Source organism: Kogia breviceps, chromosome 19 (assembly GCF_026419965.1).
Source record: "Kogia breviceps isolate mKogBre1 chromosome 19, mKogBre1 haplotype 1, whole genome shotgun sequence".
NCBI lineage: Eukaryota > Metazoa > Chordata > Mammalia > Artiodactyla > Physeteridae > Kogia > Kogia breviceps.
Window position 1 is genome coordinate 40,848,779 of NC_081328.1, and position 138,168 is coordinate 40,986,946.

Below are 138,168 nucleotides of genomic sequence, written 5' to 3' on the forward strand. Positions count from 1 at the left end.
TCCCACATCTGGCCTAGTGCATCGATCTCTGGAGAATTCAGGCCACTGCTGGGACCAGGAGAGGCAGCACAGGAGTGTGTGTGAACGACTGGGAGGAGAGTTCCCATGGACGCTGGGGATATGCGGAGGCCCTGGGGAGATGCTCTGACCCTGGGTCTCTCCCTGAAGCAGTGAAGGCTAGGGAGAGAAAAGAGAGACATCAGCTGCTGGACACATTTCCAGGGCTGAAAAGCCCCTTTAGGACAGACACACGGGCTAGGAGAGGAACAAAGGCGTGGGAAGGAGTGGGACTCCCCACAGTGCATCCGATCTTTCTCCATTTCTTAGCAAGAAGCTACTTTGGAGCCAGCCAGACCTAGGTTCAGATCGTGACACTGCCATTTACTAGCTGTGTACTCATGGATAATTCATTTAGCCTCTCAGAAGCTCAGTTCCTGGTCTATGAACAAGCTGCTTCTTACTGTGTAGAATAGTGGAATGGTGTGAAATATAGATACTTGAAATAGAATAGGTGTTAATGCCTGTCGTTGTCATCTCTGTATCCTGAGTGAGCATCACCCCACAGGCAGTATGAAGGGGTCTGGAGATGTGAGGGAAGTCCCAGTTGTTTCAAACTCCTGGACAAATCTCTTGGCCCAGAAAACATCCTTGGAGGGATCAAGACCAAGACCAGACAGCCCGTCTCTCATTAAGGCAGTACAACTTGTGGGAGAGCCCAGGATCTCTACCTATCCTTGCCTCTATATTCCCATCTCAGTTCTCCAACTCAAGTCCATCTCTGATCCAGCCACTTACGTCCGGTCCGGAGGAATGAAAAGACTGAATTGAGGTAAGGGCTGCCCTCCATCTTCAATTACTTTCCAGTGCTTGGAGCTCCCGCCTGGAACTCAGCAGATGGAGCGTTAAGACTGATGCCCTGTCCTATCTCCTCCCCTCTCCATTCCTGACCTCATAGTCTCCATAAAGCTGGACACTGCTTCCCTGACCCCATAGTGGCAGCTCCATCATCAGCCCTTGGCTGATTTCAAAACAGCAGACACTGAGCCCTGGCTGGGCTGCTTGCACTCCACTTTCTAGCAGTCCCCTAGGGTAAGCACCGGCGTGCTGAGGACCTGTGGGGCCAGCAGTCTTTGCTCCTGCAGAAGAGGAGAGGTAACTAGGAATAGAAGTCACCTCAAGCAGGGACTTTGTCTCGTGGTTAGACTTCGAAGGCACCCGGCAGGCAGAACCCCTGGTCTAAGGACCAGGACTCTGGGACTCCATCTAGTTTTTGATCAGAGCAGACATTTACAGGGTTAGCAAGTAGAGCCATAGGGGTTCCAGCGCAGGGATAAGGCAGGGGGTTGGTACCTGCAAAGAACCTGTCAAGAGATGGACTTAGAGACAGGGGAACAGCTCAGGGACCAGAATTTGTTCCATTAGCCTTCACATCCAAAATCTACACAAAATTATACAGAGATCCATGCCTAATCGTTTCAGTCTCTGGCTCTGGTGATTCGGTAACCAGTGCTGTAACACTGTCTGGGATGGCTCTGGCTGCCTAGGGCCAGATCTTCCTCCCCAGCTCCATCAGGGACAACTATCACAGACTCAAGGCCAGTGGGGGACCCAAGGTTAAAGGCCTGTTCCTCCCACCCTCATCTGTGGATTTTTCCAGCTGTTTTTCTTGGCCCAAGGATCACACCCGTAGGGACACAGATGGTAGAGGGGGAGGCAGAGAAAAGAGTGAAGCTGGAATGATCTGGGCAAGAGGCAGATGTTGGGAGGAAGAGATGAAGAAATGGCTCCAGCCATCTGAGACGGGACACCCAGGACATCTTTTTAAGTAGTGTCTATGTTGGGCATGGTAAGAGAGATCTCAGCAGTCCACTTCTTCCTTCCCACCCTTGACTGGGAATTGGAGTTCTTCCTGCCTCCTTCTAGGACTGGTTTGAAGCAAGCCTAGGAGCCCCAGCTGCTAACGTCTGGGGGCAGGATCATGTCTGCTAACAAAGGCTGGTGGGCACCACCTGAGGGTGAGGACAGCATGTCTGAGAAGTTCCTGAGGAAGACCAGGGAGTCTCTGCTGGTGCCTATAGGTGAGTGGGAGACGAAGGAATGGGAGGCGAGGAGGGGGCCTTCTCTCAGAGAACGTGTCTCCTAGTCCTTTCAAAGAATGAAGCACAGAACTCAAGTGGTCCTACCCATCGAATTATCAACAGCTAGAAGAGAAGTGAACCAACAGCAAAGGTGCCGAGGGACTAGGGGCCACATCCTGACAATGAAACGAAGGAGGCTGGATGGCTGGATGGCTGGAGGTGGCAGCCAACCAAGCGCATGGGATACCGACACCAGCGTCAGGATGGGCAGGAGTAGTTTGGGGTCCCCCAGGGCTCTCTTCCCCCTGGTCCTGGGAGGTTAGAAAAGCTGTGGGGGCCGGCAGCAGTTGGAGAAGAGCTAAGGGGGGGTGGGAGAGTCATGATGATGGGCTATCTGCACAGGGAGGAGGGGAGTCATTGGAGGGACGCACTTTGTAAATATCTTTGAGAAGAAACAACTCAACATTCGAATGATAGCCTCTCCTCAGCCCACTGCCAGCCCCAAAGCAGCAGCAGGAAGGCAGCTGATTATCCAGATGCCCAGCCTGCCTAGTGAGGTGTCTCTCACCAGGAGAGCGATGTACTTGGTGACTGAGGTCCAAGGGCTCGTGTTCTCTGCCTACGTAGGCTTAGGAGGCTGCGTGGTGATGGCAGCATACAGGATTTACGGGCTGAAGGCTCGTGGTTCCACCACCACGTCCACACACCTGACTCACACCTGAGTGGCAGCACAGGCCTGTGCTGTGGGTGTGATCATGCTGGTGAAGTCGCTGGTGGGGTCATGGGAGAACGAGGGCAAATCTGATTAGGCAAAATCTGGCTGTGAGTCCTGACAGTTAGGGGACCATGGGTTCAGTCCCTGTTCCCTATACCAGGCTCCACAGCAAGTCCTTGGTGAGGCCCTCATACCGAGTCAGTTTCAGGGTCCCCTGCTTAATTTCCTGTGTTCCAGGGGAAGACGCACAGTCTGTTTCGTGAGTTTGTCCTAGAAATGAGAAAAACCACGCAGCAGAACCTATGCTGAGTTTTTCCTCTCTGGACCAAAAGGCAGACAGCTACTTACGAGCTGTGCAACAGCGGACAAATCTCTTTCTCTCACAGTTTCCCCACGTGCGACACGATGATAACCACCCCAGCTTGCCCCCCTCGTGTACTGCCGTGAGGTTTCTCAGACAGATAATACACGAGAAAGTACTCTGTGAAGTGTTAAACGGGGTGTTTCCCCAGGCTGTGCGGCCAGGTGTTTGTAGCAGCTGTGGTGACCTAGGGCGGAAAGATAAGCAGCAAAGCTGGGCTCTCAAGGGGAAAGCTAGTGTTGGACCCCCAGGACTCTGGGACACCTGAGAGCGCCAGAGGATGGGTGGAGGGTTCGATATCATGGGGCCTTTTCCCTTCTCCCTCACACAGGTGCGGGGCACACGATGTACGGAGACCGCATCAAGAGAACCGCGTGGGACGCTGGGCAGAAGTGGGGCTCCTACAGGCCTGGGGCAGTCAGACCTCTTCGATCAACGCCCGGTACGCACCAGATAAAGGAGTCGGAGGCAAATCAACTGTCTCTTCTTCACACAGGCGAGAGCAGAGTAAGGGATTGGTGGTGGCTGGTAGGAGGACTTAGAGCAAAGGGCTGGAAATCAAAGAGTTCTGGCCCCCAGCTCCAGGGCAAGGAGAATCCTCAGGGGCAGAGGAGGAGGTGTAGCCCTCGGATCCCAGAGACCCAACGACTCCCAAGCCCCCTCAGGTGCCATCCACCAGGAACAGGAGCTGGGGACAGTAAAGAGGCCTCAGTGCTCATGGGAACACTGAGGGAAGAGGTAGGCGTTCCTCCCCCCACAGGCCGCCTCCCTGGGGACCGGGCAGGAAGGCTGCAGCTGGGAGCAGAGTCAGTGAGGCCTCATGGGGGACAACACAGATCCAGATCCCAAGCGCCAGGATGAGCCTGTGCCGCAGGGAAGGGGGCGGAGCGGTGGGGATGAAAAGGACGGAGCAAGGCAGAGGTCAGAATGTTCTGTTCATTTATGAACCATGTCTAAGGTCAAACTTTTATACAAAAAAAATAAAATAAAAATCCACGTAAATCCTGAGGACAGGGCCCCCTTGGGCTTCAATACTTCCATCCCCTTCTCCTTCCCTGAGCCCAAGCTCCTCTCTGTTCTCTGGGAATGGAGCCAGGCAGAGGCCGCAGGAGGAACCAGGAAGCCAAATGCTCCTCCCTCTGGGTTGGAGGCCTGGAGGCTCTGGGCTTGTTAAGGGCGGCCACAGCAGTCCCAGACACGCTCTGACAGCACGGAGTCCAAGTCCCACCAGGTCCTGGCTTCAAAGTCCAGGATGCAGCCCAGCACAGGGAGCAGGAGCTGCCAGGGGTCCAGGTGCTCACATGGGGTAATTGAGCACAACATCCTGCTTGGCGAGCTCCAGCAACATAGGATCGTCGAAGAACTTGCTGATGCTGACGTCTTCACTCAGGCCCTGCAGAGTGGGGCAGATGCAAGGATGAGCCCTGCGTGACCGAGCTGTGCTTGAGTGTGGGGAGCGGGTGGGGGCCAAGTGTTGGCTGAGCTGCTTCGGGAGCCCTGCCTTTAGGGTACCGTCCCAGGGCAGGGGAAGGCGCTCCCTTCCCAGGCACGCGGCCCCGGGTCTGGTTGCCTGAAGCCTATACAGACCGTGACTCTCCAAACTGTGCTGTGAAATGCTTTCAGTCTTTGGGAGAAGGGTCCAAAAGCAAGAAATGAAGAGAGATCCAACTCCTGGCAAGACCCTTGGGGGTAGAGGGATGGCCGTGGGTCTGAGGGACACGTACCTTCCTACGACGGGTTTTGATCATGAATTCTCGGGCCAGGTGGGGTGCTGGCTGCGGCTCCAAGGGACGGATGACAATGCTCTTGTCCAGAGGATCACCGGGTACAATCTGAAAGGCCAAGTGGTTTCATCAGATGGTCCAGGCCGACCTCGCAGAGCATCCGGCCTAGAAGCAGGGCCCTTCTCTAGGATGCTGGCGATCCCCCTTGGGGCCTGGAGAGGAACAGGTCACAGGGGATGGCCTTGCAGAGGTGCGGACCACAGCGGCCAGCCTGCACTGTTTTCTTACCTGCCAATGGTGGAAGACAGACAAGGAAAAGGCCTGCCCCTGCGTGTGAGTCCGCAGATCTGTCTCAAAGCCAAAAGAGTCGATGGCGGGGATGAAAGCTTTGATGGTGTAGAGAGGGGAGCCTGGGATGGGCGCATCCTGAGTCACATGCCCCCTGAGACATAAAAACAAAGGCTGAGTCCCTAGTTCTGAAGAGGCCAAAAGCAGAAGTCGTGTACCCCCAAATGCTGACCATCAGAGAAAGAATAACCACAAGTGCGCTACAGAGGGCAGAAACGGCTCTCGGCATAGTTCCCTGTGGAAGTCAAAGGGGCAGCAACCTCTGGGCAAGAGTGCAACATTGACGAGACAAGGACCTGTAGACATTCCCACCACTGACTCACCCCAGGAATACTTGCCCCAGGAGCTCTCTGAGGGGGGAGCCCAAGGAGAAATCTCAAATTATAATCTGTGGTAAGGCTGGGGATTGCCTCATTCCTTTCCTACTTCCTTCTAAAAACCTTGGTTTCAGGAGTGGAGAGTGTGGGGTCCAGTCCCTCCTCCTCCACAGCGAGGTTCCCTCTTGCTGAGCTTGTGCTCGCTGCCCCGTCCCTTTCGTGCCTGGCGGCTCACCTGCGCCTGGCCAGGACAGTATAAACAGCAGAAACACAATCTGCAGGGGCCTGGACCTCTACGAAGTAGTAGGGCTCCATCAGACGAGGGGTGGCCTGCGAGAGAGCCAAAAGGAAGGGTTCCTCAGCTTGGGGAAGGCTGAGGACCGAGAACCCGGGTAAAGGGGAGGCAGGGGGACAGTGGCCTTGAGGCCCCCTTCATGCGCTGCAGCAGGACAGCCCCACCCGCTCACCATGAGGAAGGCAGAGTAGACGACTCTTCTGGCCGTGGGGATGATCTGGCCCCCGCCCCGGTGCAGGGGCTCCTGGGCAACCACTGCATCCAGGATCTTAAACTTGACATTTCGAATCACTGGAAAGGAGAAGGGGGAGCTGACTGCTGAGGGGCTCTGGTGCTAGTCAAGGGCGCACGGGCAGAGCAGCAAGGAGCCTCTTGCAGCACTGCAGCTGTCTTGTAGCCATGAAAGATATGGTACAGAATCAGCCTGCAGATATGCGTTCTAATAGCACATGCGGAAGTGTGAAGGTAAGCATATGTTCTCAGTGTTGGTTTCAGGCCACGTTCAGACAGCATAAAGTGTCCCTAGAAGTTTATGTGTTTCTTTTCCAGATATTTAATTATTTTGGGATGTTAGAATAAGTTCTAGGAATTGCACATTTGTCCCTACTAAGTCCAATCCTGGTCTATAAACCACTCCAATCCCATCCCCGATACCCTTCCTGAAACACATTCCAGAAATGAGGAGCAAATGTCAATCTAGACGTGACTTCCATTTCTAAGATGTACCAAGCAGTAGCACCAGGACGGGGAAGGAGAAGAGAGGAAGCTGGCCCAGGACATGGGAAGGTGCTGTGGGCCCCAAGCTGCTTCTTTTGCCGGGTCCCAAAGATGAGCCCACCCCACTTCATACACCCAGATGCAAGGACCCTAGAGGCCTGGGGTGGCAAAGGCAGAGGCGCTGGTGGACTTACACTCATCACAGAGGGGCCCCTCCCTAGTTCCCCACTGGAAACCTTGAACGATGCTGTCCTTCACCGAGCCGAGAAGAGCCTTGTCCACCTGCACAAAACATGAGGGCCCCTTAGCAGTCACCCTGGCAACAGCCAAAGAGTTTACAGGGAGGAGGAGGTAGGTACACCAGTAAAAGGATACTCTTCTTCACCAGAAAATACAAAATACTTTCGGGAAAAATAAGAACACTTTGTAGTTTCTTCCACTCAAGAGCTAAGAGGAGGCCACATGGCTTCCATTAGTTCTTCCGTACCTCAGAGGGCAGGGTATCATCCACCAGGATGTTGGGGCCGGTGGCATCAGGGCCAAAAGCCCAGATGGAACGGGCAGCCAGCAGATCCCAATCGTACTTGGTCTGGAAGAACTCTCCCAGCTTCTTCCTGGGGGACGAGGAAAAAATGGTCATGTCAGACAGTTCTGTGATTGCCCGTTTCCGAGGCCACAGACCCTGCTTTTCTGGATGACAGTCGCCTCAGCCTACCTACACTGTGCTAGGACCATGACGAGAAGGCGGAGACAAAATCAGTTCCTAGAGGGAGGGATGCATCGTGCTAGAGACTCATCAGACAAGCTGTTCGGCCCTGGAATCAGAGCCATGTTCTCACCTGTTCCACGTGATCTGGACCACCTCGTTCTCTATGTCCTCCGCGAGGCCCTTCTCAAGCGGCTCAGCAATCATGGTGATCTTGTTCCTAGTCAGAAAGGAAATGCATAATGAGGAGGGTCAGCAGGTTGACCCTCTAGTCAGAAAGGAAGGGGGTTCTGAGCAGGGTCAGAAGGGTTGTTCCTAAGAAAGGGTGACAAAGGCAAGAGCTAAGGCAGCAACATCAGTGAAAGCCACAGGAGCAGAGTAGAGCAAAAAGGACTCATCTTCTTACATTTGAATCTATCACTCTTTAAAAAAGTAAAATTTGGGGCATTTTTTAAAAAAAGCTTTAAACACTATTAGTTATTAAACAGTGAAACAGTAGAGTTGCTGCTAGGGAAAAGTTTAAGATGGTCATATTATACAGAGAGAAAAAGTGGCAATTACGAAAACACCGGGAGTAACTAAGGCAAAGAATTCCACAGCACCGTGTTCAAAGGCATAATGAGAGGGCCGGGGTAAAACTCAAGTATCCTTAGCGCCCTCATCCCAAGACTTAGGGGCCTCTATCTGTGACTGGGGCAGAGTTGGGGGCAGGGGAAAGCGACCCCTGTGCGCCCCAGGGTCACTATGGCCCCCAGCTTACTTCTTATTGGGCGTTTCAGCAAAGCACTTGAGGGAGGATGTTTCCACAACTGTCTCACAAAACGTGACAACGGGGTCAGCCACCTGAGAAACAAAATAAACTGTTAGGCAAGGTCTAACTGTTGGGAGGACAACCTTCTGCCAAAGGGGATTCCAAGGTTCCCCTGACGCTACCTGTGCGAGAACCCGTCTTAATCAGCGTTCGCGACAAGTACCACAGCAGGCTGAGGCCAAAGTCTGCACCTAAACTAAGAAGCCTGGAAAACTTAGTGTAGTGCACAATTTATGTTCCTGAGCCAAGAGTAAGTGGAGATCAGTTTAGGGCCTAAATGATCGTCTCCCAAGGTATCTTTCAACATCCATACAGCCGTCCCACCAGCATTCACTGAACACCGTGGGTCTGTCAGAGCTCTGCCTCGACAGACTGACTGGCGAGCGCCTGTTCCATCCTCAACTCACGACCTCGGGGCAGCACAGCTCCTCCCGGAAGCCCCCACACGGCCTTCTCCCGGAGAAACACAGCGTCTTCTACAGCACCAGCCCTGGGCTAAGAGGGGCACTTGAGGGCACTCACTCCCACGACTGCCACCCCACCCACGGCCCTGGAGAAAATGTGTGTCCACTGAGACCAAGGCTGTGCGACGGGCAGTTTAACTGAGGGGCTACGTTAAGACCTCACCACGAGTCCAGAAGAGCCAGTCTCCACGCTCTCCTCGAAACCATCCACTCTGAGCCCTAATCACCACAGATGGCTTAGCTGTGCAACCATTTTCTTAACAAAAGATCAAGAATAACTTTGGCTTGGGAGCCTTGACTCTGAACGTTCGACACTGAGAATAACCCCCACCGAAGGAGGCAAACCGGATTTCCAATCCTTCCCACACAGGGAGCAACAGGTCATGCTTTTCCCACACAGATCTCCTCCCCTGGAGCACCCTTTTCCCCTTGGGCCTTGCTGGGGACTCAAGGGTTTGGCTGCTTGTAACATCAGCCTGGAGCTGTGAGCCGAGCTCCTGGCCAAGCCGGTGCCAGAGAAAGGAGAGGCTGCGTTACCTTGATGTCTATCTCCGAGTACATCTTCCGCAAGTCGTGCATCACACAGTCCAGGTAGAGCTCCCCAGTACCCAGGATCACGTGCTCACCAGATTCTTCTACCTGAAACACAACGACCCTGGTGGTCACAGCCTGGATTCTCTTGTGGCAGCAACAGCAGACAGAGATAGCATCAAGGCTAGAACCCAGGAGGAGGTGCCCAAGCCCACTATCAGAAAAGCCACTGGTCAGTGTTGGTTCCAGCCTCTTCAGGAAGGATCAGTGGGGAGCAGTGACCTATGAGTCAGTCCTCAAGACACCTGGACCACTGAGCACAGTGCTAGTGGGTGTAAGGTCACGGACTGAATCAACATCTTAGCCATTTAGGGAAAACCCTGCTCTGTCTGAGGATGTAAGCTGACCCTGTAGCCCTGGCCAACTCCTCAGAGAGCTATGCTGGCAGGCTCAGAGTGACTCACTTTTCCCTGTGTGTTTTCTGGAAAATCAATTCAAAGTGTACTTTCCAGGAATCACCTTTCCTATCTAAAGATGCTGTGTAAGATGCACACACACGCGCATACAGGCTCATACACACAAATAGGGGTCCTGTACTGCCTTCAAGTGACAATTAACAGACAAGGACCATTCCCTGATGTAGGCTGCCGGAAGCAGCAGATCAGAGCCACCCGACGGACACGAAGCAGCGTGCAGCACAAGCAAAGAGCCCTCAACCTGGGCACACAGAGCTCAGCAGCGACTGCGGCCTCGGGCCTACCTTGGTGGTGAGGGACGGATAGCTCTTGTTGACCTTGCGGAGGCCGTCCAGCATCTTGGGCAGCTCAGAGGGGTTGACTGGCTCCACAGCAATCTTGATAACAGATGTGGTATTGAACTTCAAGGGCCGGAAAATCTGAGCCTGAGACCCAAAATGCAGAGCGGTGAGGACACCTGGCCTGAGCAGGCACAGACAGTGCAGAGGGCAGGGAGAAGCTGATGACCTGCTGGGGAGCGGACTATCCCCCACAAATGGAGCCAGGGCGCTGCCTGGAGGCAACCTGAAGGGCCACTTATTCCCACATATGTTGGCAGAACAAAAAGAGAAGGGAAAGAATAAAAGGATCCCTTCTAATTCCTAGCATTCAGTACAAGGAGAATCCAGCAGGGTCAGATGTGGAAGGCTGAGCCCATGCTGCGGCCTGGCAGCAGGAAGCAGCAGTGACTCCGGGGCTCATCCCCTGCGTGTTCTGCTTCTTGTTGCTCACGTGTGCTGCGGCTCCTGGTGACCCTCTAGCTTAAGCCAATCTAGTTGCCTCTTCCAAAACTCTACCTCCTCATTCCCTCGGGGTTCAGTTATGGTCGCGGTCTTCACAATTGGTTGATCAACACCTTCGATCAGGACCCAGTTGCCAGCAGGAACACGGTTCACTTCAATGTGGTACCTGGAGCAGCATCCAATAAGCAGCAATGGAACTTGGGCAGAGTATTCCAGGGTACTTATTCATTCCATAAAAATGTACTGAGAATCTGCTCTGTGCCAGGCGCTGAGCCAGGAGCAGGGTGAGCAAAACAGATACGTTCTAGCAGGGGAGGGATGCGATAAACAATCAATCATACAGCCACACGTGTGTGGTTACAAACTGATGCATGCCATGAAAGAAAAATGCAAGGTATAACATGAGGACAAAACACGCAAATCTAATTCCAGTTAGATGTTGGTAGTAAGCAAACCACTGCCCAAGGGGTAGAATGTAAGGAGATGCCAAAAGCACCACAGAAGATACTGCAACTCTCCTAGCTCTTTAATTTTCTTCTGCCTTCTAGAGAATGGGGTGAATGTGGAGGGAAAAGGGGCTGATGGCAAGGACAGCCTCGGTTCGGCTTTCTAGCTAAAAAGCCAAACTGATGAACTGACTAGCAGCCCAGAGACGCAAGCGAAGTTTAATTCTGCAGACTGGGATGCTACAAGGGATCCAGCAAAGTCTTTATTACCTTAGTCAAAAAATAGTCAGTAGAGTTGGGAAATTAATTTCTTTGGGAGGAAACATAAAGGTTATGATTTAAAGGACACAGAAGAGGAAGACAAGATTAAGATGAGTGAACATGGAAATCCTGCTACAAGAGTTTATACAAACCATTCAAAAGGCAAAGGCAGGGCTCCTGGCATTATCCCAACAGTAGCTGCCTTGTGACCCTAGCAACCTTGGATAGTAAGAACCAGAAGTCAACAGATCTGCTGAAGGAGTGTCCATCTTCCCCCCATCATAGGGGGCCAGGCAGCTACTGTGTTTCCAAGGAGGACCACCCCTTTCAGCTCGCTGGGGCAGTTCCAGTGCAGAGGCCCAGGCATGCCCCTAGGGACCCTGGTTGGCAGTACCTGGCCACGGAGATCCAAAGGCGGCCCACGGTGCATATCTGGGAGTCTTCCTCATCCTCCAGTGTGTAGTTCTCCCCCAGTACCTTCACAGGCTGCCCAGCATGGATGGTGCCACTTAGCACTCGGCCAAAGGCATGAAACTGAACTCCATCATCTGTGCTGTACATCTTGGTAGTATGGCACATCAGGGGACCCTGGAGGTGGGGACAGAGTGTAGCCTCAACCACATAGACTCTCTGGGTAAGCACCACTGTTTCCACCTTCCTTGTTAGCAATGAAGTGAGCTCCACGAGAAGGCAGCCCAGACCGAGAAGAAGATGTGGCAATCTTCTGGGAAAATTCCAACCAAGGCCCACCCCCTGCTTAGTTAATAGATGTCACAGGCATAGCAAAAAAAATCTTCCTTTTTCTTGTGGGGGATGAGGGAACTGCGAAAGAGAAGCAGGTTTAGGATGGTAGAATGGCACTTTTTTTTTTTTTTTTGCAGGCCTCTCACTGTTGTGGCCTCTCCCATTGCGGAGCACAGGCTCCGGACGCGCAGGTTCAGTGGTCATGGCTCACGGGCCCGTTGCGGAGCACAGGCTCCAGACGCGCAGGCTCAGCGGCCATGGCTCACAGGCCCAGTTGCTCCGCAGCATGTGGGATCCTCCCGGACCGAGGCACGATCCCGTGTCCCCTGCATCGGCAGGCGGACTCTCAACCACTGCGCCACCAGGGAAGCCCCCAGAATGGCACTTTTAACTTGCAAGATTATAAGACTAAGTTGCCCCAAATTTCCTCCAAAGAAGTAACTCACAATTCTCACCCGGCTGTAACATTTATGCCAAGAAACTACATTGCCTAAGGAATGACTGGGAAAGATTTTTTTAAAAGCCAGGACTGGGACTTTCCTGGCGGTCCAGTGGTTAAGACTCCGCACTTCCACTTCACGGGGCACGGGTTCGATCCCTGGTCAGGGAACTAAGACCCCGCATGCTGTACGGCAATCAATCAATCAATCAAAAATTAAAAGGCAGGACTGACGAGATTAGTTACCATTTGTCGAATCTTTACTACCTGTCAGGCACCATGCTAAACACAACCGTCACACTTGCTTAATCTTACTTACTTCTCATAACTACCACATACAAATTATCATCATCACTTTATAGACCAAGACCCTTAGACTCAGAAAGCCTAAACAATGTTCTCAAGATCACACCAGCATTAGTGGTGACATTGGGCTTTGAATTCAGGTCGTTCTGACTACGCCCACTGGGAGGGCCATGTAAGGATGGAAAAGAAGGCATTACTCCGGGACTGGAAAACAGTATTCCCCAATACAGTAGGGGACGGAAATCAGAGAACCGGCGGGGCCACGCTCCCTTACATCAGGGTCACAGTCGCTCATGGCCTCGCCGAGGTCGGAATCCACACCTCCAGTGTAGGTGTGCTCGATCTTGGGCTTGGCGCCCACCTTTGGAGAGGGGATATGCTGCACACACATGTCCACAAAGCCTGTGGAGGGAGAAGACAAAGCCGTTACTATATACTCTCATAGGGGAAGGGAGTGGGGAGCTCTGATCCACTCATGATGGTCAGAAAACTAACAGTGAGGGGACCGCTTTTCAGCTCTCAAAGCTATGGTCCTATGATTCTAGGCAGAAGTGATACCCTGTTTCCTGGGCATATGCTGCTAAGAGATGTGGAATCACACTGATGCCAGGGAAGAGCAAGAAGCAGGTCTAAGTGCTTCCTTGGAACTTAGCGGACAAAAACTTTAATGTATCTATATCAGTCCATGACCTTTTACTGAATATAAGCACTTACTGAGCACTTACACAAAACTAAATAAGTACCCCATTTCTTCTTTCTAGATCTACTTAGAACAATCTCCGAATTGACTCTTCCCTTTGGGAAACACTGCATTACGTTTCTGTTCAATAAGTTATCCTGGGGCTTCCCTGGTGGCGCAGTGGTTGGGAGTCTGCCTGCCGATGCAGGGGACACGGGTTCGTGCCCTGGTCCGGGAAGATCCCACGTGCCGCGGAGCGGCTGGGCCCGTGAGCCATGGCCGCTGAGCCTGCGCGTCCGGAGCCTGTGCCCCGCAACGGGAGAGGCCACAACAGTGAGAGGCCCGCGTACCACAAAAAAAAAAAAAAAAAAAAAAAAAAAAAAAAGTTATCCTGTTTTTCTAACAACCAATAAGCCATACAAGAGAGAACCTCCACTGGCACCTTGGGGTGCCTAGTATGTCTGCTTTTAGTGGGGATCTCCTATGTCAGATTGATGACCAGCCCAGAATGAACCATTAAAGTTATGCACTTTAGGGATTCAGATACCTAATTCCTACCAGACTCGGAATCAAGAGATTGCTGAGAGGGCCCTTAGCCAGCACCTTTTTCACTCCCTTATTTACAGATGAGAAATTAGCGTGCCAGAAGGATTGAGTGGCTGGCCCGGGATCACCCCATGGGACAGGGCCAGAGGAGGATTAAGACTCAGGTCTTTTCCCAACCAGTCTGGGGCTTGTTTTACCACAGCACCTACCTTCTGCGTGACTAAAATACGAGAAAGAGAAGCTTGGGGGAAAGAGAGATTGGAGTCTATAACCCATCTCCCAAGTCCCAGCCTGGGGCTTTTCCCACTGTTGTACCACACCCACGTGTCCACCTTCCTGACTGCCCTCTGGCAAAAATACCTCAGAATCTGCTTCCCCATCCCCTTTACTTGCATGCTCCTCCTGGTAGGGAAATTTAATTGCTTTTGTTTTCCCAAGATAGAATTCTTGGTACCATCCTCTAAGCAAAGCAGCTAGGAAGAAACCCAGGTGCCCTGCATCCTGACCTGCAGTTTACTTAAAAGAGCCTCAGATCTCCAAACACCACTGTGGGGTAAGGAAAAGGTCCCCATGATACATGTGGAGGAAATGGTGATGACGACGAGCTCCTTACCTGTGAACTCGCCAAAGAATTTTTTGCAGACCAGCCTGAGCAGGGGGCGGATGTTCAGCTTCAGCTCCTCCTTGGTCAGGTGGATGCCAAGCTCATCCAGGGTCCTCGGGAGGCTGGTGTCCACATCACCCACGACCTGTGACAGTAACAGACACCATGTCAGCTCGAATGATAGCCCCAGTGTGGTGGTACAGAGGACAAGGGGGGGCCAAAGGGCAAGAGGAAGGGTCACTGCACTGGGTTCTCTTCTACAGGGAGAGCTCTTGGCAAGGATAGCAATTTGGTTTCAGGGAAATCTTTGGTACTTACACTTCAAACCAACAGTGGGTGTAGCAAGCTCAGTTAAATGCCCACACCAGCCAATAAACCTGGCCCTCTCAAACGGACTGCTGTCAGTGCTGCCCCCTGGTGTCCAAAAAGCAGCATCTCATCTCACTCAGGAAATCCCTTACCCTTCCTTCCCTAGTTAGAGACTTCTCAGATTTAGAGGATCACTGCACTGGAAGGAACCAAAAAAGGTCACCTAGCAGTCCATCGGCTGTCAGGATGGGGCCAAGCTAAATCATCCTCAGCAGACTCAAGGTCTCTAAGGAGACGGACTCTATAAATTTCTTCTTTAATTCATTCCGGTCTCACACAAGATACGAAGTATTTTCCAGCACTAATAAATTTTAATCGTGGTACTTTGTCTTGTTGCTATGTTTTACTATTTTGTCAGTTGGAATGGCCACACACATTTTGTGTTATTTGTGTGTGTTCACTGTGCACAGTGCTTATTAAACACTTGCATAAACACCTAACAGTCAAAGTATAACTGTCTTGGGAGAAAGGTATGTATGAAAATTCCTGTATAACATTATTACCCTTTTAGGTAGCACAAATTCATACAAATGCAATGTTATATTCTTTTCTTTGCAGCATCCCACATGTTTGTTTGTTTGTTTACTAATTTTCATTGGCGTTTAGTTGCTTGGAGCATCCCACATGTTTAAGTACATCATTACCACTGTCTGATGCATCCTTTTCAATCTGACAAACATCACATTCATACGTGCCCAGAATCGTCATGAAAATCAAGCTCATATAGCCATTCATTTAATGGCTGCAAAATACTTCATTTTATGGGGTGTACCGTAATTCATTTAATCAGACTCTCACCAAAGAACACATATTTCCAGTTTTTTCCCCTTTTCCTGCTGGTATAAATAACGCTGTAACATATATTTTTTTAAAAATAAATTTTTATATGTGTATAAAAGTAAAAACTAGAGGATGTTCATGTGAAACAATTATATCTAAGTTAAATCCCCATAACTGAAACTATTATTTCTCAAGTGTCACATTCTTTCAAATAGTTAAAATCTTTGTACATTTCTCCAGGCTGTGCCTTTTCTTTTCTATCTTCCCCCTCTACTCTGATCTCAGCAGCACTTGCAGGACCGTAGTGTTCTAGATCCAGAAGACTGGTGACCAACCTTCCTCATACTGAGTAATACAAAACTGATCAGGTTCAGGGGCAGCGGGAAGACCAAGTTCACCAGCTCTTCCTTCCACCTTGTGCTTAGAAGGGCAGACCTGAGCCAGGGGGCCTGACACACTCACCTGAGCGAGGATCTTATAGAGGGGCTCCAAGATAAATTCCACGAAGCTCCTCTGGGAGCTGCTGGTTGGGGCCTTTTTGGTGAACTTTCGCCTGAAGAGATCAAGAGTTATGGGAGACCCAGGAGGGAGAAGGCAGTGTCACCAATCCCAAGGGTGTATTTCCTAACTTCTGAATCTGGGCAAGGCCAAGCCGAGGGGAAGGAATGTGTGTGATCATGCAATCTCCAAACAGAGACTCCTGAGAGGGCATAGGTTATGGAGCTCATGAATGCCTGGGCTGAGCTGTGGAGACTTCAAGGGAAATGGCCTCTCACCATGTTAGAGCTCATGAAGCCGGCTCACTTAGAGGAGGAAAGATGGTAGTTCACGTCTAATAGATAGGTTTTTAAAAAAGTAGGTTTTAATCTTAGGAACTCTTTCTCTGTCTGTCCGCACTTACTGGGAAAATGGATCACGCCTCTAGAGAGTCACTTCCTGCACTCTACTTACGTCTTGGGGTTGAAGTAGATGTCACCCCAGAGTCTTTTAGCAAATTCCTGGTAGTTAATGTCACCTATAAGAGAAGTCATACGATTATAGTCTACCTAGCAAAGTACTGTTTAAAATTGTTTCATGTGCCACAAGTGGTTTCTAGCTGAGGAATTCTTGCACCTTCCTCTCCAAGGTCCAGACATTTGCTTCTACCCAGGCAGGCAGACAAGGATACTGAGGCACAAGGGACACGACTGGTCCAAAGTCAACAAGGAGATGCTGGGGCCAAAATGAGCACTCAGGTAGCCCCATCTCCAGCAAGCCTATGACTGAGCCATGGACAAGGGTACAGTTTATATCCTTTCCTTTGATGCAACAGGCTCAACTGCCTACATGCTATCCTCTGTGTGCACCTATTACTGCCCCTTCCTGCAGTGGATCTTAGTAGTTCCTTCATTCCTTCCTGACCCACAGAAGCTCTACTCTGCTGCCAGTGTGGGCCACCTCCCAGCTGCAGCACCACGCTGAGGCTCCGACTAGCCCTCCACCTCTAGGAGGCACACACCCAGCCCTCTGGAGAGAAAACACCAAGGCTAACTGTTGTGTCATCTTTTACCAATTGATATTTTTAGTTTGACTGCAACTGCTGATCCTCATCAGACTGAAGCAAGCAATTGTGGCTTTTAAGATTCAAAATCTTCCGAGTCCAGAGCTCCTCTAATATTCAGTTAGATCCCTGATATCACCAGCTATCTCGTGGATGTTTCTAACCCAGACGTCAGACTGCAATCTCTTTCTCGAGAAGGCATAGAGGAAATTCATCACCTTTTCCCTAAAGCCACATTCCCTCCGACTTTTCGCTCCCTTTCAGTGACGCCATCATCGGCACTACAACCAAGCTCAAAATCTCTTTGTTGCCCACTTGGTTAATTACCACATTTCCCCTTCTTTCCCACGTTATTAGTTACTTTAACCCTCTCTCCTCTGTGAACCGCTGTTTCCTTTACACACCTCTATTACTGCACTTAACATACACTGCATCATCATCACTGGACTGAGCTGCCCGAGCACTCCCAAGAACCGGGCCTAGTGTGTAACAGACGTTTAATATATGCTTACTCAAAGAATGAGTGAACACCTCTCCAGCCCGCCTGCCCCTTTTCAATCTTAAAGATAACATCCAGCCAATAATCACAATCCTGTATGTGCATATTGGTGAAAATGTCTAAATAAGTGTCTCTTCCCTCATCCTTTCCTCTCTCTGGCCTATCTTCCATCAGCTTTGCACATATCACCCCACCCCAATCTTTACTAGCTCCTAACTGCCTACAGGATAAAGTCTAAATTCCTTAACCTCGCACTCCAACCGTCGCCAGTGTGGTCCCAACCCAGCCTCCCAGTAGTTTTACTTGAACTCTTATCCTTGATGGAACAGTCCACTATTCCTGAACAGCCGCCCGTGGGCCAACACCACCTGCCTCCGTGCCTCCTCTCCCAGCCCAGCGAGTCTGGACATCCTGGCTCCCTACTCTCCACCGTCAAAGCCCCATCTCCTTCATGCAGCCTCCCCTGGGCCTTTGGAGCTCTACCTGCCTACGGCAGCCACCAGGCACTAAGCCTACACCACCTTATACTGTCATTCATCACTGTGGGATTCTGTCTACCCACTGGATGAAGTTCCCAGCAGTCAGAGATTACTCATCATGCCTTGTATTCCTAGTAAGAAGACATGGTATCAATTTTGGCAAGATGATGTGATTAAAAAAAGCACCAAAGTTGGGCTTCCCTGGTGGGGCGGTGGTTGAGAGTCTGCCTGCCAATGCAGGGGACACGGGTTTGTGCCCTGGTCCGGGAAGATCCCACATGCTGCGGAGCGGCTGGGCCCGTGAGCCATGGCCGCTGAGCCTGCGTGTCCGGAGCCTGTGCTCCGCAACAGGAGAGGCCACAACAGTGAGAGGCCCGCGTACCGAAAAAAAAAAAAAAAAAAAAAAAAAAAAAAAAAAAAAAAAAAAAAAGCACCAAAGTGGATTCTAGTCCCAACCCCATCAGTACGTTCTGTGTCCCTGGGCACAGTTTTCCCACATGTAAAACGATGGGGAAGGACTCAGTGATCTCTGATTCCTTCCAGCGCTGACTTTCCAGAAGTCCATACGTGGCTTTTCATAATGATGCCGGGGCTCACAGCTGGCTTCTTTGGAAACTTAACAGTGGGTTCGAAGGGTGAGTAATAATCTCTCCTGAGGCTCAGAGCCATTTTCAGTCAGAAACTGAACCGTCAATACATTATAATTACAGAAACAATCTTGGATTTTGCTTCATATGTTGATACAAAGAACATTCAGAAACAGAACCTGGAACCTTGTTCAGGTGAATTTCATTTACTGTCTGTCCATCTATATAAACATTTTTTTAAAAAGAGCCATTTGGAAACAACCAAAATATATGTCTAATGATGAGAAAGCGAATAAGTTATAGTACATCTATACAGCGGACTAATAGGCAGTTACATAAAATCATTTTTATCATAAATTTAAATAGGCAAATTATTATGATCTAATGCTATGTGAATATTTATCTTATGCTATTATACTATATGTCTATATATAAAATATGATCTCTTTTATGTAAAACACGGAACTGATAAAGAAGGAACTACATCAGAATGTTTGCAGTGGTTATGGTAATGAGGTTATGGGTGAATTTTGTTTCCTTCACATTTTACTATATTTCCCACTTTTCTAAATAAGGATGCAATAAATAGGTACATATTTTTAAAAAGACCAAGTTTTAATTGGTCCATTATTTTCACCAGAGCAAATGTCTCCACATTTGAGAGCGAGGCAGGACCAGCAACTGCAGAGAACACTGGTGCCCTAGCACCAGCGCCGACCAGCTGTGAGGCCTCTCACTGAGCCTGTCTCCTCAGCTCCAGAAATGCGGGTGACAAAGACCTCTGTGAGGAGGTACAGTAACTGACACCCAGGACACAGTTCCTACTAGATCTGAGGGAACTGGAGAGGCACAGAGGTGGAGCGCACGGAAACCTCTTGAGAGTTGGGGAGCTGGTCCCAGGGTTCTGGTGTTGTGGCTCCAGGGGCCTATAAAATCACTCCACTGGACGTCCCAGTGGGCTGCGAATCCAACTAGAGTTCTCAAGTGGGCCTACAAAGCTTCTGTGTGCCTGGATACAGTTGGAAAGACAGCTAGAAGCACGACCGGTGAGAGAGATTCCATCTCTGAGAAAGAGGTCTGAATGGCTTTGGGGCCATGGATAATTCCTTCTTGACAAAATCTGTTTCACTCTAGGAGAGATTCTTATTCCTAACTTGAGCTCCCTCTTCACCCATTTCTTCCCAGGCACCTTTATCTTCCTATTTATTGTTTGAAAAGCAGTTAGCCTGAGGAAAGAGCCCCAGATGTGAAGACAACACTTGATAAAATGCCTCCCTCCGACAGGGGACTCTGGCATGAAGCCCATTTCTAAACCATTCAGCAGGAAAGGCACACATGACTCTGGGGGAGCTGGAGAGACAGACTGCCAGCCAGAGCTTACCGAAGGTGTCAGCGTAGATCTTGGCAAAGGAGCCCAGTGTGAAGCAGATGCTGTACTGGGAGCTGGAGAAGCAGACGTTGCCCAGGAGCGGGGAAAGGATTAGGTTCTCGTCAGTGGAATACATGCTGAAACAGAGACAGCCGTGAGTGCAGAGCCAGGCTGGGCAGCAATGCCGGCGCGATGCCAAGGGTGCAGGGCGCAGGGACTCAATATCACAGCTTCTTTCCAGCCCTCACCCTCAGAAGGGGCCTGCGTAATACACTCAGCTTTGCCAATAGCCTGGTCCAAGAAAGTGACATGATGGAGCTATACCCTAACCCCCAGTAACAAAGTGATTTCCCAGAGCTGGAAACACTCTGCGTGACCTTGAAGAAGTTAACTGCGCCGGACAAGGGGAAACTTGGAGGACAGAGACAAAGACCTTGGAACACAGGAAACTAATCTAATGTGACAAGATTAGAGAAATCCAACATTTTAGAGAAACCTCAATTTCACAAACACAAACACCAGTGTAAGTAAATGAATGAATGAATGAATGAATGAAGAAAAAGCAACTTTGCCCCCTGCTCTCTCTGCCCTACTGTTTATTGCCTTATTTGGCTTTGCTTTACAAATTCAGGTTAAAACGTTCAGTCTTAAAAGCCATGCAGAAGCCACAGCACCCCAAGTTCACTAGCATTTATAAGAAAACCAGCTGTACACAGGGATCAAATCCACAACCCTAGCCTTTCTGACACCCTGATTTACAGAATTTCTTTTCTTTTTAAAAAATATTTATTTATTTGGCTGCGCCAGGTCTTAGTTGCAGAGTGCAGAAACTTTTTAGCTGTGGCATGTGAACTCTTAGTTGTGGCATGTGGGATCTAGTTCCCTGACCAGGGGTCGAACCCGGGCCCCCTGTGTTGGGAGCGCAGTCTCAGCCACTGGACCACCAGGGAAGTCCCTGGAATTTCTTAATTTAGAAATAAAAGTATTGGCTTATAGGGTACTCCCCTACCATACTCCCAAGTTACGGTCCCCAGAGGCAATTGCTTTCAACTCTTTTAAAGGTGCTTCTGAGCATTCACCTCTGTATTTCTAAATATGTTCACGTTACTATTTCTTTTTATTTCTTTTCTTTTCTTTGTTTTTTTTTGGCTGCATTGGGTCTTCGTTGCTGTGCGCGGGCTTTCTCTAGTTGTAGCGAGCGAGGGCTGCTCTTCGTTGTGGAGCACAGGCTCTATCTAGGTGGCAGGCTTCAGTAATTGTGGCACATGGGCTTCTAGTTTGTGGCTTGCAGGCTCTAGAGCACAGGCTCAGTAGTTGTGGCGCACGGGCTTAGTTGCTCCGTGGCATGTGGGATCTTCCCAGACCAGGGCTCGAACCCGCGTCCCCTGCACTGGCAGGTGGATTCTTAACCACTGTACCACCAGGGAAGCCCCATGTTGCTATTTCCTGTTTGGTGGTTGAGATGTGACTTCTTGACTTCCTATTCTGGTAGATCAGGATTTAGCCCTGTCGAAGCCATCCCCCCTTTAGAGAAGTTTATCATTTCATCTTTTGAACTCTGGCCATTATATGGGCTCCAGTCGTTCTCAGCCCTTCCAGTGACAGGGAGAAGATACCCCTGTTAAGAACCAGTGTTACAAACTGGGGGGTGGTGGGGGTGGGGTGTCTGAAGGTAAACCTGTCCCCAGCCACGAGAGTACTGTCCCTGATCCTCAGCTGGAGAGGAGTTCTCTCAGGACAGCCTCCTCCCAGGTCCTTCAACGGGCCTCAAAAAGTCATCCAGTACATCCTTCAGCCTACAGATAAAACTGTCTTTAAGAATGTATTTAGGGGGCTTCCCTGGTGGCGCAGTGGTTGAGAGTCCGCCTGCCGATGCAGGGGACGCGGGTTCGTGCCCCGGTCCGGGAAGATCCCACATGCCGCGGAGCGGCTGGGCCCATGAGCCATGGCCGCTGCGCCTGCGCGTCCGGAGCCTGTGCTCCGCAACGGGAGAGGCCACAGCAGTGAGAGGCCCGCGTACCACCAAAAAAAAAAAAGAATGTATTTAGGGAGTTCCCTGGCGGCTTAGTGGTTAGGACTCCACACTTCCACTGCTGGGGGCCTGGATTGGATCCCTGGTCGGGGAACTAAGATCCCACGAGCTGTGAGGTGTGGCCAAAAAAAACTATATTTAAGCTATTCTTCAAAGCCACCTTGGTACTGTATTCTAAGGTCTCCCAACCATCATTCAAAATCCCCAAATCCATCTTGTTGAAAAGCAGCTTCAAGAAATAAAAGCCAACAGTTCCTTCTCTTACCGAGTCTGTGCTAGTAAGATAATAGCAGCTAACATTACTCACCAATCAGCTACTGTCTGCTGAGCACTGTGCTAAGTGTGTCACATTGGCTGTCTTTAATTTCTTGTAACGTCTCATTGGGCAAATATTACTATTCCCTTCTTACAGAAGCAGAAACTGAGGCTCTATGAGCTTAAGGACTCTGCCCAACTTTACATGGTTGGTTCGGTGAAGACGAGACTGATTCTAGAGCTCAAGGTACTGACTGCAGTACTAAATTGAGGATGTGTGGCGAGCTGCGTATCTGGTTAAGGAGCAGAGTTAACAAGGCCAAGGCGGCGGAGTCAATCCCTGCAGAGCCACAGAACACGCCTCTAGCTGCGTCCAACAAGCTCGTCAAGGCATGCCAAGGAACCAGAGTTGCCCCCAGAGGTGTTCAAGGTTAAGATTTATAAACACCAGAGTGCCGAGGACAGGAGGTCCACTCCCAGGGTTCCTGTACCTTATTAATCCGTTGACCTCATCTACAATGTGACGCAGCTTGTAATAAGCATCAGTGGGGGGCAGCTTCAGCTCCAGGATCAGTCGGTCAATCTTGTTGATGCAAACGGTGACTGCCAGCCTCTCCTGCACGGCGTGCTTGATCAGCCGCTCTGTGTTCAGCATCACCTGGGAGACACAAGGCTCAGGTGGTGATGAGAGCAAAGAGAGCAGAACAGTCCAGAGCAGAGCCAAAAAAGGTACTACATAAAAATATGAAGAATGTGGAAAAGAGGAAATAGACTGTTGGGGGGAAGCAGAGGGTATCTTGCCCAACGGCAGATTCAGGAATTTTAAGAGGTGACCTTGCAGGATTGAGAAATGAATAAATACAATGATGATGTTGGGGGCCAGGTTTCTCAGTGCCAGAGAAGGAACCAAGGAAGGCTTGGGAAGAAGCTGTGGTGCTGAAATAGAATTGTGGGTATTAGGATAAATGATTTTTTTCTTCTCTCCTACTGTTAATAGTTTTTAATATGTATGTGTAGAAAGTTACAGATACGTACGGGTGTATATTATCTGTGTTCAGTGAAAAGTCCTAGAAGCAATGTGTCCCAGTAGCAATGAACATACTCTGATCTTTGTTTCTAAGTATCTGTCCTCACTATAAGGAGCCGAAGCTCTATGGAGAAATGGCTGACTCCAGGATTGGGGCAGGGAAAGTACAAGACAAGTCTAGGACATCTTTTTGTGCGTAAAAAAGATGGGGCATGTCAAAAGGATAAAGGAGCCAGCCTGAAGGAGTTCTCACTAGCCAAATCTGGGATAATTCGAGTATCAAAAGATATAAAGATACTAATGGATTATAACCCACTGAGTAAAATAAAAATCTGTGTATTGATACGGTAATAAATAAGCAAATGGAGAAGGGAAATCTCTTCCTTACAACAGAATTCCAACCAATAAATACAGAAGAAATAGTAAGAGTTAAAAAATCACCATTTGCAACTATTATATCAATAAGCTAGGAATGACCAACGGATAAAACTGGTAAAGTATGATAAGGAATAACATGTATACATAGACTCAAGATATCTCCCCACAAATCAGTTATTACAAAGGGGGAAAATGGTAACTTTACATTGGAGAAGGCTGGCACACCCACCTTAACCAAGTGATCAAAGTTAACATCACCAATAATGGGATAAGGTTACATCATGGGCCTTCTGATGTGATGGACTAATAAGAACACAACTGTGCTGATATAGTATTCCTGCCCCAAATAACCTGAACCTAATCATGAGGAAACATTAGACAAACCCTGACTGAGAGACATTCTACAAAATGGCCTATACACTTCAAAAATGCCAATGTCATAAAAGACCAAGAAAAGTAAAAGAAGAATTCCAATCAAAAGAGACATTAAAACTAAATGTTACGCATCATCCTGGATTAGGAAAAAAAATTCTATAAAGGACATTATTGGGACAATTAGTGAGACTGACTAAGGTCTACAGAAAAAGATCTGTACAACAATATTGTATCAACGTTGAATTCCCAGATTCTGGTAAGTGTATTATGATTATGTAAGTGAATGTCCTTGTTCTTAGGAAATACATTCTGAAATATTTTATTTTCAAATGCTTCAAGGGGAAAACACATATGTGTGAGTGCATATGTACATGTACAGACACAATTACAAATGAGGGTGTTCTCTGTACTACTGCAACTTTTCAGTAAGTTCGAAATTACTCCAAGATGAAGTCAATTTTTAAAAAGGTAACCCTGGGGCTTCCCTGGTGGCGCGGTGGTTGAGAGTCCGCCTGCCGATGCAGGGGTCACGGGTTCGTGCCCCGGTCTGGGAAGATCCCACATGCCGGGGAGCAGCTGGGCCCGTGAACCGTGGCCCTGGAGCACCGCAACGGGAGAGGCCACAACAGTGAGAGGCCCGCGTACCGCAAAAAAAAAGGGTAACCCTGGCTCCCTCTGCTGGCTATCTGACCGATGACAACATGAATGAGTTTAGCCAAATTACCTAATCTTTGGGCCTTTTAACTCCAATCTCTCCTTACCTCAGACAAATTCATTGACATTTAAAATTCTCCTCCCTCCCTTTTATTTACCTTTGCCATTTTTGTGTTTCCGAATGACAATGGGTCCTATCATTTGAGCTTCACTGGGCAGGGACTGAGGGACTCACTGAGAACTAATTTTGACTTTCATTTGCTGCCCTAATTTTAGAGCAAAGGTGAGCCTTAATCCCACACACTCTCACGTTCTCTAATTCCCAGCTCACTCAGAGCTCTGGGCATTGTGTGCGGCAAACATGACCGGGAGGAGGGGTCCTGAGAGAACTGACGCAGACTTACGCCCTCGGCAGCATCGATGAAAAGGACCACTCCATCTGAGATACGCAAGCCAGCTGTGACCTCATCAGAAAAATTCACGTGTCCTGAAAAGCAAATACCAAGTAAGTCGCCGCTTGTGTGGTGGCAGGATGAGGCACGATTAACTTGTACGTGGGCTGTGGGGCCTGCAAAGCCTGTGAACCCACAAATACCCCCTTCCCTTCTCCCCACAGCTCCATGCCGTGTGCAAAGTTCCACATTAGAGTCACATCCTTGGATTATGCTTTTATACAGGAGGCCCCCAAAGATAAAGAAAGCATTTTATCAAGGAGGGCACAACACACTCAACTCACAGTCTAAACCAGTCTAATCAGCACTGAACTGAGTTCTGCGGGACAGAAGACAATTTGGAAGCAGGAAAGAGGGCAAAGGAAGGCCTGGAGCACGGGAGCCGGTTCCTGGCAAGGTAGTGCTGGTGGGTGCGGGTAGGGGTCAGGGGCTGAGAGGTACGAGGACATCGGGCATCTGATGGGGCAAAGAAGGCTGATCTGTCAAAACCCAAATTTTCCTATTTGAAAAAAGGGAACCCTGAGCTGGTCCTCCCCAAAGAAAAAGTCAGCCACAGGGTGAGGTCTGCTGCTTCTACGGTAACCTGCATGTCCCCCAGCCATCGGTGTGTGCCCCCATAGTCTCCTTCAAAAGACTGAGACTGCCTGAGGCCAGGACCATGTCTAACTCAGCTTTGTTGTCCCAGTGTCTAGCATGGGCTGACACAGGCTGAAATGAATACGTGAATAAGATTCCCCCAAATTTAAATCTTCTAGAGCAGAGTCAAGAGAGGAACAAGACAGAAGGCCTGGAGCACTCTGCTGGCTAATTAACTAGTTAGAAGCAAAGGAGACAGTTAAAAAAGAAAATTATCTCAATGAAGGCAAGGGAATGTAAAAACAAAGACATAATGCTCTGCTCTGTTCTGGAAGCAAAAGAAACAAACAGGACAGGGTTCTGATGGTAAAAAGTCAAGGAATGTCCTACCTGGAGTGTCCATGATATTGAAGAGGTAGGATTTTCCTTTGGTATCTGGCAAGACTACTGTCACAGGAGTACTCTTGATGCCAACACCCCTCTGAAAGTGGCAGAGAGAAAGAGGGCGAGAGTGATCAAGACTTCTTCCTATGCAGGAGGGATTCATTCTGCTCTTGGATCTTTCCAGTTGCTAGTAAATTACACTGATGTCTCTCCTTGTAGTGGGTGTGATTTTTATTTAGGTCTCTAACCAGAATGACCTTAAAGATGAACAATCTTGATGTTAAAAAACACTGGGGCGGGGGTGGGGGTGGGAGTTGGTTCAAATACAAAAAAAGTAAAAATTAAAAAAATGAACAAGCTAGCAAAGCAGTATTAAACCTTAATAGAGAATCCAGAGTCCTAAAATCTTATCCTCCTCATACACTGTAAACAAAAATAATTAAGCACAGTACAAGTAAAAAGAAACAATCTGCAGCATTTTAGGTTTTCTTAAAAATATATTATAAAAGCTGTATCAGAAAATAAGCATTAAAACAACTCCAGTCAAACAAATATATAAACATATACATAATAAAAACAATAGCTAGTGTCTGTTGAGTGCTTAACATATGCCAGCACCGTTCAAAGTTCCTTTGGTTTATCACAGTACTTACACTCTTGTGCTCTCCATGTGGTCATTTAAGAGAGACAGAAATAAAGAAGGGGGGGAAACAAGGGATTAGAGGGGAGGGACAAAGATCCAGATGAAAAGAAAGACCAACCAGTAGGAATGGGAAAGACAGGGATGTATGCTCACTCCTTTATACAGAAAGAGAAGCAAAAGACAGATGAACCCATTCTCCAGGAAAAGCTACTCCCAGAAAGATCAACATATGGATGGAGTCATCTTACAGATTTTAAGGATGATGTCATTTTAAAAATCATGGTTAGCTTCTGCAGAACTTACAGCATAAATGTTCACATCACCTCTTAGCATTCGCCCTACTAGGCTAAATTAAATCCAGCCAAGGATAGGAGGGTCCCCCCTTTTACCCTACAGTTTACCTACCCAGCTCTCTTTCAAGTTTTAGATCATAGGATGACTGAGAGAAGCCGGGAGATAAAGAGATGAGGGGTGGGAGTGAGGGTAGGGAGGTGTGTGGTACGGACCAAACTGTTACTGTAAAGCTCTTCTACATTCCCTACAAAACTACTACTGCTGGGCCTGCTGTGGACAACAATCAGACTTCCAAAGGCACACTTACCTCTTGCTCTGTGAAGAGGATGTCAGTGTAGCACAGCTTAAAAAAAAAAAAGAACTGTAATTACCTCCTGAATTCAGACTCCTCTCCCACACAAACCATCAATCACTTTCCCTCACCACCTCCCAGCTCAAGGGCCTCTGCCTCAGGAGGAGAATAGATGGAGGAAAACAGGGTACCCCTACAGAAATTTCAGACAATGAGACCAGCACCCTCCCGGATGGAAAATGTTCCGGGGTGTGTGGTTTTTTGGGGAGTGGGGGAAGTCACTAAAGACCAGGTATGACGGAAAAGCTAAATTATATCAAATGCACTGAATTTTTCACAGTGGTACAGGGAGACATATCCGGCCTTCATGGGACCCTGAACGTGAAAACAGTCAATCTGGCCAAGATTGAACATTTATTGCACTGAGACTTGCAGCCCCACTTGGCCTCATTCACAGGAGCTTAAATTTATCATAAAAACAACAAGGTCCAACTGTATTATATTTATAGAGAGGCTATTAATACTATGACAGCGGGCTTCCCTGGTGGCGCAGTGGTTGGGAATCCGCCTGCCGATGCAGGAGACACGGGTTCGTGCCCTGGTCCGGGAAGATCCCACATGCCGCGGAGCAGCTGGGCCCGTGAGCCATGGCCGCTGGGCCTGCACGTCCGGAGCCTGTGCTCCGCAGCGGGAGAGGCCACAACAGTGAGAGGCCCGCATACCGCAAAAAAAAAAAAAAAAAAAAAAAAAAAAAAAAAAAAATACTATGACAGGAAAGAATAGGCTATCGAAGTCAGGATGTATCAGAACAGAGGAGGGATCCCAAGTGCAGAACAGATCATCCAAAAATACTGCACACTAATATTTCTATGTTTCTGAGAAAGTTGAAATTATTTTCTTAAGGCCTATTAATAGAAATTACAATTATAAAGCAGCACATTATATGCATCATTATTTACAGTGAGAGTGGGAAGGTGGAAGAAAGGGGAAGGAGAGAGACACCCACCCCTGTATATTCTGAATGGTTCATCCTAAACCTTCAACAGAATTTCTACTCACATCTTGGTCGTAGCGCTTTCTGATTTCCGGGTGAGTCTGCTCTATTAAACAATCTACAAAACATGTCTGAAAGGGAAGAGAAAGTTAAGTTCTGCCAACCACAGAGAAAAATCTACTCTACCCTTCTCCCAGTTCCCATTACACCACATAATTTAGGGCTTTATCCCTAAATAAAGGGATAAGGAAGAAGAGAGCAGGGAGGATTATGGGACAGCAGAGAATTAACAATGAAGCCACAGGATTATTTTCAAATGAAAGATGAAATCTTTCTCAGACAAGCATCCCCCAGGAAATGAAAACTTATAAAATCAGAGTAAGGCTCAATTTCCCCTCTTCTGTCCAGATGTAGACACAAGGCTCAGGCATGCAAGTGGCTTAGCTTTCCATCTGCTGCTCGGGAAAAGCTAGAATTTCACAGCTCTGTTTCACAATAGGCATGGAGGCCCCCCAGAGTGAGGAGGTCCAGCCTTATAGCCTCAGACCCCAACGTGTGACTGAGGGTTGAAAAAATAAGCAGAAATGAAGAGCAACCCTGTTCCAAGTAGCCGAAAGCTCACTCACCTTGCCATGGTGGAGATGACCACAAAGGGTCACATTTCTGATGAGCTCCGAGTTATCCATCAGATCTGCCAAGAAACTGAAAGGAGAAAGGAAAAGAGCAAAAGGGACTTTGCCAAAAGTTTTCAAATGGGGGCGTGGTACAAAGGTGTTTTAGGTATTTTCGGCCAGGAACAACTTTCAGACCAACTGGAGAATGCTCAGAGGCAGAAGTGAGTTTCTACCTCTACACAGTTCTGGCTTTGGGAATGGAACGGACTTATTCATGAGGAGACACGACCTGTGAAACGTCACGGAGATTTCAACAGTAAAATAATGAAATTTGAAAAGCAAGCAAGAAGAAAAAACCAAATACCAGCACAAACATACATGAGTACTGTTCAGTTCAAAACATTCAGGCCAGATGTTATACATTTATACCACTGATGCCAAGGGGACTTCAAATCACTTTGGGAGCTTTGCTTCTGAAACTGCCATCACAGTTGGTTAACAAGGCTTTCAAGAAAACCTCATCTCATTAATGATGAGCAGAGGAGTTCCAACCTGATCAAAACCAACCATGCCTTTCTTGCTTATCATCTGCATTACTTATGGTAAATAGCCTTCAGATGACTTTTGGCTCTTTGAAAAATCAAGCCTGCTTTCAAAGACTGGAGATTTTCAAAAAAATCACCACTGAGAACACAAAAGAATATGACACAAGTTCTGAAGAAAACTGACAGGTTGTTTCAAAAATGTGTGAATGGGGGACTTCCTGGTGGCACAGTGGTTAAGACTCCGCACTCCCAATGCAAGGGGCCCGGGTTCGATCCCTGCTCAGGAAACTAGATCCCACATGAGATTCACATGCCACAACTAAGGAGCCCGCCTGCTGCAACTAAGGAGCCTGTGAGCTGCAACTAAGACCCAGTGCAACCAAATAAATAAATATAAAAAAATTTTAAAAAGTGTGAATGATGACAGGTGAGCTGACCATTTCAGAAGGGACCTTACTCCTTTGGACATACAAGATGTCAACATGTTTTTTTAAAAAAAGTTTCATTATCTAATAATGGGCCACAAGCACCTCAATATATGAGAGCCTTATAAATGCATTTCATCAATGAAAATATTTTCAAAAACAGTTTGCAGTTTGAAGAGTCTAAATTATTCTACACATATCTACCTACCTGTGCCTCCTTTTCAAATAAAGAGTTATGTTCCCAAAACACTAGCAACCATACCAAGTCAAAACAAGCTCTGGTGGCCCCGACACTGACAATTATAATACCTAGTTCTGTCTCAAAGGCTGGCTTCTAATACCAAACTAAAGGTTTGGAAGAAGAGAAAATGGCTGAGATCCGGATGAGAGCCAAGAAGAAAGTTAAGATTGAGCCTAAATATCTCAGCAACGATATAAGTTGAAGGAAAATTTTGGCAAATTGTAGGAAGAGATTTTTGCTTTCACAATAATTCACTGGTGCAGCACCATGGATGGACCTAGAGATTATTATCCTAAGTGAAGTAAGCCAGACAGAGAAAGACAAATATCATATGATATCACTTATATGTGGAATCTGAAAGAAAAAACAAATGAATTTATTTACAAAACAGAAATAGGCCCACAGACATGGAAAACAAACTGACAGTTACCAAAGTGGAAAGGGGAGGGGAGGGATAAGTTAGGAGTTGGGGATTAATATATACACACTATTATATATAAAACAGATAACCAACAAGGACCTACTGTATAGCACAGGGAACTATACTCAGTATTTTGTAATAACCTATAAGGGAAAAGAATCTGAATCACTGTGCTGTACAGCGGAAACTAACACAACATTGCAAATCAACTATACCTCAATTTTAAAAAATTAAATAAATAAATAAATAAATAACAACGCGCTCAGGGATATGCCCTTTTAACTACCAAAATAAATAAATACATAAATAAAGTTAAAATCTGTCGGACTAGATCTGGCAGCAGGCAGCGACAGAGCTGAACCTGGTCATAGAGAGAAGTCGGCAAAATGACTCAGGCACAAATGGATGCCACTGCTCTCACCTCCACCACCCCAAAAATTCACTGGTTACTTCAACCACAAACCACCTCCTACCTCCATGAAAAGACCGAACCTACAATATTCGTGCAGAGAGGCTGCAAGACCTTATAACTTACTCCATTTCATATACAGTGACAGGTAATGTCTGCTCCATCAGAGTGAACTTCTTGGTTTTCACCGGTTTAATAATGGGCTCTAGGAGGAAAAAAAAAGTAGTGATGTGCAGGTAGGCATAAAGCATAAAAATACAGAGCCCGATTCCATTAGACTGAACTTTCAGAATGGATGGCGTATGACATCAATTTATGTTGTTTTCGAGGACCACTCAGTTTGAAAAAGTTCTGGGAACGCTGTTCGGCATGAGACACTGAAGGACCTTGAACTGTGGACTGAGGTGTCTGGACCTCATTTTGTGGGAGGAAGGGAGAGGGACTGGATATAGGATGAGGTCAATGTCAGTTCAAAATCTCTCCTTGCATTTATAAAATGCAACTACTTCCCAGAAGATCAATGAAAATTATTATGGAAGTGGAAAATAGGCATTGTGAGGACTAGTTAAAGAAACTGGTTTTATTTGGATGGAAAAACATATCAGACCAGAGGAAGAACTTAAAAACAGTCTTCAAGGGCTTCCCTGGTGGCGCAGTGGTTGAGAGTCCGCCTGCCGATGCAGGGGACATGAGTTCGTGCCCCGGTCCGGGAAGATCCCACATGCCGCAGAGCAGCTGGGCCTGTGAGCCATGGCCGCTGAGCCTGTGCGTCCGGAGCCTGCGCTCCGCAATGGGAGAGGCCACAACAGTGAGAGGCCCGCGTACCACAAAAAAAAAAAAAAAAAACAAAAAAACAGTCTTCAAGAACCCGAACAAATATTAGATAAAGAAAGAAGTAACACTTATTTGCTTGGTAACAAGCTGTTTTGTTGAATATCAAAACAGGGTTAATTGAATCTCAATCCAGAAATACCACCTGAAAGAAAAACTAGTCAGTTCATTCACTGAACTTTCAAGACTGCTGATGGCTATGAAATGAAGTTTTCTAGTTTCGATTTCACCTCTCACAGCCCAGTGCCTCCAGACTCACCGGTGAGAGGCTGGGTGTCCTCCTCCTGCACTATGGTCTCCACTTCAGGGCCATACACCTCCTCAGCTGTGGGGTAGTACTTCTTGTCCTCGTGCAGCACCACCTCCATCCCAGGGTGGTCTTCATCATGATCTCCCAGCTCGTCGTCGTCGTCATCGTCATCGACCTAAAAGCAAGAGATGGAAGGAGGTTGGAAGAGGCATGCACTTTTCCTGCTCAATGACTCACTACACTACACGAGTTAAAAGCAATGACTTCACATGCCTGACAGCTTCTTATTTTGAGTTCTGTGCTACAGTCAGTGGGGCAGGTTCCACTCTTGCGTGATCCTCCACAAAGAGAAGACTGTAAGCCATGGGTATGGATGGCTCTCCTGATTCAAACGGACCCTTTCTTAAATGCAGGCCATTGGTCACAAATGGATCAAGCTTGGAGGCACTTTTCTGGATATTGCCCTATGCCTCACACATTAGGAATCCCATAGGATGGGAGTTCTTTGAGCACTATTCATCTCTGTGTCCTCGGTACACAGCACGGTGCCTGGCACATAGCAGACCATGTTAAATGAATGAACTCTCTCTACGTATTCCTGTCCCTGTTGAATACTTCCAATAACAACAGTACTCACTCACAAGACAGCCCAGTTCCCTGTTGGAAAGTAAGTCTTCGTAAATGACATCGAACTCACCTCCTTATAAATTAAAACCCACAATCACAAGCAACACTGAACAAAGCTATGCCCTCTTCTCCTAAAAAGTCTTTCAGATGATTAAAAGTGGCTACTACATAACCCTTTATGTTCCAAAACACACCCTGGCTAATTCATTCGCTCAACAAATATCTACTGAGCACTTACTATGTGCCAGGCACTGTTCCAGGTATTGGTAATATAGCAATGCAAAAAAGAGAGGTGATGACATTTGAGCAAAAATCTGAGGGAAGAGAGAGTAAGTTCTACAAGTAAATGGGAAAGAGCATTCTAGTTGGCTGGAACGGCAAATGCAAAGGCTCTGAGTCAAGGGTATGCTGGCAACTTTGAGGATTAGCAAGGAACCCAGTTCAGTAAATAATGGGGAGAACAGTATAAGCTGAGATCACATAGGAGGTGATCATGTAGGATCTTCTGGATCATTCTAAGTAATCTAACTTTACTCTATGGCAGTGCTTCTCAGCCAAAGACAATTCTGTCTCCCAGGGAACATTTGGCAATGTCTGAAGACATTTCTGGTTGTCACAGCTGGGTATGTGTGTGGGGGACCTAGTGGGTGGAAGCCAGGGATGCTGCTAAACATCCTATAAAGCGCAGGACAGCCCCTGCAACAAAGAATGGCCTGGCCCCAAACGTCAATGGTACCGAGGCTAACAAGTCCTGTTCTAGCAGTTCTGAGCAGAGGAGTAATATGATCAGGCTTTTGTTTTAAAAGACTCACTCTGGTTCCCATACTGAGATATACTAAAAGGAAAGAGATTAGTTGGAGGGCTGCTGCAGTGATACAAGAGAGAGATGGCAGTGATTGTGGCTTAAGCCCAGAGGAGTAGCTGTGAAGGTGGAAGGAGGTGGGATTCTGCATATATTTTAAAAATAGAGTAATAATGTATTCTAGTGAATTCAGAGTAGGAGTGAAAAAAAAGAGGCAAGGTTTTTGACCTGAGCAACTGGGGAATGGCCCTGTCTCTACTAGATGAGGAAGACTGTAAGAGGAGGCTGGAGGCAGAAGCAGGGGACAGGGGATGAGGAAGCTCTGTGTTTAGGCCTTAGATATGCTAAGTTTGAGATGCCATATTAGACATCAAGTAGAGATGCCACATTAGGCATGAAGTAGAGATGCCAAGTAGAAAGCTAGACATACAAACCTGAGGTTCAAGAGAAAGGTCCAGGCTGGAGATATAAATTTGAGAGTCCTCAGGGAATAGAAGGGATTTGATATACTGGATAAGATGACCAGGGAAGTGAGTGTAGATAGAGAACAGGTATTAGGAATGGAGCCTTGGGGCCCACTGACAGTTAAGAGGTCAGGGAGATGAGGAGGAACCAGCGGCAAAGACTGAGAAGGACCGGCCAGAGAAGAGAAGGAAAACCAGGGGATTCCCTGGAAGCCAAGGGAAGAGAGTATTTTAAGGAGGGAGGGATCAGCTGGGCCAGATGTCGCAGACAGGTCCAGTAGGATGAGCACTGGGTCTGGGGCAGAGGTCACCGATGACCCTGACCAGAGCAGTCTGTGTGGAACGGGAGAGGCAAAACAACAAAACTTGGTTTCAGAGAAAATGAGAGGAGAGGATTTGGAGACAGCAAGTAACAACTCTTTTGTGATGTGCCGCACTGGGAAACAGGGAAACGGGAGGTAACGGAAGGGGGCTATAGGGTCATGAAAGGATTTTATGATGAAACAACAGCATATCTGTATGCTGATGGGGATGTTCTAGTAGAGAAGGGAAACTAATGACATGGGAGAGAGGGGAGAATTGCTGGGGTGAACACCTTGACTAAATGAGAAGGGATGATGGAAAAATCAAAAACACTAGTTCAAAGAGACACATGAACCCCCAGGTTCATAGCAGCACTATTTACAACAGCCAAGACATGGAAACAACCCAAGTGCCCATCAACAGATGACTGATTTAAGAAGACATGGTACATGTACACAGTGGAATATTACTCAGACATAAAAAGAATGAAATATTGCCATTTGCAGCAACGTTGATGGACCTAGAAAATATCATACTAAGTGAAGCCAGACAAAGAAAGACAAATATTATATATCACTTATATGTGGAATTTAAAACACAACACTAATGAATCTATATACAAAACAGAAACAGATTCACAGACACAGAAAACAAATTTATGGTTACTACTTTTATTGCTTTCTTAAAAAACAGAGATGAAAAAAGTATATATTTGTTTTACCTCATCAAGATCTTTGGTCTCTCTGCCCAATTCATCATCATCTTCATCAGAATCAAGCTCTGGTCCAATATAATTCCCAAACTCATCATACAAGTCAGTATCCATGATACTAAAATTCAAGGAGAAGAGTTAGATGCTGGCAAGGTAATCAAGGCCTCTGCCCTAGCCTGTGGTTGACCACATCCCTCACACAGTCTCCTCTCCAGTTCCATCAACCCACTGACTGCTCCTCCAAAGTCCTGTACCTTCCCCTCCTGTCTGTTCCACTCTTGTTTCTGTTTACATATACTTCACCCACTTCTTTTTTCTAATACTAAACAAACTTTAATTTTAAAATAATTAAATACCAGAAAGTTGCAAAAATAGCGCACATAACTTTCTCCTAAATTATTTGCAAATAAGTTGCTGACACAATGTCTCATCACCTCCTCATACTTTAGTGCAGCAGTTGGTAAACTATAGCCTGTGGCCATATCTGGCCTGCCAACTGTTTTCATACAGCCCTGAAGGTAAGATGTTTTTTATTATTTTTAAATAGTTGAAAAAAAATCAAAAGAATAATATTTCATGACACATGAAAATTAATTATATGAAATTCAAATTTCAGTGTCTATAAAAACAGCTTTATTGGAACACAGCCATGCTCATTCTTTTATATTGTCTGTGGCTGCCTTCACACTAACAGCGGAGCAGAGTTGCTGCCACTGAGACCGTATGGCCCACAAAGCCTAAAATATTTACTATCTAGCCCTTGACAGACAGTTTGCCAACCCCTGCTTTTACTGCCTGTGATTCCTACAAACGAGGACATTCTCCTACATAACAATACAACCATCAAAATCAGAAAACATTGACATATTACTACCACCTAACCCACAGGCCCCCATTCAAGTTTCACAGACAGTTCCAATAATCTCCTGCACAGCAAAGGAGCCAATCCAGGATTCCATGTTTGCATTTGGCTGTCATGTCTTTAGTCTCTTTCAATCTGGAACCGTTCCTTGGTCTTTCCTTTGACTTCTATGACTTGACACTTTTGAAGATTATAGGCTAGTGAGTTAGTAGAATGTCCCTTAATTTAAGTTTGCCAATGTTTCCTCATGATTAGATTCAGGTTATGCATTTTTGGCAAGAATATCACAGAAGTGATGCTGTGCTCTTTTCAGTGCATCTTCTAACAAGTGGCATATGATTTTAATTTGTCCCATCAGTGGTGATGCCTACCAGGCCCTTCCATTGTAAAGTTATTTGCTTTCTCTTTTTAATTAATAAGTATTTTGTGGGTTGTCTCCACTTCAATTATTGAAATTCTATTCAAAGTAACAGGTCAAATACCACCTCCTTCAAGCTTTCCTATAGCCTCAATTTCTCACTCTCCTATACTGCTGTAGCCTTTCGTGTCTTTATCAGCATTTAATTCTGTCATGAGTGGTAGTTAACTGTACTAATTACCCTCACCAACACCTCTATAGCTTACAGTAATAGGCAACAGACCAGAGTATGGGTTAATGGTCGGGGCTCTGGAGTTGGAAGACCTAGATTTGAATCCAAACTTTGTCACTTAATAACCGTGTCATTTCAGGCTATTTCACCTCTCCGAGCTTGTTTCTTTAATTGGAAAATAAAGGGATTAATCCCCATTGCATAAAGGGTTATGAGAATTAAGCAAAATAGGCTGTGTAAAGAATTTATGACAGTTCCAGGCTCAAAATGTTAGCCAGCATTATTTTTTGGCCATTCTTGAATACAGGAACCCTGCGTTCCTTGTGCCCACCTGCCAATGACCAAGACAGCGCTTCACCTAAGTAGGAACTGGATAAATGTTAACTGAACAGAATGTTTAATTTTGAAATACTGATACTTCTTTCATGAGGCTAATCCCTCCACTTCCCTCAATGTCCCTGTTGAGTGCTGCCTGTGGATAAAATAATTAAGAGCTCCAAGCACTAATAATTAAATGTAAATTATTATGAAAACTTTCATATGCATATTCTTTTTACTTCCAAAGAGCTACCACATCTGTGCACATTTCATTCTCCCAAGACACCCATGAAATGACTGCAGAAATTTTTACAGAAGGCTGTTCATGGAACAATCCACCTCATTTCTGCTTCAGGGCCACTGCACTTACTATTGTCTTCCAAAATGCTCTCCCCTTTGGCATGTATACCTTGTTCCTTCATCTCACCCAGGTCTCTACTATATAAAATGTCACCTTCTCTGAGAAGCCTTCCCTTGTCACTCTAAGAAAAGCTCCACCCCCACACACATTCTCCAACACCCACTTTCATTGTTTTATTATTTTTATTAACATTTATCATTAGCTGACACGTATCTATTCGTGTATTTACTGTCATCTCTCCAACTACAGTTTAAGCAAGGACTGTTTTTTTCCCACTTAGAACGGTGCCTGGCACAAAACAGAACCTCAGTCAGAATTTGCTGAATGACTAAATGAGTGACTCCAGCAAGGCACACAGAAGATAGCTGACTTGCCCACAGCTGCACAACTTAGTGAATTTAGGTACCAAACTTCACTGCAGCTTCCCGCTACAACGCAGGCTCTCCAAGGAATACAGAGTAAGGACGGAGGGAGCTTGGTAGAGAAAGGGTGAAGGCCGCACAGTGGGAAGAGGGAGTAAGACAGGTGCACGGACAGTACAAGAACGACCCCTGCTCCGGGAAAGGGCTTTAAAGATGGACGACAGGAGGGAACCCCGGAATCGGTGTGAGGGTGGGGCGGGGTGGGAGGGCTTTCATTCCCTTTCCCGCCTCAATTAACCTATCTGTAAAGTGAAAGGAAAAGATAGCATATAACGTCTCCTCCACATCTGCCATTATTTAATTTCCCATCCCACAGGGGCAACCTTCCCATGCCGTGGACCCACATGAGCTCACCTCCCGCTGCTCAGCGAAATACTCGGAGTAGGCCGCTGGAGCCCGCGCTTCCGTCCAACGCCGCCGCACCGCCTGCGCCCGCTGTTCGGAAGGACCCCACAGACGCCGCGGTCTCGTTTCTGCCCCGGAGGACAGCCCTTTGCCTGTGGACCAGCTCGGAAGAATGCCGGCCGCGGACACAGGAAACTGCGAGGCGGAGTTGTGGGTCCCCAAACCAAGGCGTGGGCTGCTCCAAAGAAAGCAAGGCCCGAAAAGGCGAGAATCTGATCAGGCGCCTCGGGGCTACCCTGACCGGTGGGGGCCTTCGGGGCGGTCACGTGGGCAGGCTGTTGGAGCAGTTGCTGGGCAACCACAGCTGCTGGGCGTGGTCTACGCTGAGCCGAGTTCGTCAGGCGGTAACTGGGGATCCCCAAAGAAAGGAAACCAGGGCCCTGGCTGCCGGGGTGAAGGTCAGGGGGCAGGAGGATTAGGTGTTCTGTTTATGCAGTGACTGGCAAGGGCTCAGAACTAGACAGGAGCCAGGACACCAGTGTTCAGTTCCTGGCCAACCCAGCCTCCTTCTTGGTCTTCAAGCTTACCCATGTTGGGGTGGAGGGGGAGGGCACGCGGTTGGTTGTAGACCTCAAGCTTCCCTGCCCTAGGGCTGTTGATGACTTCACCACGTAATCTAGCTTAGTGCACTAGGAGTCTGATATTCAAAGGGGTCTCACAGTAAGGAAATGCTAGAGCCAAGACTAGAACCCATACAGGTGATCTCCGTGTAGAACGGGTCAGTCAGCCTCAGATATACGGCGGCTACAGAAGTGCAGTGGTAGAGCTAAAGAGGTTGCCCAAGAACCTAGGAATCTGTGCTCCAGCCCTAGCTGGACAGAGGGATTTGGAAACGGGGATCACTGAGTCCCTTCTTCTGCCACCTCTGCTTGATTTCCTGCTCAGTGACTGCATCTGGTTTGGGTGGAAAGTATCATTCCTCGTTAAAGACATTTAACAATGAGTGGAATCTTATCCCAGGGCTCAAGAGTAGGTTACAATAGTTCTGCTTTTGTGTGAGGGCCTCTATCACAACTCGCTATAGAGTGAGTCCATGTGGAAATGTGAAGGGACTGAATTCTGAAATCCAAATGCTTCCTCAGCCAAAGCACCAATACTAAAATATTTTTAGAGGCAGAATAAAAAAGAATGAAAAATTGCTGTTTAAAACAACATGGATGGACCTAGAGGGTGTTAAGCTAAGGTATTATACAGCATTATAGGATATTATAAGTCAGACAGAGAAAGACAAATACTGTACGATTTCACTTATATGTGTAAAACACAAAGGAACAAACAAAACAGGACAAACTGATGGTTGCCAGAGGGGAAGGGGGTGGTGGGATGGATGAACTAGGTTACGAAGTATAAACTTCCAGGTATAAAATATATGTTATGAGAATGTAATATACAGAATAGGGAATATAGTCAATAGTATTGTAATAACCTTAAATGATGACAAATGGTAACGAGACTTATTGTGGTGATCATCTTGTAATGTATATAAATGTCGAATCACTATGTTGTACACCTGAAACTAATATAACATTGTATGTCAATTATACTTCAACTTAAAAAATATTTTCAGAGGCAGAGAGCAAAATTAAGACAAGGCACTAAATTGAAAGTCAAGACTATTGTCAGTGGCAACAAATCTTAAGCAAGACCTCACTGTGCAACTCAGCTTCCCTCTGTAAAATAGAGAACTAGATTTTTATAACACCCCCCTCAAGATAAGTGACTAGATATCCAGAGTGCTCTGGGGTCATTTTGTGGGCTGGCAAAGAATCCAGATGCAACCCCCCACTCTTGATATTCACCCTCTGCTGACATTCATTCCCTTTGCCTTCCCAGGCACAGGCCATGAAAAGGAATGACATCATTGACTTCAAGGCTTTGGAGAAAGAGCTGCAGGCTGCACTCACAGCTGATGAGAAGTACAAACGGGAAAATGCTGCCAAGTTACGGGCAGTGGAACAGAGGGTGGCTTCCTATGAGGAGTTCAGGTCGGCTTACTGCCATTTTTCTCAGGCTCCCCTGTTATGGTTTACTATAGTGGATAAGAGCGTGCACTTGGAGTCAGACAATTCTGGGCTCAATCTTGGCCGTACCTTCTGCTACCTGTGTGATCTTGTGCAAGTTATTTAACCTATCTGAGCCTCTGTTCCTCATCTGTAAGAGAGAGTAACCATTGTCATGGTTAAACGTTATTGCACATAAGATTCTGAGCACAATATCTGGCACGTGGAAAGTGCTCACAAGTTGTCAGCTATTGTTGCTGCTGTTGTTATTATCATTGTCATATTGGCCTGCCGACAGGTTCAGCCGGTATCACGCAAAGTCCAGCCACCTCACACCTACAGACGGCATTAGGTCCATCCCCTAATCTCTGTCCTTTGCCTGTAGGGGTATTGTCCTCGCATCACATCTGAAGCCGCTGGAGCAGAAGGGCAAGATAGGAGGAAAGAGGACAGTGCCCTGGAACTGTCACAGTATTCAGGGAAGGCCCTCCCAGGATGAAACCACTGAAATCTCCCTGGTAGGTGAGACCCAGCAGGATTCTCTGCCTTAAACCTCCAACCCTGTTTTCTTATAACACATATGTGTTCCTTATTTCTCAGGTAAAGCCAACAGAGGCAGGTTTCTGCCTCCAATCCCAGAAAGAAAAGCAATCAATGGGTGGTGAGGCCAAACCCAACCAGAACAAGTCAGAAAGCTGGGCTCGGCAGGCCCCTGTCAGTCAGTCCTTGGTTCCCATTCCCACATCAGATTTGGGTTGCTCTGCCTCAAGTTATATGGTATAGAGCCTATGATCCTCTGGCAGTGTTGGGAAGGAGATCCAGCCTGTCAGATCCTTAATACTCATCTTGAGTTCCTTTCTCTCCTCCCGAGGTTTCCAATTACCCCCTCTCCTGCCCTGCCCAGAGTAAACTCTGACTTAGTCTTGTAGAGCAGGGCTATATCCACGTTCATCAGTAGGAAAATCCTGGTACAACTGAGAGTCTCAAATCACAGCCTGGGTTCCTTGGGACCCTCCCTCCCCATCCCATCCCTTGTTCCCTCATCTGAAAATGAGGCCCACAGGGACCGCAGCCTTGCCAGTGTTCAGAGAATGATACTAGAGCTCAGATGAAAATCCACAGGCTCCCCTCACTCTCCTTGTCACAGAGCAGCTGGAGGAGCTCTGTACTCTCTTTCCTTCCTTTGCGATCCAGGAGAAAACGCTCCTCCAGCCCGAGACCTCGGCTGAGTTCTACCGTGATTGGCGGCGATACTTGCGGAGTGGGCCAGAGCGCTACGAGGCCCTGCTGCAGCTCGGGGGCCCAAAGCTGGGCCGCCTCTTCCAGGTGGATGTGGGGTTTGGGCTTCTAGGGGAGATGCTGATGGCACTGGCTGATCACGTGAGGCCAGCTGACCGGCGGGTGGTGCTGGGGATCCTGCGCAGCCTGGCCAGCACCGGCCGCTTCACCCTGAACCTGAGCCTGATGAGCCATGCGGAGAGAGAGAGCTGCAGATCTTTGTTTCAGAAGCTGCAGGCCATGGGCACCCCCAGCCTGGAGGGGCGGGGTCTGGGGGAGCAGCGTGGTGGGTTTCAGGAGGAGGAGAGTCTTCTGCAAGAGCTGCTAAGGCTGTACCATGTGGACTGATGGGACCAGTTACCTTCAGAAGCCCGCAGTGGTCACTGGAGGCATTTTTTCGTTGTCTCGAGGGCTCTGCAGGGCCGTAGTGAGAAGCCCACACCTAACTCCCTCCTGGTCTTGGAATTTTCACAACAAAAGCAGTAACTGAATTTTCCCTTTTCCTCCAGCCTCTTGGGGGCTCCATATTCTGAACTGTGTAGATCCACAGGATGGTCAAGGGCCCAAGAAGTTGAAAGACTTTTGCTTCCCCCCCTTAGAGCCTGCCAGTCTGCTAGCCCATGGCCCTGAGAGATGGGTGAGCACCCAAGCAAACACTGGTACCACCAGGTATAGCCTCCACTCAAAAAAGGGAAAAAGCAAAATTGTTAATCTTCCATGATAAATTAGTACTGATCTCCATAGCTCTTAACAAGGGTATTTGTAACTGGAAACCAACAGAATGGACATTTAGTCAATAAATGATCAAATGCTACCTCATTTGAGGTGCAGTATTTTTCTCCAGGGGCTGAGTTCCCATGCAGGTTGGGCCTGGGAAAGCCCCAAGCCATCAGCTCAGGCCTGGCCAGCCTCCCAGGCATCTTCAGATGGCCAGATGTGCAGGTAGGAGGGTTGCCTTCAACTTCTGGATTAACCAAAGGGAGGACCTTTCCACCAGGCAGGCAGGGCAGGGCCTGGAAGAGAGAGGCGGAGATTTCCCTGTCCCGGTACCTGGGCCCTTGCTTCTCATTCTGGCTTCCACTGACCCATTCTTGAGTGAGTGCCAGTGTTCTAGAAAGGGGAGAAAGGGCCAGGTTCTAGAATGGTTTCCCCTCAAGATCACGTCCGGGACGTTAGAAGGGCATCTTGTACATCCACTGGGAATAAATTGCCTTGTCTGTGGCAGCTTCCTCTGCAGATTGTTGCTTCTTTTCCTGGCTTCTGAATCCTTTCCGCATATAGATGCCTCCTCCCAGCAGTGATTTCTAGAAGCCCCATAGGCCTTTAGTGCCTAGGTTTTGCCCCGCCCCGTCTGACTCTTCTCATGCGCAGGCATGAACCTGGCCCAGGCCACTGTGTTCCTGTGGGTGTTGGGCAGCCTCCAGGCCTTTGAAATCGTGGAGAAGGAGAACATTTTTCAGAGGACCCCCTGCCCAGCTTTCCTGATGTTTGACAATGCAGCCTACCTGGCTGACATGAGCTTCGAGCTCCCCTGCCACTGCAAGCCCGAGGAGGTGCCTGCTGTCGTCTGGTACTATCAGAAGCACCTCGGCAGCGGCCACACCAAAGTGCTGACGGACTTTGATGGGCGGGTCCTGACGGAGGCAGCCCAGGTGCGCGTGGGCAGCGACATGCTGGTCCGCTTCAGCATCCGCATGTTCAGCCTGTTGGTCTTCCGGGCACAGCCCGAGGACTCGGGCTTGTATTTCTGCGGCACCCGCAAGGGGGACTACTTTTACGCCTACGATGTGGACATCCAGAGCAGTGAGGGGATGGTGGCCACCTTCAAGGACCAGGGCCAGGAGCCCCTCGCAGATGAGTACCATGGGAGCCTCCACGTCTTCACCACCTTCTGGGAGTGGACCCCCTGCGACCGCTGCGGGGTGCGTGGGGAGCAGTGGCGCATTGGCCTGTGTTACCTGCAGAGCCCAGACCTCTCCCCCCGCTACCGCAAGACATTGCCCGACGTGGTGTCCTGTGGTTCGCGGGCTGTGCCCAGGCAGCTCCGGGCCAAGGCCGGTGACCGCGCCCCCGAGCTGCTGCTTCAGAGCTGCCTGGTGCCCTGCGAGAAGAAGAAGAAGAAGATGCAGGAGGGTGTGATGGCCCTCTTCAGCTACGTGTCCAAAGTGGGCAGCCGGCCCTGGTTGCCCCAGGTGCCCATTCAGTTCCACCAGCAGAGGCTGGGCCACGGACTGATCATCTCCTGTCCCGGGGCCCGGCCGGAGCATGCCGTGGCCTGGGACAAGGACCACCAGTACCTCTACCGCACGCAGTACCTAAAGGGCGTCAACTGGTCCATGAGGGTGTTCATCGACCATGGCAACCATCTCCACATCCGCTCCACGCAGCTGGAAGACCGGGGCATCTACTATTGCTGGCGGCAGGGCGTGCGCGTCGCTGGGTTCCGACTGGCTGTGACATCTCGAGGCCGCTACCCAGTCTCGTTCTCCAACCCCGAGATTCGGGCCACCCTGGTGCTCACCCTGATAGGCTACCTGCTCATCACGGCCGTCTTCATCACTATTCACCTCTGTCGTTGCTGCTGTTACTTATTCCGCTGTTGTCCCCACTTCTCCCCCTAGGCTCTCTCTTCCCCAGCTCTGAAGACCAGTTGTGCTCAAATATGTTTGTTAAATGGTACCAGATGCCTCTGGATAGGCATCCTGAGCTGGCATGTGTGGCAGGGCACGTGGACAAAGTTGTTAACTATAACCTGCTCCCCGCTATCGTGAGCGAGTCTGGGACCCAATCCGGGAAGTGGGGAGGCCCGAGGCTGGTGGGAGATGGGGGACTGAAGCGAGATGGAAGTAGCCGGGGTCCCTGCGTCTTCTGACTTCACGCTCAGAGAAGGAAGAAGTGAACCTAACGTTTATCACCTGTCTGGTGTTGAACAGTGTTTGACGTGCTTTCTTTTCTTGCCTTCGAGGATTGCTAAGTGGGCGCTGTTTGAATTGGGGGTGGTAGAGGGAGGAAGAAAAGAGTCGGGGTACCTAGTGTATATCCTCTTTGCCTTCTTTCCCAGCCTCGTCCCGGGACTAGCAGGTAGAAATGGTGAGTTTGGGAATACAGGTAGAGACTAGAACAGGGGAAACGGGTGAGGGAATTGGAGACTGAATTCAGGACTTTCCCGAGAGATTGCCCCCAGGCTGGGGGCTGGGGGTGAGAAGAGGGGCGGGAAGCAAAGGCTGTGGGGGGCGGGCACCAGGGCTGCAGGGCAGAGCAGGGCTGGAGATGGGATGTGTCATGTGGCCACTGCTGGGAGTGGCTGGGGGTCCCAAGATGATCAGTGATAAGAAGCAAGTTGTGTCTTGTCCAAGGCTACTTCCTGCCCCCTTCCCCCAGCCCCAGCCTCTGCTGAACAGATCAGAGTCCACTCTGGGGAAAGCCACAGCAGTTGTCTTTATTTATGTCAGTGACTAAAGGTAGCAGTGGTGCCCCGAAGGTTAGCAGCAGTGGGTGGCAGGAGGGAGTAGGGGAAGGGCAACAGTCTTGGGAAGAGGGAGGGACTCCTACTTCTCCCTCCCTCTGCCTTAGAGGGAGATGGGGACCCTGGAGTGGGCCTCTGAGCCCCACTCGTGGGCACTGATCATCTCGTGCCCACCAGTCTTCCTGTGGACCGCAGAACAGGTGCTCGGGGTGAAAGTGTCTGCCCCAAGCTGTCCTGCCTCTAGGCTGCAGGAACACAAACTAGTGTCTTCACTCTGCGTGGGCCTCGGGTTCCCAAATTACAAAATAGGGTGCTACCTAAAACACGGGGGTACGTTTTGCATTTGACTACGAGGGGACAACAGGGGCCTTGGCTTAGGTCACTTGGGGAGGAGAGGGTCGGGCGTGCAGCAGAGGCTTTGCCTAGCAGTATTTGCTGGGGTCAGGCGGCAGCCGCAGCGGCTCCCAGGCCTGGGTGGACAGGGATTACGCAGCCAGGAAAGGGCCTTTAGAGCTGGGACAAAGTGGGCCCTGCCCCCAGGAACAGCAGCCTCTTTCTTTCCTGTTTCACCATCTTCAAGAGGACGAGTCACTTTCTTGATTCCCACGACCCAGAGGCCAAGTGTAACTGCTCACTCACACCCCCCACTCTGACGTCTGGCCTCAGCCCAACCGCTTCCTCTACCATCTCTACCTGCCCCGCCTCCAGCCTATGGCGGAGGGGGGGAGTCCTCCTGGGCTTGACCTCTCTGTGCCCACAGCTTGGGGCCAGGCCCCCTTCTACTCCCTCCCAGCACGCACCCCTTCCCTCACCACTTACACTGTAGTTCCCCCAAGTGCTGAGAATCAAGCTCCCATGGGCCCACAGCATGCCCACGTGGCAGCTCAGTGGGGCTGAGACACTTGAACCATCACTCAGGAGGCCCGTCTGCAATCTGGGCAGACCAGGAATTCTGTCCCGGCGACTACTCCAAGTGGCAGTATAGCCCCACCCATCCTCAGACTGGTCAGAGTCAGTCTAGAAGAATAAGCCTCTGGCCAAGGCCTCCTTGCCTGTGGGGATTCCCCTGCCTGTCTCAGCGTCTCGGTTTTCCTCCACCAGCCAGAGGAAATTCAAAGGCCCCGTTCCCAGATACCCCCAGACACCTCCGGCTCTGGCAACAGTTGCCATGACAACAGGGATTCGGATACGGAGGGTGATTTATTAGGGCTCCCTGCCCTCCCCAACTTCTCTCCTCCCTCCCAATTCTAACCCAAGCTGCTGGCCATGCCCCTCCAGGCTGCCCCTTTGGGGTGAGTGCCCTGTTAGAGTTGCTGGGTGGGTGCTGTCTGACAGGCTTAATGCTGATGGAGCCTAGGGCAGCAAGCTGACATAGAGACTGAGGGGGAAGAGGAGCAGCTGGGGTGGGTGGGAACTCAAGTCTGGGGAAATTAACTAGCAGGGGAGGGGCAACTACCCCGATTCCTGCTGCAGGCCCCTCATATACTGTGGGGCAGGGACCACCAGGTGGGTCCTGCCTCACATCACATCCTTGTGCTCCTGCTTGGACTCCTTAATGACCTGCAGGGGACAGAGAAGGTGCCACAGTTAGGTTAGGAGCTCACACAGACTCCAGGTCCACGACAGCTAGGCTGTGGACCTAGACAAGTCCCCCGCCTTCCTGGGTCATCTCTTCTATGATAGTAGCTGGAACACCCCCATGCAGCAGTCAGAGGGGGAGATGAGGTAACGCGGGCAGACAGCTAGCACCGTGCCTGGCACATGGTGAGCGGATCCTGTAAGATTAGCTAGTACTGTTGCTGGTGTGATGGGGAGGGGGTTATGACCAATCCCCCCATCCCACTCTTCTTCCAGGTTCCTTTCACCAAGCTGCAAGTTGAAAGTTGGGAGTGAAAGCTACTAACTTTAATTTTCTTTCTCTCTCCCCCAGGCCTGGCATGGGGGCACCTGAGTCTGAGGGTGAGATAGGGAGAAAGCTGGAGTCAGGACCCCATCCAGTGGTCTAGGCACCCAGGCTCCCCTTAGAACTGCCAGTGGAGAGGCTGGGGAAATGAATTACATCCGGGTTCCTTCCCCTCTTGCAGAGCCTCCCAGAGGAGCTCTTGTGAATTATCAACAACCTTCTATGTGCCAGTCAAGCTTTCTTCCAGAGTCTGCCGGGGCCAGAATCTGGGATCCGCCCTCCTCACCTCTCCATCCCGCATCTCCACGGCCTTCACCACGATGTTCCTCTTGAGGTGGCCTTCTGACACGGAATTGGTGTCCAGGCTGGTTTCTGCAGGCGTGAGGAGAGGAGGCCTCCATGGGCTCTCAGGGCACTAGACATCCTCTCCCACCCTCGGTTTCACCACGAAACCCCCAATCATGAGTACAAAAGCCTATCCAATCAGGCAGAGAGGGCATAGGCTCTTCCAAAGGGGCTGGCAACCTCCTAGGTCCCCATGGTGCTGGGCAAGTCCTTGCTGTCCTGCTCGCTCTCCTGGCCTGACTGCATTTCAACCCCTCTGCAAGCCCTCACCTGGCCCCTGGCTTCCTGACAACCCAGCGCTGTGCCAAGGAAGGAGCACGTGGATTTTGAAGTCAGGCAGGCCAGAACTTGAGTCTCAGCTCAGCCACACGACTGTGGGCAAGTTAATTTACCTCTTCCAGCCTCAGTGTCCTCATCTGCAAAATGGGGATGCTGTTGTCTACTTTTCTAGGTGGGAGTGAGGAGTCAGTTAACTGAAATAATGTTTGTTAAACGACGGGCACATATTAGTGCTCAATACACGTGGGTCCCTTTCCTGTCCCCCTTCCTGTTTCCTACTTTTCTCTGCCTCTTCTTTGGGCCCTAGTGACCCTTTTCTGTCGGGCATCTGGCAGTATTGCCTCTACCTGGTCTGCCTGGTTAACCCTTCTGATGCTGAACTAAGCCCTGGGACACGCATAGCTAGTGTTCCTAAATTTCTAGCCCAAAAGAAAGAAGATTTTTTTTTTCCTTAGCTAAGAATCATTTGAGGGCCGCATACAAGTAAGAAGTAATTTACTTTTCTGCCCCCCTCAGAGAGAAAAATATAACATGTCACACTCACTAATATTTAAAATTAAGAGCAGGGGACATAAAACTTTATTCACTACAAGAGCAGCAGTCCAGGGGGAAATAATCCTCTGGGTTGAATCATCACTGAGCTGAACAATGGAGCCTCCGGGACAGACGAATCAGGCAGAGAGCCTGGCCGCTGGGCACAGTGAGACTAGGGGCCCTCCCAGTGATGGGAAAGAGGTGAGGCAGAGGCTGACGTTTGCTCAGAGGACTCAGAGCATCTCATCTGTGCACCCGAGGACTTATCACCTTGAACACCGGCCGACTCTGCTACTTCAACCCCCATTTACCCTGTGCCAGGTCCTGGACTGGGTGCTGAGGTTGCTGGGAAAATGACACAGGCTTGGCCCTTTAAGGAAACCTGGGAGGAGGGAGCCCAAGAGGATGGGGAAAGCGGGCTTGGTGAGGCTCGCTCCCTATCAAGCTGAGAAGAGCACCGTGTCTATAAGGCAGGCAGCTAACCGAGAGCCGGCGGGGCTCCATTTACAATCTGGTGAGCCTGTATTGGTATAACTTGTATTGTAAGGCTTTTGAGATGTCTTGTGACCTTGTGACCTTCCCCTTCTTTGGTGCTTTTGCCCCCTGTAGTGACAAGCAGTTAAAAAAAAAAACACAAACATCAAACACTTGGATGGGCAGAGCTTAATCAGGGATCTGCAGACAGGACAGAGGTTGAGACGGCACCCAGTTCTGCAATGGAATAGGGTGTGGGGATGGGGGGATGGGGTGGGACAAAGGGCAGAGCAGGACAGGAGCGGCTGCAAGCCCCACCTCGAATGCTCTGGGATGGTGTGTTCTGGCTAGAAGATCTGCGGTGAATCATGAAGGTCCCCATGGAGAGCCCCAGGCCCGTTTGCACTGGTCCTCGGCCCCAGGCCAGAACAGCAACCCACAGGCCTGGGGGAGGGGGCGGGAGTCCAACACTCTGCCCACAAGACCCTGTTCTACTGACCTCGGATCTGCAGGTTGGAGAAGGTCTGCACAGGAATAGTGATGCTGAAAGACAGCAGAGAGAGAGAGGGGTGACGAGGCTGCCCGACGATATCCCCAGGCCAGGTCCTGGTCTGGGGATTTCATGACAGCTTTGAGGCTTTTTTCCTTGCCGGGAAAGGCCGACCCCATCTTTTAGCTTCCCCCGCAGCAAACACACTCCTTGGAGCTGCCAAAGCCGGCAAGGGGCCTGGATGTTGTGAGGGGAACATCTCTATTCAAAAGAGAGTGGATGCTCGGAGGATGGCAGAGGGGAGAGAAGAGTGGCGAAGAGAATTCCCAGGAGGCAGAAGACACTGGTCAGGGGAAAAGAAGTCCGATATTTGTTGGGAGGGTGGGGAGTGAGCCTCAGTTTGGGAGGTGACCCGAGTCCTTACCCTGGGACCTAATGAACACGGGCTGAATTGAATCCGTTCATTCATTCATCAGACATTTATCGAATACCGACTGTGTGTTAGGCAAGCACTGTGCTGGGCACTGGGATAGGAGGGGGCTGGACGCAAGACTGAATAAGACAGTTCCTGAAGGGAGCAAAGCAACTCTAGGGAGGGGCAGGCAGGGAGGGCTGCTGGGCAGGGCTCACCGGTTCTCCTCGCCCTCCAGCAGCTTCCTGTAGGTGGCGATCTCGATATCCAGGGCCAGTTTAACGCTGAGCAGGTCCTGGTACTCCTGCAGGTGGCGGGCCATCTCGTCCTTGAGGCTCTGCCCCTCCTCTTCCAGCCGGGCCAGTGCCTCCAGGTAACTCGCCGCCTCCCGCGCGTGGCGCTCCTCCTGCTCCCGCATCTGCCTCTCCAGGGACTCGTTCTGTGGGTGGAGTCGGCTGGTTTCTCGAGGCCCCGCCCCCGCCCCGCCCCGAGTAATTTTTCAGAGCTCCGCCCCCAGCCCGGGTCCCAGCCCCTGGCCCTTTTCCAGCACCTCCTAGGGCGGCAGGTCCCCTCCTCCGGTTCGCCAGCCTCCGCTCGCGGACCCCGTCCCCCCGCCTCTGGCCCTGCCCGCGCTCACCGTGCCGCGCAAGGACTCCAGGTCGCAGTTTAAGGCCTGCAGCTGGCGCCGGTAGTCGTTGGCCTCGTGCTTGGCCTGGCGGAGCAGCTCCGCGTTGCGGGCAGCGGCGTCCGTCAAGTCCGCAAACTAAATGGGGAGAGGGCTTTATGCTGAGGGGAGGGCTGGGGACGCTTATGGCGCGAGCTGTGCGGGCCCGTGGGGAGGAACGATGTCTGGAGGATCAGGGAGATGGGCGGGACCCCAGGGTTGTTGTCCAGCTCACCCCAGCCCTGGGTGGGATTATTCGCAGCGACTGAGGCCCGTGGGCCGGGGACACAGAAGACACTGCTACGTCTCTAGCACCTAGCACAATCCTGGTCAGGGAATGCAGGAATGAACAGTGTTTGCCACGGAATCCAGAATCTCCAGTACTGGCAGCTCCATCCACGTGACTGAACCCTGTCCTCCTCCACCTTACACGGGGGATTCTGGTGAGCAGAGCTCTGGATTCTAATAGCCCTGTTGCAGTGAAGCCCTCAGGGTTCCATCACGTCTTGCCCTGCTCAGAACCATCACTGGCTTTTGCCACTTACACTCCTCAGCTCCACGCCCTGGCCCAGGATCTCTGGGGCCCTTACCTCTGTGCTTTTCCGCCTCTACTCAGGCTCTGTCCTGCACTCTGAATGCCCCTTTCCTCTTTTCTTTATGTTCACAGGCTTCCAGTCCTGCCTGGCCCCAGTGCCCTCCCTTCTATTATATCCTTCCTGTCCCCACATTGTATATAAACTGTGTCCTGCTGTGTTCTCCGTAGACATCATTATTGGGTGACATAACATCTCCCTGGTCAGACATGTCTCTGTATCCTGGGCAGAGCTGGAGATGCAGTAGATGCTCAATAACCCAGGATACAGACGCATCAGGAATGCAGGCTCCCAAGTGAGATAGCTAGGGTTAGAAATCCAGCTCTACTGCTTAGGAGCTGTGTGACGTTGGGCAAATTGGTTAACCTCTCTGGACTTTAGTTCTCTCATCTATCAAAGAACAGTACCTACTTCATGGTAAAACAATCCATGCAAAGCACAGGGCCTAATACACAACAGTGTTGGCTAATAGTAATAGCAATAAGTACTAATAAGTACTCATTGGAAATAATAGTGCCTGTGTAGCCCCGGGCAAGTCACCTCACTTCTCTGGTGAAGGTCAGTCACTCAGAGAGGATCTTCCCCCAGCTTCCTCCACCCTCCTTCCCCAGTTCTTTTGTATGGAGCCAGGAGGTCTGCCTGGAGGAGGCAGGCTGGCCCAAAGTCAGGGCTACCTTGGAGCGGTACCACTCCTCCGCCTCATGCATGTTGCTGGACGCCACTGCCTCGTACTGTGTACGGATCTCTCTCAGGGCTGCTGTGAGGTCAGGCTTGGCCACATCCATCTCCACGTGGACCTGCTGCTGAGCCAGCTGCTCCTGGAGCTCCCGCACCTCCTGGCCAGGGTGAGAGAAGGGATGCCAGGGCTCAGGGATCAGGCTGCAACTGGGGTTTCCCCACAGCATCATGCCCTCTTCTGTCTGCCCCTCGGACACAGAAGTTGGCTAAGGGAGATGGGTATTCCTAGTTGGAGGAAATGGCATGGCCCAGGCTAAGGGACGCAGGGGGTAGTTTGGGGGTCTCATGGTGTCCTCCTCCCAGGCCTGGAAGGCAGGAGCACTGAAAGTGTGCCAGTGTTCTCGTGGGAGAGTGACTGAGTCCCTGTTGTGTGGGTGTGCCTGTGGGTTCCCACGTGGATTCTGCATCCATTATCTGAAGTCAGAGCTCAGCAGGGGTAGGGGGGTTTGTTGGTTTGTGTGTGTGTGTGTTTTTATGTATGGCTCTCATTTAAATGGAGATAGATGGCAGAGGGAATGGAGTCAGAGAGACTAACTGTGTGACCTTAGCAAGTTCTTTTACTTCTCTGGGCTTCAGTGTCCTCCTCTGTGAAAAGGAGATAACACTGGAACGGTCCCTATCTCGCAGGGCTGTAGTGAAGAAAAACAGGAGGCAACGAGGTCCGTTGTAATTCTCAGTAAGTGGAGTGTGTGTCTGTGTGCATTTTACTGGGGGCTGGGGATGCTCTCTTATCTATCATTTTGTACCCCGGCCACACCGCGAGGCATGTGAGTTCCCCAGCCAGGGATGGACCCCGTGCTCCCTGCAGTGGAAGCGCAGAGTCCTAACCACTGGACCACCAGGGAAGGCCCTGTCTTTATCTCTGTCTCCCTTAGTCTCTCTCTGTATCTCTCTCTGTCTTTTCTCTCTCTCTCATTTTCTTTCTCTCTCTGTCAGTCTGTCTCCTTCTCTCTCTGTCTGAATATCTCTGTCTCAGTCTCCGTCTGTCTGTCTCTTTTCCTCAGTTCTAATCTCTGTGTTGGCCTTTCCTCCCTCTGCCCTGGCCTTACCTCCTCATGGACCTTCCTCCAGAACCGGATTTCCTCCTCCAGAGACTCAGTCTTCCTCTCCAGATCCAGACGGCCCAGGGTGGCTTCATCTGCCTCCTGGAGTAGGGAGGAAGCAAAGGGCCCCTCTGACCCCAGACTCCTCCTCCCCACTCCCTAGTCTTATCTGATCCCTCCTTTTGTGGCTGGGGGGAGCAGCACATCGCTCTGGAGGGCTGGGCTCGGGGGCTATGTTTGGGTGGGCTGCCATCAGCACTTTCCCCTCCCCGGCCCCTCCCCTCTACCACCCTGACCTGTCGATAGGCAGCCAGGTTGTTCTCAGCCTCCAGCCTCAGGTGGGTTTCATCCTGGAGCCTGGGGTAGGGGGACACATTCCTGGGTCCGGGCTCTTCTGAGGACTATTGGACCCGTGCCCTAATCTCCCTGGAGGTGGCTGCCAGAGGACGTCCCCCCCCCCCGCGGACCAGTGTGAGTGGCAAGAGGAGTGAGGGGTAGAGGACTTGGCCAGGAGCGCGAGCAGACAAGGGCCTTCGCTGTAACCCACTGCCAGGTGCCTTCTCAGGGTCACTGCACCTGCTCCTCCTCGCACAGGCGCTTCCACCAATGCACGCTCACTGCTGCACACACACCACACAGACCACACACACACACACACACACCACACACACAGCACACCACCCCCACACACACACACCACACAGACCACACACACAGAGACCACACACACAGAGACCACACACATACACCCCCCACACACACCACACATACCACACACACACACACACCCCACACCACACATACACACCACAGACACACTCACACACACACACCACACACACACATGCACACTCACACTCACACACGCACACGCGCACACACACACATCCTCCCGCACTTGAAGTCACACACGCATGCCCTGTCAGCTCAGCGACGACCGTGCCCCCGGGGTTTCCTCTGACCTTTGGAAATGGGTTTTATTAAGATCTCCGCTTTACAGCTGTGCAAGCTGAAGTGTCTTGACTAGGGTCATAAGCTGGTGACAGGCAGAGTCTCCTGTATTCTGAAGCCAGTATTCTGCCTGCTCTTTCCCTCTCTTCCTGTAGCCCCAGCCCAGTCCTGCTGGTTCAGACCAACCTTCCCTTCCAATTCCCCCTCTAGACAGACCCAGGCTCAGGATGGGCGCACTCCCTGACCGCAGTAACAAGGCCCTGCAGTGAGTGAAACGCAGAGACCCTCCCCGCGGGGCGTCCCTGACTGTCCCACGCAGCTTTCCCCAGCGGGGAGGCGCTGAGGGTACCCGAAGGTCTTTGGGAATCAGATCCCTGAGATCCTGGGCCTCCTCCCGGGCCCACCCTCATCTTGGGGAGCAAGGGCCACCCTCTCCTCCCAGAGGTGGGAAACCGGGGAGCAGGGAGGCAGAGCCCCTGCCCGAGACCGGCAGGCCTGCAGGTGCTCCCTCTCCGGGGGGCGGGGGTGGCGGCTCGGTGCTCCCCGTGCATGAGGCCCCTCTGCGGCCCACTCCTCACTTCTGCCTCAGGGTGCCCAGGTCCTGCGCCAGATTGTCCCTCTCCACCTCGAGCCGGGCGCTGTTGGCGGTGAGTTGATCAAGCCGCAGCCGCAGCTCGCGCAGCTCTGCCTGGTAGACGTCGGCAAGCTTGGTGGGCTCCTTGGCCCGCAGCTGGTTCAGCTCGGCAGCCAGCGCCTTGTTCTGCTGTTCCAGGAAGCGCACCTTCTCGATGTAGCTGGCGAAGCGGTCGTTGAGCTCCATCATCTCTGCCCGCTCACTGGCCCGGGTCTCCTTGAAGCTGGAGTTGAGCGCCCCGGCCAAGGAGAAGTCTACCCGGGCCGGGAGTGGAGGCGGCATTCGAGCCAGGGACAGGCGGGTGCCAGGACCCAGGCGGCGGCCCCCCACCCCCATCTCTGAGGAGGAGACATAGGAGCGGCGAGCCACTGAAGTGACCCGTCTCCTCTCCATCCTGGCCTGGCTCTGCCCTGCTCCTGGGATGTGCTGGCTTTATGGAGGAGGGCCTGGCCTGGCCCGGCCCATGCTGCCCCTGGCAACACCCCCTGGCATAGCCTGAGTGGGTGGGGCTGGGCCACAGCCCAGTCATGGGGAGAGTGCCTCTCATGCCCACCGAGGTCACTGTGCCCAGAGACAGGACCTCCTGGGCATGCCAGCCCCAGCCTGGCTCCAGACAGAGGAGCTAGTGGGCAGTTCCCGGGGCCAATGCTGCGTGTGGGGTCCTGACCACTGGACAAGGAGACCCTTTCACTGGGACGGTGGGTCAAGGAAGGGCTGGACCAGATGACCTTTGACCTGTCTTCTAACTTTTAGAGCCTACGACCCAGGCCTTTCCTCACTCGGCATTCTCAGGCACACTCAGTGCCTGTTAGATGCTGGGAATCTGGTGGAAAACAAACCTGTTCCATATCTTCAAGGAACAGCCTATGTTACAGTTTCCTGCCAGCCTCATTCCCAACAGATTCCTGGAGTCCTCCTCTCTGAATACAGGCGTTCTGCATTCCCGCTTTCTCCCCAACTGCAGGTGCGGGGCTGTGGGCTGGAATTAGAACCGGCCCTTTGTCTGGAGGGTCAATTGAGGCCTCTGTCTAGCAGTGGGGGAATGATGGAAGGAACGTGGATCCCCTGATAGGGTAAGTGGGGGCAGGCGCTGTACTCTCTGGCTCTCCCCCTGGGTCACCCTTAAGCCCCAGCCTCAGTCTCATTGGGCTCACCCCTTCCTTGCCCCGCCTCCCCGCACCCCCTCCCAGAGCGCAGGCCTTGACAGCTCCACAAAGCACTTATGAATGAGCTGGCTGTCCCAACTCCCATCTTTGTTCCTGTGACACCCCGTTTCCCTGGCCACCCCTCACCTCACTCTCACACTGGAGATTTATCTCCTTCAAGTTCCCACACATCAAGCTGAGAAGCTGGGAAAGGCTTCTGGGGAATCGGTGGGTTTGGGAACCTAGGAGCCAGTGGGTTTGAACTGGGAGCCTGGGGCCTGGGCCCTGTTGCCCCGTGAGATTTCAGATCCAATCACACCTTCTATCTGGTCCCCCGGGGTCAGTACCCTGCCCAGGCCCTTCACCCATCTGTGTCCCTGGACTTCTGGGAAGTGAGCAGCCTTCCTCTCCTGCCCCCACCCCCGACGCCCCACAGCCCACTGCCCGTGCCTGGGCCTCTGATTCCTTTTCCCGAGCACTTGCTGAATGGAGCCTTGTTCTCCACTGCCGGTGAGGGTGTCGCGGGGCAAGGGCAGCCCTTGCAGGGGGCTGTGCTGTTTTTATCCCAAGATGCCAGCCTGTTGGGTGGGGTGCAGCCCAAGCCCCTTGCTCAAAGAGCTTCTCGGAAAGCATCTGATGGGGGCTGGGGTGCAGCGGGGAGCAGGCTCTGTGCCCACCCCTGACCATTGTGTTTGTGCCAAGGTGAGTCATTCAGTGGGCACCTCACAGTGGTGAGTCATTCAGTGGGCACCAAGGGGAGGCCCTGGGGGTAGCCCAGCACTGCCAGGTCTCCGGCTCTGCAGACAGGGCCTGGCTACTCGCCTCCTCCCCAGCTGTCAGAGCCAGCTCAGCCCCTGAGCTCCTGTCTGGGCAATGCCCCCTCGTCCACGCCAGGGGAGATGCTTTTCATTTGGGCAGGTTACAGGCTGCTTGCCGAGATTTCCCCGTGAGTCCCAAGCAGAGAGAGGAGGTGAGAATCTCTAATTCTTTAGCAGAGTCTGACCTTTGGCCTGAGCAGTATCACGGGGAGGGGAATCTTGAATCTTGAGGAGGGGGCACCCAGTCACTTGATCCTGCTGTGGGTTGAGGGGCTGGAGAAGGATGGGGGCGGGGAGTGACATTAAAAGAAGAACAAGACTGGGGACAAACCCTTGGCTGGGCAAGTCACAGCGGGTGGCCTTCTCTCTTTGTACAATTGAAATCTAGTTGAAATGAGCGCAAAGCAGTCCTGGAGGAAAAAGATGTAATAGAACAGGAAGGGCTTGTCAGGGACTCTCAGTAATTGTGTCTGGGAGACAGAGGCTCAGCTGGTTTTAGCAGTGGCAGATGAGGCCCCCTCTTCAACCCCTTCAGCCGCTCGCCGGGCCCCTGTCACCCGCCCAGGCCCTCTCCCTCCATCTTCAACTCCCATCCGACCTTCAGACCCAGATCCACACTCAGCCCTTAACTATCTGAAGTTGTCCACACAGAGAAGCAAAGAGATAGACAGACTCGGTCATGGTTGTTTGCCAAACCTTCATTATTTTTTATTATACATTCATTGTAGAAAAATCAGCGAATACAGATAAGCAAAACAAAATTTAATGAGCTATAATTTTGCCACCTGGAGATACAGACATTACCGTATTTTTTTTCTACACATATAAATTTATTTTTTAAAAGTAGGCTCATGCTGTACAAATTATTTTGTAACTTGCTTTTTTTTTTTTACTAGACAATATGTTGTGAACATCTTTCCATATCAGTAAATATTTATCTACATCATCATTTTAACAGTTGCATGCTTTTCCACTATGTGCATAAATGTCACCAAGCCCTGTGGTTGGACAGTTACGTCCCCTCTCTCTCTGTTCTAGATCACACCGTGACGCACATCTGCCTCAGGCAGACACAGCTCCCGGCCTCCACCTCTGCGCCCCTCCTCCCAGCCTGCCTCAGGCCCCATTCTCTGTGGCGCCTCCTCTCCTGCTTCCCCAATCTGAGGGCCTCATCGTCCAAAGCCTTAGGCCGGTTCCTAGACGGACTTCTGAACTAGACGGCAGAGCGCTGCGGGCCCCAAGAAGAGGATGCCTGGACACCCTTCCACACGGCCTTCAGCCAGGCTGTGCCCCACTTCAAGCCGAGTTGGGCACGAGATGACCTCCCGCTCCCCGTCCCATCTTCTACGTCAGAATTTGCCAGGATGCTCTCCTGCCTGCGAGGCCCAAGTTGATCCCAGGATAGATCAGCGCTTCACCCGGCCTCAACCTGCACACAAGGTGCCCAGTGTTTTCCAAACCTGCCGGCCTCTAATTCAAGGGGCCCCTTTGTCCCTTGACTGCTGCCCCCTGACTCCGCTTGTGCTCCTGCCACTCTCCCAGTGCCTGTCGCAGCATGGTGGCCAGCAAGCGGGAGCGGCATGGAGAGAACATGGGTCTTTGACCAGTGGGTCCACTTGGTGACCCATCTCTGAGGAAGGAAACTGGCCACTAGATGGCAGTGCTGAGCTGACCAGGTCCGAGTGGCCCTTTGGAGGCAGGAAGAAATTTGGTCTCGCAGCTCTAGGCAGGCTTTCTAAAACCCAAACGTGCATCACTTAGAGGGCTCACTAGAATTGCCTCTTACTGCTATGGCAGTGCCATCTAGGGGAGAGAGCAAGGCCATGGCCACTCAATAGCTGTGTATGATCTTGGATGACTCAGGAACCTTCTCCGAGTCTCCATTTCCCCATCTGTAAAATGAGGTCTAGACATACTTACTTCCAAGGTAGTTGTGAGATACAAATCAGTGAAAGCCGGACACAGCAGGTGCTCGACAAATCCTAGCTTCCATTTAATAACACCTACCAGGTGCTTTACCTGTTTCCATGTTAGCGCATCTATGATGGGGTGGACCCAGGGGGCTGGGAGCTGGGTCTTCCAGGGCAGCGGCCATGTCCTGTTGACTCCATTGGGGTTGGGGCAGGGACAGCATGTGGACAGGCCCCCCCTCCCTGCAAAGGGCAGTTACCTGGCAGTGTGGACAGGATGTGGGGAGAGGGCAGCACCCTTTGCCCCCAGATCACTAGTTGTTTGTGGCTTTGTGTCTCCCAGGGGACATGTGAGAGTTATGTCCCACTGTTCTGGAGGAGACTCAGAGTACAGGCCATTTCCCACCCTGCTTTCTCTCCTCCCTGACTCCCCCAGTGGGCTCTGTCCCTCCATCCTTGCCCTTCCCCAACCCTGTGGGCTTGAGACCCACAGCTCCATTGGCTTGAGAACCTCTTGGTGTGTCAACATCTCCCATGGGTGCGAGTCTCTTCTGCACTTCAGCCTGAGGCTTCCCAAGGACAAGGCCCCCTGAAGATGGGGCCCTCCCGATGCTAGACCTATGTTTTCCCATCAGACTGGGATGCACCTAAGGGTAGGGTCTGTCTCCCCCTTCAGACTCAGGCACCCACAGGACAGGAGCCGCCCTTTCCCCTTGGATGGGAGCCACCTAATGGGAGAACCCACGGTTCACTGTCAGCTCGGAGCTCCCTGAGGGCAGGGGTCTCCCGTTTCTGTTGGAGGATAGTTAGAGGATGGCTGCCTCAAGCCAGGGATGGTTTCTTCTCCGATCCTGAGCCTTTGCCCAATCCAGCTCTGTCGGTTAGAAGCTCCTGACTCCTGTGGCTGCAGAAGTGTTCCTGGCTGAACTGAACCCCTGGACTCCTCCTCCTTCTCTTCCCCCACCCCTCAGCCATTGGAGGCATCAGCTCGTTCACCTTCACAGACCCAGGGCCCAGGCTGCTGTGTTGGGGTTAATAAGCTCGGGCCCTTGCTCTACTCCTGCCTCCCCACCCAGCCAGGGGCTGCTCAAGCCTGCCTCCAGCCTCTAACCCTGAGACCAGCTCTTTAATTGCTTTCCTTAGTCTGCTCTGCTCCCTGCTCCCTTCCGTCTCCCTGCCTGACTGTGTCCCTTTGGGAGGGTGAGAGGCAGGGACCAGATGTGTCCCTGGAGGGAGAGAGGGCTGACCGGCGGCCTATTATTTCTAATCCAGTGGTCCTTCAAATGGGCAGGATGAACCGGGGGTAGGGCTGCGGGTGAGCCCAGGGGAGCTCTGGGGTAAGCTAGAAAACACAGCCATGGTCTCCAGGCTCTTGGGTATGACTCTGGTCCCTTCCTCCACCCACAAACTCCATCCCAAGACTTTCTAGGTCCCTATTCACAAAAGAACTGTGGAGGAGGGGAAGACAGCCAGGAACTAGATTCTGTCTGGGAAGCAGGATCCCCCAAACCTAGCCAAGAGCCAAAGAGACATTCTGGGGGAAACTGGAGGCAGATGAGCAAGGGTCTGGGAGGCAGGATGCCTGAGTTAGCAGCTGCCGAGCAGGAAGGATGCCCATGGGGTGATGATGTCCCCTGTGGGCGCCAAGCCGATGGCTGGCTGTGGGAGGACCCAGTGGAAAAAGCCCAGTCCCTCCCTCTTGACACATCCTAACACTGATGGAGGTTTGGGTTTATGCTCGGGTGACAATGACTCCATCCTGACTCTTTGTGTGAAGGGACCATGTCTTGTTCTGTGTCTGCAGCTCCTGGCACTGAGCCTGATTCTCTGAACTGGGCAGGAGTTTGTGCCCCTGGGGTGGGGCCCAGACCTGAGCTGCGGGGCCTGGAGTGGGTGCAAAGAGCCTGGGAAGAGAGAGCGTCTAAACTCCCTGAAGTGGAGGGAGGGGCTCTGCGTAGGCCCTCAAGGCAGAAGAGGCAGGCTGAAGGCGGGAGGGGGAACCTCGGGCAGGCTGACCGGCAGTGGACGGCGCAGCCATCTATTGCTGCCTCTGGCGGATGACTCTAGGTGAGAACAATCCAATCTCAGAGCCTCATCGCTGCCCACGGAGGTCAGCTGGCAGCTGGCCGTCAGCTCGCTGCCCCCCTCAGCCCCTGCCAGCTTCCTGGACCAGCCAGGCTGCCTCCTCGTGAGCGGCCCATCTCGGCCCAACCTCCCGTGATTGAGGGAAGGAGCCACATGTGCTTAACTCCATTGGCAGAGTGTTTGTACATTTAATGGGTCACCCGAGAGCACATTTTGCACCACGGAGCCACAAATGTTTGCTGAGCGAATGGTCAGCTGCAGAACATCCTTGTCAAGAGTGACCTCTTCCCCTTGCAAGCTGCCTCCAGCCCTCGTGCAATGGAGCCCGTTGGGCGAAGCTTGCCCTCCTGGCCCTGGTTACCAGCCAGCTTGCCCTGTGCCTGCTGCCTCTGCGCTTGCAGGGGCGATGGTGACGATCAAATGAGATAAATAGATGTGAGGGCCCCAGGAAATGAGGAAGTTATTCAATTTGGATCCAACCAGCATGCAGCGAGGTCTCCTGAGGTCAAGGCACCACACCAGGCCGCTGGGGGTTACAGATGTGAGGCAGTGACTGCTTCTGAGGGGATCATGGTACACAGGGGGAAAAAAACTCATGAAGACTAATCGGAGAGGAGGAAATTCCCGGCACGCGGAAAGAAATGATGTCTGTTCACTTCTAAACGGAAGCAGCTTGGTGTCATGTGTACAACCAGACCCTGGTCTGAATCCTGGCGCTGCCACTTGCCGTCTAACTCCGGGCACATTTTGTTAATCTTTTTGTCTATTTCCTCATTATACCTCATAAGGTCGTGAAGTCGTGTGAGATGCCTGCAGCCGGTAGGAATGCAGCACTCCCCTCTGCGCTCTCCACTCCTCCAAAAAGGCATGGAAGCTGAGCGGGGAGGGGTGCCCCGGTAGAGGGGGAGGCTGCTCGCCCAGAGCAGGGAGACCTCATTTGAAATTAGCAGCATTGCTCACACACTACTCACAAAGTGCTAAATGCCTTTTACCGTGTTTGTTTTCAGAGGCAGTTTAAACACAGACTCCTGGAATTTTGGTTAAGCCATTCGTTCATGCAGCCAGCCATGTCTTCCTGGGGAAACAGAGGTAGGCTTGGGTTGAACTGCCACAATCCAAATGAGTGGAGGGGAAAGCATCGAACGGGGGTGGAGGGGAGCTTTTGGAGCTGTGGGAGGAAGATTGCAATGGGTTCCAGCAGGTGGAGGCTCAGCCTGGAGCCTTGTAAGACCTGGGGACCACTAAGACGCTCTCTCTGACGACAGGACTCCTGGCAACCCACCGCACCCAGGCTGTAGGAGGATGGACCAGGCCTCCAGGGGTGATAGCTTCTTCACCTGCTAAGGAGCAGGGGCCCTTAGCAGAAGGTGGGGCTGTGGAGTAAGGGACAGGGCCCACCTGTAAGGCTAGAGGGGGAGGCAGAGGGGGGATGTTTTTTATACTCAGAAGTTTCTTGAAGAGGAGGAAGGGGCTGCTATCCTACCTAGGTGTACAGAGAGAAACACACACCAAGGATGGAGATGGTTTATTAATCATAATAAAAAACTATATCTATCTATCTATCTATCTATATCTATATATATATGCAGAACTGAAGGATCAGCGGATATAAACCCAAGTATTAACAGCTCTTATGTCTAGGTGGTAGCATTAAGGTTTACACTTCTTCTTACACTGAGTGTGTATCCTGTTTACAATAGGGTAAAAACGATAAACTCTCTTCACTTGGAAATCAAGACACCACCATCACCAGCATCAATGCCAGGACTGTGGCATGGGGTTGGGGCTTTTGCTCCAGGCCGGGGGGGGGGGGATGGGGCTGAAGATGCCTTCCTCTCAAAGCCAGGAAGAGCGCCGCTGGGACTCCCTCGTGCCCCCATCCCATGCTCACCCCTCCTCAACTGCACAGCGGCATCACTGTGCAGAGAGCCCTGTGTTAGATGGGGGGTGGGCCACAAAGCTCCCCAAAGCCACCTTCCTGCATGGAGGGTGTTATAAACTAGGGGGGAATGATGGCAGCACCCTTTAAAATAGCAACACATTAAAACTCACAAATGAATAAATACACGCTGAGAAGCTGAGTGTAACAAGAGATTAATAAAGGGGGCGGGTAGCAGACTGAACGTCTGGGGGAGGACTGTTAATAAAAGAAGAGGGTGTTGGCCTTAATTGCTCCGAGCTGAGGAAGGCAGGTCAGGTCTCCTGGTGCAGGCGGCTCCAGGGACCAAGAGGGGCCGGGCGGTCAGGACACCTTGGCGGAGCAGCTCCCAGCTGACAGCGCTCTCCCAACCCCCAACAGTTCCTTCTGGCTCCTCTGGTTGTCAGGGGAGTGGGGACTGGAGGGGGGCTCTGCAGGCCAGTTAGATGAGGGGAGGCAGGGAGGAAGGAGAAAAGGGAGGCTGTATCCCACCGTTCCCTTCCCCCGCCCCATCCCCCATCTCTCTCACCAGGGTCCCTGAGATGCTCCGAAGTACCCCCCATGCCCTCCTCTCGCCTGTCCCCGCCTACATTTTTTTTTTTTTTTGGCGGCTTGCAGGATCTTGGACTGAACCTGGGCCACCGCAGTGAACGCGCCAGAGTCTTAACCACTGGACCGCCAGGGAATTCCCTCCCCTCCTACTTCTTGTCCCCATCTGCCACTGTGACCCAGAGCACCCCTGCCCCCAAATGCCAGTCACCTGGGATTGCCACGGGCCCAGCTGGCCTCTTCAAGTTGCTGCTGGGGAGGCGGGCGATGCGGCTGTGGCCGCGGGAGATTGAGGAACTGCTGGAGGGAAGGAAGGAAGAAGGGGGGAGGGTCACGGCCAAGCCTCCGGACTACGGGGTGGGGGGCGGCGGGGGGGTGAGGGTAAGAGCTAGACAGGCGGGGGAGGCTGAGCACCAGGAGGAAGTCCCAAGGCCAGACCTGAGGGTAGGAAAGGCAGCAGAGGAAGGGGAGCTGAGTGGGGTTTGGGAGGGAAGTAGAGGTGAGGGGGTGGGTAGTGGACTGCCCAGTGAACACTGTCCCCCGCATGGAGGGAGGGTCTGTGGCCTTTACCAAAGGAGGGAGACCTCTCTAATATAATCCTGTAATAGCAAGAGCCCAGGGGACCTCAGACAACCAGGCGCTGGTCCTGCTCACAAGACCCCCTGCTGCTGGCTCCAAGGGCTCTAGAGACACACACAGCGCCTGTAGTTGGCCCGGGCGCCCGCTGCCCTGGTGACAGATCCGGCTTTTCCTCCCCCCATCCCTCCCCAACCTCACCTCACAACGCGCCTCTTCTTGCGAGCTGAGGTCCCAGGGAAGGAAGTTGCCGGCTTGGGGCCCTTCACGGTGAACAGGGGCCTGGGTCCGCTGGGCAGGGAAGAGGATGAAGGTGGCACATCAGGAGGGAACCAGAAAAGGGTGGCAGCACCTCCCACTCCGGCCCCCCGCTTGCGGAACAGGGAGGTTAGACGAGATGACCTCTGAAGTTTCTTCCTCCTAAGAGGGGGACTCCTCTCCCTGCCTCACTCGGCCTGGGCTGACAGCTGAGTGGCAGGCCTGCTCTGGGAGAACATCCAGGTGTCAGTTTCTGGCGCGTCTGGGGAACTGGAGTTCAGACAGTTTCACCCTTCCACCTGCCTAGCTCTGAGCTTGTTACTGAGAGGGGGTTCGGGCTGTGGGAGAGGTGGGGGGAGCAGTGGGCAGCCTGCCACCCTCGGCCTCCCGAGTCCAGGTCAGTCTGCTGCTTGTTCGTGGCCTTGGACTGTCCTGAGCTGGTTGCTACTCGCCCGCCCTGCCACGCGGGCAGAAGCCGAGGGTGAGAGCATCTTCCCACTGAAAAATGCTGGATAAAGTTTTCCCAGGATCCCCTTCCCAGTTCCAGATGCTGGGCTGGAGGGCAAAGTCTGGGGTGGACGTGGTAGGAACAGGTATTTCTCAGTGGGATACAGAACTCAGACCAGGCCCAGGTGATGCCAAGGAACAGAGTGGGCTGGGCACCCCATCTTAGTTCCTCCTCCCTGCTGACCCTCCCCATAGGGGGCGCCTGTGAGCTACTCATGGGCATGTCCCAAACCGGCACAGAGCTGGCGGCTTTGAAGTACAGATGGACAAGGCAGGGCCTGGAGAGAAGCAACGCCTCCAAGGAAACGGCGCGTTCTGCTCTCCTGGGCCCGGATGCTGGTCAGACCAAAGGGAAAGAGATGCAGTGTCCCAACTCCAAGAGCGTGCTGCCTTCCATCCCCCTGGGCAGCACCTCTGTCCCTTGCTGACCCCTGACCCCCTGCTGGGAGGCCAGAAGGGAGACCCACCTGGGGATGAAGGGCTGATCCAGCCTGTTCAACTCCCGGGGGACATTGTCCCAGCCAATGCGTTCGTGGAAGCCCAGCTTTGAGGGGGTCTCCTCGGAGAGATCAAAGGTGGTGTTGAGGTCCCGTGCGGGCAGGGCCAGAGGGGTGGAGCAGTTCTGCAGAGCGGAAGGGCCCAGGGGCACCCGGCTTTTGATGACTGTGGCTGGGCAGAGGTGAGGGGAAGGGCAGGGGGAGGAGGCCCGCCCCCCCGTGGGCGTGACGGGCCCGGACGGAAGCCGAGCCTCAGGCGGGGTCCCCCTCCTCAGGCAGGGCAGGAGGGACTGGCGCTGGCGCTTGGTCCCGGGCTTCGGGGCTGGGGGGCTGTCTGGTTCCAAGGGGCTCGGTCTCCTCCTTTTCTTCTCTGTGGGCCGTCGGGATGCCTGAGCTGAGGTGCGGTCAGGCCTGGGTGGGACCCCGAGAGCGTGTATGAGGCCACTCAGTTGTCTTGCCATGGTCCGGGTCACAGGGCCGGAGTATCCTGGAGACTCTGGGCAGAGAGGAGGGTGCTGAGGGATCAGGGATTGGCCAGAAGGAAGGAGAATTTGGGGGCAGAGAGACACAGGACAGGCAGGAGCCCCTGACTCCTCAGGTCTGCGTGACCCCTGGGGCCTCTCTGTGCAGAAGTCCATGATCCTAGGGGTCCAGTCTCTGACTGAGCCATAACCCAGCACCTGGGGCCCCAGCCACGCCTTGGCACCAGAAGACAGAGGCCGAGCAGGGCTGAGACTCACTTGACTCTGAACGTAGCTCCTGAGCCAGAGGTGACCCCCTGGCCGGGTCAGGCTCCCCGGTGGCCTCTGCTCCAGGCTCAGTGTTTTCCTCTTGTACCAGCTGCTGCAGCATCTCGAATTCTGCGATCATGTCAGGGGTCAGGAGGTTGGCCGCTTGGAGCAGGGAATACTGGCGCTGGGCCAGGCACAGCACCCTCAGAGCCAACCTGGAAGAGAGGGAAGGGGATCCCCACCCCGCCTCAGACCTGCCCGGAGGACCGGGCCCCAGGGCTGCAGGTGTGGGGAGCAGCACACGTGCACTGGCCCTCCCGGACTGTCTGGCCGGCCTCATCACCCTTCCAGCCGCGCTGAAGACCAAGGCTGGCGGAGGTGACCCCGGTAATGGGGGGAGGCTTCACCCACTAAACATGTCCCCTGACAAAGACAGTACCTGGCAAGTAGGGAAAGGGCACTAAGTGGCCTTGGACTCGGAAGGTCTGAGTTTCCTCTGAGCTCTGCCACCTACAAGTGCTGTGATCTTAAGTCCATTTCCCAGAGGGGCAAATGGGGGGTAGCAGAGAAGAGCCAGGCTCAAGTCCGACTAACAGCTCAAAACCCGGCTCCAACACGTCCCAGCTGCGTGACCTCGGATCACCTCTCACCCTCAGTGGCCACATCCCTAAAATGAGGTCAACACATGCAGCCACCTCACAGGGTTGCTGGGGAGATGAAATCGGTTATATTATTAAAAAAAATTTTGGCAACGCCCGGCAGATGGCGGGATCCTAGTTCCCTGACCAGGGATTGAACCCAGGCCCTCAGTAATGAAAGCACAGAGTCCCAAGCACTGGATTGCCAGGGAATTCCCCAAATGGGTTATCTTAGATATAAAGTTTTTTTTTTTTTTTTTTTTTTCGGTATGCGGGCCTCTCACTGTTGTGGCCTCTCCCGTTGCGGAGCACAGGCTCCGGACGCGCAGGCCTGGCGGCCATGGCTCACGGGCTTAGTCGCTCCGCGGCATGTGGGATCTTCCCGGACCAGGGCACGAACCCGTGTCTCCTGCATCGGCAGGCGGATTCTCAACCACTGCGCCACCAGGGAAGCCCTATATAAAGTGTTTAAAGAGTACTTGGCACATACCCAGCACTATAAGATTAGTTAACTGTTGTTTTCTATAATAGTAATAATAATAATGCCATCTACCTTGTTAGGATAGTAAGAGATTAAATGAGATAGGCCATGTTGATCTTGGTTCCGAGGAGACCCTCAAAAATGCATTCAGTCTGCTCTTTCTATTTAGTGATTGGGTTGCTGAAAGAGTGTGTGTATTAACACATGCTTCACATGCACTGAGGGGCTATTTAAAGGAAATTACAAAGGACTCCCCTGGTGGTGCAGTGGTTAAGAATCTGCCTGCCATTGCAGGGGACACGGGTTTGATCCCTCATCTGGGAAGATCCCACATGCCGCAGAGCAACTAAGCTCGCGAGCCACAGCTATTGAGCCCGCGTGCCACAACTACTGAAGCCCACGCGCCTAGAGCCCGTGCTCCGCAACAAGAGAAGCCACCGCAATGAGAAGCCCGCGCACCACAACGAAGAGTAGCCCCCGCTCGCCGCAACTAGAGAAAGCCTGCACGCAGCAACGAAGACCCAATGCAGCCAAAAATAAACAAACAAATAAATTTATTTTAAAAATATATATGTAAAAAATAAAATAAAGGAAAGTAAGAGGGTAATGTGATTATTGATGTTGTAAATTTAGATTCTAAGAAAGCAAATTTTCCTCCTGTGAGGCACACCCATGATAAAAGGATAAACAGTTATCTCGGTGGGGATTATTCATGGCCAGTCATTTATCCCTGGGTAGCATTTACCTGCCTGGACATCTCTGAGCCCCCTCCTCTGTCCTCAGTGTGTGCTCAGGGAACCCAAACTCATTTTATAAAGCAGCCTCAAGGCCTTTTTGAAAGAAGGCAGGATATAAATTAAAAAGGACACAGCAGAAACTCATTCTATATCTGCCTGAGCCACACATTATATGAAAATTAGACTACTGAGAAAAGTGGAAGTCTGGGGAGAAAGCCACTGGCCTGGATGTCAGATGACCCAGGTCTGGCCCCGTCCCTCTTGCCGTGTAGCCCCCATAGACGGGGAGTCAGTCTGTATCATGGGTTTTCAATTCAGGTTTCAAGAAACCCATCAGAGGATGTTTTTAATGGAACAGCTCTGCTTTATCTGTCCTACATATTAGACCTCAGCATAAGATTTCATCTGAAGACGGGGCTTTGCCGCTAAAAAAAAATTCTGAAAAACCACTGAACTGGAAAATCTAAGATCTACTCAGTGCCCTGGTGGTCTAAGATTCTAAATTCTAAGGCCAAAGCAAAATTTTTTTCGATTATCTGCTTGTTAGGTTGTTTTCAAGCATGGAGAAGACGTAGAATGTTCTGCAGCCCCTGACAGTTGGGGTCTTCCATCACAGTTTATTAGTATCTATTATTAACTCTAAGAAGTAAGGAAAACAAGGACCATGATGCCCAAATCGCAGCCAAGGTTGAAGCAACTTGTCAGAAACCACAAAATCAGAGGCAAAGCAGAAATGAGAACCCTGGTGTCCTAGCAACGCGGGACTCCAGGCAGAGAGACCCTGAGTCATCAGTGGGAGTCCATGGTTGTTCCCTGGGGGCCAAGGGGACATCCCGCCAGTGCATCCCTGCCACTCCAGGGCCCTGGGGAGTCGGCAGCAGGAGACAGATAATGAGCCGCTGATTATTCAGGCTGCAGCATTTTTTGCTGAGTCGGGAACAGGCACTCCCCAGCAAGAAATAAAATTAAACAGGCCCTCCGTCCGGAAGCTTTAAATACACTGCTGGGCGTGAAGCATGCTGGGGAGGGAGGTGTAGGGTTGGCAGCAGCAAAGCTAAGTGGCATGGGATTTATGTTCTGGGGGCCAAGGAAGAAAATACTAGCTGCACCTCTCTATTAAGCACGAAAAGAATGGTCCAAAAGCCATTTCTCTTTGGGTTTGTATTTACTTCCGAGAAGAGCAGCAGTCAATCTGTTGATGAAGACACATGATGAACACCTGACTCAGAAAAGCTGTCCCTTGCTCAGCTGCTGCCCAGCTTCTCCTGGCAGCTGTCTCCTTGCTGAGCACAGGCAGTCTGGCCTTCAGACTGGAAAGCAAAGCACTAGCCCAGGCAGCCCTGCCCTAGCTCGGTGTTTGCCAGCTGTCTGGATGGAATCTGGTGTTCTGCTTCCCTCCTGTTGGCTGCCAGCTACACGGAGTAATAAATAGAGAGGATGCTACATAAACAGAGTAGGTGATAATATCAAATTGTTGACAGCAGGTAAGGGACAATATTGATGAGAAAAGACTTGCCTCTTTAACTAGAGCAGAAACAGAGCTTTTGTGATGTACTTAGCACCAACTCCCACCCCAGGAGGCCTGGAACCCATCACCTCCTGCCTTGGAGCAAGAAGATACCTACTGCTTAGAACGGTCCCTGCCCAGGTTCTGTGGTGGGAGGTGGTCCATGACTGGCTTGGGCTGCAGGGTCACATCAGGGGAGCCGGGCAATGGGTGTCTGAGGTTCTGTGCTGGCACCTGGATTGGAACCTAGAGAGGAAGGGAGTCACAGGTCGAGGGCCCAGGATGGCCTCCCTCACTTTACGTGAGCAGCTCCTACAACCCGTCCCTCCTCCAAGAGTGGGAATGACAGCTCCTGGAAGGACCGGGTCCCGGTAGGGGCTTTTTCTCTCCCAGTCCCTGTGCTCCCTGCTCCCCGTCTGTTACACAGCCTCCCCACTTCCAGACACACAGGATCTGACAGACTAGTTCTTCCTGCGCTGGATCTGAAAGCCTCCTCATGACTGAGGTGTGAGACATCCAGGTAGAGAAGCTGGGACTGAAGGGGCCCTGTGAGTTGGGGGTGGGGCATTTCTTTCAATATTCCACTGGCTCCAGGTCTTACCTCCTCAGCCGGACCTTCGTCCTTGTCCTCTGGGGGCTGCTCCCTGTCTGAAGAGTTTCCTTGCACGACCTTCTCCACCTGGGCCTCTGTCCCCAGGCTCTCCTCTGGAAGGACTGCCGACCCTGGGTGTAGCTCTGGGGTGCAGGGCTGGCTGGGGAGGTGGGGTGGCGACGGGCAGCTGGGACGGCTAAGGGGGAAAGGAGAGGTTTGAAAGGCGGGAAGCAGGGGCAGGTGGGAAAATCAGGGAGGCAGCAGGATCTCTGTGGCTCCAGGTCCATAAGGGGTGGATGCTTGGGTAACAAGAGGGCAGTAGCTGAGGGTGGGAGAAGGAGTCAGGGATTTTCTGGTTTAGGAAACAATGACACCCGCCCCTTAAATGCACCTTCTTTTGAAGAGTAGATGCTGCTTATATAGGCTGAGGCGTGATTTACTCCTTTGACAGAGACCACTCTAGGTGACAGTCAGTGTGCAGGGCAGCGAGTAGGACCCTCTAACCCCAGATGCCAGAACAGAAGCGAGGAGTCCTAGCCCTGCAGAAGCTGGAGAAAGGATGGGGGCAGAACTCACGATTGATGTGGAGGGCCCGCTTTGGGGGGCTGCAAGGAGTCCTGCTGCGGGGCCTGGGCTCCTGCCTCGTACACTCGGAGCTTCTCCCTCAGGGTGGCCACCTGGAACGAGGCAGCCCAGCCCCTCAGAGCGCCAGGCGAGCACAGGAGGCAAGGGGCAGGCAGAGCGCCCTGGCCGCGCACCAGTGGTCCCGTCCTGCCCCCGAGCCGGGCGCCCTGCCTCCTGGCCAAGCTCCCCGGGCGGCTCCTCACCTCAGCCTGGAGCTGCTGGCAGATGCTGGCGTACTGGCTGATGTGACAGTCCAGGCTGATCACGTTGCTCTTCAGCTGAGATGGGGGCACAGGGGAGGGATCTGTTTGTTCATTCGAAGCAGCTTTCGGCAACCACTTCCAGCGGCCAGACGCCGTGCTAGGCACACCTCACTCACATTCCCGAGACTCACCCTCACGACTGAGGGAACAGGGAGGCCAGTGGCTCTCCTAGCACAGCAAGAGGAGAGCTGGCCTTTGAACCGAGACCCCGGCTCCCCGACCGATATGCTCTCCCCTGGCCAGGGGCTTTGCCGCAGTGGCTCCTGGAGCACTGGGACTCCCTGGAGGAGGCGGGGGAAACCGGGCAAATCTGCTTTTATCTGTGTTATATGTTGTTTTGCCAAAAATATGGGCCTGCTGCTAAAAACAAGTCTGACAAAGATCACTGGCTGATACTTGGCCACTCCCTTCCGTTGCCTCCCTCTTGAGAAGATTCTGCCTCAATCATCCCAGTGCTGTGCTATTTTAAGGACGAGGACGATGTCACTTCTTCCCTCGGCCATGCAGGAACGCTTGCTCCAGGTACCAGAGGAAGCCAATGGGTCCTGTCCCCTCCTCCTCCCAGCCTGGGGGCTCCCCCGACACCCCTACACCCCCACTCCAGGGTGGCCGTCCCAGCTGGCACGCACCGAGAGTTTGATCTCCTTGGCCCGGTTGGCATACTTGAGGGTGTTGTAAGTGTCCTCGTAGGCCAGGCTGGAGGGGCTGACGGCAGCGATCATCACCGTGCGGCAGTTGCCCCCGATGGAGTCCTTGAGCAGGCGGGTCAGCTTGCTGTCCCGGTAGGGCACGTGGGACTTGCGGCCCTGGGGACAGTGGGTGAGCGTGGAGTGAGTGTCTGGGCTACACAGACCCAGGCTAGACTCGGTAGCCTTTGCTTTTCTTTCTTTGTTTGTTTGTTTTCTAAAAGCATTTTTTTAAACCCCACATTTGTTTATTTATCTATTTTTGGCTGTGTTGGGTCGTCGTTTCCGTGCGAGGGCTTTCTCTAGTTGTGGCGAGTGGGGGCCACTCTTCATCGCGGTGCGCGGGCCTCTCACTGTCGCGGCCTCTCTTGTTGCGGAGCACAGGCTCCAGACTCGCAGGCTCAGTAGTTGTGGCTCACGGGCCTAGTTGCTCCGCGGCATGTGGGATCTTCCCAGACCAGGGCTCGAACCCGTGTCCCCTGCATTAGCAGGCAGATTCTCAACCATTGCGCCACCAGGGAAGCCCTGTTTGTTTGTTTTGTTTTTGTTTTTATGACCCCACTGCTGGGCTTACAGGACCTTAGTTCTCTGACTAGGGATTGAACCCGGGCCACTGGGGTGAAAGCACCGAGTCCTAACCACTGGACCACCAGGAAATTTAGACTTGATAGCTTTTGGCCCAGGGCTGGAGGGAGGGACACTTGGCTCGGGCACTGGGTTCCTGTCCCGGGGAGGAGCCTGGCTCCGTGCAGCTTTACCTTTGCGTCGGCCAGGGCGTTGATGACGTTGATGAGGGCCAGCAGCGAGCGGTTGATGCTGGCTCCCTCCCGCAGCCGCTCCCCCTTGGCGTGGGTGCTGGACGCCCGCTCCGAGCCAGCCAGGTCAATCAGGCTCATCTTGGCCACCCGAAGGGCCTGGGTCAGACCTGGGATCCGGTCCTGCTGCTTCACGAAGATCTGGGGGCAGATGGCAGGGGTGAGGGGGCACTGGGCACCAGGAGTTCCAGCTTCAGGCCCTGGCCTGTGACCCCTCCTCACCTGGAAGATGGCATGGGAGCGGGAGGACGTAGCGTTGACGTCAGTGGGGTGCTGCGTGCGGTTACGGTTCCCCCTGGTCAGCATCCCCAGCAGCTGCTCAGCTGAGGTCGGCTACAGAGGAGATGTGCAGGAAGGGGGCTGTGGTCTCCCCAGTTGGGGACTTTTCCCCCAACAGAAGGGCTGCTCTTCAGGACCAATGTTACCCCCTTGCTATCACCACCACGGCCCCAACAGGATCCAGGACATCCCCAAACTGCCCGGTGAGGGGATCCCAGAGGACCAGTGGGGCTGCTCGTCGCACCGGAGCCCAGCCCCTTACCTGGTGGAAGGAAAGTCCTTGCACCACCACCCCCTTGTCGGGGTCCTCACGGATGGCAAGGGGCCCCTTGGGCTCCAGGAGGTCGTGGATCTGCTCATTGTATACCTGAGGAGAAAGGAAGCCAGGGAGAGACCCGAGGGGGAGGCTGGGCAGGAAGCCTCTCCCCTAGGCGCCGGGGAGAGCTGAGCTGCTGGCTCAGGGAAGCATGAGACACGCCGCGGTGAGTGGCCCTTTGCTGGATGATGTCACAGGATGAGTAGGACAGGCGGGGTCCGTTCACACGCAGTCTCTCTGTTGCTGTGTCCACCCTCTGGGTGCCTGTCTGCCCACTCCCTACCACCCTCTCCCGCTCCTGCTTACTCCACCCCACTCCCTCTTGAGGTGGTTGTGAGAATGAGGGATGGAGCCGCCCAGTCCTGGGGTGCAAACAGCCCTACCTCCTGGTAGCTGATGAGCACCTCGAGTCTCTTCTCCTCCCGGCAGGCCTCGAGCCTTCTGTACAGTTCCATGGTGGTCAGGTACATGATGCCGGGGTCCCCCTCTCTTCCCAGCATGGTGTGTGTCTTCCCAGCCCCGGTGGCCCCATAGGCAAACACTACAGGAGACAGAGTAGGGAGTAGGGTGGCGGCAGGGCCGGATCCACCTTCTCCAGGGGCTCCCGCAGTGCATTTCCATCCGGTCAGCCCTTCCCTTCCCCACCGAGCCCCTTTCCTTCCTTCCACTTGCGTGATTCCACTGCTCCCTCCCACCCGCCCACATCCCCTACGTTCAGCTGTCGAGTTCTCCGTGTCCATTCCTGGTGCCCCTATAGGCTTGTGGATTTGAGGGCAAAGGGGTCTCCACTATGGGTGGGAGCTTATCCCTTCCTCAGGGAAGCCTTCTCCAGCCTGGGTAGCTTCCTCTGTGGAAGGCCCACAATTCTTTCCCTCATATCACTTATCTTGTTTTTTTTTTTTTTTTTTTTTTTTTTTTTTGCGATATGCGGGCCTCTCACTGTCGTGGCCTCTCCCGTTGCGGAGCACAGGCTCCGGACACGCAGCCTCAGCGGCCGTGGCTCACGGGCCCAGCCGCTCCGCGGCACGTGGGATCTTCCCGGACCGGGGCACGAACCCGCGTCCCCTGCATCGGCAGGCGGACTCTCAACCACTGCGCCACCGGGCAAGCCCACTTATGTTGGTTTTTAACCATACACTCGTGGGTGTGATTTTGTGATGTGCTTTCTCCCAGTTCTAGACTGTAAGCCTCACGAATACAGGAACGCTGTCTGCCCGATCTGCTATCGTATCCCGTGGGCCAGTGGAGTGGTCCCCACACAGGAGAATGAATGAATGGGGAGGCCCACAGAGAACGCACAGCCGGAGCCCTCCTCAACCAGTGCCCAGCAGAGGGGGGAGACGGGCTCACCTGAGCAGTTGTAGCCCTGGAGGAAGCTGTCCAGGATGCTGTGGGTGGTGTGATGGAACACGTCCTGTTGGGTGGCCGCCTCACCAAAGACCCGGTCAAAGGCAAACGTCAGGTCTTTGCCCTTCTTCTTGGGGCCATCATGGACGCTGCCCCATTTCAGGCCAAGGAAGCCCCCATCGGGCTCCTCAGGGTCAAACACCAGCACCTGCTCATCCACTACCTGAACCACAGGCCGCCGCTGACTCTCCAACTCCCTCGGGGTGGGGGGCCGCACCCGCACCACGACCCGCACCACGCTGTTTTCCACCGCCATCACCATGGCAACACCTGGGCAGAGACAGGAGGGTGATGAGGACCAATCTGACCCAGGCCTCTCCAGGTGCCCTCAGCCTAGCACTCAGGGGCCTTCTCCCACCTCCTCCTCGACAGCTCAGCTCCATTTTATACCTCAAGAGAATATTGATGCCTGCACCAATTACTGGCAAATATCTTTCTCATCTGAAAGACCATCTTTGTCATATCCAATCACTGTATTTTTTTCAGAGGCCTATTCTGGGCTTTCTATTATGTTCCACTAATCTGTCTATTCCTGTGCCAGCACCACACTGTCTCCACTCCATTCCTTTACAGTTGCTTCTTATCTAGCAAGGCAAGACACCCCTCCCAGCCCCAGCTTTCTTTTTCATGATTCTCTTGGCTATTTTCAGTCATTTATTCTATTCGACTTTAAGAACATTGTATCAATTCCATCCCCATCCCAGAACCCACCCCCCAAAGAAAACCCTATTGGGATTACAATCGGGATTATATTAAATTTACATATTTGTTTTGTATTAAATGTTTTCATACAAGAATATGGCTATTGCCTTTCTATTTGTTCATGTAGTTTTTATATCTTCAGATAATTTCTATAATTTTCCTTCTAATACAATTCTTAAGTACTTTATTGCTCTTATGAATGGAACACCTTCCCTATTTCCAGGTGCTAATGTGGAGAAACATGATTGATTTAAAAAAAATGTATTTATTTGGTTGCGTTGGGTCTTAGTTGTGGCAGGCAGGCTCCTTACTTGGCTCTCTTAGTTGCGGCACTCATGTGGGATCTAGTTCCCGGACCAGGGATCGAATCCAGGGCCCCTGCATTGGGAGCGTGGAGTCTTAACCACTGTGCCAACAGGGAAGTCCTAAAACATGATTGATTTTTATATATTTGCCTTATACCCACCACCCTCAAACTCTCTTATTATTATTATTTGGCCATGCCATGAGGCTTGTGGGATCTTAGTTTCCTGACCAGGGACTGAACATGGGCCCTCAGCAGTGAAAGTGTGTAGTCCTAACCACTGGACCACTAAGGAATTCCCTCAAACTCTCTTATTGACTCTAAGTGCTTTTTATTAGAGCTTATTGAGTTTTCTGAGTATACAATTATGTATCAGAAAATAATTTTTTTTACTTTTTCTTCTCCATACTTATACCAAATATTTCATATGTTGTCTACTGTATTCCCTAGAACTTCCAAAACAATGTTGAATGATAACAGGCATCCCTGTATTGTTTTTTTTTAAATAAATTTACTTATTTATTTATTTTGCACTGTGTTGGGTCTTTCTTGCTGTGCGCGGGCTTTCTCTAGTTGTAGAGAGCAAGGGGCTACTCTTTGTTGTGGTGCGTGGGCTTCTCACTGTCGTGGCTTCTCTTGTTGTGGATCATGGGCTCTAGGCACGTGGGCTTCAGTAGTTGTGGCTCGAGGGCTCTGGAGTGCAGGCTCAGTAGTTGTGGCGCACGGGCTTAGTCGCTCCGTGGCATGTGGGATCTTCCTGGACCAGGGCTTGAACCCGTGTCCCCTGCATTGGCAGGCGGATTCTTAACCACTGGGCCACCAGGGAAGCCCCCCCCAACTAATTTAAATGCCACATTTAACATAACTAAATTCTCATATAAACATGAATTTGTTTTGTGACCCTCCATTCTGATCTACTGAAATGTCCATTCCTTTTCCCGTAACTCGTAATTATTGTGGTTCTATAATATATCACCTTATTGTTCTTTTTCTTGGCTATTCTTGGGCATCTTGTCTTGTGCATGATTTTAGAATCAGCTTATGGAGCTGATTCTATGAAAAATCCTGCTAAGATTTTAAATGGGATTATTTTGAGTTTATAGATTAATATGAGAATTGGCATCTTTACAGTATGAAGTCTTCCCATCTAGGAATATCGTATCTCTTTTCATTATTCACAACTTTATAATCTTCAGTAAAATTTTATTGTTTTCCTCACATGAGTTTTGTACATTTCTTCATAGGTTTATTACTAGTTACTGTATAGTCTTTGTTATATTGTAAATAAGCTCTTTTTATTTTATTTTATTTATTTATTTTTTTTCCCCCTCCTCCCACCCCACCCTCTCCTTCCCCCAATAAGCTCTTTTTAAAATTACATTTTCTAATTCATTTTGACAGAACATAGGAAAGCTACTGATTTCTATATGCAGATCTTGTATATGGCCACATTGCTGAACCCCCTTATTAGTTCTAATAGATTGTCATTGATTCTCTTAGATTTTTCAATTAAATGATGATATAGTTTGCAAATAATAAGTTACTTTCTATTTTTAGCTCTTCTATATTTAGTTTCCCACCCTCCACTACCCATTAGGAATGGGTGCTAACTTTTATAAATGCTTTTTTGGCACTCGCTGAGATGATCACGCAGTGTTTCTCCTTTAGTCTGTTAATGTAGAGGATGACATGGATAGATTTCCTAATATTGCCCTGATAGTAATCCCCAAAGCTTATTTACCTATTCTCTCTTGAATTCCCCTCAGACCTCTCTCCCCTTTCATTTCACCTTCAAGCCAGCCTACCAAAGGTAGAGATGGAATTTCTGGAATGCAGGAGTCACAGATATCCTGGAAAAGTTCAGCCCAAGTCTAGGGATATGTTAACAGGGGTAAGAAACAGGGGGCTGTTCTCGGGGGGTAGGAATAGATGAATGCTTTCTTAGGAAAGATGAGGTCCCACTGATGGGCCACAATTACCAGGGTCATTCAGCAAAGAAACATGGGATTTCTACCTAAAACTCCAGCAAACAACTCATTTTTTCCTTGGGGAATGAGGCAGAATTGAGATGATTTCAAACTCCTGTCCTTCACCCGCAAACTTCTTAATTTCTTCCCCACACGAAACAAAGGAGAGATGTCAACCAATAATCATCTTTTTACTTGCGTGTAATTAATTCTATTCCTGTCCCAGCCATCAGCTCATCATAATACTAAACATAACAGGTGAGTGCCCACTCCGTCAGGGACTGTTCTAGGCGCCTTACACGTTGCACCTCCTTTCAACCCCATCATGACCCCACCGTGATAGATACTATTATTGTACTCATTTTGCAATGAGAAAATTGAGACAGAGAGGGTTAAGCAACTTGCCCAAGATCCCAGTGGTAGTAAGTGATGAATCCGGGTTGTTCCAACCCGGGCAGTCTGACCATAGAGCCTGCTATACTGCCTTGTGATGACGTTATGTATTACACCCTCATGAGCACATAGCTGTAATAGTCCCTTATGTTTGTATAATAATTATAATCCCTTTTTTTTTTTTTTTTTTTTTTTTTTGCGGTACGAGGGCCTCTCACTGTTGTGGCCTCTCCCGTTGCGGAGCACAGGCTCCGGAAGCGCAAGCTCATCGGCCATGGCTCACGGGCCCAGCCGCTCCGCGGCATGTGGGATCCTCCCAGACCAGGGCACGAACCCGTGTCCCCTGCATCGGCAGGCAGACTCTCAACCACTGCGCCACCAGGGAAGCCCTATAATCCCTTTTATGTAACTAGCATTATGTATGCTGCAAACGCTTTCAGATAAACGGACTAGACCTAATTTTCAACACTCAGAATTCCTGTCTCCCATCCTCGCATTCCCACCCCCAGGGAACCCCACTCTATTTTTTTTTTTTTTGGGCTGTGCCTCACAGCTTGCAGGATCCTAGCTCCCTGACCAGGGACCGAACCCCTCGGCCCTCGGCAGTGAAAGCGCGGAGTCCTAACCACTGGACCGCCAGGGAATTCCCAGGAACCCCACTCTTGTGACCAGGAAAGTGAAGGCAGAGGGTGCCTGGTCCCACCGTCTGAGTCTACACTGTATTAGCTGAGTTGGAGCTACAGAGCAGCCTACCATTCAAAGCAGGAAATTTAAAAGGGCACTGGCAGCGGAGTGCGCCTAACCTTTACAGTTCTCTCCTCTCCGCCTCCTGAGGGCCAGTGAGGCCGACTGTTTGCCTAACGAGATGTTTCCCTTCTTCCTGAGACATTGCTGAGGGTGGGAGGTGGGGAGCGGGTAGGGTGACATTGGCATGGCCACAGTTAGGACACCTGGGTCCTGGTCTCTGCTTTGCCTCTGACTGGTGGGGAGGTCTTTCCACCAGCCACACCACGTTGATGTCACATCATCTCCCTTCGAGAGCCAGAGAGAACAGCTACCAATCTGCTCCTGCCCCAGGGGGACGGGAGATGAATGAGAGAACGTTTGTCAAGTTTGCTTTGATCCTCGGTTGGAAAGAACTTTTCAGCCCAAAGTACAAGGGAGATGATTCTTTAATAAGATCTTCAGGGTTCTGAGCCAGCCACAGTCACATCCTATTTCTAACCTGGGGCAGCTCATTAAAACCCGGAGGCTAGTTCGCTGGGGAGCTGAGGCTGGGAAGCCAAGATTCAGTTGTTTTCAGGGTAGCCTCCTCTGCCCATCCTCATAGGGACAGAGAGAAAAGCCCAAGATGCTCAGAAGCCCCTGGAGAAGAATTTTTGAGGACTTGAGGGGGGTCTGCCTGCAGACATCGGGAGCTCGGAAGGCAATGAAAGTGCCCAGCCCTTGGGTGCTGTACTTTTATATAGCGGTTGCTGTGGTCCCCTTCATTGCTCCTTCACAACAATCATACACCGTGTTTCTTGTCCTTAAGCTCCATGAGAGCAGGACCCTCTTCTGATATAGTCTGTGCACCCCAGATGCCTAGGAGCCAGATCCAGCATGCAGTAGATGCTGTATAATACTTGTCCTATGAATGAACAGAGGCCAGAGAAAAGCAGTCTGAAGCCAAAAGCCTAAAAATAACTACAATTATAGCTAACATTTATTGAGCACTTACTATGTGTCAGGCACTATGCTAAGTGCTTTACAAGCATTTCGTTTACCTTTCACAGCAATCTCATTCTGCAGTTATTGATACATTTGTTACATCCCTACTCTGCAAAGGAAACTGAGGCTCAGGAAGGAAATTGTCTCACGGATGGTAAGTAGCAAGTCCAGAACTTGACTTTGTTCTGTCATCAGAGGCGCTACTCTTCATCCTAGCCTGCTCTGCCTTCTACTTGGGCTTTTGCAGCTCTTAATTCCCCTCACCTTAGTACCCACAGAAAAATGTCCAAAGATGGCTGTTTCTTTCTATGGGTGGTAGCAAAGAGGAAGGAGCTGTGTTCTTTTGTTTTATAAATAAACAATCATAAGGCTGTAACTAATGATAGTTTTGTTCATTCCCTTCTAATCAATTTTATTTATTTTTATTGTCTTACAGCTCTGGCTAGGACCTCAGGTACCATATTGAAAGCAGCAATAGTGAGCAATCTTGTCTCTTTCCTACTTTCATTTTGCTCTTTGTTGGTTTAAGGAAATTTCCAGTTTACCATTGAAAAAAATCATAAATGGTTACTGAATGCTATTTCTGTACCTAATGGGATATGTTTTCTCCTTTAATCTGTAAATGTGTAAATTGTATTAATAGATCTTCTATTGTTAAGCTATTCTCACATTCCTGGGATAAACCCAATTTAGTCGTAATGCATTTTTAAAAAATATATCGCTAGCTTCTGATTGCTAGTATTTTATCTAAGATTTTTACAACTACATTTATAAAAGAGATTGGCTTGGGGCTTCCCTGGTGGCGCAGTGGTTGAGAATCCGCCTGCCGATGCAGGGGACACGGGTTCGTGCCCCGGTCCGGGAAGATCCCACATGCCACGGAGCGGCTGGGCCCATGAGCCATGGCCGCTGAGCCTGCGCGTCCGGAGCCTGTGCTTCGCAACGGGAGAGGCCACAACAGTGAGAGGCCCGCATTAAAAAAAAAAGAGATTGGCTTGAAATTTTCTTTGCCTCATTTTTGGTATCACAAAATAGACTGGGGACTTCCCTGGCGGTCCAATGGTTAAGACTCTGAGCTTCTACTGCAGGAGACACAGGTTCGATCCGTGGTCAGGGAACTAAGATCCTGCATGCCGCGCGGCACCCCGCCTCCCCGAAAAAAAGTAGACTGGAAATGTTTTCTTCCTTTCTTTCTTTTTTTTGAAAGAGTTTCTCTGTATAAGATTAGAATCATTTCAATTGCCTGTATATTTTTTGTGGGTTTTTTTGATGTGTGTGAAGGTAGATTTTAAACTAATTAAATTTCTTCAGTAGTCCTACGTTTGTTCAAAATTTCCATAGCTTTTTAAAAAAATTTATTTATTTTATTTTATATATTTTTGGCTGTGTTGGGTCTTCATTGCTGCTTGTGGGCTTTCTCTAGTTGCGGTGAGTGGGGGCTACTCTGTTGCGGTGTGTGGGCTTCTCATTGCGGTGGCTTCTCTTGTTGCGGAGCACGGGCTCTAGGCACGCGGGCTTCAGTAGTTGTGGCACACGGGCTTAGCTACTCCGTGGCATGTGGGACCTTCCCGGGCCAGGGATCAAACCCGTGTCCCCTGCATTGGCAGGCAGATTCTTAACCACTGCACCACCAGGGAAGTCCCTTCCATGGCTTCTTGAATCAGTTTAGGTAAGTTGTTTTTCCTAGAAAATTGCCCAAAAGCATCATCAAAGAGTTCCCATTGAAGTCTTTCTCTCTCCTTTAATCCTTCAGTAACCAAAGTTATGTCCCTATTTTCATTCCTAAGGTCATTTTTCCATGTTTCTTTTCTTTTCTTCTTAATCAATATAACCAGAGGTCTGGATTTTTATTAGTCTTTTCAAAGATACAGCTTTTGGCTAAGTTAATCATCTCTATTATATAGGAAAATTCTATTTCATTAATTTTTGCTCTTAACTTCTTTTATTTTCTACACTTTAATTCTGTTGTTCTGTTCTGTCTTATTAAAATTGAATATTTGCCTCACTTTCAGCTTGAAAAAATATATGTTCTAATGTAAGTCTTTTTTTTTTTTTTTTTTTTTTTCATTACGCGGGCCTCTCACTGTTGTGGCCTCTCCCGTTGCGGAGCACAGGCTCCGGTCGCGCAGGCTCAGAGGCCATGGCTCACGGGCCCAGCCGCTCTGCGGCATGTGGGATCTTCCCGGACCGGGGCACAAACCTGCGTCCCCTGCATCGGCAGGTGGACCATCAACCACTGCGCCACCAGGGAAGCCCCTAATGTAAGCCTTTAAGACTATAAATTTCCCTCTAAGTATTCTCTGACTGCGTTCCCCACATTTTATAAATAGCATTATCACTGTTTCATGCTAATTACATTTTAATTAGAATAATGATATCCTATTTGACTGAGTTATTTAAATGTTTTTTTTAATCCAAATGTGGGTTTGTTTCTTTTTCTTTTGTATTTTAAACTTAATTGCTTGTGGAAATAGAATATGATTTGTACAATACTCTGATAACTGTTTAGATTTGCTCTGTGGCCAGATAGAGACAATTTTTATTAAGACCTTTCAAAAATATGCTACTGGCATACTTTTTTTAAAAGAAAGGTATAAAATGGAGCTGGGTTGGTTAATATAAAAGCAACAAATTGAGACACTTTAAAATCTCTCTCTGATGGTGGGGGAATTCAGTCATGAAATAGGCAGAGAAGGACTGGATACTTTGGTAGTTGTTTGAAGCATGGACTGTGTGACCGGAGAGGAAAGAGAATAGTGATAAGACTGGAGAAAGCAGTGTAACATCCACAAGAAGCTCATACAGAAAAATTTTGTGGATGCTCCCCTCTTAGCTAGGCTTAACTTCTCTGTTTCTTAACCTGTAAAATGTAAATATTAGTATCTATTCCATTGGGTTGTTGTGAGGATTAAATGAGTTCACTCAAACCTGGTAAGTGCTCAGTAAATGTTAGCCATCATTATTAGAATTGATATGACATACTAGCATTTCACCCCCTACCAGAAGAACCAACATCTGCAGTAAAATCCCCTATCTTCCTTGACACAGACCAGGCTTATCTTTCCCGTGTCACTTCAGTACCTTAAAGGATCAAAGCTAAGAGGAAAGACATCCTAGGAACAGGAGCAGGCCTGGTTTTCCGTCATGCAGTTCTTCTTTCATTCTTTCCTTTATTCAATCAAATATTTACTGGGTGCCCCAGTAACTAAGTTATGGCCCCTGGCACAGCTCTGCAATCAGTTTTGCACAGATGTGCAGTGAGGGTCTTAGCTACTCCTTACAGATGTGCAGAGTCCCACGTCCCCAGTTCTAGTGCACGGGAGGACCCAATTCTTCCTTACGTATGAGCAGGGGTACCTTTCTCAGAGCGGATGTACAGAGGGCTGGGCCCGGGTGCAGACTTGAGGCCCAGTCTAGATCCTGTACAAATAAGCAGAGGGTCCCGATCTCCCGTGCAGGTGTGGAAGGAAGGGCCTTCTCCCCGCACCTCCCCCCACCCTGTTCGGAAGGGACCGCCCGGGACCTGATCGGTCTTCACGCTGCACCTCCGTGTCCCGCACAAAAGAGGCCGGGCTCCGGCTTGCGCCGCCGTCACCAGCTGGGGCCTCCCGTCCAGACCGGAGCGCAGGAGCCCGCGGGGCCGCCTCCGTCGTGGGCCAGCGCTTACCCTTCGTCGGTTCCCCTCCGCTGGTGTCGCCCCTCGCTGCCGGGTCCCGCCGCAGCAGACAGGAAACCCTGACCACCGGAGAGCGCCGCCCCTCAAGCACCGGACCAGCGCCAACCTCCGGCCCGCGCGGTGTTCAAATTAGCCGGGTCGGCTCATCGGAGCTTGCCATTGGTCACCGTCCGGATGGCTGATTGGCTGTTTCCTCAGTAACAGTGTACTGCTCCGAGGTGGCGGGAGCTGTCAACAGTGCGCTTGCGCACTTCCCCTTCCTGCTTGCTGGAGGTTTGAGGCAGTGTCTCTGAGGCTGGAGCCGCCAGACTGACCGGCAGAAACCGGTATGGGGTTGGGGTACGGAGGGGGAAAGGGGTGGGTTACGGCCTGTCTCAGTTGTCCCTGGGACTGAGTTCATCACCAAATGCAGCAACCAGACATCAAACACGTTTTCAAACCTGCTTTTTCTATGGGCTAAGTCGGCATCCACTTACCCAAAAAGGGAGTTTCAGCCGCTCTCCAGGGTTTCTTCTCTTCCGCGACCATCCGAAGAATGAACTTCAAGCTTTGATGTGGAGAAACCGGTGGAGGCAGAGAATGGCACCTGCTTGGCTTTGACAGTGCCAGGAGTATCATGGACGGATTGTTGAATATGAGGGGCGGCCCCTTAGGGCACCGCTGGGCAGCAGTGTCTCTATCCTCCACAGCGGTCTGCTGCTTGGATTCTGGTGGGCCACCGTCATTCTGATCCCCAACACCGGGGGTTGTGGAGATGGAAGAGAGAGCCTTGCCCTGGAATCGGAAAGTCTGATTCCAATCACTAGTGACTGTATCATTAATTAGTGCTGAGACTGTGGAAGTCACTTCTCCTCTCTGGGTGTCCGTTTCCTCATCTATAAAGTGGGGCAAATATCCTGCCCTTCCTAAGAGCATGGTTGGAAAACCCTCTTAACTTCCAGGATATGTAAGCTTTCTATGAGTCTGATTAGGATGAAACAGCAATGGCTGCCAGGAGTCAGTTGCTCACCACTTTCTAATCATCTGTCCCCACACTGGGACCATGAACAGGTCTGAGGCATGCAAGAAAGCAGGAGGCGGGCTTCCCTGGTGGCGCAGTGGTTGAGAATCTGCCTGCTAATGCAGGGGACATGGGTTCGAGCCCTGGTCCGGGAAGATCCCACATGCCGCGGAGCAACTAGGCCCATGAGCCACAACTACTGAGCCTGCGCGTCTGGAGCCTGTGCTCTGCAACGAGAGAGGCCGCGACAGTGAGAGGCCCGCGCACCGCGATGAAGAGTGGCCCCCACTTGCCACAACTAGAGAAAGCCCTCGCACAGAAACAGAGACCCAACACAGCAAAAATAAATAAATTAATTAATAAACTCCTATCCCCAACATCTTCTTTAAAAAACAAAAAAAAAAGAAAGCAGGAGGCAAAGTTCCCTGGCTGGCCTGCCATCAAGATAGGAGTGTCACTATTTAATCCCTGGTTGATTTGGCCCAAACCTCATTCACCTACCTGGACCTCTATTCAGTGAGCTAGCACTGCTGGTTTGGCAAGAATAAAATGAGACAACCATGCAAAAATGCTGTTATTGTAAAGCTACCAGAAAATCAGGGTATTCTTGCCATCTCCACTACCCAGGAGAAATAAGCTGTTGAAGAATGGCTTCCAGGGCTTCCCTGGTGGCGCAGTGGTTGAGAATCCGCCTACCGATGCAGGAGACACGGGTTCGTGCCCTGGTCCGGGAAGATCCCACATGCCGCGGAGCAACTAAGCCTGTGAGCCATGGCCGCTAGGCCTGCGCGTCCGGAGCCTGTGCTCCGCAACGGGAGAGGCCACAACAGTGAGAGGCCCGCGTACCGCAAAAAAAAAAAAAAAAAGAGAGGATAAAATAATACTTGGCTTATTACAAAGATTAGAAATAATGTAGGTAAAGCAACTTGCAGACATTCAATGAAGCGGTAATGGGTGTTCTGGTATTCATTCATTCAACAAGTATTTACTGATTAGAGACAAGTAGGCTCAGAGGATAGGGTGGTGAGTGATAAACACTCACCTCCTACCTTCATAGAGCTTTCAGGCTATGGGAGAAATTGGCCTATTAAACAATGACTAACAATGACATGAGAGATGGGCTATAATGAGAACATCTGAGGGTGTCCGGAGGAAGTGACATGCAAGCTGAGGTCTGAAGGAGGAGTGGAGCTCGTTTGGCGAGTGGAGCCATTCCTTGGATCTTAGAGGCCAAGGGAAAAGAATTCTGCAGGTGAGGAGTCAACCAAGCCCAGCGATGCTGAGAGAGCTTGGTAGGGCCTGGTGAGACCCACCTTAGTGGACACAAATGGAAAACCCTTGGGCCCTACACCACAGATGCTGATAAGGGGAGAGCAGCCTGGTACTGGCCTAACAAGAACTTCAAAGCATAGAACCCAGACATGAGGGCTGGGTGCAGGATTTTTGCCTTGTCTGGCAGCAGATGTTTCTGGGCTGACATGGCTGGGGGTGTGAAAGGCCACAGGCTCTGTGCTCTTGTGAGGTGTGTGGATGTCTCACTATCTGCAAGTGGTAAGACTACCGACCCTGGGTGCTCAAAGGAGGCAGAGAGGAGGCATGTCCATTCACCTGTACCCTTGTCACTGCACATCTTTGCACCTGGATGTAGCATTCACTGCTTTGGGTGTAGACCAATTTTAAAAAAGGTCTTTGGAGACTTCCCTGGTGGTGCAGGGGTTAAGAATCCACCTGCCAATGCCGGGGACACGGGTTCAGTCCCTGGTCCGGGAAGATCCCACATGCCACAGGAGCAACTAAGCCCATGCGCCACAACTACTGAACCCACGTGCCTCAACTACTGAAGCCCGTGTGCTCTTGGGCGGCGTGCGGCAACTACTGAGACCGAGGGCTAGAGCCCGTGCTCCGCAACAAGAGAAGCCACCGCAATGAGAAGCCCTCGCACTGCAACGAAGAGTAGCCCCCACTTGCCTCAACTAGAGGAAGCCGTGTTAGGTACTGAGAGAGCCACTTGGAAGATGCTCTCAGTATGGCCTTGGAGATGGCAGATGACTGCTGGGGAAGTCCAGGAAGGCTTCATGGAAGAGCAGGTGTTCTGCAGGCAGCTGAAGTAGCCCAGGGTCTAGCAGACCCATCCCTGGTTCTGGGCAGGCAGGGAGAGGTCTGTAACTCTAGGCAGTTGTCCTAATGCTGGCTGGGGTTCTACACTCAAGGAGCAAAGGGGCTTGTGCCCTGGGGGCCTGGGAAGAACTCCTTGAATTTGCACATTACCATCTGGGAAGAGGCAGGAACCCCACCCATGCACAAGCTGCCCAGGTGGCAGGTGTTATAGGAAGTGTCTAGTGATTTAGGGGATGAAAGACTTCTCTGGCTGGGAGGGAGTGAGATTCAACCCTTCCCCTACTCCAGGGAATGGACAGTCAAGAGAACTGTTGCCAGAAAGATTAAGCCTGGTGATCTTGGGCAAGGTTTACCTCTCTGTGCCTCATTTTTCTCATCCAAAAAAATGGGTGTGATAATAGTTACCTTATGGGATCATCGTGAGATTAAAATGAACGGATACGTGCAAAATTCTTAAAACAGCACATGGTGCATAAGCTACTGTTATAAACTGAGTTGTTGATACAGAGATGAGAGTATATTTGTTCTTCCAGCTCCAATATTCCCCAAACCTCTGGACAAAAGAGGAGAAACCCCTCAGCTGCCTGGGTTCTGCCCCCTTCCCTATTCCAAAAAGGACAGCTTCAGCAACAGCTGGGGTGGGGTTGGGGTCTCAGATTTTGGAGGGAGACTTGTTGTAAAACCTTTTTGAACATTATATAAGTTAAAAAAAAAAAAGTAACCCTCCTCTTAGTCCGGTTCCCTCAGAGGTAACTGCTGTTAACAGTTTGGGGAGCCTTTCCTGCCTCTCTGATAGCACCGTGTCCTGGATGTATTTATATGATCTCTGTAGGTATCTTGAAGCCCTGGGTGGTTTCTTATCACTTTCTGGCTCCTCCACACTGAGCTAGGGTCTGGCCCAGATGAGGTATTCAGTAATGTTAAAAATGAGCAGAGCAAGTAGAGACAAAACTGCTGGGGTGGCCAGGTCCTCGGGGGTGTCCCTGTGCTCTAACCCCAGATTGGAGGCCACAGAGCAGAATGGTCGGAGAATCCACATTGGAGACTCCATTCTTCTTCTTTTTTTTTTTTTTTTTTTGCGGTACGCGGGCCTCTCACTGCCATGGCCTCTCCCGTTGCGGAGCACAGGCTCCGGATGCGCAGGCTCAGCGGCCACGGCTCACGGGCCCAGCCGCTCTGCGGCACGTGGGATCTTCCCGGACCGGGGCACGAACCCAAGTCCCCTGCATCGGCAGGCGGACTCGCAACCACTGCACCACCAGGGAAGCCCCAAGGAGACTCCATTCTTAATACTCAGCTCTACATCCTGGGTACCTCAGATCAATCTCTCCCCTAGTGCCCCACACTCACTTTGGGTGGGTGAAAACCCGGATGTTTTCATTTTCTTCAGTGATGATCATCACCGTCCCACGCATTGAAGTGCAGCCAAAGGAATTTTATTTATTTATTTATTTGGCCGCGTCGGATCTTTGTTGTGGCCTGTGGGATCTTTTGTTGCGGTGCACGGGCTTCTCTCTAGTTGTGGCACAGGCTCCGGGGCCCGCGGGCTCAGTAGTTGCAGGGTGCAGGCTCTCTAGTTGTGACACCCAGGCTCTAGAGCGCATGGGCTTAGTTGCCCTGTGGCATGTGGGATCTTAGTTCCCCCACCAGAGATCAAACCCGTGTCCCCTGCATTGGAAGGCAGATTCTTAACCACTAGACCACCAGGGAAGTCCTCAAAAGAATTTAAAATCACAGGGCTTGGGAGACTTGCATCTGCATTTTGCTTTACAACTTACAAAATATTAATAATTTCTTACCCACTGCCTCATAATGGCCCTTCAAGTAGATATTTTTTTTTTTTTTTTAAGTAGATATTTTTATTAGGCCCATTTTATAGATGGAGAAACTGAGGCTCAGAGAGGTGAAATTTCGTTTCCTGAAACACTGAACTGGGCCAGAACTTGAGCTCAGTTCTTCTGACTCCAATTGCTGCATGTGTGCTGGGTCCTGCTGTCTCAGGTTCTAGCTCTGCCCTGAACCAGCCCGAGCAACCTTGGGTTCCTCTCTGGGTCTCAGTTTTTCCAGCTGTGTAATGAGAGTTGCCCATTCTGTGGCTTTGATTCTCAATTTTGGCAGATGGGGCAAATGGGTAGCATGTGGAAAGCATGGTGGCGGGGAGCCCTCCGGTCCCTTTTCTCTCCAGGCCACAGCTGTCCTCTCTCAGTAACCCTTCCACCCCCACTCAATCCCAAATATGTATAGACTTTTCACTTCCACTCTATTATCACTTCATTTGTAGGATTTTAAGGTTTATTACCTGGAAGGAAGCGAGGAGCTCACACCTCCAGTTCCGCTTTTCAAATATACCTCCATCGCTTGTGAAAATAACCTTATTAACAGCATCTTACCTGCTACAGCTTACAGGGGTACCCAGGTAAGTACATGCAGAATGAACCAGGGCAGGGGAAGCAGCACAGCTAGCTGAAGTAGTGCAGCCTCTGGACCCCTGGGATTTTCTCCCAGCTCTTGGGGGTCCTGGAGCAGTTGTCAGGGTCAGCAGAATGCGGGTGAGCCCCAGAGTAGCCTTGAGCAATAGGTGCTTGCCTCCTGCCTCCTCCTCTGATGCTCAGAGATCCTCCGGGACACAGCTCCCGTGCCTCCGCGCCTCCCCTGTCCCCTGGATGCTTGTCCAGGATTAATTCTCCAGACAGCTCCCCCTCTGAGCAGTAAATGAAATATCGGTTACCAGGAGTGAGGCGGGAGGCAATTAACCCCTAGACCTCACCGTGGCAGATGTGTTTGCAGCAAGCCGAAGCGGAGAGCCGAGCGCACCTGCCGGGCCGTCCTGCAAAGTCATCCAATTAGGGTAGCCCCCGGCGGTGGGTTCCTGCTGCCCCCTCTGTTCCCCGTGACCCCAGAAACCAGGGCAGCACCAGCTCTGAGGGCTGGCAGCTGCCTGGGCACAGGATGGCCTGCCATTCCTCGTGTGGGTGAGCTCCAGGAGCACTGCCATCCTCACACCCCTTTGGCAGGGACATTATTCGTTAATTAATCACACATCTTTCGAAAGGGGAGGCAACCTGGGGCGGCTTCTTCCTTCCTTCCTCCAGAGTGGGACCACCATTCTGCTTCTCCAGCCTCCTTTCCACCACCTCGCCAGCCCTGCCCCATGGAATGTTTCTGTGGCAGAAACGCCCCTGACAGAGGAACAGGCGAGACACGTGCCCTGCTTTCAAGGAGCCTCCAGTTGGATGGGGAGACAGAGTTTGTCCTTCAGGGAACCCCCAGTCCCAGGGTCTGGTCTCAGAAAGCCGTAGTTTAATAGAAAAAGCACAGTGTCTACCCTCGGAGCCACTGAGAGGACGGCCACAATCTTTGCAACTAGGAAATGGCCCCTCCTCATCCCCAGTCTCTGGAGATACACACCTTGCCCTCAACTCAGTCAAAACACTGTCTCTGAGGACGCCCAGTCTGATGGAAGAGACACAGTCTCGCCTTCAGGAAGTTTCCCATTCTGAGGGTGGAGACATAGTCCTTGCCCTCAGATGTCCCAAGTCTGAGGGGGAATAAATAGACTCGCCCTTGGGGAGCCCCTGTCTAATGGGGGAGACACTTCCCCAACATGTTCCCCGGCAGCTGGGATGCTGCTTGAGTGACAGCCAGCTGGCCACTGGCACTGCCGGACACCCCCGGTGCCCTGCAAAGGAAGAAAAAGGCCTTGGCTTCAGTCCTGTCCCAGTTGTGTCACAGACTTGCTGCATGACCATGGACAAGTCACAGATTTTCTTCAGGCTATGATTTCCTCGTCTGAGACAGGGAGATTTTAGGCCCATCTCTCAAAATGACATGAGGATCAGCCAGTCACCAGAAAGAAAAGAAAGCAGGCCAGCCAGCCTGGCTCTCCTACAAAAATGACTGACATGCTTTTTGCTGTAGCAGAGGTCCTAGACCAGCCCCTGTGGTCACTGGGGAGGGCTGGGGAGCACGCCCAGGTGTGGTGGCTGGGTAATTTGGGGCCAGTGTGGCCATTAAAGAATCACAGGGGGCTGTGGGTGGCACTGGGCGGGGGGGGGGTGGGAGGGGGGGGGGCTGCTGGCTAATCTAATCACTCTTCCCAAGGAAACTCTCGTTCCAGCTAGACCTGCCAGGGGTTTTATTGGGTTTGTGGAAACCCGCAGATTTCAATCTCCAGACCCCACAGGGAAGGAACAAGTATTAAGCTAATTTTATTAAATGGCCACAGCTGGCAGTAGGGGATGTAGGGGAGAGAAGACAGGATAAAGAAAGTCATTCAAGTCGGCCAGCCTTGACAAGGGTCCATACATGCGGCCTGACTGGGAGGGAGGCCACCCCTCCTTCCTGTCTCTCCAGCTGAGCCAGCAGGGGGAGGGGAGGCCAGATGGGACCCTTCCCTCAAGCAGAGCCTTGGGATTCTCCAAGAGGCTCACCCCGTGGCTGCTGCCCAGGGTAGATGCTTGTAAATCTCATCAAACCTCTGCAGGGCAGCGCTGGAGTGGAAGCGCTGGGCTGCCCCCAAGCCTTCCTTCCTCCGTTCTGCTTTGGAGATCCCAGGTCTTTATGAAATATGGCATGCTGGGTAAGAGCATGGTCTTTGGTTCAAATACTGGCATTTGCCTCTTCCTAGCTCTGTGACCATGGCAAATTATTTATCCTCTCTGAGCCTCAGTTTCCTCATCTGAAATGGATAAAACAACAGCATCCATGTTAAAGGTCATGGGAGCATTTCGTGCCAGTCCACTCCCACCCCACACACATTTCCATGAGATAATATTTATAAAGTTCCTATATGGGGCTTCCCTGGTGGCGCAGTGGTTAAGAATATACCTACCAATGCAGGGGACATGGGTCCGAGACCTGGTCCGGGAAGACCCCACATGCCGCGGAGCAATTAAGCCCGTGCACCACAACTACTGAGCCCACGTGCCACAACTACTGAAGCCTGCGCGCCTAGAGCCCGTGCTCTGCAACAAGAGAAGCCACCGCAATGAGAAGCCCACGCACCACAACGAAGAGTAGCCCTGCTCGCTACAACTAGAGAAAGCCTGCGCACAGCAACAAAGACCCAACGCAGCCAAAAATAAATTAAAAAAAAAAAAGTTCCTATATGGTGTCAGACACAGAGTTGGTCCTCTCTAAATATTAGCTATTATGATTTAGGAATGCCCTAACTGTGCAATCGTCATGGTCCCAGTAATAGGAGGTGAGGGAGGCAGTGACAAGGCAAGGAGATTTAGTGTGTCTCCAGGGTAGCAAGGGCTTCTTGGATTCAAGTACAATCACAGAATTTGGTGACTGTGTCCTATTTTTTTAAAAATAAATTTATTTAATTTTATTTACTTTTGGCTGTGTTGGGTCTTCGTTGCTGTGTGTGGGCTTTCTCTAGTTGAAGCGAGCAGGGGCTACTCTTCATTGAGGTGCGTGGGCTTCTCATTGTGGTGGCCTCTCCTATTGCGGAGCATGGGCTCTAGCTGCGTGGGCTCAGTAGTTGTGGTTCGCGGGCTCCAGAGCACAGGCTCTGTAGTTGTGGCAAGCAGGCTTAGTTGCTCCGCGGCATGTGGGATCTTCCTGGACCAGGGCTCGAACCTGTGTCCCCTGCATTGGCAGGCAGATCCTTAAGCACTGCACCACCAGGGAAGTCCCTGTGGCCTATTTAAAAAGCTATTTAACCTCTTTGGAGAAAGAATAAAATCCACTCATCCAACCTCCCAGGGCTCTTGGAAGACTCAAGTGAGATGACATACGTGAAAGCCTTTGACAAACTTTAAAGTGATGCGTAAATAATAAAAGCTGTGTTTATTGAGCATATACACGATACCTCTTTAATCCTCAGTCAAGTGAGGTAGGTTAGGTCTCCTCACTTACATATTATAATGAGAAAACTGAGGCCCAGGGGTGAAGTGCTTGGGTCAGGGTCAACCAGCATTCAATGCAAAGCTTGTTCCTTTCACTGCTGTCACTAACCCAGAACTGAGTCAGAAAAGAGTGACATGGCCAGGATTCTACACCGTGGCACTGGGACTGGAACCTGGGTTTCCCAATTTAAAACTTGCTGTGCCTTTGGAATGTTGATGCCACTTTCAAGGTCGAAAAGATGGAGCTTTTCCACCCCGGAAAATGATGATGTAACTGGGCTGCCTCCTATTCTAGCTGCCCAGGCCCACTTGGGCTGTGGTGGGGCATTGGGCTCCTCGGCCCACCTCTTCCTGGAGCAGCTCTGGCTCTGGCCTCTGGCTCCCCACGGATCCACGAGAAGCTTTCAGCAGATTCATTCCCAGCCTGGAGGAGGGCAGGGTTCATGGTCCCCTCCTGCAACTCCCCTCCAGGGCACCTTCGGAAAGCCAGCGGGGTGGAAGTGTTTTATTATAGCTTTGGTCAGACGGGAGCAGCAGGCCAGGGCTGTAGCTGGGAAGCCATCCAGCCCCCAATACACCGCTCCCCCAGGCAGCGCCACCCCAGAGCGGGTGGGCAGCTCATCTCAGCACAGGGTGCGACCCCGCCGAGACCTCTCCCCCAGCTGGGGCGGGCTGGTGGGTCAGGTGGGCAAAAACAATCCTATTGTACAAATATACAGTGCGGGCCGGGGCGGGGGCGGTCGACACGGCCTCCCGGGGAACCGGGAACCGGGAACCGGGAACCGGGACGGGGCGCGCTGGACCCGGCTCTGCGGCGAGACGGCGGGAGGGCTAGCTGCGGCCCGGACGGTGGTGAGGGCAGGCCGGGGGCGTCATAGCCGGGAGAAGCCGGCGGCCGTGGCGGGCAGCGAGGGGGTGTGGGTAGGGGTTACGGGTCATCCTCTGCGCCGCCGCCGGGAGGGGACCTCCGGGGGGATAGGGGATGGAGCGGTCGCGAGGAGCTCAATCGGAGTAGATGATGAAGCCGGAGAATGTGCTGTATTTGTTGCTGTTGCCGCCGTGCGCTTTGCCTCCGTCGAGCTTGATGAAGACCTCGTCGCCCGCGTCCAGGTGCAGGATCACGCTGTTACTGGCGTAGTCGTAGTTCTGGTCTGCGTCCTGGGCAATGGCGCTGGCCCGCACCTGCGGGGTTGGCGGCGGTAGGAGAAGAGGGGTGTGTGTGAGAGGGCAGGGGAGGAGGAGGGAGAGAAGTGGGGTCGGGGAGGGAGGGGGACCGTCAGAGGTAAGGCAGCTACCTCTGGAAGCCCCCAAAGCCCCACCTCCAGCCCCATCAGGGCTCTCAGCCTGCTTTTCTCCCATCATCCCACCACTGCCCTGTCCAGTCATAACTGTGTGTTTTGGGAAGGGGTTAGAGAGGAGCCTTGGATTTCTAGGGCAGGTGTAATCTGGGTCTGAATTGGCAGTCAAGGTGTAATCGGCCTCCTTAACTCCCCTAGAGCTCACTGTCTGACTTCAACAATGTTTCTAGGATGCCCCAGCCTGGAACTCCCTCCTTGCAGAGAGGAATTCTCTAGACCCCTAAGGGATGGAGGGGCCATCCCCTCTCTCACCATTGGTTCCTCTCTGCCTTATTGTGATAATGATGCCGTACATCTCAGCCACATCCACCTGTTCTTATGTCAGTGGATGGACAGGCCTTATAGGTTCAGGCCTGGATCAATGCCAGGCTACTCGTAAGCAACCACACTAGTACCAGGAACTGCTCCGTGGACAACTTGTCTCAAGTCCATTCTGGAGTCTTTCACACCAGAGCAGTGAGATGGAAGGCCTGGTAATTACTTCCTCTCCCAAGGCTCAGGTTGGGCCTGCATCCCGCCTCCAAGGAGCTGTAGCTCTACCTGTGACTATTCCCCCACCCAAAGAGGACTTCTGGCTCCTCCTGAATCACCCCACGGTGGTAGAAAGGAAGTGGATGGGAAGAAGGGGGCCAAGCCTTATATCCCTCTGTGGTCCTCAGTCTGATCTGATATCTTTGCTGGCCCTTGTTTTGATGGAGGAGGGGCGGGACAGGCAGGACGATGGGGCAGGGGAGTGCCAGCCTTTGGACTTGAAGCCTGACACATCATCTGGGGGGCTCAGACTATAATCATAAGATATTGAGGATGTGGGGTGGTGGACAAATTCCCTCCAGGCATTCCTTCCCAACCGCTGAGGCCAGCGCAAGGCCTGAGCCATCTGATCTGGGGCCTCTCCAGGATATTCTGGGTGGAGAATGGGAAGAAAGAAGCCATCTCCAAGTTCTGGCTTGTGTTGGGGGGAGGCTGCATTGAATGGGGTTCTCTCAGCCAGGCTCCTCAACAGCCCCTCTCCATCCTGCCCCTTCCCCGAAGGCAACTCCCCCAAGGGTTGACAGTCAGGGCTGGACCAAGCCAAATTAGGGGAGGGGCCCATCCTCCCTCCTGGACGGAAGGCAGAACTGTAGATCAGCTGTGTCAAAGCTGCTGACTCAGCAGAAATGCGGCACCAGGAGGACCCGACATATTTGCATGCAGTCTGCCATTGAAAGCCCAGATCCTTTCAGCCCCTTCTCTCCCTTCAAGCTCTTCTTCCCCAACCTGGGAGGGAACTGCTTGGGGCACTCAGTTGGGAAAACTCTTGGTCCAGCTAAAGGTGGTGGAAAATCAAATGAGGGAGAGATGCTGTCTGCCAAGGAGCTCAGTTTCTCCGTTTAGAAAATGGATGAGAAGATCCTGCCTCACCACTGCCACCAGTGTAGAAGCTTTTTGACAGTGAAGGAAAAAATTTGTAATCTTGATGGGGCTTTGAGCTACTAGGAAAGAGCTGAAAGCAAGCAGCCAACTCCTGTATTGTTCCCTGGGCCCTAATCCTGGTAGTATTTATGATTACACATGCATTTCATTATCTTTGCTAATAAATTACTATTAATAACAATTATTTTTATTACCCAGATTAATTTAGCCTTAACTCATTAAAACAGTGTGCTTCTTAATAGCCAAACCCATTAGAAGACCATCATCTGTCATCAGGAATCTCCTGGTGATGTGACACGCATCAGAACTGTTATGCTTATGTTTATTATTTATTCATCACCATGATTGTTGCTATGATTATCCTAAGTATCCACGGAGGCAGGGAGAATTAATGCTCTTCCATCCTTAGACAGTGGGGGATCCAGGAATGGTGCCCAGGGGTCCTGATTCTCTGCACCAGACTGGAAACAGCTGAGGCATTCAGCTCCTCCTGGGGGCCGAGGGGAAGTTTGGGGATTTGAGGTTGTCCTGGAAGCAGGAAAGCAAGTCTGGGGCTTGTCAGGAGGGGGCGCTATAGAAGCACCTCTTCAAGGGCTGCCAATAAAGGAAACTGAGGCAGTGGTCCGATTAGGGGCCTGGAGTGGGGGTGGGGTGGGGGTAGAGAACCCAGGAAATGTGCCCCTACCCCCAGAGCAATGCTGGGGTTTTGGATGTGCAGATGTGGCTCCCACAGGCAGCCAGCCTGGTCCACAGGGGGCTTGTGCTTTCACACCATTGCTGGGTCCCTACTGTACCAGGCACTGGTTCTGTGCTGTGAAAGGCATTAGAGGCCAGAGAGGACAGCAGGGGGCCCCTCTCCCTTATCAGAGAGGCTGATCCGCAGTTAACACACCCCACCACTTCTCACCTCACTCAAACTCTGGTGTCCAAGCCCCTGCCCATTTGTAATACTTGCCTTCCCATAGGCCTTGGCCTGTCCCCACACAGCCCCCTCTTCTCTAGCCCCGTTTATCAATTTCACGTCCTCGCCTGGCATGTGGGATCTCAGTTCCCTGACCAGGGACTAGGGATCGAACCCATGCCCTCTGCACTGGAAGCACGGAGTCTTAACCACTGGACCGCCAGGGAAGTCCCTGAGCTGTGGGTCTGAGAGGGAGCTGCAGGGGGCTCACCTCACCCAGGGCACTGGCCCCAACCTAGAGTTCCTTCCTCAGGCTCCTCAGACGCCCATGTCCTAATGACTCGGGCTTAGTGCCATCAGGCTGTGCAGTGGTGACTCAAAGCAACCCCTAGGTAGAGGGGCTGGTGGGCCTCACACAAGGACAGAGAGGGGGTCTCAGCACCAGGCAGGAAGGTGGAGACGCCCCGTCTCCCCATGTTGCCCAGGGAAGGGCCAGGGCCCAGATGCAGCTCTGCCTTCTGGAGGAAATTCTGGAAGCCTCTCTGGAGGCAGGAAGCCAGGAAGGAAAAGCACAGAGCCCAGGGTCACCCCTGGACTTGAAGGCGTGGGAGGAGCAAGCTCCTCTTTTCTGTTCCCACCCACTGCCCAGCCCCATCATTTTTTTCTCCGCTCACTTGAATGTCCACCTCTGAGCCAGCTTTTCCCTACACCTGACCTTTTCATTTTCTCCCTAGTCTCCTCACCTTGGGGACCCAGGTTCACCTTCCTCTCCCCCGACCAGGTTGGTCTGAGCTGGGGCAAGCCCCATTGAATCACTCCCTCCAGCCGACACATCTGGGGACAGGAGTGTCAGTGGTCTCCCGACCCTCCTCCCACTCAATAATCGCTGGGGTGTGTTATTGTGTGTTTACTACTCTCTCCCCTGCACAGACCACGAGGTTCTGGAGGCCAAGCAGACTGAATCTCTGGAACCCCAAACCTGGCTCCTAGTAGGAGCTCAAAACTAATATAAAGAATGACCAGTGGGCTTCCCTGGTGGCGCAGTGGTTGAGAATCCGCCTGCCGATGCAGGGGACACGGGTTCGTGCCCCGGTCCGGGAAGATCCCACATGCCGCAGAGCGGCGGGGCCCGTGAGCCATGGCCGCTGAACCGGCACGTCCGGAGCCTGTGCTCCAAAACGGGAGAGGCCACAGCAGTGAGAGGCCCGCGTAGCAAAAAAAAAAAAGAATGACCAGTGAGATTAAAGGACTCTCTTGGATAATCTGGAAGAGGTCACAAAGGATGTAGGGGAGGACCAGGGCCTATCACCCCACTGCTTGTCTTGGATTTTTTTGTGTGTGGAGGAAATGGTCTGAGTAACTGTTAAAATGCTGGGTCTCTGAAACCCCTGGTTAAAGCCACCTCATTTCTTCTACCAGCCTGTGGTGCCACCTCCTTGTCAGGCTCTGTCAATGTCCTGCTGTGGGGGTAAAAATAGGTTTTTGGGTCAGTTTCATCTCCCTGAGACTGAAGCAAGTGTCCTTGCCCCAAGCACACACCATCTTTGGGGCCTCCTCTTGCCTCATCTCCGGGGCCCTGCAGCACCCTCCTGAAGTAGCACAGGGTCTAGGGCCCACCGGTGGCCTGGTGACCACCTCCCTATTCAAGCAAGCTGGGCCCCCAGCCCCCTGAAACCTCAACTTCATGCCAGCCCAAACTTTCTTTAGGAAAGGAAGAAATTCCTCAATGAAGGTGACATTGTTGCATCCCTTACCGGCGATTAATAAGGGGAATTGCGGGGCTGTCTGCAGAGATGGCCCTAACTGGATACTAGGGCCTCCCATTTGGTCAAGAACCAAGGACAAAGAGGAGAGACACAGGAAGCCTGATAGACAGAAGTGGGAGAGAGACACCAAAGAAATAAAGGGGGGGGATTAAACCCAGGGGCGAGGGACCAGAAACCCAGGGAGAGACAGATAGGACTGGTAGACACAGGAGAGAGGCCAGCACAAGAGATGGAGAGAGGAGAAAGAGTCAGGGGAGAGGCAGAAACCAGAAACAGCAGGCATGGGAGAGAGGGCAGAGAGGGCAGGGGGCAGGGGGCAGACTTACAAGCACCTGGTAGGCTTTTTGCTGACTCTCAGGCCTGTCCTTCCCCCCCCCCGCCCCCAGCCAGGGTCTGCCTCAGGGTAGTGCTGCAGTGGGAGGGGTTCCAGCAGGATCTTGGGTCTCAGTCGCAGGAGATTCCTTCCCAACTCCCATCAGCCTAGCTTTAGTTCTGATTGGCACAGACACCTTCTTCCACAAGGATGCTCTGCTTGACTACCCCAGGGGCCCCAGGCCACCGTGGTCTGGGAGCACTGAGAAGGGAGGGGTAATCAAAGCGAAGGGAGCTGGGTAAAACTGTCACCCTGGGGCAGGGTTAGGTCGAGATTTGTCCCGGGGCAGCGGTTCCAAGGAGAGCAGGAGGCATTGCCGGTTCCAGTTACCAAAGACCTCGTGAGCTTGGTGCCTGCCACTCTGGTCTCTCCGATGGGGATAGGGAAGGAAGAGGATCCCCCGACACCCCAGGAATCAGGAGTTGCAGCTGGGAGGCAAAGAGGAGGGGAGTTTCCACCTCTTTGCCCTGCCTCAGGAGGAAAAACTCCCCCCCCCCCCCCGCCGGCCGTCTTCTTGTGCGGTTAGCTCTGACACAGTGGGAAGGGGCCGCGCAGTCCCGGGTTTTGCAACGGGTGTCAGATCGGCCCAGTGGTCCCTTCCTTAGGGCGGGGGATGTAGTGCAGCTAAGGCTTTATGCGCTCGGCTCCCTTTGCCTTTGTGCGCAAAACATCTCCTACAGCTCGCCTTCTCCGCTTGCGCGCCTAGCGGTGCGCCCAGGCGCCCGTGGGCGCCGAAGCTGCCTTTCCCCAGAGCCCATGCTGATCCGTCCCCTCATCGCCAGCTGGTATCAACCAGAATCCCAGCTCTCAGATGCTGTTTCCCAAGGGCCAAGCCCCCAAGGGCCAGTCCGCGCGCCCGGGAGCCCTGCGCTCTGATTATTAGTTGGATTTATCTCCCGTATTTCCATGCCGCAGGTGCCCAGCGGCACTTGCCTTGGAGCTGGCGCCCAGGAACCGAGGAGTTAGGGGTGCCAGCCAGCCTGGACCATCCCCGCCTGTAATGCCTAAGCCGCTCCAGGGGCTCCATCTGCGCCCTTCCGTACCCTTCGGCCCCGGGCTCCCTGGATGCCCTGCCCCCAGGCCAGCCCCATGCCCCCGCCGGGCCCACCTGGCCGTTCTTGCAGAGGTCCGCCCACATACTGGTGCCGTCGCCGCCGCGCATGAGGACGTGGTAGGTGAAAAAGTAGGTGCCGGGAACGTTGCATGTAAACTTGCCGCTGGTCGCGTCGTAGTTGTTGCCTAGGTTGGTGACCACGTCGTCGAACTTGAGCACCTCGTAACCCTCGTGAGGGTTCTTGAGGCCGGCGTAGAAGGCCACGCGCGGCACCGTGGTATAGGTGGCCGTGCTGATGGCGCCGCTGCCCCCCGCGCCCGGCAGCCCGGGAGGGCCGGTCTTGCCCGGCTCACCCTTCTCCCCGGGTGGCCCCATAGGACCCGGAGGACCCGGGTCCCCCGGGGGCCCGGGAGGGCCCGGCTTGCCTGTGCGTCCCGGCTTCCCCTGGGGGCCCTGCACCAGCGTGGAGGGCGGGGGCGCGCCGCTCTGCTCACTCAGGGCGTCGCCGCCGTCGGGCCGCGCGCCGGCGCCGGGGCCCCGCGCGGGGTAGGGGTCGCACACCATGCGGCAGGTGCCCAGCATCTCGTAGTGGCCATCCGGGCCGCCCGAGCTCACCAGCACGGGGATCAGCACCACCAGCACCAGCAGCATCACCACGCCCGCGGCGGCTGCCAGCAGCGTCTTCCGGCCGGCGCGGAGCCTGGGGAGCGCCGGGCCGCCAGGCCGCGCCGTCGGGGAAATGGTGCCGGCGGGCGGGGGGCGCGGGCAGGGCGCCCGTGCTCAAGGGCGGTCCGGCGGGGCTGAGGGCATGGGGCCGGGCCCGGGGCGCCGCGCTGCGCTGGATGCGCTGCCGAGCCCAGCCGCCTGCTCCTGCCTCGCGTTTCCCTCCCGCGGCGCGGCAGAACTGAGCGCGGCGGCCGCCGCCTCCTGCCTGATTCCTCCCGCCTCCCCGCGCTCGAGCCACCGCCCCCTCCGCCCTGTCCAGCCCCACCCGCTCAGCGCAGCTTTCCGCCCGTGAGGGGTGGGGCTGAGGGCTGGGCCGGCTCCTAATTGGGCCGCGGACGGTAGGGCTCCGCCCACCAAGCGGGGCGGGGCCTTGGGGCGGGACCGCGGAGTAAAGGGCTGGAACCGGGAGAGGAAAGGGGAGACTGAGGGAGACAGAGCCTCGGAAATGGAGAGGGGGCTAGAGTCTGAGACATAGGAGAGCCTCTGATAGACAAGGGAAGACTAGGGACGAAAAAGCGAGTGGAAGAGGGTCATAGAGAGAGCTAGAGAGCGCCGAGGGGGATTGGGAGGGAGAGGACTCGAGGGTCGCTTACGAGGAAAGCCGAGAGAGACAGAGGGAGGCACGAGGGGCCACGGCCCGCAGGGGGCGGAGGCTGGGGTAGGGCACCCCGGTCTTCGGGAGACAAAGAGCGATTGAGAGGAGGAAGGAGCGGGGAGCAAGAAGGAAGGACAAGGAAGAGGGTTATGAGGGGGGAGAATAGGGGAAGGCAGGAGGATGGGGAGGGGGCCAATCCGCCCTCAGGCCTCGCGGACCACCTGTCCGGGAGATGGGGGTGGTGTTGGGATGCCTGCCAGGCTGGCGGTTTGAATCCCGGCTCACAGAATCCCGAGTACTAACAGCTGCCGCTCCCTCCTCTCTTTTTGGCTCCTGGATGTTCCCGGGACCGCCTTTCCCCGGGAGGAGCAGGATCTTATACCCACACCTCCTTACCTCTGCTCCTTCCTGCCTGCGCTCCAGGCCAGGTCAGGCTGCTTTTTCCTGGGGATGGGGCCGGGGGCTCCTCCATCTTACTCTGGTCACTTCCCTTCTCCCTGCTTTTAGGCAAGGCAGAAATCGGGGCCCTAAGAAAGTGGGCACCCCAGGTAACTTCTCCGTTCTGCCAATACAAACACATCCCTGGGTGGTGACCCCCTCTCTCAGCCTCCAAGAGGAGGGGCTGATCTCTCCCAGTCCCTCATCTCGCCCCTCCTACCCAACCTCGAGCCTCCTGAGCTCCTAACTCTTTTCCCCATCAGGTTGTATAAGGCATTCCTCTTCCTCAAGTGCAGTAAAGTGTTTAGGCTGCATAAACGAAAAGGCGTCTGCTTCCATCAAAATACTTGTCACGTTATTTTTTTTGCGGTACGTGGCCTCTCACTGCTGTGGCCTCTCCCGTTGCGGAGCACAGGCTCCGGACGCGCAGGCTCAGCGTCCATGGCTCACGGGCCCAGCCGCTCCGCGGCATGTGGGATCTTCCCGGACCGGGGCACGAACCCGTGTCCCCTGCATCGGCAGGGGGACTCTCAACCACTGCGCCACCAGGGAAGTCCTTTGTCACGTTATTTGAGGCCCACTTTGTGCTGCTCCACTGCTCCTCCTCCCCCTCCTTTATCCAGCCTACCCGGGAAGGCTCTGCCATTCAGAGGCCACTGGCTGCTGCTAAAGGACGACCCTCCAGCCTTTCTCCTTTCTCCTGAGAGGACCCCTCCCAAAGCTGAGACTGATTAACCCCACCTGAGCTGGGAGGAGGAAAAGAACAGGAGGTTATCGGGGGCGGGGGGTGAGGGCTGTGAGAGAGGACCTTTCAAGCACCGCCGAGCCCGTGTTAGAGTGGTCCCCTCGCCAAGGAAGGAGCTAAACATTCAATCAATAGCATTTATTCAGGGTTTTCTGTGTGCCAGGCCCTGTGTTTACTGCTTTACAGACGCCATCACACCAGATCTCCACAGCAATCCAAAGAGGTAAAGCCCATTATTACTTTCATTTTAGAGGGAGAACTGAGGCTCTGGGAAGTTAAGAGATTTGCCCAAAGTCACACAACTAATAAGCGATAGAGCCGGGATTCAAACCGCCAGCCTGGCTCCAAGCTCTTCTAACCGCCACCCAGTTGGGTCTCTAGATACTGTTTACTTCCTAGAGGGAGGAAGGCGTTCAGTGCAGGGGGAGGAGGACAGCTAGACCTCCCCAGGCTCGGGAAGAGTAGTCCCGACTCTCGGCTGTCAGTCCGGCCTCCCGTCCCCCACGGCGGTCTCCCCAGTATGACTCCCCCAAGAGCGACAGGGCTGGTGACCCAAGGGACAAGTGCGCGGTCGTCGGCGTATGATTTGTACAATCCCGCGCCCCCTAGTTCTCGCGCACACGGCTCTCTCCTCCGCTGTGCGGCTGGGGCTCGTCTGTCACCCGGAGTCCTTCCCGAATCCGCGGCTGGTCGCCCGAGGCCGCGGAGGGGCGGGAGCACGCACCCCCGGCGCTCGCCGGGGCGTCCAGGGGCGCGCTCGGCGCTGCAAGGCGGCCCGCCCCCCAACCCGAAAGAGCGCCCGCTCCCCTAGCGCGGTGTGGCGTCTCTGTCAGCCCAGCCGGATTCTCCCCGCTTCGCTGGAGTGGAAAATAACGGCTTCAAACTTTGCAGAGAGGAGCCGGTGCCAGCACTTTAATTAACAGCCATCTTGGCCTGTGAGCCTGGGCTACCGGCTCCGCGCCTCCCCCAGGCTCGCCGGCCCCGCCCCGGCCCCGCCCAGGTCCCCGCAGGAGAGGGACCTCCGCCGTGGCGCTCCGAGCTCCTCTTCCCCGGGACAAGAGGGCCTGGCTGACTGGGGGGCGCGTCTCCCCAGCTTAATACCTGAGGACCTCCAGCCCGAGTTCTCTAAAGCCTGGCCGCTGATGATTCCAGGGTTAGAGACCTGCATCCCAGCCCCAGCTGGTGATTTTAGGCTACCGACTAACCAGCAGCGTCTCAGGTGTTCTCCTCTGGAAAAGGGGTTGTTATAAGGATTAAATGAGTAATAATGAAGGTAGCAAAGCGCTGGCCTCAGTATCTGACCCTTATTAGGCGCCAAGTAAAGGATGGCTAATATAATTATTTCACAGAAAGGCCCTTCCACCACCCCAGGGCATGGGATCTCCTCATCCTGCCTTTTTTCCTACAAATTGCTGTGCTTGGCTCTAGGAGCGGAGGACAATGGCCTATGCTCCCGGGTTCAGAGACAAGACTAGATGAATGAGAAAGGAACCCAGGAGTTCTGGCTCCCAGGCCTCTTCCTCAACCACCTGCCAAGCCCAGGGACCCAGGTTTTCAGAAAAGGAAAGAGGTGAGCCCAGGGAAGGGAGGGAGGGCAGTGCTATCTGTAGCTGCGGTACTGCCAGTGCTGGGGGCTGAAGGTCCAGCTTTGCCTTCCTTACTGTGAGTGAGAGCTCCCTCCATCCTACAGCCCCCATCATTCCAGAGGTGAGGAGGGGGTACTGGGCATTGAGGTGCTGTATGGTGGGTGCAAGGAAGTGGGTAAGTCTATTCTTTGATGCATGGCTGACTTTAGGAAGCTGGGTGGCTGTTCTGTGGTATTTTGAGGTTCTTTGAATGAATGTGAGTGGGTGTGAATTTGTAAGAGACTGTTTGCATTAGTGTGTGTCTGGGTTTGTGACTGATGAAAAAGAGTGCAGTGCCCTGACTCATGGGCTGGCAAATCTGTGTTCATTTGTTCACTTGTTCACTCAGTAAACATTTACTGAAAGCACCGAGCTGGGCACTGTGAGGCCGTAGAGGTGGTGTGTCCAAAAATGATCAAGACCTAAACGGTACCCCTAAGGAGCTCACTCTTTGGCAGGGGACACAGGCAGGAAGAAATGATAAGTGCTATGATAATTATGAATATTTTTTTGAGCACTTAGTAGTACAAGATCTTGTTCTAAGCACTTTGCATGGATAACCTCATTTAAATGTAACGACCTGTTATCATGGATTTAAAACTATTACATGGCTTATATAATTTCGTATCAATAACCCCACCAGGTAGATACTATTATTTCCCCCATTTTATAGCTGAGGAAACTAAGGCTTGGGTAGAGGTTTGCAGTAGGTATTATGAAGCACAGAGGGAATACTCCCTGCTCAGAGGACTCTAGGAAGACTCTACAGAGGGGAGGTATCATTTTCTTCCCATCTATTTATCCATCCTCCATCCATTCTATAAGCCCATATTAATTGATCACTTATTATCACAAGATACAGTGATGAGCATGAAACATCTTCTGACCTTATGTAGTTACAGAGTATGGTAGAAACCTGGGCAATTAAACAAGCAACTGCTATACAACTTGACAAACTGCCTGGGAATATGTGGGATGCTATAGAAACACTCAGCAGTGTTGCCTAAATTCATCTGGAGGCAGGGAATCATGGGAAGCTTCCTGGAGGAGGTGATGTTTTAGTTAAGCCCTGATTAAAGGATAGCAAGGTGAAGAGGATGGCTGCCAGAGATGGAGGAGAGAGGGAGGGAGGGAAGATTATTCCAGGCAAAGGGAGCAGCATGTGTTAAGGACAAGACTGTAGGGCCTCAGTGGGCTGTGGCAAGGAGTGTATAATTTATCCTAAGGGCAATGAGAAACTACAGAAGAGTGTTGAGTGAACGATATCAGATTTTTTAAAATTAATTAATTTATTCATTTTTAGCTGCGTTGGGTCTTCGTTGCTGCATGCGGGCTTTCTCCAGTTGCGGCAAGCGGGGGCTACTCTTCATTGCAGTGCGCGGGCTTCTCACTGCGGTGGCTTCTCTTGTTGCAGAGCACAGGCTCTAGGTGCAGGGGCTCAGTAGCTGTGGCACAGGGGCTCAGTAGTTGTGGCGCACGGGCTTAGTTGCTCCTTGGTGTGTGGGATCTTCCTGGACCAGGACTTGAACCCGTGTCCCCTGCATTGGCAGGCGGATTCTTAACCACTGCGCCACCAGGGAAGCCCAATAATCAGATTTTTTCAGATATCCTTTGGGCACGAGGGATTAAAATAGAGTAAGAGTGTCATAGGGAGATTAGGTAGCAGGAGGTTGCAGTGGTCCAGGCAAGAGCTGATAGTGGCCTGATCTGGATGGGATGGGGATGGGATGAGGAGCAGGAGACTTCCAGGTTTCTGGAAAGATCTTGAAATGTTTATGAAATTAATGAAGGATGGATGAGTGTTTTTGCCATTACCTATGTACCAATATGTGCCAGACATTTTATATACTCTATTTCACTTAATACTCACTGGAAGTCTAAGGAATAATCATTATCATCTTTACATCGGAACTGAGGCTGCTGAGGCCCAGAGAGGTGAAATAACTTGCCTGGGATCACACAGCTAGTAGGAGAGAGAGTCAAAATTAGAACTTGGGTCTGTTTGACCCTGGGTGGGGGCTCTTCACCACTTGGCCCAGCAGGTGCATACCCGGTAGATAAAGCAAAGCTGGGTCCTTTAGAGAGAAAGAAAAGCTTGGCTTAAGGCTCAATTATATAAAAGGCACATTTTTGGTTTTGGTTGAAGCCACTGGTCTATAGCCCTGTCTTGGGCAGGGTGGGGAGCTGGGCATCAAGAGGCAGAGATTGGCTCTCAAGGCTCAGTTAGGCCATCAACTTGCCACGTGTGTTGGGGAAGTCTCATCACATTTTAGAGCTTCCCGTTTCTTTCTGTGGGCTGGAGAATTGTCTAGGGCAGCTCGGAGAGGCTGTGATTCTCATGTAAAAGAAAAACCCCTCATTGTCATCTGTTAAAATATTTAAAATCCCTTCATGACATTTGAACTCAGACACTTGCAGATCCTCCATGGGAAAAGCCTCCATAATTGCAGCCCCTCTTTGGAGAAGGGGCATTTGGGAGAATGGAAGTTGTGTCGTGATTTGGGGTGGGGGAGCCAGGACACACCAGGCTGGGACTCAGGTTGGTGAGGAACCTCCCTCAGGAGCCCCTCCGCCAGCCCCATATCCTAGGAGGAGAGAGCAGGACGAAGGGAGCAGAGCCCAAGTACCCAGGTCACAGGTAGGTTTTCCGCTGCTCCTTCGCCAGAGAACTCTGGGCCTCATGCCTGAGGGTTCCAGGGACCTGCCCAGCCCTGGGCCACCCCCTGCTCACCCCCTCTGACTGACAGGCAGCCACAGGCAGCCCATATCCCAATCCAGCTCCAGGGAGGCAGCTCTGAAAAGGCCCCCGCTGTGGGAGGGGATACCTCATCGGAGGGACCGTCTCCCCTCAGCCCAGCCTGCATCTCCCATCTGCATGTATAAGTAATGAGGTTCCGCAGCCCCAGCAGGAACCAATATAATGGCTGGTGCACGGGGTCAGCCTGAGAGACAGATAGTGGGACGTGGGAGTGACAGGCAGTGCAATTGTGCTGTGCCTCCTGCAAAGGCAGCAGAGGGAGGGCCCGGCCCGGCCAGCACGGTCCCCGGGCTACCCACCCCCTCCCTTAGGCCTTGACTCTTACAGACCCACCAGCACCCCAGCCCCAGCTCCCAGGCAAATTGGGGGAAGGCAGGGAGGAGGAGAAGTAGTGGAGAGAGGGCAGTGGAGGAGGGACCGGGCTGGAGTGGGGCATTGGTTTTCCTGGCTTCTGGGGAAGATACCCCCGGGTCTGAGGATGGGGGTGTAAGGGAGAAAGACTCCTGCTCCCCAGGATGACTGGGGAGGGCTTTTTCTGTGGAAGCCGTGTCTCTTCTAGGAAAAAACCTTCCCTTCCATTCTCACCCCAGGAGACCTAGAACTTAGGGTCTGGAAATATCTTAGAGACCTCTCCTTTGATAGAGGGGGACACCGAGGCCCAGAGAGGGGACTTGGCCTGCCCAAGGTCAGAGGCCAATCTGAGGCAGAGCCAGATGGGACCCCCCGGGGGCTCTTTTCAGGACCCCACTGGTGGGGGTCAGGGGGCAAGAGGAAGAGGGGCTGGTTGCTCATCCCTGTCCTAGGTGGTCCCCAAAGACCCTCTGAGGGTGTTAGTGGAGGGTTCGGCTCAGAGACTTCTGGCAGCTGGGTGTGAAGGCTGGAACCCTGGCTGCAGTATTCCTGGAGAGTCCAAATCAGCCAAGGGCGGAGGTGGCCCAACCTCCCTTCCGAGTTCAGAGCGGTCTTTGAGCACCTCATCCATACATCTGAGGACAGGAGTGAATGAGAGGGGATCTCTGAGGTGGCAGAGCCAGAAGAGCAGTGGAACAGAGCAGTGGGTGTTTAGTAAATGTTAGTTAAACAGCCCCTGCCCGTGCCAGCTTCATGGACGTGCAACTTGTTCACTGACAAAAGCCCTGCGCTCAGAAGGGACCTGCACTTGGTTTAATGCTCTGCTGTCACCATCTTGAAGTTCTTAACAATTTTTGAACAAGGGACTCCACATTTTCACTTCGTACAGGCCTGTAAATTACGTAGCTGGTCCTGCCGCTGAAGCAGAGACATGGTTTGTTCTCAGAGGGGCTCCTCGGGCCCCTCCCTGCCGCAGTTTCACCCCTAGATGCCCCAAGTGGATCGGAGCACAGAGCTGGGCGAAGCTGGCGTTCAATGAGCTTCTTGGCGGTCCGCACCCTCCAAATCCTGACCCATTCATCACTCACTCAATTGCCTGTCACTGACCCAGGCCAGGATGTGTTTGGAGGGGGATGCCCTGCCACAAAATTCCTGGTCCCAGCTGTCTCTTGGGAAGATGTGGCCCCTCTGCTTAGTCCCACCCCCACCCCAGCTAGACCGGGAGGGGCTGGTGGAGGTGGGGAGGCTTAATTAGCACCCCCAGCCAGGCAGCAGGTGGTGGGCACAGAGCAGGCTGACTTTTCCTGCTACAGATCCGCTCTCTGGGAGAGGCACTAGCCGGCTGGCTTAGGCTCTGGCTGGGCTATTTTAGGAATATTCTTAACTCTTTCTGCGCCACTGCCATAACTGGACTTCTCTTCCGGAGCACATGCCAGCTCCAGACTGTCTTCCTCCTGATCCCTCCTTCCTGGCCCCTGCTCTTGCTCTCTGGCAGCTGAGAAGGACACAGTTTTCTCGGGGGTGGGGCCAGTTGCCTTTGGCCAAGGAGAGTGGCTGTCTCTGGCCTCTGAGCCCTGCTCCTCCTCCCCCTCCCCCCATCACAGCTCTGCCCTAAGGAGATTGGCCATTTTCAGCACCATCCAGCCCCTTCTTCTCATCTTATGAAATTGGGGTAGTTAGGCTCCCCAACCCTAGTGAAAACAGCTGATCTGGGCCCCAGAGAGGAAGATGGGAAGCCACAGTCCTGGCCTCCACCCTCCGGCAGAGCAGCCGCCGCCACCGACCTGACTTCAGTGCGGCATTAGGGCTGAGTTTCCAGCTGGGTGTTCCACGCAAGCAGTCAAGCATATCATGGGGTTCCCCGTCCCTCTTTTTCTCCCACTCCAGTGTCTGGCTTCCTGGACAAACCTACACCAGGATGTAGGTATTACCTGGGCAAGGCCAAGGGGTGTCCCACAGGGGGCCAGGAAGGTCCGGCATTTATAAATCTGAAATTCCAGCGAAGACAGGGGAAGAGAGCTCAGCTCACTTGGTGCTCGGAGTGTCCTGTGTCTGTGCTGGGCCTGCCTGAGCTGGGAGACCCGGGACACCCGGGACTCTGGTGCCGTCTGTCAGGCACATGCCTTGTGGGACTAGCAGTTGGAAGTTGCCGCCAAGTCCTACTGGGAAAACCTGCCCTGGAGATCCAGGCACATGGCCGATGAATCCATGCAAATGCCCAAGGGCCTGTGCTGGGCGCAAGGTAGAGTCGATCAATAATCGATAATCAGTCTCTGCCCGAGAAGGGCTACTGTCTTGGGCTGGTTCACCAGGGTGTCTGACCACCAGCCCAGGCCATGGTGCTGACGGACTGGGGCAAGGGAGCCCTCCCCATCCAACTCCCCCTTCCCCCGGTTCCCACAGCCAGGCCAGCTCTGGAAGTGACTGGGTGGCCTGAGGGTAGTGTGAGAGACCAGATGAAAATGCTTCAGCTCTCCTCAGGGGCTACTGAGGGGGCTCTTGCGATGGGGGTGCCTGAGCCACAAGTCCTCCAGCCCCTAACTTAGAAAGATCCAGATGGATTTATCAAAGTGTCCTGGGGAAGATTTTGAGTGGAGAGAAAAAAATACCTTCCCGGGACTCGGGGAGAATCCTCTATGTTTTTAAAAAAGTAAGACCCTTCCCCTTACCTCAAATTGAGAGACATGAATAGGATGCAGGAGGCTGGCTGTACAGGGGTACCCCCTCTCCATCGGGTAGGGGTGCAGGCTTCCTGAGGCCGAGGTCTGGAGGAGGAGATTTCTGGCTCCACAGTCCCTGAGGAAGACACAGGGGTGCACGGGCTAACCTGAGTCAAAACTAGGAGCTGAACCCGGCGGTCCTGGGCGGCTGTCTCTCCATTGCAGCCCCCCTCCCCCTCCCCCATGTTCCCTCCCCATCAGCTCCCAGGCTGGGAGCCCCAGCTGGCGGAGGATGTCTTGCTCCTCAGCAGCTGGGATTTGTAAATATTTATAGGAACATGGAACAGATCAGTGGCTGACAGGCCCAAGGAGCGGGCAGGGGCCCTGCCTGGAGCTCAGCGGCTTCACCCCCCTTCCCCACCCCATGACCTGATTTGAGGGATGGCAGAGATGGGGGTGATCAAGTAGGACGTGATCCCAGCAGCCTCCACACTGAGAAACACCAGCTCAGAGGATGTATCTGTCCATCTGCCCCTGGGCTCTGCTTCCACACTCAGAGTCACTCCCATCCTGCCACCCTCACCCCCACCCACTCGTGCACCCACACACCCATTGCCACGCTGACTCTGCCCTCAACACGTTCTTGCAACACTCATGTGTGTTCATTGTCACACATGCGTATGCACACACGCTTTCTAACTCCCACATCCACGTTGATGCTCACTCACGCACACCTGCTCACGCCTTTGCACACATACCACTTCACACTCACAAACCCACTGGAGCCCCAGATCCCAGTTACTCCTCACAGGTCTTAATCACAGGTCCTGGGAGAGAGCCTTCTGTTTTTTGCCTGAGGTGTGTGCGTGCGTGCATGTGTGTGTGTGTGTGTGCGTGTGTGTGTGTGTGTCTGTGTGTGTAGCAGGAGGGAATAGGCCCTGAGGTCAGGGGATGAGGGAGAGGGAGGAGGTGTGGACCAAGAGCTCTTCATAGCTGATAGCAGCCCATAACTGAAGTAAGACAGAGGCAGGGCTTCCCTGGTGGCCAGTGCAGGGGACACGCGTTTGAGCCCTGGTCCAGGAAGATGCCACATGCTACAGAGCAATTAAGCCTGGGCACCACAACTACTGAGCCCACGAGCCACAACTACTGAACCCGCGTGCCGCGACTACTGAGCCCGCGTGCCTAGAGCCCATGCTTTGCAACAAGAGAAGCCACTGCAATGAGAAGCCCGCGCACCACAACAAAGAGTAGCCCCTGCTCGATGCAACTAGAGAAAGCCCATGGGCAGCAATGAAAACCCAGCGCAGCACCCCCCCAAATAAAATAGATAAAAATAAATTTAAAAATTAAAATTAAAAAAAAGACAGGAAAAAAAAAAAGACAGAGGCAAAGGCGGGCCAAGGAAATGGAGACTGAGGGTCAATGCAGATGGGGCAGGAGCTGGGGACAGAGGGATCCCCCCTCCCCACCATGAGAAGCTGTCACATTGCTGCTCCAGTGGCCTGTGAGACCAGCACCAACCCCCAGCTGGAGCCTCTCCCCCTCTGGATCTTGTCACTGTGGCTTTTCTTTGCTGCTTGGGCAGCCAGGAGTGGTGACAAGCAGGGAAGGCAGTGCCCAGGGCAGCGAGCTGTGCCACTCCAGCCTGGCTGCCAACTCACCCATCAGTGCCCATCTCATCACCCACAGGGACCCAGATGAGACCAGTGACCTGCCTGGCTGTCCTTACCTTGCAGGGCCAAAGTTGGCGGAGGGAGGCAATTGGATCTCCTTCTCCGAAAAGCAGGCAGTGACACCAGGTCCCCAGACCCTGAAGCTGGGCTTGGGAAGCAGGGCCAATTCTCTGCTCCTGGGCACCCAGGTACCCACCAGATGTGGACAGGAACTGGTGCCTGAGGCAGGGGCTTGAGGAGGGGGCTGGGGAAGAAAGTCACTAGGAGGAATGAAACATGTTTTTGGCATAAACTTTGAATTCCATTCGTTTTACCATGCACAGGATGACGCACCCCACACTTGGTGCCCCTGTGTGCTGCGTTAAATAAACACCCTTCTGGCCTTGGGTCTGTGGGGCATCCATTGGTCAGCTTGTGCTCTGCACCCTGGGAGCAACCATTTCTATAAAATCAGCAAGGTAAACAAATAATAATAATGAAAAGCAGGGAAAGTTGTGCTGACTGCAGTTTTCCTGTTTTTTAATCGTCAGTGCAGCTTTCCACCAGGTTTTGACGTCCTGATTGATTCATGCTTTCACAGGTTCATTCACATATCTGCTCAACAATAATTACTCACGCAGGTGCCAGGCCCTGTGCTGCATCCTGGGAGCCACTGCAAATGCCAGGCAAGGTTCTGGCCTGCACACTGTTTAGAGGTGATCAAAGAAGACAAACAAATGCACGACAAAGCCTGGTGCCCCCAGGAGGCCAGGGAGCAGTATTCAGGTGCCACACGTGGGGACCCAGATGTCCTGGTCTTGCAGCTGAATGTTGTAAAAATGACACAGAATCCCTCTCTCATCTCAGGATCACATCTCCTTCTCACCCCTCTCCTGCCTCTGCAGGTCTGCTTTCCCGGGCAGCCAAACCCTCTAAGAATGGTGGGAAAAGCGTGAATGGGAGACTGAATCTCAGCTTGGACACACACTGCCTGGGTGACCTCAGGCAAATCAGTCGTCTCTCTGAGTCACAGTTTCCTTCTCTGTTAAAATGCAGTGACTAATACCCATCACAGGGTTACTATCAGCATCAAATGAGAATAAGTATATAAAGCACCAAAGATGGTGCCTGGCAGGTTGTGGTGGCCCTGACTCACACTAGCCCCTGCCCCTTTGCCAGAAGTACGCACTGCATCTCTACGCACTGGCAGGGGGAGGAAACTTGGGGGAGGTTTGGGGGTGTGGGAAGTCCCTGCAATCCATGCACCATGAATCTGTACTTCATGCAGGCCTCCCAGGGAGTCCGGTTCTGCTCTGAGGGAAGCCTCTTTATTTGCAAGTAAAAGGGTGGAGAGGCCTGGCTTTGCCTCCTGGACCACCTGCATATTCCAGAAAAACAGTGCCTTTCTTCATCTCATTTTTCCCCTCTCTCTGGCTCTCAATTATAAAAAAAGCATTCTTGTGTGTGTGGCTGGTGGAGGTGATGACGGTATTTGTGGGGGTAGTGGTGACAGTGGTGGTCATGCAGGTGATGGTGGAGGTGAAGACATTAGTGGTGGTGGTGGTGATGGTGAAGGTGGTGATGGAAGTGATGATGGTTTTGGTGGTATAGGTGGTGATAGTGGTGATAAGAACTCATTGCAGAATCTTATGCTCAGATTTTAAGAGCTGGAAGAGAGCTCAGTTCCAGATGATCCGTTGAGAGCCTACTATTTGCCAGGCCCTGTGGGGCTCACTTCATTTCCACAGCAACGCACGAAGATTGCTGTTTCCCTTTACGGATAAGGACATTGAGGCCACAGAGAACAAGTGACCCGGCTACCTGCTCACATCTAGTCAGACGTGGAGAGGTACTTAAGCCCTGGGTCCTTTGACTCCTAGCCCCATGTCCCTTCTTCTGCCATCATGAAGCCACCCACATGTCACAGTAGGGAAAATGGAGACCCAGAGAGGTTGATTGATTTACCCGAGGTCATGCAGTAGTGAGAAGCAGAGCCTGGCTGTTTTCTCTGTACTTCTAGATCTCAGCTGGGGCTGAGGTCTTACTGAGGAGGATGGAAGGACCACCAGTGTATCCCCCCGTGCAGCCCTGACAGAGGCACAGGGCACAGACCTCTTCAGGCCCCTGGGGCAGGCGCTGTATCTGCTGTCCTCCTGGCCCTCTACACTGTCAATTTCAGTCTCCTTCTCCAGGCTCAGAGTGAGAGTGACAGACGCCCAGCTGCTGCCTGACCCATTACACTTGACTCCCCTCCCCCAGATCTGACCGTGGGCCTCCTTTGGCCCACACACCGTACCACAGCCGCTCTGACGGGCGTTGAGCTGGAGGGCCAGGAAATGGCGCCCTCAGCCCTCATCCCTGTTTGAGCCTCTGAGGCGGTGAGCTCGGGGGTCTGGTCCTGGTCCTTTTCTGGTCCTGCACCTTAGTCCTCTGCTCAAAAACATGGGTAGCTCCTTCTTGACCCCCAGGAGTTAGTGAAAAAGGGAAGAGGAGAGAAAGAATTGTGCCCAGACTGTACATTGTCCACAGGCCTCCTCCCCCAGGAAGCCTGCCGGCACTCACCCCACATAGTTCCGCTCTCTCCGACTCCCTCTGACTGCCCCTTCACTCTCAAAGCTATGCGTCTGACTCTTGTCTGAGTCACGGTGATGCTGATGGTGGTGATGCTGGTGGTGGTTATGATGGAAGTGGCAGTGGAGGTGGTGGTGATGATCAAAGTAAGGTAGGACCTCCTGGAGGGAAAGAGCTTGGCTGGTCACTACCTTCCTCTACATCTCCCCCCACCTCTTTAGTAGTAGCTACTATTTATTGAGTGTCATTCACAAAACAGAAGCATGCTCGGTATTTTATACGAAATAATTCATTTAATTCCCCCAACAACCCTATGAGGCAGCTACTGATATTCTAGAGATGAGACAGCTGAGGCACAGTGAGGTTAAGCAACTTGCCCGAGGTCAACAGCTAGCAAATAGCAGAGCCTAGACTCCGCCCCAGCCCCCGCCAAATTCTTGAGTCCTGCCCTCTACTTCTGCCCCAGGAGAGCAGAGCTCTATACAGGGGAGGAGAGCTGCTGGGTGAGTATGTGTGTGTGTGTTTGGGACTTCAGGGGGCTCTGCTCTCTTGGGCTGTCCATGGACAGCAGTGCCGTTCTGGCTACCTTCCTGCCTTCACTTCTCTCGGGAGTGCTGACAAGGGAGGTGAGGATGGTGGGTGTGTGGGAGGGGATAGGTTCTACCGGGTAGTGGCCACAGAATTTCTGGGGTGGGGGGGTGAGGGACTCTGCCCGGCCCATGGCAGGCAGCTCACTCCAGCTTCTGGCTAGGGCTCCTGCCCTCGGGAGCTCCATCCTGCCGGCCTCGTTCCCTCCCAGGATCTCATTATATCCCTAAGAGAAACTGACAGCCTCAATATCTTACTTTGCAAATATAGTTTATTCCTTCAATAAAGCCGCCTGCGCAGGGGAATGTTTAAGCGCCGCTCTCCCCCGAGAGCCTCATTTGAATTTCTAAAGTCTTTAGTCGGCTCCTCCAATGGGGCAGCTGGGTAATGAAAACGCAGCCGCTTACAGGGGATTCATTTCCTGTCTCTCGTCCAGTCTCCACCAGGATGGAGGAGCTGAACTGACCGAAAGAAGAACCCTGGCTACCTGGATGCTGAGGGAGGGCGGAGGCAGGGAGGATTTGGCATGGGCCTGAGCACCCCGGGACCCCTCCACAGGGTGTCTATGCTCAGGGACCCCTAGACAGCATCTCTTAGGCCACGGTGCTCCCCCAGAGGCGGAGCCCACCGATCCCTGGGGGTGACGACTGCTCCCTGGCTGACCCCTCTCTCTAGGGCAGCCCCTACCCCGGCCCTCATGGGAGTCTCTAATTAAAAGACCGGCACGCCTCTCAGGGACTCATTAGGCCCGCTGTGCAGAGAACATTTAATCATTGCTCAGAGCATCGATTGGAAAATCAATTTCTTTGTCTCTCCGAACGCGGCGCTGGAGAAGTGGGGGGAGCGCTGACCTCCTTCTGCTGCCATGTAAAGTGGTGCACATTTAATCTGGGAACAGAAATCAATTAGCCACTTACGAGGTTGGCTTTAGTTACCGAGTCGGCGGGGCCCGTGCCACTGCTCAGAGGCTGACAGAAGCGAATCTCCTTACACCCCACCTGGACGGCCACTCTGGAGCATCCCACCAGCTCTCCGGGGTCCCCTTCCCACGCTGGACACCGGTTGTCCAGACAGGCCCCCAGGAACCCCAGAGAAGTCCTGGGAAGGCTCCTGGGAGCCCAAGCTCACAGTCACAGCCTCCCAGGCTGACCCCTTCCCACTAACCCCGACCCCCTGTCCTCAGCTCTTCAGCCCTGAGAAGAGATACGGAGACTCACCCGAGGCCTGTTCAGATCTTAGTTTTGTCAGGGAAGTTGCTTGACCCTGCTGAGTCTCAGTCACCCCGCGAGCACCTTACTCATGAAATGGGAATAATAAGAGTACCTACCTCACCAGAGGGGACGATAATTCTATGAGACCATGTGAAGCACTTACCAGAGTTGAAGGTCAGAGAGAGAACTTGGCACGCACATCCGCGGGGCAGTGTCCCTCCGGCCAGGCAGTCAGCAGGGTCAGAGAAGGGACGGTGTGAGTGTCGGGGTGGTGAGGGGTGTCTCTCACCCTCCCGTTTCCCCACCACCTTCTGGGGGCTCCACTCTGAGTCCCTACCGAGCCCACTCTCCCCCTCCTACCTGTGAAGCCTCACCTGTGAGGATGCGCCTCTCTCGCCCCCGTGCCCACCCCACACAGCTCCGGGGATACAAGTTTTCCAGCGATGTCTCACGCACCCAGAGTTATACATACCCAATTACACAGAGTTGTACAGTCTGCACCCCCCATCACACACAGTTTCACAGAGTTTCTCCCACAGTTTCCGTCACAGCGTCCTCTCCCGCGGCTGCACACACCGCCGCCCCCCCCCCCCCCCGCTGCTCACACACACATGCCACCTGCAGGCTCACCTGCAGGGCCCCCACCCTGCAGAGGTGCACACTGGCGGCACATGCGCACACACGTGTGCGCACACCCGTTCCGTAATAATATTAGACATGCCATTTCTTTTGTGTGACAGTTCCAGTGGAGATGCTCAGAGCTGTCACTTGGATGAAAAATAATGCATAATCCTCATCTTCCTTCCTTCCCTTCCCTTTCTTTCTTCCCTGTTTAATGAGCTCCTAAAAATATTCCTTGCTGTCTCGCCGAAGCTGTGGGCTAAGTGTGAGTCAAGCCTCCCTACCCCGTCCCCACTCCCCACCCCCGGCCCTTCCCTCGGCCCCCCTGAGTGGGCTGCAGGGCAGAGGGTCAAGACTAGTCTCAGGGCCTGGCCAAGCCAAGGTCAGGCAGAAGGGCTCTCACCCTCTCTGAGGCCTCTGCAAATCTGTGACTCCCGCTCCTCCCCATCCTGGCTAGCCCACCTGAGCTGGGGAGAGAGAGGCGGGGGAAACAAGGGTGGGAGCAGGAAGAAAGGCAGAAGCCACCCGCTGATACCTGACCACCCTCGGCAACCCCTTCCCCAGCTCTGGACCAATTTCACAGGAACCCTCACCATCATCTCTCCCACATCCGAGGGAGAGGCCTGCATGTAGCCGAGGTCCTTTCTCCACCTCCTAGCATACCTGCTTCACTCTCCCTCCCAGAACTCAGAGGAAAAAGGAGGAAGGGCCTTCCTGAACCCCCAGCTGCTATCTGCACCTGAGCCGGCCCTGCTGGGAAAATTGCAATAGTCACAGCGTCCTCCAGTTCACCCTTCAAGCCCCAGACCAAAGTCACCTCCTCCCTGAAGCCCCCCTGATTCACATGGAAGGAGCTATTTGTTCATTGTACATACTGTACATAATTTAATGATATTCAACACCATCACATGTTGTGCTCGGTGGGAACTTTGTCTCTCCGTGGGACTTTCTCTACTCTGTGTTTTCTTTCCTTATTTCCCTAGGTCACTCTCACTGTATCTAAGCCCCTTCGGGCTGGGAAACGGGCTTGCCTGCTGAGATGGATGGATGGTCGGCTGGACATATTTGAGGTGATGTAAAGGGAAGAGCTCAGGGTCATGAGTCAGGGGCCTGAATGTTCACCCGTTTTCTCTGAACATTCACCGTGACTTTGGGAAAGGCAGAAGCCCTCTCTGAGCTTCAGTTTCTCTATCTGTAAAGTGGGCGAGTGGGGCTATGCGGTGTCTGAGGTCTCGTGCGGCTCTGGCAATCCTCATTCTATGATTCTGCATAGTGTCAGTTGGAATAACCCTGTCTACAGCCTCTGAGGTCCCATCCTCCTGTGCGCGAGGGGACAGGGGGCTGTGATGGACCTGCAGAGGGCCCTTGGCACAGTTCTCTGGGCTTTATTTCCCACCTTTCCTCTGCCTCCCACTTCTTCCACACTGATTTCTTTGCTCCAGTCTTTTTAATTCCACTTCCACATCTTCCTTTCATTCTCTGTCCTTTTTTTTTTTTTTCCTGCTTTTTCGAGGCCTGCATCCTACCCATTAGGAGCTCAGAGCTAGTGCCCTCCCCTCCCCTCTCCTCCCTTCCGTCTCACAGCCCCACCTGCTTCAGAAGCCCCCTCCCCATGAGCCTCCCCATCGTCCCAGCAGCTCCAGCCCCGAAAGGTTAAGCTAATAGCAGCTCCTTTCCCATCAGCTGCACTTGTTTGCTCTACATAATTGCAGGAGGGGGGCTCTGGGAGGGGGCCCAGGCGCTCTGAGTGGTAGCGGGTATGGGGGAGGGGGCTGTGCCGCTTTGTCCCTGGGCAGGGGTGCTGCGGGCAGGTGGCACTTGCAGAGACGTGATAGTGAGCTGTGTGGGAGCTGATCATACGTGGCAAGGATTGGGCAGAAGGCCCTGCTGCCTGGAGAAGGGAGAATGGGGTCCAGAGAAGAGTGTCAGAGAGCTTGCTGCTCCTGGGAGGGAAATAACAGTAACAAGAGTCACGAGTAACGTTTACCAGGCATGCCCTGCGTGCCAGGCCCCGTCCCAAGCACTTTACTGGCTTTCTCTCCCTGATCTTCACAACAACCCCAGGAGGCAGTTCAGCTCTTGTATCCTTTTCCTCTCTTGTACCCATTTTACAGAAAACTGAGGCTCCAGGAGGTAAAAAGCGTTGCCCAAGGTCGCACATTGCTTAATGGCAGAGCCTCCAACAGAGACTGCTCTTCATCGTTCTTTCTTCCCAGAGAGGGTCAGCACTTCCCAGGACCCGGGAGGCCACTGGGTTCAACCCACCCATTGTCCAGAGGGACAGAGGGAAAGGAACTTGTCCAAAGTCACAGAGCAAGTTGTTGCCACAGCTGGGCTGAGGATTCGGGTCTGATGCAGAGGGCGTTGCTCCACACCAGAGCCTGTCCTCCAGAGAGTTCCTGTGTCTGGGGTGCGCAGGTTTGTGGGGGGATGAGGGAGACCCACAGGCCTCCCTGGGAGGAGAGTGTGGAGCCCGAGAGGGCACGGTGTGGGCACGTGTGCTTGGTGAAGGAGGCACACCCGGAGAACGCCACCTCTCTGCCAGGGAGCGGAGGCCCTGGCCTGCTGTTTTGAGCATCTTCTATAATTCATCGGGGACAGAGCCATGAGCGGAAGACGGGGTGGGGAGTGTCACAGCCAATGGCGCTGAATTTAGGCCAGCATTGGAAACTTGGACACAGGAAGTCAGCATGCCTTTTGCTGCACGCCTGAGCCCTCCCGGCTGCAGATTTGGGGCTGCGCTGGCCTCCACAATCCGGCCTCTGCTCTCAGATCTGGGGCTCTGCACGTCTGCTCCAATCAGGACAACCTGCCTCTTGTTTTCCTCCCAAGAGATGGATACCCTTGGTGTAGGCGCTGTCTCCGCCTTTACACTTGGTGGCTCCCCAAGGCAGGGACTGTATCTCTGTCATCACATTGGGCTCCCAGGGCAGGGACTGAGTCTCCCACAACAGACTAACCTTCACCTAAGGCAGAGATCGTGCCTCCCTCATCAGATTCCTCCCCCTTCAGCCTCTGCCCCTGTGGTCTGATGGTTACAGCAGCTCTAGCATTGGCTCCATCCTGACCCGCCCCCGGCCCCACCTCACGGCAGTGGGTTAGCCTGTCCCTTCCTGGCTTCTGCCCGGGGAACCCGCCAGACTTTCCTTGCAGTGACCTGCTACCAGTGGATGCAGCTCCTCCAAGGTGTCACTCTTCCTTCATCCTGGGCCCCTTGGTGATGGTCAACACAGCAACTGCTCCCCTCGCCCTTCCTGGGAAGCAGCTCAACACCCCTAGCTGGTTAGGGCCGTTCCCCACCATTCATATCACTAATGGGACCCTGATGACATTATGGGGGCAGGCTTGGTGGGAGGTGGGTGCCTCAGCGACCATCTTTCTTGAGAGGGAGTCTTCCAAATTCTGCTTGGACACCTCCAGTCCACGGCACTCGGTGCCTCTGGAAGCAGGGAAGCTTCCTCGTGTGGAGAACACCCTGTTTTCTGGAGAAATTGTCACCAGGGGAAGCCAAACTCCGTCTCCTTGTGACTGCCCCACGCGAACCTGACGTTGCCTGCACGTCTGCCTGCAATTCTGTGGCTTGCCCAGAGCTGGGGTGCTCCATTCAAGAATTGCGTCTCACTGCCTACCACGGGTTCCCCAGCACCCACCTCTGCAGCTCATTACATGCTGGGGTGCGTGTCCCCACCCCTGCTCAGCACTGCAGGGGGCAGCTGTGAAGGGCCAGGTGAGCAGATGGTCTCATTTGTATTCTGAGTGGCCAGGCTCTGCCGTAGTCTTCTCCGTGAGAACCTCATCCTCTCCCCCAGCTCCATCTTTCGGAACTTCTCCCAGGAGCATCAATAATGGGGATTGATTCATCGATGAGCATCTTGGCTTTGAGGTCCACAACCTCTGTGGAGCTTTGCTGCATCCCTAAGCACTTCAGCTCCCTGCCCACTCCATCCCGCATGCCCCAGGCATCACTTCTAGGGACCTTTCCATCTGCCACAGTCCCAAGAGACTAAGTCCTGCCCCCCTGCCCCGCCTTAGCCTGAGGACAGCTTTGTTTTGACTAAGCCTCCAGCGTAGCCTGGGGCTGGAGGAAGCCCTGGGGCAGGGAACCAGGGGCTCGCCTTAGATTGCTATATCGGGTACCATGCATAGTAACACAGAGGGTACCATGCCTTCAGAGTGTGGGAACTGACCACTTTGTCCCAGCCTCCAAATACTGACTACTCAACATCTCCCTCTTAACACTGACTAACCAAGTGACTGTCCCCAGCAGTACTGACCACCCGTCGACCCAGCCCTGCCTCCCACCCCGGGTGGCCCAACCAGCTATCCAATATCAACCACTCCTGGGGGCCCGACATCAGTGTGCTAATACATCCTTTCAACACTGGCCACCCATCACCAACATCCTACCCCAACATCCAGTAATGACCCTCTGTACAGATCTCCCCACACTGACCACCCCAGAGTAACCACTCTCCAATGATCACGTAAGATTCTGCCTAACAAGGCCCCCTCCCGCATCACCGACTACCTCCCGTTGCTTTCCGCTGGACCATGTGCTTTTGCAACCCTCCAGATATCTGCTGGTCACAGCTAGGTTGCCCTAACCCTCACTGGCACTGATCGGAACTTCCTCCGGCTCCTGGGACCCATCCGGTCAGCCAGCAGGGGAGCCTTTGGGTCTCCGGTCCTGTTCCTCTCCATCTGACCCAGCCCTAATGTCTCCTCCCAGCTAGCACTGCACAGACTTTGGTTGGGAAGGGATTTTCTCATGACCCCTGAGCCGTCCTCAGAGAAGTCTGGCTGCTGCTTGTTGGACACCTCCGTCACCTCCCCAACCCCCAAGACAGGATGCTGGTTGCTAGGAGTGACCGTCTGTGGAGGGTCACAGCCCTGGGCTGGGCCGATCTCACAGGGAAAGCCCCAAGATTGCCGCCTTGATGTGAGCTGTAGGTAGAAGGAAGAGCCTTCCCTGCCCACCTCCTCCCAGAGCCAGGCAAGCGTGTGTGTGTGTGTGTGTATGTGTCAAGGTGAAGGAGTCAGGGGAAGGCTCTGAGAGGGGGCAGAGGACAGGACAGACTGGAAGTGAGAGGGGACCCAGAGGAAGCCTGTAAGGGCCGGCGACGGGTGCTGGCCTGGGCAAGGGCGGGAGGAAGCAAAGAGCTAAGAAATGGCGAGGACAGAAAAGAAAGGGGGACAAGAGGTTGGCAGTGGCCACAGCTCTCAGCACGTGGGTCTGTGCGCTGCCCGGCTGCCGCCGCCCCTCCTGGCTGCCCCTGTTTAATGGAAGGCTCCACGGAGGCTCATACAGAGCCACTGCTCTCACGACCCCCCTTCCTCAAAGACTCAGAATCGGGGCCATTAATTAGATGAGGGAGCAGCTGCTCTGGGGCCAAGTGACAGGAAATCACTCTGGTGCAGCCCTGGCCTCAGGGTTGGGAGGCTGTCTGCCCACCCTCATCCTCTGTGAGGCCCTTCCATGGCCCTGCGGCGAGAGCCAACTGTGATGCCCTGTCTGTCACCATCCTAGGGACTAGGGCCCGGGAGACTCCCTACGCCAGATGGGAAACTGGCTCCTGGATTTGACTCTGACGTGCTGTGCGTCCACGGTCAAGTCACGTCCCTCGGTTTTCCCATTATTCCGATGAGGAGGCTCCGTTCCTCCCTCTAGGAACGTTGCTGCCTCAGCTGCCCCGAGGCTCCTCTGTTCCTCTCCTGGGCACCGCCACAGGCCCCCTGTAACTTGTCCCGAGCTGAAACAAGGCTGAGCCTGGTGGCAATGACTTCTCCTGGATCCTGGATCGTTTTCCTGCTCTCTAGCGCCACCTTGGGGATCCAAGGGGAGTCACCATCTGCCCAGGTGGTGGATGGGGTGTGGGCGTGGGCAGCGGGAGGGGATGACCCTCAACCGTGGCAGGAAGGGAGGGTGGACTCAGGGGCTGGAAAGCTGCCCGGGGCCAGCTGGCTCAGTGTCCTCAGAGCAGAGGACGGATCAGGGGAAGCACAGGGCCCTTTGGGAACTGAAGGAATTGGAGCTGGAGGAGACAGAAGGCTGAGCAGAAGTCAAGATACCCGTCACCCCCAGATGGTGGGGCAGAAAACTCCTAGGGTGATGCAAGGACTGCTTCCACCACTAGAACTTTCTGAGCAGGTGGGAAGGAGACAAAATGCAGTTGTGGTACCTTTTAGCTTCATGACTGTCTGAGGCCGTGTGTCTAAGGCTGACCAGGGAGCAGCCACCACGTGCTGTGCTGTCTGCTGCGGGGGTGGGGATGACGGGGATGGTAGAGACGTGGCCCCCGGGGAGTCCCTGGCGGTCCAGTGGTTAGGACTCCGCGCTCTCACTGCCGAGGGTGCGGGTTTGATCCCCTCTTGGGGAACAAAGATCCCACAAGCCCGGCGGTGTGGCCAAAAAAAAAAAAAAAGAGGAAGTGGGCCCCAACAGCCAGGCCCTCACCTTTCCAGACTCTTGCCCAAGAAACCACAGGAGTGCAGCATTCACTGAGCCTCCCCGTATAAACATTCACACTCACACACGCTCAAGGGAGATGGTAGGAGTGAGGTTGCTGTGTGAGACCGACCACAGGAGGTCAAAGAAGGAAGAACCCCAGGAGGCTCCCAACAGCTCGGAAAGTTTCAGCAGGTGGCAGGAGTTAGTCTGGGTCTTCAGGATGGCACAGGACATGGATTCCCGGAGGGTTGATGGAAAGGGCACTCCAGGAAGAGGGAAGAGCGTGTGCAGACATGGAGGGGAAGGTGGGGGCCTGGGGGGAGCATGGGACCAGCTCTGAGACGCCCAGAGTGCAGGCGAAACAGAAGGGGGTGACTGGGGGACATCCTGAATACTCTTTCAAGGCATGAATGTTATTTTCTCTCTCTCTCTTTCTTTCTTTCTTTCTTTTTTTTCTTCCTTCCTTTCTTTCTCTCTCTCTCTCTCTCTCTCTCTTTCTTTCTTTCTTCCTTCCTTCCTTTCTCTCTTTCTCTCTTCCTTTCAGCCGCACCATGCAGCTTGTGGCCCAACCAGGGACAGAACGCGGGCCATGGCAGTGAAAGCCTGGAATCCTAACCATTAGGCCACCAGGGAACTCCCTGAATGTTATTTTCTGATCCCCAAGTCAGAGCATTTGGTGTGATTAGCTGCGTGTGCTTAAGCAATCATACCAGTTAGATTCTGGGGCCTGTCTTCCAGGAAGCTGCATCCCCAGGGGCAGACAGAAGTAGGGGTACCATTCCACCAGGAACACAGTCAAGATCCTGGTACCTCTGAGACACGGGGTTCCGGGTGTCCTGCCTCCTGGCTTTGCCCGCCTGCCCTAGGCCGAGCTGCCCCCTCCACCTCTCTAGTTAAAACCCAATCCCATTCCTGCTGGTCCCAGGGCTCCCCCCAAACAGGACAGAAATCAATGAGCAATTTGCTGCTATTTGTAGATCTCCTTCTCCTGCCGGCCCCCGACCCCGGCCGGCCGGTCCTGACCAAGTTCAGCCCTGCCCCCCTCTTTGGTCAGATGGACTGGTGCTGTGCCCAGACGCATGGAGCCTGGCACCTGGTACCTGGTGGGGGGATGGGGATGGGGTGGGGGATGGGAATGGGTCACTGTCTGGAGGCCCCCGAGGGGGTCAGAGCTGATTCTCTACCTGAGTAAACTCGTGAGAATCGAGAGGAAATAAGGACAAAGCGAAGCATCGGCCAGCCCAGGGATCTGTATTTTTAAACCCCTCCAGGGGATTCAGATGGGCCTGGTACAGGTATTGCTGGGAAGTTAACAGCATTGGCCGTTGTCAGTCTCCCTTCCACCTGCTAGCCGTGCGGCCTCGCTGCCCTTCTCTGTGTCTCAGCCCCCTCATCTGTAAAATGAGGTCAATAATAGCTTCAGCATCCTAGGGTTATCCAGAGGATTAACAGAGAAAATGCAAGCGTAGGGCTTAACTCAAAGCCTAGCACTTAACAGGCATTCAGTAAATGACTGATGATCACAGCAAGCAAGTCTGAGGGCTCTGGGCACCAGCACGCTGGCCTTCCCTGGGGATCCCTGAGTGGCTAAGCCTAGTACCTGCCCCAGAGCAGAGTACCCATGCCTCCTCCCACTACACCGAAGGCCCATTCCCAGTCCCCGGGTGGTGGGCGGGAGAGGGAATGTGCAGAGGTGGCCTTGACCTCTAGCTATGGAAAGAAAAAAAAAACACTTGGACTCCCCCGGGGGTTCCTGACCCACTCATCAGGATGCTGCTTTAGGAAGCTTTAAAGATGTTTCCTGTTGAAGGGGTCAGGGAGGGGACCCAAGGAGAGACTAGACACTCCCAGGTGGTCAGCTCCTAAGGTTACAGAGAAAGCCAAAGGGAGCCTGGGATGTGGGGCTGGGGGAGGGGCGGTAAAGCAGAGGAAAGCTGGATGCTTCCTTCCTGTGGAGGCAGGTAATCAATTCCCGAACCACGGCCCTTTCTCTTGCTCAAAGGGGCCCGAGGTACCCACTACTCAGCTGCCGTTACCCCGACAGACACAGGATGTAATAGTTACAGTTGTAGATTTTCGCTCAGCTTACCTGGGTTTCTTTTTTCAACTTTATTGAAGCATCATTTACGTACAATAAAATGCCCCCATTTGAAGTGTTCAATGTGATGAGCTTTGACAAATTTACGTGCACATATAACCACCGCTACAATCAGGATATAGAACATTTTCATCATCCCCAAAAGCTCCCTCGTGCCCCTTCCCGGTTGATCCCCACCCCTCCCCCCAGCCCCAGGCAACTACCGATCTGCCTTCCGTCACTGTAGATTAGATTTGTCTTTTCCAGAGTTTCATATAAATGGAATTACATAATATGCGCTCCTGGCAGCTGGCGGCTTTTCACTTTTCACCATGTCCACGAGGTTCCTCCTCCGTGTTCTTTTGCCAGTAGTTTATAGCTTTTTAGTGCCGAGTACGTTCCCACTGTAGAAATATGTGACAATTTGGCCACTTGTTGATGGACATTTTTGTTGTTTCCGGGTTCGGGCTGTTGTCAATGAAGCTGCTCTGAACTTGTGTGTACAAGTCTCTGTGTGAACAGATGTTTTCTTGTTTCTTGGGTAAATAGCTAAGAGCGGAATGACTGGGTCCTACAGTAATTGTACGTTTCACCTTTTAAGAAATCGATCCACTGTTTGCTGAAGTAGTTGGACCATCATACGTTTCTACTCTTGGGAGTTCCCGTCACTCACAACCTCACCCACAAGTAGCACGGTTAGTCTGCTAATGGGTGTGTGGTGGTATTTGTTGTGGTTTTAATTTGCATTTCCGTGATGATGAGTGAGGTCGAACATCTTTTTCATGTGCATATTGGCCATTCTGTATCTTCTTCTGACCATTTAAAAATTAGATTGTTTGTGGGGAATTCCCTGGTGGTCCGGTGGTTAAGACTCAGGTGCTTTCACTCGCCGGGCCCGGGTTCCATCCCTGCTTGGGGAACTTCCCCAGGGCCCACGGTGACGGGGACGCTGCTTAGTTCTCAGGCATCTTTGTCCCAGGCCTCCTGTCTGCACTGCACCAATCAATCCGTTAAGTCCACAAATATTTACTGAGCCCTCGAGTGGGCAAGGCTGGACCTAGGACATCGAAGGCACACGCGCTGTGCACAGAGAGGCTCACCACTTGCTGAGAAGGTAGGACATTCACAGAAAGAACAAGGACCGGCCAGGGAGGGACAGGCCACCAGGGTCAGGGACAGGGACTACAGGAAGGTGACCGGCTGAAGGCCTGACTTTGAACCAGGCCTCCTGGACGAAGGGTCAGATTCGGGGAGATGGTGCGAGCTGGATGAGGAGACTAGAAGGTAGAAGGCTGCTTGGAAGGTGATAAGAAGACTGGCTGATGGAACCGGGGTCATGTGAGGACGTCATGGGACTGGCCTGGTGTGTCCTCCACCCTTCCATAGCTCAGCAAGGACAGGGACCACACCATATACAATCCCGTGGAATTTTTGCCCAAGGTCCTGTCACATGGTGTTAACCGCTTTGCTTCGGAGTCAGCCTACCTGGGTTCAAATCCTGACATGGCTACTTTACTGCTCCATGGCCTTGGGCAAGGGGCATAACTGTGCTTGTTTCCTCACCTGCGACATGGGGGTAGGAACAGTCCCTACCTCTTGGCCTTGTTGAAGAGAGAAATCAGAGAGGCACAGATGATGCTCAGCCTAGCAGCCATTCCAACTCTTTCATCTACCCTGATTTCCCCACTGTGCAGAGACGGCGGTACAGAGTGCCTCCAGGACCCAGATAGCTGACCAGGAGGGGGCGCTACTGCCCAAGGGTAAAGAGGTAGTGCTGCCAGACAGAACGCAAGAGGGCTTCCTGGCAGAGGAGGTCTTTGTGCTATGATTTGATTAGAGGCGCCTGACTCCAGAAAACCTCTAGGCAAAGGGGACTAGTGGGCCCAGTGTTCTGGGGGCCACGTTCTCCGTGGGACACGACACTCCCCATGGTGCCATGGGAGTTCTATGGGGCTTTGCTTTCGCTTTGCTGTGTTTTCTCCCTGAAGAAAGTCAGTGTGTGCTTTGGCCCTAGGTTCCGGAGGGCTCTCTCTCTCCTCTGCACGTCGGTCTCCATCCATCTCTTGGGACCTCTGGCTCCGTCTCTCCGTCACTCTCTGCCTCTGCCTCTCTGAGTCTCGCTAATTTTGTCTTTCCTCCCGTCTCACCCTCCCTCCCTCCCTTGTTCCAAGTCTCTCTCAGGCTCTGATTCCATCTCCCCTACCTCTCCTCTGCTCTCCCGTCTCTCCAGGGACTCCCCCCAAACTCCATACTCTCTTCCTGGAACTGGAGGCAGCTGGCAAGTGGGGAGGGGGGTGCCTGCCTCCGAGGGGTCCACCCCAGGGCCGGTTATATCGATGAGGGCTTTCTTCAGGGGGAGGGAGACATCAGTGTCCACGACAAGACTCGCCAGCGCTGCTAATATTAGCCCAGGGAGGCAGCTCACTGATGGATTAGGAGAAATTAAGAATTCAGATTCTGTAATTTGAATTGGAGGCCGCTGCTTGCTGACAGCTCATACTTCCCCAGAAATTAATGAGTGAAGGAGGGACGGCAGCGCCGATTTTCCTCTTTGACGATATAATTTTCCCCTGTGATCTGCACCTCTGAAACCCCATCCCTAAGCAGGCACTCGCCAGCAGGGTGGGGTCCTGTTTGTCTCAGATCCCATTCCCGAAGCCTCTTGCATCCCAGAAGTTCCCTGGGCTTCTGTCTGCTGGTGCTCTCAGAGAGAGACTAGCCCAGGGAATGTCAGAAGGACAGGCTGGGAGGCACAGGCAGACCTTGCTTCCTGTCTCTCCTGACCGTGTGTGCTGCTGGCCAGGACCCTAGTCTGTAAAATGGAGATCGGAAGTGCACCCCACCCCAGGGGGTGTTGTGAGGCACAAGACGCGAAACATGAACGTGACGGTTACCTTCTTTCTCTCCCTGCCTCTTCTCCCTGTGCATCTCAGCTGTGTGGTTCTTCAGAAAGCCCGCCAGCCTCCCCACGGCCGAACCAGGCCCAGACCCCTTTCCTGCAGGAAGTCCACCTGGCTTCGTCCTATTGAGACTGATGGCTCCTAAATGCTTGAGGCCTTCTTTCTTCACCACCTTTTCTGTGAAGTCTCAGAGTTTCAGGTTATTCTGGGAAGGGGTGTCCTGTCTCCCAGAAGATTGTCAGCTTCCCCCTGACAGAACCGGTCCCATGCCCGGCACCCAGCAGGCGCTTAATAACTGGTGTATGAGTTTAACCAACGCTTTCTATTCCCTTTGCACCTGCCTCACTGTCCCTCCACCCATGCCCACCATGTGCCCGGTAAAACCTTGCTGATGACTGGCAGATGTTGAGGTCCACCAGGGCCTGGACAGTCCTCCCTGCAGGCCCACTGTCCACGTCTTGGGGACAAGGTGTGGGGGTGGGCCACATTCACTCCTGCTGTGAGTAGCTCCCCAGAGCAGTCTCCAAAATGGCAGCTTGTAAGCAATTTTTAAAAAGTGATGGGCTTCCCTGGTGGCGCAGTGGTTAAGAATCCACACCTGCCAATGCAGGCGACATGGGTTCGAGCCCTGGTCTGGGAAGATCCCACGTGCTGCGGAGCAACTAAGCTTGTGCACCACAACCACTGAGCCTGCGCTCTAGAGCCCGCGAGCCACAACTACTGAGCCCTGTGCTGCAACTACTGAATCCCACGTGCCTAGAGCCCACGCTCTGCAACAAGAGAAGCCACTGCAATGAGAAGCCCACGCACCGCAACAAAGAGTAGCCCCCACTCGCCGCAACTAGAGAAAGCCTGCGCGCGGCAACAAAGACCCAACGCAGCCAAAAATAAATCAGATAAATTTATTTTAAAAACAATAAGTGATGACATGGTGCTTGTTAAGGTAACAGGTAAGTCTTTAGAGGGAGTCCTGGGAAAGCCAGGTCTCGAGACACACGGAGATGGAGTCAGAGGTGGACCATCCCTCATCCCTCCTCCAGACCTCTCAACCTCTGGGGCACACCCGCCCCTGCCCTCCTGCCCCAACTCCAGGCTTAGTCTCCCTACCTGGCACCTGGCTGAGCGCTGGCTCAGGGGTGAGGAGGAGCCTCCCCAGCTGCCAGGCAGAAGGGCCCTGCAAGGCTTGGAGCCCACACGTCTCCGTGGAACTGGCCACTGAGGATCTAGGGTCGGACTTCCCCAGCCTCACAGAGGACATGCAGGGAATTAGCTGAAATGGCTTCCTTCAGAGCTGGGAGGGGCCTTAGGAGTCACCTAGGACCAACTCTCTCTTTGACAGCTGGGGAAACTGAGGCTCCGAAAGATTAGTATGTAGTCAAATTTCGACTGTCTAATAGGGAGAAAACTGGCTGAGTGATCCCTGGAGCAGGTAATCCCAAATCCCTCTAGAAGGCTCTGCAGGGTTCTGGAAAAGCAGATGTTCTTTCCAATTCTGCTTCCTCAGGGCTAAACTTGTTTGAGCAAAAGTTTACCCCCCGGGTGGGCTGGAGCTGAAGGCAGAGAAAGGAGATTGGCAGAAAAGCAGTTTCCCAAGTGACTGACGGGGTGCTCTGGGCAGGAAACACCGCTGCTGGATCCAATGTTTTCTTTCCTGCTGAGGCTAACCCTGGATGCAGGCTGAACATCAGGGAGAGGGTGAGGGTCTGGGGAGTGGCTGGGAAGCATGTACCACCATTCAAAGTTCAGGGGTGGGCTTCCCTGGTGGCGCAGTGGTTGAGAGTCCGCCTGCCGATGCAGGGGACACGGGTTTGTGCCCCAGTCTGGGAAGATCCCACATACCGCGGAGCGGCTGGGCCCGTGAGCCACGGCCGTTGGGCGCCTGCCCTAGCATGGACCCTCCGGTGCCTAAATTCCCTTTTCCCAGATCCGATTACGTTGTTTGGAGCAAGGTTGAAATAATCACATAATCATTTTCTCCTGTAAAGTTACTGGCTGGAGCCCACTTTGAAAGCTGATCTGGGGGGCTTCCCTGGTGGCGCAGTGGTTGAGAATCTGCCTCCCAATGCAGGGGACACAGATTCGAGCCCTGGTCTGGGAGGATCCCACATGCCACGGAGCAACTTAGGCCCGTGAGCCACAACTCCTGAGCCTGCGCGTCTGGAGCCTGTGCTCCGCAACAAGAGAGGCCGTGACAGTGAGAGGCCCGCGCACCGCGATGAAGAGTGGCCCCCGCTCGCCGCAACTAGAGAAAAGCCCTCGCACAGAAACGAAGACCCAACACAGCCAAAAATAAATAAATAAATTTATTTATTTATTTTTTTAAAAAAAAGAAGCTTAGCTGGTGATTGAACCCGAGGAGTGGCAAGAGCAGAGGTGCTGGGGTGGGAGGGGCTCTTCCTGGGGACCGGAGGCTCCTGGCTGTGACCACGCCTCCCACTGCAGCAGCTGAGGTGTCACAAACCCCACTCCTGTTGTCCGTCACCATCTCCCTCACTTCCTCTGGTCACAATGTCTCTTGAGGTCGCAGGGCTCCCGGCCCATGTCAGGAGGACAGCAGGTCCAGAGATTATGTCATCAGACTTTCTCAATTCACAGGCCTAAACGGGGAGGCCAAAGTCTACCAAGGGGTCAGACAAAGCTAGGACTCCAACCAGCTCTTACTCTCCAGCTAGCGCTCTGTCTCCGCTCTAGGTTTCCTGTCTCCCCTGAAGGAGCCCCAATACCCCGGAGCTACACTCTCCCCACCCTCTCCTGCCCTGCCCACCCCCATCTCGCATGATTCCCTGGGTCAGTCCCACCATATTCTCCCTGCAGAGGGGAGGGGAAGGCGTTACCTGCTTGCTCTCTGGTCTAACGGACCATGCACACAGCAGATTCCCTGCACACCCACAGCTGAAATGCCCACACTGGGCTGCCTTTCCCTGTCCCTCCCAGCACTAGGCTGGGGATCAGAATATCTGCCACTTGTCGTGGTTCATTCATTTCTTCCTTCTTTGCTTCCTTCTCTGAATGTTCACTTTGTTCTTGCTGCATGTGAAGCCCTGAGCAGGATGCAGGGATGATCAGGGATTGACACGGCAGCAACTGCCCTCATGGCCCAACGGCAGATATGAACAAGTTAACAACTGTAACACGATAGGAGGGCCCTTACCTGCAGCTGGAGAGATGGGGCGGGGCGGGGGCGGGGCTTCCTGGATGAAGTGACCTCTTAAGCCGCGGTGTCAAAGCTGAAGAGGAGTGTTTTCCCAAGATGAATGCAATGGCCCGGACACAAGCAAAAAACCAGGTGTCATCTTGGGCAAGCTGAGGTCTGTTTCCTCATTTCTAGAATGGAGCCCCTGCTCTGCCTCTCAGGATTCTGGAGAGGAATTGATATGGATGTACTTTGTGAGATGGAAAATTCCATTCCACTGATTATTGTTATTAATGGAGGGCATTGGTCCCCCAGCGCAGACAAGGGGATAGAGTCTGGGGGAGGGGTGAATCAATGGTCAGGGTTGGTGGGGGAGGATGGCGGGGCAGGGAACTGGAATTCAGGACTTGCTCTGCGGAGCCCTTGTGGTTATTTGGTATCGGGAGCCAGCTGAGCAGGGGCAGGGAAGGAAGTGCCTTGACCGCATGGCTGGGAGTTGGGGTGGGAGGAACCTTGGAGTTGGCAGCTGCTGGGAGGGCTAAGCCTGCCTCCTATGGTCAGGGTCCAGCTTCCACAAGGCTAGTACCTGCTGGGCCTCGGGGACTCCAGGCCCAGGGAGTCAAAGTGAGACTCTGGGCGGGGCGGGGTGCAGTGGGGGGGTGTGGGGGGGAGGGGAGGGTGGTGTCTAGTCCCCTTCCTGCACCTCTCAGCCAATCAATACCTGCCCTGCCCCCCTGCCTTCAGCAGGGTTGGTGCTAGCTGTGTCATTCTGGAACTGACTGGCTGGCCCAGAGAGCCCACAGAACGCCCCTCCCCCATGAGGGATCTGGAAGAGACCTAGCCCTGGGCAAGGTTTGTGCTTCCCTTATCAGTGGCACCAACCACTGAGCTTCCTGCCCCCGGGCCCTCCTAAGCCCATGCCTGTGGCCCCCTGCGCCCTTCCTACGGCTGGCCTCCCGGTCAGCAGCTGCAGGGGTGAGTCACAGATCTCATTAGAGCTTAATTAATCAATTGAGTTAATCAGACAGCTGAGATGTGCTGTGGTTGCAGATGGGAGCAGGAGAGAAAGAGCCAGAGCATGAAGGGCCGGGTCAGGCGAGCTGGGCTGGTAAGGCCAGGGCTTGCAGCTGAACCTGGCGTGTTGGCAAGGGAGGAGGGCACTGGCCAAGTCCGCACCTGAGTCCCAGGGAAGGAGGATGAATGGGCTCAGCAAAGGCCAAGGATGGGCTGCTCTGAAAGGTGCCCTTTGCTGGGTGCCAGAGACAGCACCTGGGGAAGGAGAGCGCAGGACTCTTGCACCCCAGCTTCCTCTCTCATTTTTTATCTTGTCACGTGTGTCTCTGAAAGCTGTTTGAAATCCTTATTTGAATAGAATGGGAAAAGGAAAGAAAGAAAAAAAAAAGACAAAAAAGGTAGGTCCTCACATTCCCAGGGATCCCAGTCTGATGGGGGAGGCCAGATGTCTCCTGGGAACACAGACAGAGATCAGGACTCAGAGACAGAGAGACACGTCTCTCCAGTCGAGCCGCTCAGGCTCTGGACATCTGGACTTGGGGGGATGGGGAGGGGCCAGAGGGATCAGAGCCAAGGGCGGGCAGGAGTCCAGGAAGAATATTGGGAGGAGGGGAGCACCTGAGCAGAGTTTACATTGTGATCTGCAAAATGATGTTTCATCTATTTTTTCTCGCATCCGACCTTGGTATTACCTTGGGGGCTGGGGGGAGGTGAGCAGGACGGGAAGTGTGGTGGTGGGAGACGGATTCAGAGAGGATTCACGGACACCCCCTCCCCTGAGGCCCTGCCTGCCAGGGGCTTACAGTTTCCACTGGGCGACAAGCTAAGTGCTGCCTCTGGTGACCCAGAGTCTGAGGCCGTGAGAGATAAGCGTTCAGGGCCTGGGCCATGCAAGGGACTGTGCAAGATGGACTAGAGGAAGGCAGGCACTTCTGATGAGGTTGAGGAAGGCTTCACGTGTGAGCCAGGTCCTGCAGGCCTTGGGGTTCCAAGCAGTAGGAGGGGGTGTGGAGAGGAAGGGTGTTGCAGGAGGAAATGGCCGGGGCGAAGGCAGGGAGGGTGGACTGAGCACAGCAGGTGAGTACCCCACAAGCTGGGCTGAAAACAAGGTTCCTGTTTGTGGCAGGAAGCGAGGGCTCTATGCTAGGGGGGCTCTTTGAATGCCAACCCCAGGGGTCCACAGTTGAATTTGGTACGCACTGGGAATCACTGCCAGTCTCTAACTGGAAAGAATGGGCTTACAGCATTTTTTGGAGACAGGATGTCTGTGGGGGCAGCCCTGTGTGGGATGGAACCAAGATGGAAGAGACCTGAAACAGGAAGAGAGAAAGAGTGTGTGTGAGAGTGTGTGTGTGAGAGTGTGTGTGTGTGTGTGTGTGTGTGTGTATGGGGGGGAGGGGGCTATTTGTGTACATGTGTGTACGTGTGGTTATGTATATACATATTTGCATGTATATGTGAGTGTGTGTCTAGAGCAGTGGTTCTTACTCTTAGGAGCCATAGATCCCTTTAAGCCTTGACAAAAGCTTAGACCCTTAGCTTAGAAAAATGCATGGACTCAAAATTTTGACTTCAAAGATGGGGACAGGAGGCATGTTCGCGGATCTCCTGAAGCCCATTTGCTGGACCTCCCGGGGTTCAGATCACCTTAAAATCCCAACTCTCCTGTTTAGTTGCAGAGTCTGCAAAACCTGTAGCTGAAGGCTCACCATGGTACTTGGTCCTGGGCAGCCTGGAGCCTCTCCCCATATCCCTCCCCTGGCAGGACAATTCTGCAGCCAGGACAGGGAGGACCAGTGGGTAATAGGGGCTTTGGGGCCACTTGGGCACAGGATCAGCCAGCCCAGGTGTGCGAGCTCTAGGCTGCCAGGCGCCCTTCCCTGGCTCCCAGCATCAGCAAAAAATGTCTGGCTACACCCAGGAGAGCTGCCTCCCTGACAGCACTGAATGCCCTTTGAGTTGCCCTGAAGTAGCCCTGTTCACTCCTTTTCACAGATCCTAGTGCTGAGAGCAGCTGAGAAGCGGGACCCAGGTGTCCTGGCCCCAAAGAAGGGGCTCCAGCAAAGCTGTTTCTGGGTTTGCTGTGTGACTCCTGGGGAATCACACCCTTCCCGGGCCTCTGCTCCTGCCCTCTTCCTGCGGTGGAAGCCAGCCTCGCCCAGCAGTACGGTGGCCCCTGCAGACCCTGAGAACACACCCAGCAAAAGCAGCTTCGGAAGCATACATCCTTTTTTTTTTTTTTTTGCCGTACGCGGGCCTGTCACTGTTGCGGCCTCTCCCGTTGCGGAGCACAGGCTCCGGACGCGCAGGCTCAGCGGCCATGGCTCACGGGCCCACCCGCTCCGCGGCACGTGGGATCTTCCCGGAGCGGGGCACGAACCCGTGTCCCGTGCATCGGTAGGCGGACTCTCAACCACTGTGCCACCGGGGAAGCCCTCGGGGAAGCCCTCGGAAGCACACATTCTTTGTGTAAGAAGCCTCTCTAGCCCTGTTGAAATGGTGCTGATCATGACCGACCCTTTTGATCGACAGTGGAGCTCAGAGAGGGGCTGTGCCTCAGGTCCCACAGCCAGGAAGCAGGAATGAAAAGAGTGTCCAAGTCCAGCTGGCAGGCTCTTCCCTCCACACCAGGCTGCTCCAAGGCCTGGGCGGTGCCAGATGGGGGGCTCAGTGTCCAGCCCAGCCCCAGGTCCTGCCCAAATCTGGGGACCTGCGGTGAGCCTCCTGAGGGAGGACTACTGCCATGGCACTGCCTCCCCCAGGGAGCCTCCTGCGGGGGCGCTGGGGCCCTTTTGTAGCCATAAAATCACCCCCCCCGAAAAGGGGTGCTCTGCCTTGCATTTCAAAGGGGCCCCTCCCCACTGTCAAGGAGGCAGAAACCCCTCCGCTGTGGGCTTTTTATTCTAGATCTGTGCCGGTCCAATATGGTAGCCACTCATCACATGTGGCCGCTGAGCACTTGGAATGTGACTAGTGCCACATGTTGAAATGATAATATTTTAGATATACTGGGTTAAATTTTAGAAATATGATTTAAATTAATTCCACCCATTTCTTTGTACTTTTTTTTTTTTTTTTTTTTTTTTTTTTTTTTTTTTTTTTTTGCGGTATGCGGGCCTCTCACTGTTGTGGCGTCTCCCGCTGCGGAGCACAGGCTCCGGACTCGCAGGCCCAGCGGCCATGGCTCACGGGCCTAGTTGCTCCGCGGCATGTGGGATCCTCCCGGACCAGGGCACGAACCCGTGTCTCCTACATCGGCAGGCGGACTCTCAACCACTGCGCCACCAGGTAAGCCCTCTTTGTACTTTTTAAACGTGCCTACTAAACCTTTCCAAGCATGTTTATGCCTTGCATTATATCTCTATTGGACAGAGCTGCTCTAGATAGCAATAGCCCCTTACCACTTCAGTGTTTTGTATAATCTCTTTAAAAACTCTGTGAGATGAGAGGAGTGGGGTCTACTTGCCTCCATTTTACTGATAGGAAATGTGTGACTCTGTGAGGTCCAATGACTTGGTCAAGGTCATATAGCCGGGAAGAGGTGGAGGCCAGATACAAAGGAGTGGAGGCCAGGTTTTCCTGACTGTAGAACGGAGACCGACTTTTTCCAAGACAATCCAGAGAGATGCCTCTCTCTCTCCACGTTGGTGCTGACACAACCCCCACCCCGCCCCACCTCTCTGGGGCCACTCACTCCTCCCAGCCCCCACCGAAGCCACTCTCCCCTCCCCATGCTCTGGAAAGCTCCTGCTAGAAACATCCCTCTGACAGCTGCATCAAGACTAATACCCCTTGGGACTTCCCTGGTGGCGCAGTGGTTAAGAATCCTCCTGCCAATGCAGGGGACACGGGTTCGAGCCCTGGTCGGGGAAGATCCCACATGCCGCGGAGCAACAAAGCCCCATGCGCCACAACTACTGAGCCTTCAAGCCACAACTACTGAAGCCTGCGCTCCGCAATGAGAAGCCCACGCACCGCAACAAAGAGTAGCCCCCACTCGCTGCAACTAGAGAAAGCCCACACGCAGCGACAAAGACCCAATGCAGCCAAAAAAATAAAAAATAAAAAGATTAATGCCTCTTGGTCCTCCATTGAAGCCAGAGTCTGACATTAGACTCTGTGGCCTATGACTCCCCCATCAAAGCTGGTGCGTTTGCCGTGTCATTGACAGTGGGCTCCTTTGTACCTGCTGTCACTCACATGAGTGCTCCAGCGCATGAGAAGCAATGGCCACGCTCCCTGGGATGCACCCACTGTCCCTCCCACTCGTGATCTTCCCCTTGCCCTCCCCACCTGGGTTCCAGCCCTTTTGCCACCTCCTTGGAGATGAGCATATTCAATGAGACGCTGAGTTGGGGGAAGTGTTTCTTTAATTTATGCCCCACCCCCCACCCCCCACCCCCGTCTGTCCCTGGAACATGATAAAAATACCCAGCATTGATTTTTTTTCTTCCCCTTCTGCCAGGGATAATGTTTACCCAGGTGTCAATCAGAAGAAGAATTTGGCTTCCTAATTTCTCTTCTCCTCCCTGGGGGCCATGCATCTCCCAGCCTCACATGGACACTGAACTGAAATCAAGGTTACTAATAATCCCCCAGCACACACAGACACCGAGAGCACATATATTAAAGTCACATATTGATTTATGTTTTCAGGTCCCTCTGCCTTGCTGCCCAGCCTCAGCCTTTCTCTCTGCCAAGGAGAAAAAAGAATTACACAGCTATATTTATCGTGTGTCCGAAGGTAATTCCCACCCCACACCCTGTTTGGGGGTCTTTTTAAACAATAATGTGGCATTGCCTATCCATAAGCACTTATCTTTTGTTGTTCATTCTTTAACTTTTCCCTGAAAGAAGCAGTGAGACACTTAAGGTAGACTGTCAGATGGACTTCCTGACTTGACAGATGGCGGCTGCCATCCCCAAGGAGGTGGTGGGGCTGTCTTGCCAGCGGAGCTGATCTTGTGGCAGGTGTGTGAAAGGGATGGCTAGGATGTGTGTGAACTGTGGGGCAATGGATTCAGTAACTTCTAGAAGTCACCCACCAGTCCAAAAGGCACCTTGTGATTAGTGGCTCACAATTTATGGTCCCATTTCACAGCTGGGAAATTCAATAAGGTGAGGAGTGAGTGTACTTCCCAAGGCTTCAGCCTTGCCTTCCACCTGGACCCTGAGTTTGATGGGAAAAAACTTTCCTCCAGGCATGGGTGACTCCCGCCCTAGGGGCATAGGCCTCTGGCTGGGGGGAGGTGGAGGCTGGAAGGAGGACAGACAGTCTGGAGATTCTGATTCTTTAAGGTGAGACGGGGTAAGGAAGGGCTCTCCGAGCCCTAAGCCTGGCGACCACAGCCTCTCGCCACACCTCCCCTCCCACCCAGAGTGCGAGTCGCTCGCTCCGTTCAGTGGGGCAGCCATTTAAAAATGCCAAACCATTTGACTCCAGTTCCCCCAAGGAAGCTCTTGGAATGGAAGCAGTGCTGAGCGTGGGAACTCACACGGACTCAGCACCATTCTCTCCATGTCTGTTGGCGAGTTTCCTTCCCTCTCATACACATACATCATCTCCTTTATTCTTCCCAAATACTCTGGGAGGGAGAGTGTGTCGGCCCCATTTTACACACTGGAAAACGGAGGTTAAAGAACTTGCGCAGGGTCATACAGCAGGGAAAAGGCAAGCCTCAACTACAGCCCAATTCCTGATTCCTCCGCAGAGCTCACCATCGGGCCCCTGCCATGGGCGCAGGCTCCTGACACTCAGCCATTGGTGACCTTCATATCCCTCCAGGCTCCTTCTCCGGCCCAGCCTTGAGGACATGGCTCACCTCCAGGGCCAGCTAACTCCATCCTCTGTACTGGAGAAGCAGCTCCTCTTCTGACTGTGCCCAGATATACCTAGGCTGGAGGTCAAGACATTCCATGATGGAGCCTGACCCAGGTGCCCCCACCTGCCCGGCTTCTGCCAGGGACTCTGGGGGGCTGGCTGCCCCCTGCCTTCCCTTTGCTGTTCTCCAGGAGCTTGGCTGAAGTGAGGGACAAACCCAGTGTCCCTCACTTCATTCTGGAAGCTATTTTACCCCCCTTGCAGGGCTGAGAAGTAAAGCCATGATGTGCCAGCCCAGGGCAGGGCAGGGTCCCTCTGCCGTGTTGACCCCATAACCCTGCAACGTGAAGGTTGAGCCCCATATTACAGATGGGGAAACCGAGGCTCAGGGAGCATAAGCAACTTCTCCTAGGTCACCCAGAGGATAAGTGGAGATACTAGGGTTGGGTCAAGTCCATGTGACCCAAAGTCCTTGCTCTGGAGCTCCCTCTTTATCTCACCGCTCCTCCTCCCGGCCTGTCCCCATCTGACAGGCTGGATGACGGCCGGGCGGGCGGGTGGGGGGCAGACAGCACAGGGCACGGCGGGAGTCAGCAACGAGGACCATCCCAGGGAACTTTTCCCATTGAAAATCTGTTCCCCCCGCGGCCACGGGGTGATGTAGGGCTGGAGCTGCTAAGAAGCGGGCGGCGAAATGGAGGCGGGCGGCGCGGGCGGCCGCGGCTACGCACTGAGATTCCGCGGGGCGCGGGGGGCGGCGCAGGCCCTGACACGGGTCGGGTAATTGATCTGGAGGTGCCAATTTGCAGCAACTAAATATTTGGTTTCTGCCTCTGCCCGCTTCGCACTCTGCTCAAACTTCAATTAAAAGCGAAAAGCGAGGGGGTTGGGGGGCTGCGCGCCCGGGTCCCCGCGGCCCGATCAATGGCGCGGAGGCTGCGGGCTGCGGAGAGCGGCGCGCCGGCCGCGGGGCACCGTGGACGAGGGCGGGCCGGGCGCCCTCTTCCGGATCGCCGAGCACCGGGCGGCGGGCCCGCAAGAGGCATCGTCCGAGGGAGGGTCCGCGAAGGCGGCTCCACCAGCCTGGAGCCGCGGCTAGGTCTCAGCCTCGCAGAGCCGAGGCCGCCCGCTTTGTGCCAAACGGGGGACACAAACAGGGCCAGCCCTGACAGCCCCATTGCGGACGTCCAAGCCTGTGTGCTCGGGCAGGGATCCCGGGGAAGGCGGGGCCCCAGGGTGCTGACCCCCTCTCCTCATGCACGCACCACTTTGAGGGCAGCCTTGGCGGTCAAGAGCATTCGCTCAGCCTCTTTCCTGAGAGCCGCTGGGTGCCTGGGGGCACTGGGCGCAGAGGTCTGTCTCCTCTCTGGTGTCTGCCCACCTGTGTACCCTTGGGTTGGCCAAAGCGCCAGGGGTAAATCCAACCCAAGCCCTTCCAAGGGTTGGGGTCTGAAGGAGACAGGGCAAGATGCTGAGAAATTGGGGAGGGGTCCTGGGGAGGTGGCTACAGCCCGGAGCAGGGAAAGGGATCACTGGGTCACAGCTGCTTCATATCGGGATTCCAGATAAACATAAGTACCCTGTTAAAATTGCTGTATTGTTAATTAATTAAACAGGTGTAATCAGAAAAAAAAAACAAACCGCAAACAACCCCCCTGCATTAGCAGGCGGATTCGTAACCGTTGCATCACCAGGGAAGTCACTGGGTGCAGTTAGTCCCCGTGGAAATTCCTGTCTGTCTGTCGAGGATCTTTCACTACTTTGGGGGAGAGACTCCAGCACTGGTAAAGGGAGCTAATCATTGGTGTTGGGAAGCAGGGGGACCTCAGGGTCTGCTGGGTGGGGCAGCCTGGGAGTAGTTAAGGCAGTTCTGGGAAAGATATGATGAGGGATGTGGATGGGGGTGGGGGTGACAAACAGGCATCCAGGTCAGAATGGAAGGTAGGGGTAGATTCAGATGGATGGAAAGTGAGGGGGTGGGGATTGGGATCTTTTCGTCTGAGTGAAAGTTTCTTTTTTTTTTTTGTGGTACACAGGCCTCTCACTGTTGCGGCTTCTCCTGTCGCGGAGCCGCACAGGCTCAGTGGCCATGGCTCACAGGCCCAGCCGCTCCGCGGCATGTGGGATCCTCCTGGACCGGGACACGAACCCATGTCCCCTGCATCGGTAGGCGGATTCTCAACCACTGCGCCACCAGGGAAGCCCTGAGTGAAAGTTTCTTAAGGGCCAGAGCTCGGAAGTAAGGCAGAGGGGCTGGGAAGGTAAGTGAGGAAGTCCTTGTCCCCTCCCACATATCTGGGCCCCACCTTCTGGGGTGGAAGGATGCTACCAGACTTACCCCTTCACCAAGTGAGGCTGCTACTGGACCACGCAGCTGCAGGCTGCATCCCCTTTCCTCCCCTCCTCCTCTTTAAGTCCCTTCTCCCTGTTCCCCCAGGATCCCCTTGGTCCGCGGCTGGGTGTGGAAGCAAGGTCCTGCCTGTGTGGGCCCCAGCTTCCAGGTACTCAGATGGCCCTGCACGGATCCTCTGGGCCAGGGAGGCCTGGGTACCAACCCAATTCCCAAG

General features: G+C 52.8%; 7 protein-coding genes across 11 annotated transcripts; 3 read left to right on the forward strand and 4 right to left on the reverse strand.

Annotated features, from left to right (window-relative positions):
* Positions 1-1,765: 1,765 nt before the first annotated feature.
* HIGD1B (HIG1 hypoxia inducible domain family member 1B) lies at positions 1,766-4,156 on the forward strand. The gene is given in 6 exon segments (XM_059048855.2): positions 1,766-1,846; positions 1,924-2,078; positions 2,706-2,839; position 3,002; positions 3,486-3,596; positions 3,915-4,156. Coding segments are annotated over 5 exon segments (447 nt in total). The 5' UTR covers positions 1,766-1,846; positions 1,924-1,978; the 3' UTR covers positions 4,016-4,156.
* Positions 4,077-38,171, reverse strand: EFTUD2 (elongation factor Tu GTP binding domain containing 2). The gene is made up of 28 exons (XM_059048834.2): positions 37,881-38,171; positions 34,983-35,091; positions 32,075-32,240; positions 31,111-31,189; positions 28,956-29,031; positions 28,395-28,460; positions 27,351-27,386; positions 26,113-26,203; positions 25,099-25,181; positions 22,752-22,918; positions 19,986-20,110; positions 16,451-16,514; positions 15,962-16,052; positions 14,360-14,495; positions 12,796-12,923; positions 11,427-11,620; positions 10,380-10,491; positions 9,828-9,968; positions 9,074-9,175; positions 8,022-8,104; positions 7,395-7,481; positions 7,043-7,169; positions 6,750-6,837; positions 6,011-6,129; positions 5,779-5,873; positions 5,167-5,320; positions 4,879-4,986; positions 4,077-4,547 (listed from the first exon to the last, which is right to left on the reverse strand). Exons 2-28 carry the CDS (start codon positions 35,085-35,087, stop codon positions 4,452-4,454), a joined length of 2,919 nt encoding a protein of 972 aa, XP_058904817.1. The 5' UTR covers positions 35,088-35,091; positions 37,881-38,171; the 3' UTR covers positions 4,077-4,451.
* Positions 37,866-42,444, forward strand: CCDC103 (coiled-coil domain containing 103). 2 transcript variants are annotated; one of them, XM_067021193.1, is made up of 4 exons: positions 37,866-38,329; positions 39,765-39,916; positions 40,317-40,449; positions 41,126-42,444. In XM_067021193.1, the coding sequence occupies exons 1-4, from the start codon at positions 37,871-37,873 to the stop codon at positions 41,555-41,557; spliced, it is 1,176 nt and encodes a 391-aa protein (XP_066877294.1). In that variant the 5' UTR covers positions 37,866-37,870; the 3' UTR covers positions 41,558-42,444. The 2 variants fall into 2 exon arrangements, with proteins under 2 accessions (XP_066877294.1, XP_058904833.2); XM_059048850.2 differs by having other exon boundaries at positions 37,866-38,275; positions 41,126-42,432.
* FAM187A (family with sequence similarity 187 member A) lies at positions 38,228-44,125 on the forward strand. Its single transcript, XM_067021192.1, has 5 exons — positions 38,228-38,329; positions 39,765-39,916; positions 40,317-40,449; positions 41,126-41,257; positions 42,581-44,125. Exon 5 carries the CDS (start codon positions 42,583-42,585, stop codon positions 43,828-43,830), a length of 1,248 nt encoding a protein of 415 aa, XP_066877293.1. The 5' UTR covers positions 38,228-38,329; positions 39,765-39,916; positions 40,317-40,449; positions 41,126-41,257; positions 42,581-42,582; the 3' UTR covers positions 43,831-44,125.
* Positions 44,126-44,629: 504 nt separating this feature from the next.
* GFAP (glial fibrillary acidic protein) lies at positions 44,630-54,195 on the reverse strand. 4 transcript variants are annotated; one of them, XR_010838245.1, is made up of 10 exons: positions 53,680-54,153; positions 52,447-52,507; positions 52,157-52,252; positions 51,044-51,205; positions 49,750-49,875; positions 49,331-49,551; positions 48,529-48,753; positions 48,220-48,339; positions 46,865-46,950; positions 44,630-46,235 (listed from the first exon to the last, which is right to left on the reverse strand). XR_010838245.1 is itself a non-coding variant. In XM_067021589.1 (10 exons), exons 1-10 carry the CDS (start codon positions 54,126-54,128, stop codon positions 46,194-46,196), a joined length of 1,407 nt encoding a protein of 468 aa, XP_066877690.1. In that variant the 5' UTR covers positions 54,129-54,153; the 3' UTR covers positions 44,630-46,193. The 4 variants fall into 4 exon arrangements, 2 of the variants coding, with proteins under 2 accessions (XP_066877690.1, XP_058904824.1); XM_067021589.1 differs by having other exon boundaries at positions 48,710-48,753; XR_010838246.1 differs by lacking the exon at positions 48,220-48,339.
* A 7,506-nt stretch (positions 54,196-61,701) lies between these two features.
* Positions 61,702-81,698, reverse strand: KIF18B (kinesin family member 18B). The gene is made up of 16 exons (XM_067022255.1): positions 81,674-81,698; positions 73,018-73,344; positions 72,051-72,208; positions 71,614-71,718; positions 71,295-71,405; positions 71,016-71,213; positions 70,201-70,377; positions 69,512-69,586; positions 69,261-69,361; positions 68,694-68,880; positions 68,211-68,338; positions 64,741-64,944; positions 63,969-64,523; positions 62,938-63,027; positions 62,372-62,457; positions 61,702-62,042 (listed from the first exon to the last, which is right to left on the reverse strand). The coding sequence occupies exons 2-16, from the start codon at positions 73,334-73,336 to the stop codon at positions 61,936-61,938; spliced, it is 2,601 nt and encodes an 866-aa protein (XP_066878356.1). The 5' UTR covers positions 73,337-73,344; positions 81,674-81,698; the 3' UTR covers positions 61,702-61,935.
* Positions 81,699-91,575: 9,877 nt separating this feature from the next.
* On the reverse strand, positions 91,576-98,564 carry C1QL1 (complement C1q like 1). Its single transcript, XM_059048849.2, has 2 exons — positions 97,719-98,564; positions 91,576-91,981 (listed from the first exon to the last, which is right to left on the reverse strand). The coding sequence occupies exons 1-2, from the start codon at positions 98,313-98,315 to the stop codon at positions 91,802-91,804; spliced, it is 777 nt and encodes a 258-aa protein (XP_058904832.1). The 5' UTR covers positions 98,316-98,564; the 3' UTR covers positions 91,576-91,801.
* Positions 98,565-138,168: the final 39,604 nt, after the last annotated feature.

Bases quoted from the DNA above. Each gene is read 5' to 3' on its own strand.
- EFTUD2 (XM_059048834.2), bottom strand. From the start codon at position 35,087: ATGGATACTGACTTGTATGATGAGTTTGGGAATTATATTGGACCAGAG. The intron at 25,182-26,112 runs GTAGGACATTCC...TTTGCTTTTCAG, and splicing joins CAATATCATGGACACTCCAG to GACACGTGAATTTTTCTGAT. The intron at 16,053-16,450 runs GTAAGTAGAGTG...TGATCTCTTCAG, and splicing joins ATCTACTTCAACCCCAAGAC to GCGAAAGTTCACCAAAAAGG.
- C1QL1 (XM_059048849.2), bottom strand. From the start codon at position 98,315: ATGCTGCTGGTGCTGGTGGTGCTGATCCCCGTGCTGGTGAGCTCGGGC. The intron at 91,982-97,718 runs GTGGGCCCGGCG...CCAACCCCGCAG, and splicing joins ACCTCTGCAAGAACGGCCAG to GTGCGGGCCAGCGCCATTGC.
- FAM187A (XM_067021192.1), top strand. From the start codon at position 42,583: ATGAACCTGGCCCAGGCCACTGTGTTCCTGTGGGTGTTGGGCAGCCTC.
- KIF18B (XM_067022255.1), bottom strand. From the start codon at position 73,336: ATGGTGATGGCGGTGGAAAACAGCGTGGTGCGGGTCGTGGTGCGGGTG. The intron at 69,362-69,511 runs GTGAGGAGCCGC...GCCTCGTTCCAG, and splicing joins GCCAGCAGCTCCAGGCTGAG to GTGGCCACCCTGAGGGAGAA. The intron at 62,043-62,371 runs GTGACTGGCATT...ACTGGCCTGCAG, and splicing joins TGGGCCCGTGGCAATCCCAG to AGCCCCCCTCCAGTCCCCAC.
- GFAP (XM_067021589.1), bottom strand. From the start codon at position 54,128: ATGGAGAGGAGACGGGTCACTTCAGTGGCTCGCCGCTCCTATGTCTCC. The intron at 48,754-49,330 runs GTGAGCCCTGCC...GCTGTCTTTCAG, and splicing joins CTGGAGGGCGAGGAGAACCG to CATCACTATTCCTGTGCAGA. The intron at 46,951-48,219 runs GTTAGCTGCCTG...TCACGCCTGCAG, and splicing joins TGGAGCCCCGCCGGCTCTCG to AAACCAGCCTGGACACCAAT.
- CCDC103 (XM_067021193.1), top strand. From the start codon at position 37,871: ATGAGCTCACCTCCCGCTGCTCAGCGAAATACTCGGAGTAGGCCGCTG. The intron at 38,330-39,764 runs GTCAGGGGGCAG...TTGCCTTCCCAG, and splicing joins CCCTGGCTGCCGGGGTGAAG to GCACAGGCCATGAAAAGGAA. The intron at 40,450-41,125 runs GTAGGTGAGACC...TTTGCGATCCAG, and splicing joins AAACCACTGAAATCTCCCTG to GAGAAAACGCTCCTCCAGCC.